Here is a 129,689-nt window from a genome sequence, read left to right on the forward strand (position 1 = left end):
TTATCTGAATGGTGTCAGATTAGGAGAAGGGGAGGTGCAACAAGACCTGGGTGTGCTTGTACATCAGTCACTGACAGGAAGCATGCAGGTACAGCAGGTAGTGAAGAAAATTAATGGCATGTTGGCCTTCATTGTGAGAGGATTTGAGTTTAGGAGCAAGGAGGCCTTGCTGCAGTTGTACACGGCCCTGGTGAGACCACACCTGGAGAATATTGTGCAATTTTGGTCTCTTAATTTGAGGAAGGACATTCTTGCCATTGAGGGAGTGCAGCGTAGGTTCACCAGGTTCATTCCTGGGATGGCTGGACTGACATATGATGAAAGAATAGGTCAACTGGGCTTGTATTTACTGGAATTTAGAAGGATGAGAGGGGATCTTATAGAAACATAAAATTCTTAGTGGATTGGACAGGGTAGATGCAGGAAAATTGTTCCCGATGTTGGGGGAGTCCAGAACCAGGGGTCACAGTTTAAGAATAAGGGCTTTTAGGACTGAGATGGGGAAAAACTTTTTCAGCCAGAGTTGTGAGTCTGTGGAATTCTCTGCCACAGAAGGCAGAGGAGGCCAATTCACTGGATGTTTTCAAGAGAGAGTTGAATTTAGCTCTTAGGGCTAAGGGAATCAAGGGATATGGGGAAAAAGGCCGGAACGGGGTACTGATTTTGGATGATCAGCCATGATCATATTGAATGGCAGTGCTGGCTCAAAGGGTTGAATGGCCTTCTCCTGCACCTATTTTCTATGTTTCTATTTTCTAACCTCCACACTCATCCATCTCTGTAATCCCCTCCAGTATGTGCACCCTCCCTGTCTCTATAACCCCCTCTAAGTCCTGCACCGCTCCCTGTCTCTGTAAAACCCTCCAACCCCTGTTTTGTATGCTATACAAACAGATCAGAAATACATAAATACAATCAAATCAAACTCAAGTACAATAGGGAGAGCAAAGGGAAAGATACGGAGGGCAGAATATCGTTCTCACCGTTGTAGTACAATTGTTCCAGAGACAAAGTCCAATGTCTGCAATGGGGTAGAGGAGAATCAGACATTAGCTTATGGAAGGGCCATTTAGAGGCCTGATTTAAAGTGGGGCATAAACTGTTCCTGAGTCTGGTGGTGCGTGCTTACAAGCTTCTGTACCTTCAGTCGGACGGGAATAGGGAGAAGAACGAATGTTTGAGGTGGGATGTCTTTAATTAAAAAGGACACATAGTGCTGGAGAAACCCAGTGGGTCATTCAGAATCTCTGCAGAATATGGTAGGTGACACTTTTAGTCTGAATCCTTCTGATGACGTTTCAGGTCGGCCCCCTCTGGTGACATTTTGAGTCGGGACCTTTTGCCTGACCCGTTGAGTTACTCCAGCAATTTGTGTCCTTTTGTGTAAACCAGCACCTGCGGTTCATAACTACTAACTCTTTGATTGTGTTGGCTGTTTTCCCGAGGCAGAGTGAAGTGCAGATGCAATCGATGTTGGGATGTCGGTGGCAGGGCAAACAGACATTTCCCCTTTGCTTATTCCGACCTACCTACTTCCACCAACCTTGCAAGCAGTGGGGTCCTCATCCGAGCAACTCGCTGCATCAAGACTAATTTCTCAGGTCTCCTTTGATCCTTTTGCCAATTATCTTCCATCCTTGTCCTCTGTCACTGTACCTCCTGCCACTTCAAACACACCCTTCTTCATTGAAACACCCATAGTGTTGGACAGCAGTAAAATAACTGCTCAACTGTCTCTGTTCCACGGTGAACCATTTCTTCAGGTGAGATTACTCTACATAGTTGAGGTCATTTGGTCCCTTGGTTCGAAGCTGCAGAAGACATTACCAGGCCCCTGCTGCAGAGACATTTGTAACATCGACAGCCAATGGTGAGGTGCTACAAGACTTGATGATGTCTAACGTTCTGGCTCTGTTTAAGAAAGACTGAAAGGAAAAGCCTGGGAAATGCAAGTCGGTGAGGCTGACATCAGTGGTGGGTCAATTATTGGAAGGGTTTCTGAGGGGTTGGATCTACGTACATTTGGAAAGGTACGGACTGATTAGGGATATATGAGGAAAGTCATCATGGCTTTGTGAGTGGGAAATTGTGTCTCAACTATTTGACTGAGTTAGACACAAAAAGCTGGAGTAACTCAGTGGGAAGACAGTATCTCTGGAGAGAAGGAATGGGTGACGTTTCGGGTTGAGACTCTTCTTCAGACTGAGTTGTGACAAGGAACATTAATGAAGGCAGGGCAGCACACATTGTCTAACATAGAGCATGGAACCGTACAGCACAGGAACAGGCCTTTCAACCCACGATGTCTACGCCGAACATTATGCCTACTTAAACTAACCCCTTCTGCCTGCATATGATCCATATCCCTCCATTCCTCCAGGCAAAAGCCTCTTAAATGCCAACATCGTATCAGGCTCCAACACCACCCCTGGCAGCACTTTCCAGACACCCACCACCTTCTGTGCAAAAAAAACTTGCTCCGCACACCTGCTTTAAACTTTGCCCCTCTCACTCTTAAAGCTATGCCCTCCGGTCTTTCATAGTTCCACTCTGTGAAAAAGGTTGTGACTGTCTACTCTATGCCTCTCATCATTTTATAAACTTATATCAGGCTACAGGATAACCTTACAGGTAAGGTTCCACATTGTACGCTGGCCTGGAAGGTTAGATGGCATGTCTAGTCTTTTACCGAGAGGAGGGGAATCAAGAAGCGGAAGATATAGGTTTAACGTGAAAGGGGAAAGATTTAACAGGAACCCGAGAGGTAACCTCTTTGCACAAACATTGGTAGGTGTATGGAATGAACAGGTAGTTGAGGCAGGTACTACAACAACAATTAAAAGACATTTGGACAGGTGTGTGTGGCTAGGAAAGGTTCAGAGGGATATGGGCATGTGGAACTAGTGTAGATGGGGCATCTTGGTCAGCATGGGCAAGTGGGCCAATGGGCCTGTTCCTGTGCTATATCAATCTATGACTATTATTGTATCACATGGGATTCGGGGTGAGCTAGTCAATTGGATACAATGTGGGCTTGAATGCAGGAAGCAGAGGGTTTGTGGTAGTGAATTGTTTTTCAGACTGGAGGCCTATAACAAGTGGTGTACCACAGGGATTGTTGCTGGGTCCACGGTTGTTCACAATTCATATTAACAATTTGGAAGTAAGTTTTGGATGACACCATAATTGGTGGGAAAGGGAAGAGTGAAGGAGATTATCTTGGATCACATGGGATGTTGATCAGATTACCAGGCCTCCACCCTGATTGAGAGGGTTTACTGCGGACAAATTGGCAGCACCTACTTTACATGGCTGTGGTTCATTGCTTGTAAACATAGCACAAAAAGTAAGGAAATTTGTGTTTGGTAGATTATTTCGTTGTTGTAACAATGCTTCTTGGCAATAAATCTTATACCGTTGGAAAGCCTGTTTATTTCCCTTTTAAATGGTGCCACATTTGTAAGGAACATGCATTTGTGGGATGAGCAGCTGAGCTGAGTATATGGGTTGCGCCCATGAAAAATTTGCCAAATCTTCTCTGCCAATGCCAAACAGCTTATTCTGCTGTTGCTATTGACTCTTGTTTTGAGCTTCTGGTACCCCCAGGTGCTGACAATCAGGTGCCTGATTGGCACCTGATTGGCAGCATCTGTGAGCATGGGCCCTGCTACAGTGGTCAGTAGGTGTCTGCTCCAAGAATCGGCATGCCACGTTTGACTGATCTGGATAGGGCCTGTGCGATAGGGCAACTTCAAGCTGTTGTTCCGCAAAACCAAGTTGCGGCATTATTTGGAGTGAGCCCTAGTACCATCTCCAAAGTGAAGGCCAAGTTCCATATAACGGGGGATGTCAGAGACAGGCCGCGAAGTGGGCGTCCCAAGAAGACGACACCCGAAGAAGACCGTTTCCTCACCCTGTCAGCACTTAGGAACCGTAGGCTGTCTTCTACAGATTTGCAGTCAAGGTTTGCAGGACGATATGGCCGACGGCTCTCTGCCCAGACAATTCGGAACAGACTGCACGCAGCCGATCTCCGGTCTCATAGGGCTGCCAGGAGGCCTGCCATGACTGCCCTTCACCGTCAGGCCCGTTTGCGCTGGTGTTGGCAACACGTGCACTGGAACCTGAACATGTGGAGGAACGTTATGTTCAGCGATGAGTCCAGATTCTGCCTACGGCAGTTGGATCATAGGGTCAAAGTGTGGAGAAGACCCGGAGAACGCTATGCTGATTGCTGCACCGATAGAGTAACATCTTTTGGTGGAGGCAGTGTGATGGTGTGGGGCGGCATCTCCCTCACTGGAAAAATGAGGCTTGTCATCATTGGAGGCAATCTCAATGCAGAGAGATATCGAGATGAGATTCTGCAACCAGTGTCAATCCCATATCTCCACAGTCTGGGACCGAACTCTATCCTCCAAGATGACAATGCTCGCCCCCACAGAGCAGGGTTTCTCAGAGACTACCTCCAGAATTTTGGAGTGGAGAGGATGGAATGGCCTGCCAGCAGTCCTGACCTCAACCCCATTGAACACTTGTGGGATCAGCTTGGGCGTGCTGTTCGTGCCAGAGTGACCAACACAACCACGTTGGCTGACTTGCGACAAATGCTGGTTGAAGAATGGGATGCCATCCCACAACAGTGTGTGACCAGGCTGGTGACCAGCATGAGGAGGAGGTGCCAGGCTGTTGTGGCTGTGTATGATTCTTCCACACGCTACTGAGGCTCCTGTTTATTAAATGAATAAATTGTTAAATTGCCAATATGTCTTGTTTCTTCAGACTTCAATCATCCAATCCACCAAACAACACCGAACAAGAGTCAATGGCAGAATAAGCTGTTTGGCATTGGCAGAGAAGATTTGGCAGATTTTTCATGGGCGCAACCCACATACTCAGCTCTGCTGCTCATCCCACAAATGCATGTTCCTTACAAATGCGGCACAATTTAAAAGGGAAATAAACAGGCTTTCCAACGGTATAAGATTTATTGCCAAGAAGCATTGTTACAATAAAGAAATAATCTACCAAACACAAATTTCCTTACTTTTTGTGCTATGTTTTAGAATCAGGGACAATTTAAACAAAGGGAAAGGCTCTTCACCTGAAGCTCCATCCCAGTGGATAATTGAGAGACTCTCAGCCCAATCCCACTACCCCACACATGGTCTTTAGTCCTCAGGTTCACCCAGGTACTGTGTGAAGATGTGCACGTCTCTGTCTCTCCCACCCTGTAGGACAGTGAGTTCCAGACCCCACCACCCCACCACCTTCTAGGAAAAGTTTCCATCAGTCCCTCACCCCATCCAACCCCCCCCCCCCCCCCCCAAGCTTATTGATACTATTGGGAAAGGTGAGGCCACATATGGAGTAATGTGTTCTGTTTTGGTCACCTTGTTATAGGAAAGATGTTGTTAAGTTGGAATGGGTGCGGGGAAGATCTACCAGTATGATGCCAGGAATCAAGGGTCTGAGCTATAGGGAGAGGTTGAGCAGGCTCGAACTTTATTCCTTGGAGAGCAGGAGGAGTGATCTTTTTGAGGTGTATAAGATCGTGAGGGGATTAGTTAGGAAAAATGCACAGATTGTAACCAGACTAGTTGATAATGTCAATAAAATGGGCAGATGCCTTTGTGAATCTATTGAACACTATGAAGACTAGTGAGCTCCACCAATTTCGAGAAGGAAATCTATCAATTGTATGAGATCTTTTTGTGACACCAGCCTATCATTGAATGGATGCAGAACCTCGGCAGTGACCCAGAGAGACCATCAGTTGTATCACCATCTTCCCCCTGAGCGCAGGGTGGTTGGCCATTCCCCCCATTCCCCAGGTGAGTCGACGCGCTGGGATGTGGCGATGGGTATATCACCCAAAGGTCTGAAGAATCTTCAATGATTTATAAACTTGCCTTTGTTCTTCAGCATATTATTGCTTTTTGCAGAGTTCAGTCCCTCAGGAGGCCTGAGAAAGGAAATGGAGTTTGTTAGAATGTGTGCGTTCAAGGTGTCCAGTTGATGATATAAATGTTTGCATCTGAATTCTATTAATAGGAGCTTGCTGCTGCAGCGGCTGAAGATAGATCCGCACCCTGAGACAGTAACCCGGCATGACTTGTTGCTCAAACGGCCAAAAGTGCAGAGAGATCTGAGTCATCTCGCTCGGGTTGGGTTACCTGTGTCGAGCGATAAGCCCTTTCCTCAAAAGAGATGCGCTGGGGTTCACCGCACCGAGGCTGGGGTGCTATTTCTGTTGGTTAGCACAGCACCACAATGCCTGCAGACCAGCAGAAAGAAGAAGTCAGAGAGATGTGGGGGGGGGGGGGGGGTGGGAGTGCCTCACTGCCTCGCTCAGTCGCTGGCCTCAGGTGAGGCGGAGGAGAGAGGTAGCAGTGTCAAAGTGGTGTGGTTTGGGGGTGTTAATTGCTGCTGGTCGTTGTTGGTCAGTACAACTCCCTGACCCTCAGAGACACAAGATGAAAGTGGACATGTTGTAATTCTGGAACGCAACACACACACACACACACCAGTGATATAGCAACCAGTTAAAATTTACTGTGGGGATACCGACAGGGGCATAACTATTGACCGAGACACTTCATAAGTTCGTAGGTTCTCGGAGCAGAATTAAGCCATTCAGCCCATCAAGTTTACTCCGTCATTTAATCATGGCTGATCTATCTTTTCCTCTTAACCCCATTCTCATGCCTTCTCCCCATAACCCCTGATACCTGTACTAATCAAGAATCTGTCAATCTCCGCCGTAAAAATATCCATTGACGGCCTCCACAGCCATCTGCGGCAATTAATTCCACAGATTCACCACACTCTGAGTCAACTTCCAGGCTTCGTCCTGGCCCCATCTCTTTTCTAGCTTTCCTCTCCTATTACAATCAGTCTGAAGAAGGATACTGACCCAAAATATTATTTGTCCATTCCCTCCATAGATGCTGCCTGACCCGTTGGGTTACTCAAGATTCTAGGATCTGCAGTTCCTTGTGTCTCCACTTTGGAGAATCCCTCTGCGCTTCCACTAAATAATACTGCTGATCTTTACATTCACTAAACGGGAACCCCCAACAGAGCATTTGTTCCTCAACACCACACTGGGAACTTCCAGCCAGGAATCCAGTCCGTTTTCTCTGGAATGGGGTTTGGACCTCCCCAATGTTGGACGTGAGACATGAGTGCTGTCAATGGAACCCAGTGGTAGGGTCTCAGCCTGACCCTCGAATACTAAGCTTAGCAGCAGCAAGGGTGCCTGCAGCCCTTGGTACTGACCTTCCTACCTGCTGGTCACCAGTCCAGGCTGGCCTGGCATCTCACTGGCAAAGGCCATTCTGCCCATCTATGGCTGCTCTTGAGAAAGTGGGGCTGAGCTGCCTTCTTCAATCCCCATCCTTCTAGTGCGGTTGGGGTGGGAGTTCCAGGGTTTAAACCCAGTGTTGATGAAGGAAAGGCGACATATTTCCAAGTCACAACTTGGAGGGGACCTGCAGGTGGTGGTGTTCCCCTACGTCGGCTGCCCTTGTCATTCTAGGTGGTGGAGGAGGTCACAGATTAGGGGGGACTGGAGACTTGCTGCATGGTACTTTGCAGATGGTGCATTCTGCAGCCAGCATGCACTGGTGCTGGAGGGAGAGATGGTTCAGGCTGGAGGTTGGAGGGCTGATAGAGCAGGCTGCCTTCTCCTGGATGATGATGGAGTTCCTTGAGTGTCGTTGGAGCTCTACTCACCCAGCAAATTGCAGGAGCTTCCACCACTCTGCTGTCTGTGCCTTCAAGTATGCCCCCTCACCCAGTTAGATCAAGGTTGATCTCCATCTCAGTCCCTTGTGCTCCACCTCACACTCCACCCACCCACAACATCAACCCCCTTCCACTCCTTCCATGGCAGAGTCTGCTGTTCCTCATCTACCACCTCAGATCCACAAAGCCAGAGTGGATGCATCAACTTCTATCCCAAGGGGCTGCCAAGGAAAACACACACCGAATGGGACCTTGGGCAGCCCTAGTCCTGAGACCGTGGAGTGTGACCAGGCTCCAGAGATCTCTACTAATTGCTCAGACTCCATGGCCTGGATGGTGGGAGTTCCAGTTTCCCAGCTGTTTAGCATTGGACAAGTGGTCCTGAACATCATGGTGATCAGTGACGGTATTTGCATGTCCCAAGCCTTGGTATTCACTACATTTCTGCCAGTAAATGTGCACTGCTAAGCAGAATTATGCTTTCAGACTGATGAACTGTCCACTGGTTCTACTGAAGAACCATCAGCCTGAAACACTAACTGGTTCTCAGACACTGATCGACCTGCTGAGCATTTCCAGCTATTACTGTTTATTTCAGATGTCCAGCACCTGCAATTTTGGCTTTTTGCACGCATGGCAGAATTAGTTATTGTCATAGAGTCATACAGCACACAAACAGGTCTTCCAGCCCATGCCATCCAAGATGGCCCATTTAAGCTAGTTGTAGTTGCCTGTATTTGGCCCCTATCCCTCTTAAACTTTCCTATCCAAGTACTGGTCCAAGTGTCTGTTATAGTAGCTGCCTCAATTACCATCTCTGGCAACTCGTTCCAGATAAGCAACTACCCTCTGAATGAAAAGGTTTCCCATCAGGTTTGTTTTAAATTTTGTCCCCCTCAACTTTGTCATCCTGTTTTTGATTCTCCTACACTGGGTAAAAGACTCTGTGTATTCCTCTCATGATTTTACACACCTCTCACAGATCACCCCTCAGCCTCCTGCATTACAATGAATAAAGTTTTAGCCTGCCCAACCTCTCCATGAAGCCTAGCCCCTCAAGTCCTGGCAACATAGCATTGTGTTCAAGCACAGATATTGTGGAGCGAAGGGCCTGTCCGTGTGCTGCATTGTTCTCCTTTAAATGATCTATTGTGGGAAAGGGGTGCTTTGAATTTAATTAAGAAACATCTCCTTGTCTGCAAAGAAACCGGTAAAGAAACCATCCATCCCCGTGACACAATGGTAGTTGGAATTTTTTTCTCTCTCGAATTAGATTTGATTGAAGCCCCTACACGATGTAATTTGCATTTCTAATTTAAGCACTGGCAGCGAGATGTTGAAAGCTACAGCTGACTGTTTGTTATCTCTTCCCTTCTCCTCTCTGCTCTTATCTCCCTGATGATTCAATATCCTCCTCTGGTGGTTTACCCCCTCTGCTCCTGAAACTGCAAGCTGCCAGGGGTAAACATACACCTGTCGCTGTACATCACCCACACTCCCCCTTTCTTCGACTGTGATGTCGGCGGAAGCCCTTTGAACTGTGAAGGGCATCAGAGCAGCCTTGGTTCTTGCCTAAAGTGAATGGCTGGGCCAGGAGTGCAACCCTCAGGAGTGAACAGAAACAAGGCAAGTAACATTCACACTGCATGGCAAAGCCAATGGTCACCTCTTCCTTAGGTTCATGAGCATTCCCATCACCAATTCCCCATCGCCCTATGACCTTTGACCTGTTCCAGCAGAAAACACAGATTGCCTCTTGTATCTTAGTCTTAGAGATACTGTGTGAAAAAAGGCCCTTTGGCCCACCAAGTCCACGCCTATAGTGATCCCTGTACACTAGTTCTATCCTACACACTAGAGACAATTTACAGAGCAATTAACCCTCAAACCTGCATGCCTTTGGGATGTGGGAGGAAACTGGAGCACCTGGAGAAAACCTACATGGTCACAGAGAGAACGTACAAACTCGGTACAGACAGCACCTATAGTCAAGATTGAACCTAGGCCTTGGGCGCTGTAAGGCAGCAACTTTACCGCTGCGCCACTGTGCCGCCCCTAACTCTCCTAACTTGAGGTTGTTAATGGGAGCAGCACAGTGGACCAAAGGCATGAAGTCAACGGCAATCTGTTATCTTCTCAGTAAGTGAGCAAATGCCCACGCACCACAGCGAATGTTTTTCACCACTTACAAGAAGTGTCAGGAATGAGGTGGAATACTGTCTGGATCAGTGCAGCTCCAACAACACCCAAGAGGCTCAACTCCATCATTGACAACGCAGGCAGCTGATGGGACCCGAAGGATTGTCCTTCTCGAGTGAGTGCCACCATGGTTGAAGACAGGATTGATTTCTCTCTCACCTGTGAGGTGAGATTTTCTGCCCAGATTTGCCAGATCTGAGAAGACCGAGTGTTGACACAGAGATTCCGAGCAGAATTGCCGGGACAAGTGCCGATAGCAGATTCCTCAGGCTTGAGAGTCTGGAACCAGTTGTCACAGCGTCAGGACCAGCGCTGGGGTGTTCAGGACAGACACGAGCAGAGGTTTCTTCACCTCGAGGGCTGTGAATGTTTGGAATTTTCTGCCCTGGAGATCTGAGCAAAACAAAGTTTTTCACTTGGTGTCTTGGTACATGTGACAATGATAAACCAACCATGAGTATATTCAATTCATATTTATACAAAATGCAGATCAGAGGATAGGTGATGTCAAGATTGGATTTTGATGCTTTTAAGGTTTTCAAGAACTTGTCACCCCGGTGGGATGCCAGGCAATTGACAGGAATGCTCGGGTGGCACGGTGGTACAAGGGCACACAGTGATGCAGCGGTAGGGTTGCTGCATTACAGCGCCACAGACCTGGATTCAATCTGGAATACGGGTGCCGTCGACACGGAGTTTGCACTTTCTCCCTGTGAATGCGTGGGTTTTCTCCGAGTGCTCCAGTTTCCTACCACACTCCACAGATGTGCAGGTTTGAAGGTTTGTAGGTTAATTGGCTTCTGTAAATTTTTGCTCGTGTGTAGTATGGAACTAGTGTACGGGAGATCACTAGTCAGCAAGGACTCTGTGGGCAGAAGGGCCTGTTTTCATGTGAAATCTCCTAACTAAACTAAATTAAACTAAATTAACTGGAAAGTGGCAAAAGTGGACAAAGTGAGGAACATTGTTCCTGAACAGCCATGAGATTGGGAGACATTGGAGAAAATAGAAGTGAGTGGTGATGAAGTGGTCAGACAGTATAGGCCCATGAGTTCTCATACATCTCATCCAGGGATCCATGCAACCCATCCAACTTGCCCACAATATGGAGAGGGTTAATTTGTTGGTCGCATATGAAATCACATTTGGAGTATTGTGTTTAGCTTTGATCACCCTGCTATAGGAAGATTGTCATTTCGCCAGAAAGAGTGTAGAGTAGATACATGAGGATTTCACCAGGACTTGAGGTGCTGAGTTATAGAGAGATGTTGGGCAAGCAAGGACTTCATTCCTTGGAGCTCAGGGGGCTGAGGGGTGTTTTTGAGGGGAGTAGATAAGGTGAATGCACAGTCTTTTTCTCTGGGTAGAGGAAGCAAGAACTAGGGGACAGACGTTTAGGGCGAGAGGGGAAAGATTTATTAGTTACCTGAGGGGCAACTTTTCCACACAGAGATGGTGAGTATAAGGAATGAGCTGCCAGAGGAGGGAGTTCAGACAGGTACCATGACAATCTTTAAACGACATTTGGACAGCTGTATGGATAGGAATAAATTTGGAGGGATATAGGCCAAACAGGAGCATATGCAACTAGCTTCCCAACCCGTGGGCTATCTATAATCAGACATGACTGGACTTCATCTTGCACAAACATTATTCCCCTTATCCTGTATCTGTATACTGTGGACGGCTTGATTGTAATCATGTATGGTCTTTTCACTGACTGGATAGCACGCAACAAAAATCTTTTCACTGTACCTCGGTACAGGTGACAATAATAAACTAAACTAAACTAAGCTTAGATGAGGCATTTTGGTCAGCATGGACAAATTGGGCCAAAGTGCTTGTTTCCGTGCCGTGTAATCTATGGTGCTATTAGTTATGTGCAGAGTGAAGGAAGTGCCTAATCTGAAAGGAAGTTTGGATACCTGAAGGCGCCTTACATGCTGAAAGCATATCCTGGAGAGAGATGTTGTCTGGGTCGAAATGGGTGGTCCTATGTCTGCCAAGCATGTGGGTCAGAAGATTGTGGGTTCAAGTGCAACCCCCCAGCAACTGGAACTCAGCGCATCGCTCTTTAGTTTAGTTGAATTTAGTATATTGTCACGTGTACCGAGGCACAGAGAAAAGCTTTTGTTGCGTGCTAACCAGTCAGCGGAAAGACAATACATGATTACAATAGACCCATCCACTGTGTACAGATACATGATAAGGGGAATAACATGAATAACGTTTAGTGCAAGATAAAGCCAGTGAAGTCAGATCGAAGATCGAGATAGTTCGAGGCTTCTCAAGAGATATGGATAGTTATTCAGGACTGCTCTTTACTTGTTGGTAGGATGCTCTACATATCGCACTTTCAGTTGCCCCTGGTTACAGGAAAGGTGTCAGAGGATTGGAAGTCAGCTGACGTTATACCGTTGCTTGACAAGGGAGAAGGAATAAACTGAGTAACGAGAAGCCAGTTGGTTTAATTTCAGTGGAGTGCCAATTACTGGAGTACATTCTAGGGAACAATATACATTTTCATTTGGAAAAACACAGGGACAGGCAGCATGGAATTGTTAGAGGAATTGTTAGTCATGTGTTTGACTAACATGATTTGAGATTTTGAGTTTCCTAGGTGAGCAGATGAGGACGCCAGTTTGATGCGGTCCACGTGGGTTTTAGTAAGGTTTCAGCAAAGTCGCACACGTCAGGGTAGTCAGAACAGTAACATCCTATGGGATCCAAAGGAGAGTGGCAAGTTGGATCCAAAACTATGGCAGCTACGGCAAGCAAAAAGGAATGTAGACACAAAATGCTGGAGTAGCTCATCGGGTCAGGCAGCATCTCAGGAGAGAAGGAATGGGTGACGTTTCGGGTCGAGACCCTTCTTCTGAAACATCACGCATTCCTTCTCTCCTGAGATGCTGCCTGACCCGCTGAGTTACTCCAGCATTTTGTGTCTACCTTCAATTTGAACCAGCATCTGCAGTTATTTTCCTCAGCGAAAAGGAATGGTGAGTGGTGTTTCTGTGAAGATGGGATTCCACAGGACTCAGTATATCGAGCCATGGATTGAGTGTAATAGTTTATAAGTTCTAGAAGCAGAATTAGGCCATTCGGCTTATCAAGTCTACTTTGCCATTCAGTCGTGGCTCATCTGTTTTTCCCTCTCAACACCATTCTCCTGCCTTCACCCCATAACCCCCGGCACCCTTACTAATCAAGAATCTGTCAATCTCCGCCTTAAAAATATCCATTGACTTGGTCTCTACAGCCGTCTGTGGCACAAATTCCACAGATTCTCCGCCCTCTAACTAAAGAATATGCTCCAGATTTGGATTTACAAGTAGGGGGGCATGGTAAGTAAGCTTGCAGCGCCAGAGACCTGCCTGGGTTTAGCCCTGACCTCAGGTACTGTCTGTGTGGAGTTTTCACGTTCTCCCTGTGACCGCTTGTGTTTCCTCTGAGTGCTCTGATTTCCTCCAACATCTGAGAGACAAGCGGGCTGGCTGGTTAAATGGCCAATGTAAAATAACCCCTCGTGTAAAGGTGGCAGGAGGATTAGTATGGGAGGGAGTGAATAGACATTTGACAGGAAAAGTGGGATTAATGCGGGATGAGTGTAGAAAGGGGCTTGGTGGTTAGCACAGATGTGGCGGGTCAAAGGGCCTGTTTCCGTGCTGTGGGATCCTGTGATACAATGTGACCGAGAGTGGGAGGAAGGTGCAAACTGCAGGAGGATGCAGATGGTATTGGTTTATTGCAGATGGTCAGATCAGTTGAACAGAAAAAGGAGAAGTGGAATTGAGTCCAAAGAGATGCGAGATACAAGGGGACGTACAATGAATCGGGGAATATTGGGATCTGGGAATGTTCATGCCCAGATCCTTATAGATTACAAGACAATAATGGGTTAAAAAGTAACTTTGTTGGCTGAGGCACAGGATATAACCGCAGAGAGATTACACTGGAACTGTGTACACGCTAGTTAGGCCACAGCTCGAGCACTGTGGACAGTTCTAGTCACCCCATTACATGAGGGACGTTTATTGTCATGTGTACCGAGCGAGGTACAGTGAAAAGCTTTTGTTGCGTGCTAACCAGTCATCTGAAACGTCACCCATTCCTTCTCTTCAGAGATGCTGCCTGGCCCGCTGAGTTACTCCAGCATTTTGTGTCTACCACCAGAAAGATAATACACGAGATGTGATTGCTTTGGAAAGGGTGCAGAGAAAGATCACCAGAATGATACCTGGATTAGGGGGTATGAGCGACCAGTAGAGATTGGACAGAAATGGATTGTTTTGTCCGGAACACAGGAGATTGTGCGGAGACCTGAAAGAAGTATATAAAATTACTAGACAAAGTGGACCCGTTGGGCCCAAACCTCTCCTGCATTGGTGCAGCACCCTGTCCTCCCTCCCCTTTCTCCTCAACCCCCCTCCCCTCTCCCTTCTCCCCCCTCCCTCCTCCCCTCCCCCTTCCCTCCTTTTAAACTTTAAAATGTGAATAACTTTAAAAATATAACACCGATTTCAATAAAAATACTTGCATTATCACTAAAGTGACAATGGTGAGTAAGGTGGGCCTAAAATTGTTGCGCTATCGTGTACCGTTTTGGCTGAAGCTCAGTCACAAACAAGATAACAAACGAGAGTTTTAGTATATAGATGAGAGGCATGGATAGAACAGACAGTCGGAACCTTTTTTACCAGGATAGAAATGTCAAATACTAAAGGGCATAGCTTTAAGTTGAGAGAGGCTAAGTTTAAACAAGATGTGTGGGGCAAGTATTTTACACAGAGGGTGGTGAGTCCCTGGAACGCGCTGCCGGGGATGGTGGAGGAGACCGATACAATAGTGCAATTTTTAAAGACATTTGGATAAGCATATGGACATATGCATATGGAATGGAGGATTATGGATTATGTGCAGGCAGGCATTGTGAGCAGGAGGGCCTGTTTCAGTGCTGCACTCTTCTGTGTTCCATTGCACTAGAGAGGATGTGGAGGGGGTTTCTGAGAACAGCCGACATGTCCATGATGCGTGAAACTGAGAGAGTGCAGCGTTGTCATCACCCGTTCACACTGGTTCCATGTTATCCCACTTTCTCGTCCACACCCGACACGCTCGGGGCAATTTACAGAGGCCAATTAACATTCAAACCTGCATGTCTTTCAACAATAGACATTAGGTGCAGGAGCAGCCCATTCGGCCCTTCGAGCCAGCACCGCCATTCAATGTGATCATGGCTGATCATTCTCAATCAGTACCCCGTTCCTGCCTTCTCCCCATACCCCCTGACTCCGCTATCCTTAAGAGCTCTATCTAGCTCTCTCTTGAATGCATTCAGAGAATTGGCCTCCACTGCCTTCTGAGGCAGAGAATTCCACAGATTCACAACTCTCTGACTGAAAAGGTTTTTCCTCATCACAGTTCTCAATGGCCTACCCCTTATTCTTAAACCATGGCCCCTTGTTCCGGACTCCCCCAACATTGGGAACATGTTTCCTGCCTCTAACGTGTCCAACCCCTTAATAATCTTATACGTCTCGATAAGATCTCCTCTCATCCTTCTAAATTCCAGTGTATACAAGCCTAATCGCTCCAGTCTTTCAACATATGATAGTAACATATAACATATAACATATAACAACTACAGCATGGAAACAGGTCTGTCCGGCCCTACCAGTCCACGCCGACCATTCTCCCTGACCTAGTCTCATCTACCTGCACTCAGACCATAACCCTCTAATCCCCTCCTATCCATATACCTATCCAATTTACTCTTAAATAATAAAATCGAGCCAGCCTCCACCACTTCCACTGGAAGCCCATTCCATACAGCCACCACCCTCTGAGTAAAGACGTTCCCCCTCATGTTACCCCTAAACCTTTGTCCCTCAATTCTGAAGCTATGTCCCCTTGTTGGAATCTTCCCCACTCTCAAAGGGAAAGGGATAGTCCTGCCATTCCGGGAATTAACCTAGTAAACCTACGCTGCACGCCCTCAATAGCAAGAATATCCTTCCTCAAATTTGGAGACCAAAACTGCACACAGTACTCCAGGTGCGGTCTCACTAGGGCCCTGTACAACTGCAGAAGGACCTCTTTGCTCCTATACTCAACTCCTCTTGTTATGAAGGCCAACATTCCATTGGCTTTCTTCACTGCCTGCTGTACCTGCATGCTTCCTTTCAGTGACTGATGCACTAGGACACCCAGATCTCGTTGTACATCCCCTGTTCCTAACTTGACACCATTCAGATAATACTCAGCCTTCCTATTCTTACCACCAAAGTGGATAACCTCACACTTATCCACATTAAACTGCATCTGCCATGCATCCACCCACTCACACAGCCTGTCCAAGTCACCCTGCAACCTCATAGCATCATCCTCACAGTTCACACTACCACCCAGCTTTGTATCATCTGCAAATTTGCTGGTTTCCTTCCACTTTTGAAAGTGGAAGGAAACCAGAGCACCTGGAGGAAACCCACACGGTCGCAGTGAGAAGGTACAATCTCCACGCAGACAGCACCCGAGGTCAGGATCGAACCCAGGTCTCTAGTGCTGGTAAGGCAGCAGCTCTACCAGCTGCGCCACTGTGCCAACCTTTTCTCCATTGCAATCTGACTGTGCTTCAGATGTTCTCCAATGGTTGTGAAGGACTTCGCTGTTCCTGAGATGTGAGCAGTGCAAGCTGCCTCTTACAGCGTCCTTCTATTGTTTACTGACCTCTGAATCAACAGCTTACAGGTTGCGAGACAGAATAAGGAACCAATTAACCATTTTTCCTCAGTGATACAAATTGCCTTCGCTGTGTCGTGTCGAGTTTACCCAATTTATGTTCCTCGGGGAAACAATTGAACTGCTAACAAGTCAGATGATGACAATAGTAATTGGCCTCTCTGGAGGGAAGCGTGCTCAGTTCGTGCAACATTCACCACAACTTGCTGCACGATTTTGAACCGATCTTCCTGTCTTTGCTCCAGTTTTTCCTGCTTGTGTTGCTGACTCACGGAGGCCCTTCTTAACCTCCCCACCCCCGCGTTTTCCCACTCATCCTTCCTCTTGGGTCGTTATCATTTCACCAGCAGCCTGGAGGGAGGGAAAGGAAGATCGGCAAATCCAACACGGTTCAGTCCATCTGACTGCGTGCGATAATGACCAAACCTTCATGTGTTTTGTTTGAGGGATACATGTTAGCCCAGGTCACATGGAGAAATCCTCCACTCTCCCATGAAGTAATGACCATGGCATCTTTAAAATGAGGACACTAAGTGCTGGAGTAGTTCAGCGGGTCTGGCAACATCCCTGGAGAACATGCAGCCCGAAGAAGTGTCCCGTCCCGAAATGTCACCCATCCATGTTCTCCAGAGATGCTGCCTGACCCGCTGAGTTACTCCAGCACTTTGTGTTCTTTTTTTGTAAACCAGCACCTGCAGTTTCTTGTTTCTACATCTTTAAAATTAGCCTGGGGGTGTGGAGTACTGACCTCAGTTTAGTCAGTGCTGGATTAACACAGTTGCAAAAGTAGCATTTGCTACGGGTCCCGCTCTCTCGAGGGCCCCGCACTAAATGCTTGCAAGCTAAATGTTTGAAAGCGGCCTCCCACTGAGGGGCGTTGTGTTGTGCGAGCCGCTCCCGGACTCGCAGCGGTTTATATGTGTTGGCGGGGCTGCGCGGCCCAATGGAGCCCAGTCTCCAGCCCTCTTACGCCACACACCTCCGGCCTCACCCAAACACCTCACTCCTCCGGACCTCTCTGCTCGAATATTGGCCTTGTCTCCCAACACATCCCGGCCCTCTCACTCCTCGCTCATCGGCTCTTTTCTCTCGTCCCCGGGCCACGTTCACCACCTCATCACCTTCCCCCCCATCTCCCACTCCCCCCCCATCTCCCACTCCCCCCCCCGGCCCTCCTTCTCCCTACTAGCTTAATCCAGCCCTGGGTTTAATGTTCCAGCTGATAGATTGTATCTATGACAACGCGGCGCTCTCTCAGTATCACGTAGAAGTCCCTGCCCTAATATTTGTGGAGGGTTCAAAAGTAGGTCTTTAGCCCACAATATCCTGACTTAGAGTAGACGCCCCTGATTCCATCATCCACTCCATCCCAGTGGCCAAGTTCACACGCCTCTGAACAGAGCAATCCCTTCCATCTTGCTACTGATTAAACCTAAGGCCTGGTTTAATCTGTAAACCAGATTAAGAGATTAAACCTAGAAACCTAGGAGCCTGCTAGACTACTGTGCCTCCAACAGTGGTTGATCTCCACAACTTGGGCCACTGCTGGAGAAACATGACGTCTGAACCCACAACACTTGAGGAACTAAAACCAATTGAGAAACGTCACCTATCCATGTTCTCCACAGATGCTGCCTGACCTGCTGAGTTACTCCAGCGTTTCGTGTCTTTCTGCACGATTTGGATTAAACCCCTCCAGAGTCAATGAAAGACCAGAGTTCGAGAGGAAAGGATGTCAGAGTGTGCCTTGGTCAGGTAAGTGGGGAACAGCCTGGTTCTGGATGCGGTGGGATGCAGAAAGCATGAGCGGGGTGAAGGGTTGTGTATTTAGGTATGGAATGGCCAGCAGCTTAGGTGGCCACATTGTCTCTGGGGCGTGTTGCACCCATGATCAGAGGGGAAGTGACAGGTGTCTCAGAAGAAATGTTATTTATTTCCAAGAACTAGTACTGTTGACCATAAATAGACCCAGGGAGGGCTCCACTTATCGATAGCCGCTGAAGCAGAACCTATAAAAGAGAACGGGTCCCAGGAGAATGATGGTGGGTGACATTGTGATTCACAAACATGTGAAACAAGTAATTTTAAAAATATCTTGAGAATATGAAGGTCATGCTGCAGCAGCAGCCTGGTATCAAAGAACCGCACGTATTTATGGCATGTGGAGAGCTCTTTGGCTCATTTGCTCACTTGATTAAAAGAAGTGCTCTCAGCCTAAGCCAACTGCCCTGTTCTCGGCCTCGAGTCTAGTGTCCCATCGAGTGAATACCAGACCCCTCTCTCAACTTCCCTCTAATCTTTCTACTCATGCACTTAAACATACGTGGCCTGGCAATTGCCCTTTGGATTTTAATTATCTTAAGTAAACCTATTCTCAACCTCTTCCATTACAGAGCGAAGCAACCCCAGCCTCAAAAAAACTATACAGCATAGTGTTATATAGCATGGAAACAGCCCTTAGGCCCAACTCCTCCATATCAACCAAGATGCCCATCTAAGCTAGTCCCATTTGCCCATGTTTCGCACATTTCTCTAAACCTTTCCTATCCATGTACCTGTCCAGGTATCTTTTAAATGTTGTTATTGGATTGCCTCAACCACTTCCTCTGATAGCTCGTGCCATTTGCTCCCCACCCTCTGTGTGAAAATGTTGCCCTCAGGTTCCTATGAAATCTTTCCACTCTCACTTTAAACCTATGCATAGTTTTTGACCCCCCTTCCCCCAGGAAAAAGACTGTGTATTCTCCCTATCTATTGCTCATGATTTTACACAACTCTATAATGTCACCCCTTGGTCTCCCATGCTCCAAGGAGTAAAGTCCTAACCTGGCCAACCTCTCCCTATAACTCAGGCCCTCGACTCCTGGCAACATCCCTGTGAATCATTTCTGTACTCTTTCCAGCATGGTAATGGCTTTCCTATAGCTGGTTGACCAAAACTATAGGCAACACTCGCAGTGCTAACGTCTTGAACCAAGGAATCTAAGAGTACAAGTGCACAGTTCTCTGAAAGTGGCTTCACAGGTAGATCGGGTGATGAAGAAGCCTTCTTGTACACTGGCCTTCATCAATCCGGGAAATGAGTATAGAAGTTAGGATGTTATGTTCCAGATAATGGTGAGGCCACATTTGGAGTATTGTGTTCAGATCTTAACTGGGATCTCATCAATAATAATAAATTATTTGAAAAGGGGACAATGTACATTAATTGACATTTAAACAAATGTAAATGTACTCGAGTTAACCAAGAGGCTAGTTTTCATCGACAGTCCCTTAGCCTGATGTTGTTAGGCATCCTAGAAAAGAAATACAATACAATATGTACAATAGTTAAAAACATAGTACATTACCATACAAAGCAATACAGTTAATTAAAATGAGCAGACAAAATAACCTTGCCAAGATCCATACAGACACAAGCAAACATGCCACATGCTTCAGCTCTGACAGTTATTTCCTTAGAAGCTTTGAGCCTTTTACAAATCCATGTCGACTATTCTTGATTAATTTGTGCCTTGCTGAATCTGATTAATGATGTCCCTCAGAATTGTTCCCATCAAATTGCCCACTCTACTTCCGTTTAGCAATGGAGATGCTCAGGCATCTCTACCTTCGTGTACCTTTCGTTCATGTAGCATTGAGCCCGAAGAAGAAGCTTGTCTCTAAAAAAAGTTAGAGTCACAGAGTCATACAGCAGGAAAACAGGTCCTTCAGCCCAACTCATCCATACAGTTCAGATTCTATTAGCAAGATGTGCCTGCATTTGGCCATATTCCTTTAAACCTTTCCTATCCATGCATCCATGTGGCGTGTCACAAATGTAATGCTACGGTGGTTATGGGAGATTTCAACATGCAGGTAGACTGGGAAAATCAGGTTGGAAATGGACCCCAGGAAAGAGAGTTTGTAGAGTGCCTTCGAGATGGATTCTTAGAACAGCTTGTACTGGAGCCTACCAGGGAGAAGGCAATTCTGGATTTAGTGTTGTGTAATGATCCTGATCTGATAAGGGGACTAGAGGTAAAAGAGCCATTAGGAGGCAGTGATCACAACATGATAAGTTTTACTCTGCAAATGGAAAGGCAGAAGGGAAAATCGGAAGTGTCAGTATTACAGTATAGCAAAGGGGATTACAGAGGCATGAGGCAGGAGCTGGCCAAAATTGACTGGAAGGAGGCCCTAGCAGGGAAGACGGTAGAACAGCAATGGCAGGTATTCCTGGGAATAATGCAGAGGTTGCAGGATCAATTTATCCCAAAGAGGCGGAAAGACTCTAAGGGGAGTAAGAGACACCTGTGGCTGACAAGGGAAGTCAAGGACAGCCTAAAAATTAAGGAGAGGAAGTATAACATAGCAAAGAAGAGTGGGAAGACAGAGGATTGGGACTCTTTTAAAGAGCAACAAAAGTTAACTAAAAAGGCAATACGGGGAGAAAAGATGAGGTACGAGGGTAAACTAGCCAATAATATAAATAATATTGGGCGGCACGGTAGCGCAGCGGTAGAGTTGCTGCTTTACAGCGAATGCAGCGCCGGAGACTCAGGTTCGATCCTGACTATGGGTGCTGCACTGTAAGGAGTTTGTACGTTCTCCCCGTGACCTGCGTGGGTTTTCTCCGAGATTTTGGGTTTCCTCCCACACTCCAAAGACGTACAGGTATGTAGGTTAATTGACTGGGTAAATGTAAAAATTGTCCCTAGTGGGTGTAGGATAGTGTTAATGTACGGGGATCACTGGGTGGCACGGACTTGGAGGGCCGAAAAGGCCTGTTTCCGGCTGTATATATATGATATGATATGATATATGATAAAGGAGGATAGCAAAAGTTTTTTTAGGTACGTGAAGAGGAAAAAAATAGTCAAGGCAAATGTGGGTCCCTTGAAGACAGCAGCAGGGGAATTTATTATGGGGAACAAAGAAATGGCAGACGAGTTAAACCGTTACTTTGGATCTGTCTTCACTGAGGAAGATACACACAATCTCCCAAATGTTCTAGGGGCCGGAGAACCTAGGGTGATGGAGGAACTGAAGGAAATCCACATTGGGCAGGAAATGGTTTTGGGTAGACTGATGGGACTGAAGGCTGATAAATCCCCAGGGCCTGATGGTCTGCATCCCAGGGTACTTAAGGAGGTGGCTCTAGAAATATTGGAAGCATTGGAGATCATTTTTCAATGTTCTATAGATTCAGGATCAGTTCCTGTGGATTGGAGGATAGCAAATGTTATCCCACTTTTTAAGAAAGGAGGGAGAGTGAAAACGGGTAATTATAGACCAGTTAGTCTGACATCAGTGGTGGGGAAGATGCTGGAGTCAATTATAAAAGACGAAATTGCTGAGCATTTGGATAGCAGTAACAGGATCATTCCGAGTCAGCATGGATTTACGAAGGGGAAATCATGCTTGACAAATCTACTGGAATTTTTTGAGGATGTAACTAGGAAAATTGACAGGGGAGAGTCAGTGGATGTGGTGTACCTCGACTTTCAGAAAACCTTCGACAAGGTCCCACATAGGAGATTAGTGGGCAAAATTAGAGCACATGGTATTGGGGGTACGGTACTGACATGGATAGAAAATTGGTTGACAGACAGAAAGCAAAGAGTGGGGATAAATGGGTCCCTTTCGGAATGGCAGGCAGTGACCAGTGGGGTACCGCAAGGTTCGGTGCTGGGACCCCAGCTATTTACGATATACATTAATGACTTAGATGAAGGGATTAAAAGTACCATTAGCAAATTTGCAGATGATACTAAGATGGGGGGTAGTGTGAATTGTGAGGAAGATGCAATAAGGCTGCAGGGTGACTTGGACAGGTTGTGTGAGTGGGCGCATACATGGCAGATGCAGTTTAATGTAGATAAGTGTGAGGTTATTCACTTTGGAAGTAAGAATAGAAAGGCAGATTATTATCTGAATGGTGTCAAGTTAGGAAGAGGGGATGTTCAACGAGATCTGGGTGTCCTAGTGCATCAGTCACTGAAAGGAAGCATGCAGGTACAGCAGGCAGTGAAGAAAGCCAATGGAATGTTGGCCTTCATAACAAGAGTTGAGTATAGGAGCAAAGAGGTCCTTCTACAGTTGTACCGGGCCCTGGTGAGACCGCACCTGGAGTACTGTGTGCAGTTTTGGTCTCCAAATTTGAGGAAGGATATTCTTGCTATTGAGGGCTTGCAGCGTAGGTTCACTAGGTTAATTCCCGGAATGGCGGGACTGTCGTATGTTGAAAGGCTGGAGCAATTAGGCTTGTATACACTGGAATTTAGAAGGATGAGGGGGGATCTTATTGAAACATATAAGATAATTAGGGGATTGGACACATTAGAGGCAGGAAACATGTTCCCAATGTTGGGGGAGTCCAGAACAAGGGGCCACAGTTTAAAAATAAGGGGTAGGCCATTTAGAACGGAGATGAGGAAGAACTTTTTCAGTCAGAGAGTGGTGAAGGTGTGGAATTCTCTGCCTTAGAAGGCAGTGGAGGCCAGTTCGTTGGATGCTTTCAAGAGAGAGCTGGATCGAGCTCTTAAGGATAGCGGAGTGAGGGGGTATGGGGAGAAGGCAGGAAAGGGGTACTGATTGAGAGTGATCAGCCATGATCGCATTGAATGGCGGTGCTGGCTCGAAGGGCTGAATGGCCTACTCCTGCACCTATTGTCTATTGTCATTCTGTTTTAAATGTCACCATTGCACCCACCTCTACAGCTTCCCCTGCCTGCTCTTTCCACAAGAAATTGCAGAGAATTGTGGACGCAGTCCAGACCATCACACAAACCAACCTCCCTTCCATTGACTCCAGTTATGCCTCACGCCTCCTTGGCAAGGCCACCAGCATAATCAAGGATGAGTCGCACCCTGGCCACTTCCTCTTCTCCCCTCTCCCATTGGGCAAAAGCAGCAGAGTGTGACTCATCCCTAGAACGGCGAGAAGATCCACACCTCCAGATTCAGGGACAATTTCTTCCAGCTGTTAACAGGCAACTTAATCATCCTACCACAACTGCTGTCCACCTAATTGGAGACCCTTGGACTATCTTTAATCAGACTTTACTGGTTTTATCTTGTACTGAACATTATTCACATTACTCCCTTTATCATGTGTCTCCACACTGTGGACTGCTCGATTGTAATCATGCCGCTGACTGGTTAGCATGCAAAAAAAGCTTGTGACTGTACCTCGGTACACGTGACAATAAACTAAACTCAACTCAACCATGTATAACACCCCCTTCTACACGAAAAATATATTCCTCAGGTCTCTTGTAAATGTTTCCCCTCTCACCTAAAACCCATGCCCAATAGTTCTACTACTCTCTACCCTCTATCTTGGGAAAAAGACTATAACCATTCGCCTCACATATGCCTCTCTGACTTTGTGTGCCTCTTGGTGTGAATGAATACTCAAGAGACAGACTCAATGTTGGCAGCTGCCCTTCCAGCCGGACTACGCTGCACATGTAAAGTGTTGTGAAAGGCAGTGAAGGTGCACATTGCTGGGGCTGAAGCCCTCTTTGTGAGAAGTTTCACTCCAGGGCAGCAGCAAATTTGTATGAACCCACCGGTGAGAAGAGGAAGTGGCTGTGCCTGTGAGTGGTTCCACGGTGCCACTTGATAAAAAGTGGATCTTCTCGCCGTTCCAGGGATGAGTCACACTCTGCTGCTGAATGCATCTCTGCTTCTGATAATGTTGGGTTCTTAGAATTCCCCAGAGGGCAGAGTCTTTGCTGAACCATCTTGATCAACGCAAGCCTGGCCCCACTGCTAACCATCCTCTCTGGGGAACCTTGTGCACTGAGCTCCTTTCAGAACCTCCGAATTTCACGAGTGTTTTATGAACAACATAGAGCAGAGAACAATACAGGAACAGGCCTTTTAGCCCACCATTTAGTTTAGTTTAGTTTCGTTTAGAGATAGAGTGCAGAAACACTGCACCGAAACTGTGCCGACCAGCAATCACCCTGTGCACTATCATACACACTAGGGATAATTTACAATCTTTACCAAAACCAATTAACCTTCAAACCAGTACGTCTTTGAAGTGTGGGAGGAAACTGGAGCACCCGGGGAAAATCCACGCAGTCACGGAGAGAACGTACAAACTCCACACAAATAGCACCCGTAGTCAGGATTGAACCCGGGACTTTGGCGCTGCAAGGCAGCAACTCTACCGCAGTGCCACCATGCTGCCAACCTTGACACTAATCCAAACTAATCCCATCTACCTGCACATGGTCATATTCCTCCATTCTCTGCCTGTTCATGTCTCTGCCTAAATGCCTCTTAAATGTGGTTGTCATATCTGCTTCCACCACCTCCCCTGGAAGGACATTCCAGGCGTCTACCACTCTCTGTGGAAAACATTTGCCCTGTACAACCACTTGAAACTTTCCCCTCTGACCATAAACCAATGCTCTAGCAGTTGACATTATAAACCTATCACCTCTCCTCTATTCAATTCTAGTTTGTCCAACCTCTCCTTATAGCTAGTACTCTCCAATCTAAGCAGCATTCTGATAATCCTCTTCTGCATCCTCTCCAAAACCTCCACATCTTTCCTGTAATGGGACGATCAGAACTGTATACAATACCTATATATCTTCCTAAAAGGTTTTTCAAAAAATTGGACTCAGATATTACAAATTTTATATGGGATTATAAATCCCATAGAATACAAATAGCACACCTTAATAAACGAAAAGAGTTGGGGGGTCTAGCGCTCCCTAACTTTATGTATTATAATTGGGCAGTAAATATTAAAAATATGATTCACCTGCTGGACAATTCTGCCCATCAGGCGGCCTGGATCTTAATGGAAAAAGGGGACTGCTCCCCGAGTAATATAGGAGCGACTATCCTCTCACCAATAAATCTGAATAATAAAAATTATAATAAAAATCCAATTATACATAGCACAATTAGAACATGGAAACAAATAAAACAGAATCTAAAATTAAGAAACTTATCTCTTTTAATACCAATAGTCAATAATCCATCGTTTAAACCATCAATTATAGACAAATCATTTATACAATGGGAAAGAATGGGAATCAAATCGCTCGAAGATTTGTATGAATTGGGAAAATTACTATCATTTCAACAAATACAACTGAAATATAATTTGAAAAATAACCAATATTTTAAATATCTTCAAATTCGTGATTATCTGAAAAAATATACAAAAGATTATTATAATATGCCTTCCGACTTACTGGATGAAGCAATGAAGACAAAGGCGGAATCAGCTAATCTAATATCGTATTTATATAATATCATTTTAAACATAGCAATACCCACAACAGATGGAATTAGAAGAGACTGGGAACAAGAATTAGCTATAAAAATTTCAAAAGAGAGTTGGGATAATCATTTACTACAGGTGCATAAATGTTCGATCAACGTACGACATACGCTCATCCAATTCAAAACATTACATAGATTATATTATTCAAAAACTAAATTAAATAAAATCTTCCCGAATGTTTCACCAATTTGTGATAAATGTCTGTGTCAAGAAGCTACTATAGCGCATTCTTTTGTTTTTTGTACAAAAATCCAAAAATTCTGGTATGAAATATTTGATATTTTTTCAAAATTAATCAAAATAAAACTGGTACCAAAACCAGAATGGATCATTTTTGGAATATCGGAAGGTAACCCTGAATTAAACGTGTTTCAGAAGAATTTATTTAATTACGGGCTAATAATGGGAAAAAAGCTCATACTGAAATTCTGGAAAAATGCGCCCACACCAACAATAAAAATGTGGATATCAAATATGTTTGAAACACTACATTTGGAAGAGATGAGATTCCTCTTAGCAGGTAAAGCAGACCAATTCCAAAAGACGTGGTCTACGTTTCTGGACCTATTACAAGCATGAGGTGCAATAGTAATTTTACAAAGAAATAAATAAATAAATGGTATCAGGACCTGGTAACGGGAGGTAAAACAACAAAACAGACTTGGTTGGTAGTCCCCTTCCTGCGGAGTTTAATGTTATAATAGAGCGATTGTTTCTACTTTTTTTTTTTTTTTTTCTTTCTTTTCTAGGGTCTACTTTCTTACTTTACTTCCTTCTCTAACTTCTTTTCCAAGGGGCTTTCTTTTCCCAACACTCTCTTGCACTTCACGACTCTTGCGCACTTTCTTTCTTTACTTCTTTACTTCTATCTTTTTCTTAAAGCTCAAAAAAAGGAAGCGGTATAAAAAATGTATTAAGATATACCTGTTGTATTATTGTAATTTACCGTACTTTTAATAAAAAAAAAAAAAAATAAAAAATAAAAAAAAAGAACTGTATACAATACTCCAAATGCAGATGAACCAAAGTTTAATAGATGCAACATGACTTTCTAACTTTTATAATTACTGCCCTGACTGATGAAGGCAAGCATATCATATGTCTTCTATACCACTCTATCAGGGAGCTTTCAGGGAGCTATGGACTTGAACCTCAAGATCCCTCAGTACACCAATAGTTCTGAGGATCTTGCCATTCACTTTACAATTTCCTCTTGCATTTGACCTACCAAAATACAACATCTCAGACTGTTCTATATTTAGTGATGGTTTGATTTAGGCTGAACCTACATTTAATTGCCCATCCCTAACTGCCTTTGAGAAGGTGTGGTGAGTTGCCTTCTTGAAGCGCTATAATCCTTGTGTTGCAGTCTAGCTACAGTGCTGCTAGGGAGAGAGTTCCAGGATTCTGATTTCTCAAGAACAGCAATAAATTTCCAGGTCAAGATGGTGTGTGGCTTGGAGGGCAACTTCCCGGTGGCGATGTTACTGTGCTTTTGTTGCCCTTGCCCTTCAAGCTGGCAGAGGTCATGGCTTTGAATGGTGCTGTCTAAAGAGTCATGGTGGGTTTCTCTATGTAATTATTTTCTCTTTTAATACAGCACAGAAACAGGCCCTTCAAACCCAACTCATCCATGCTGAACAAGATACCCTATCTACATTATTTCCATTTATCTGCATTTGACCCATATTCCTCTAAACCTTTCCTGTTCATGTACCTGTCCAAGTGTTTTTTAAACGTTGTCCATGTACCTGCCTCAACTACGTTCTCTGACATTTGGTCCCATATACCCACCACCTTCTGCGTAAAAAGGTTACCTCTCAGGTTCATATTAAAACTTCCCCCACTCATCCTAAACTTATGCCCTCTAGTTTGTTATTCTCCCATCCTCGGAAAAAGACTGTGCATTTACCCTCTCTATTCCATTCATGATATTGTACTCCTACATAAGCTCACCCCTCAGCCTCCTGCGCTCCAAAGAATAAGGTTCTGCACTCTTTCCAGCTTAATGGCAACTTTCCTATAACAGGTTGACCAAGACTGAACACAGTACTCCAAGTGTGGCCTCACCAACGTCTTGTAAAACTGTAACATAATGTCTCAACTTCTAGACGCAATGCCCTTGCTGATGAAAGCATGGCTGCCTTAAAGCCTTCTTGGCCACCCTATCCACCATTTTTGACCAGACAGGGGCTCGAGTTACTTTTTCATTAAAGACGCGTTACCTCTGAAAGTGTGTAACACCCACTGCCTGCAATGGGAGATGAGGAAGTTAGGGATTGTAAGAGGTGGGTTTGGGCCAGGGAAAGGAACTATGGCTATTTAGTTTTAAGAAGAGGTGTGACTAATCGTAGCTGAATGCCTGTGGGAATCTGTCCAGACTGGGCCAAGTGTGGTTTTGGTTCTGCTGTCACACTGACCACTGTAACTCTGTGGGTGAACATGTACACTTTGGGTTCATCACAGAGCCAAGTGCAAGAGGAGTGAAGAGTCGGACAAAGCTACTGTTTTAGGCATGAAAAAACAAAACAGACAATGAAAAGGTTAGTGGTTGCTGAGCTCACAGAGTAACCGTAAGAGAACTATAAACAGCTCCACACTTCCGCAGGCTGAGCACTCTCACAGAGGTGGGGAGTGTGGGGCGGTGGGTGGGGTTGGGGGGGGGGGGGGGGGGAGGGGGGAAGCTTGGGAAATGAATCAAGTTTACACTTCCTCTTTCAGGGAAAAGGACGAAGGGTTTCTGAGTGATATTGCATCATATATGCTCTCCTTTCTCACCCTCAATGCTGGCTGCGGTATACATATGGGCCCATCTGTATAAGATATATATTGGCAGTATAAGAAGGAGGTATGGACCAGTGGTTGGGTTTTAGGATTAATAATCCAGAGATCTGGACTGAGGATTCAGAGAAATGAGATCAGTCCCCACCACACAAGTTTGGGCATTGAACATTCACTGAGAACTTCCTCAGACTGGACAGTGGAGGCATAAGTGCTGTATTGAGGGTAAGCATGAGGCATTGGCTCAAGAGGCTGGGGTGAGGAGGCAGAGCAGAGGGGAACAGGAGGTAAAGGCAGTGCCTGTTTTTCTTGTGTGTGATTGTTGTGCTTTTTGTAACTTTTTGGTTTTAGTGTCGTAGTGAAGGCAGGTAGAATGGTGCGATGTTCCTCGTGCAGGATTCGGGAAGTCAGGGAAAATGCTGGCGTCCCTGATGACTACCCCTATGTCCAGATGCACCTCATAGTTTCATAAGTGACAGGAACAGAATTAGGCCATTGGTCCCATCAAGTTTACTCCGCCATTCAATTATGGCTGATCCATTGCTCCCTCCTAACCCCATTCTCCTGCCTTCTCCCCCAAACCCCTGACACCTTACAGCTCCTTGCTGACCACATTAGAGAACTGGAGCTGCAGCGGGACGACCTCTGGATCGTTCGGGAGAATGAGAGTTTAATAGAGAAGAGTTAAGGGGAGGTGGTCAAGCCTGAGGTACAGGAAGTGAGTAGGTTATTGACCATGAGGACAGGTAGTAATCGGAGAGTTTTGGTGACCCCTATGGCCATTCCCCTTCAAAACAGGTATACCCTTTTGGACAGTATTGGGGGGTGGGGATGACCCGTCAGGGGTGAGAAGCAGTGGCAGGCAGGGTCAGGGCTGTGGCACTAAGCCTGGATCTGAGGCACAGTGGGGAAGAGTAATGTCAGACAGAGCCATAGGGGGGGCCCCAGGTAGGGGACTCGTTAATTCTCGGGGCAGACAGGAGATCCCATGGCAGCAATCAAGATTCTAGGACGATCTGTTGCCTCGCTGGTGCCAGGGACCAGGATGTCTCAGAGAGGCTGCATGACATTCTCAAGGGAACGGTGAGCAGCCAAGTCATTGTGCATGTTGGCACATACAGTATGACATCGGGATCAGGAGGTATTAGATCCTGCAAAATGAATATAGGGAGTGAGGCAAAATGTTTAAGCAGCAGAACCTCCAGTGTAGTGCTTGCTATTCAGACTATTCCTGGTGCCATGTGTTAGTGAGCAGAGGAACAGGAAAATAGGATAGATGAACGTGTGACTGAGGATTTGGTGCAGAGTGCTGGGATTCAGACTTTTGGACCATTGAGACCTCTTTTGGGGCAGAGGCGACCTGTAGAAGAGGGATATATTGCACCTAAACTGAAAGGGAACCAATATCCTGGCAGGCAAGTTTGCTAGTGCTACACAGGTGGAGTTAAACTCGATTGGCAGGGTGGCGGGATCTAATGCAGGACTGAGGAAGGTGAGAGGATGGAGGTCAGAATAGAAGATGATGCAGGAATGTTCAGTGGAATAAGCAGGAGCACAGTAGGGAATAAGGAAGGACTTTTGGAATGAATTGCACCTATTTTAATGAGTGAGGCCTGACTGGTAAGGTGAGAGAACTCAGGCATGGATGGGTGCATGTGACTGGGATGTTGTAGCCATTACAGAAGCCTGACTAAGACAGTGATAGGACTGGCAGCTTCATGTTTCAGGGTTCTGATGCTGCAAGAGAGATAGAGGTGGGGGCATAAGAGGAGGGGTTGCTGCTTTATTGGTTAAGGAGAATGTCATGGCAGTAGAGTGAGACAACATTATTGATGGTTCGTCCAGTGAGGCTCTATGGGTGGCGATGAGCAATAAAAAGGGGATGCTCACCTCTTTGGGAGTGTACTACAGGTCCCCAAATAGTCAATGGGAATTAGACGAGCAAATATGCCAGGAGACTGCAGGCAGCTGCAAGACTAATAAGGATGTCACAGTGGGAGATTTCAACGTTCCCAATATAGACTGCGGCTGTCATAGTGCCAAGGGCTTAGAGGGGGTGGAATTTGTGTAGTGTGTTCAGGAAAGTTTCCTCAGGCAATATGTAGAGGGCACAACACAGGAGAGGGCAAAGCTTGATCTACTCTTTGGAAATTGGGAAGTGCAAGTGACTTAGGAAGTAGAGGTATCCAAGGCTAACTCTTTTAGGGTCAATGACCACTGTTCTATTAACTTTTAAATAGTTGTGGATAAAGACTGGGTGGGCCCACAAGTTAACAATTCTGAATTGGGGCAAGGCGAACTTTGATGGTATTGGACAGGAACTTGATTGGAATGGACAAAATGCCTAGGAAAGAACTGCAGATGCTGGCTTATACCGAAGGTAGAGACAAAATTCTGGAGTAACTCAGCCGGTCAGGCAGCATCTCTGGAGAAAATGAATAGGTGACGTTTCAGGTCAGAACCCTTTTTCAAACTGAAAGATAGAGGCGGGAATGGGGGGGGGGTTGGAGTCGAGAAAAGGCCAGAACAAAACAGGACTGGCCACAGACGACCACAGGAAGAGTGGAGTCCATAATGGCCCATTGTTGGTTCGGGAAGATGTGCTAATGACAGAGACACAAGGACGTGAACAATGTAGCTTGTAGAATGATAATGGGGGAGGGGGGGGGGGGGGAGAATGTAGGTGTTACTTGAAATTAGAGAAATCAACGTTTACAAACGTTTGTGGGCAAAGAAACGTCCGGAAAGTGGGATGCTTTTACAAGCGTCTTCAGGGCATGCATGTTCCTATTAGAGTGAAGGGAAAGGCAGGTGGGTGTAAGGAAGCTTAGATAATGAGAGAAATTGATGCTCTGGTCAGGTAAAAGAGGTAGGCATGGAGCAGTTATTGGCAGCTGGAATCAAGTGTATCCCTGGGGGAGTTTCAGGAACTGAGGAGCATATGTAAGAAGGAATTCGGGAGGGCAAAAAGTGGGCAGGAGAGGCCTATGACAGATAAAGTTAAGGAAAATCCCAAGAGAATTTACAGGTACATTAAGGGAAAGAGGGTAACTAGAGGTGGAAACTAAAGAAGGAGATGGGTAAAGTCTTCGATGAGTATTTATCCACTGTTTTTACCATGGAGAAAGACATGAAGATTGGGGAAAGTGGGGCTGTTTTTGGAGATGTCTTGAGGACAGTCCCTATTATGGTTGAGGTGGTGCTGAATGTCCTAAGCAGGGATGAAGGTAGGTAAATCTCCCAAGCCTGATCAGATATATCCAAGGAGGCTCTGCGAAGCCAGAGAAGAAATTGCTGGCGTCCTGGCTGAACATTAGACATAGGTGAGGAGCCAGTAGAGTGGACTTGTGAACTTATGACACAAGGACATATTTGGTTAACATTGTGTCCCCGTTTAAGAAAGGCTGCAGGGAAAAGCCTGGAAACTATAGACCATTGGCCTAATGTCTGTGATATGCAGGAAATGACTCTATGACTGTGAATCTAACCAGGTTCATTGTTCCAGATTACGCAGCAAACATTCGGGATGAGGAGAGCAGAAAGTCGTTCACTCTGAGAGATGTGAATGTTCAGTTGTTGACTACATTCGAGGCTAAGATCGATGGACACCAGGAGATGGAGAGATGAGCGGGAGAGAGGATGTGAGTTGGTGGACCTGTCATGATTTATTGTATAGTCTGCAGGATCAAAGGGACCAAATGCTCCTATATCTTTCCCTTTGAACATAGAACATCGAAAAGTACAGCACAGGAACAGGCCCTTTGGCCCACAATGTCCACACTGAACATGATTCAAGATATCTTTATTTGTCATCCAAAAAAACAAGTTTTTTGGATGAAATTTAGTCACCCACAGTCCAATAATAAAAGCAATAAAACAAGCAAATTACCCAACCCCAACCAACACACAAAAAAAAAAACATCCATCACAGTGAGTCTCCTCCAGTCCCCTCCTCACTGTGATGGAAGGCCAGAATGTCTTTTCCCTTCCCCTGCTGTCTTCTCCCGCGGTCAGGCTGGTGTCGTTGCCACGTTCCAGGCCGCGCCGGACGGTGGAAGGTCCGCAGCGGGCCGACCCAAGCCCCGCAATCCGGGGCGGGCGAACACGCTGTCGCTGCCGCTGTTGCTGCATGTCGGGGCGGTCGATGGCAAGTTAAACTAATCTCCTCTGCCTGCACCTGATCCATATCCCTCCATTCCCTGCATATCCATGTGCATATCTGAAAATGTCCTGAATGCCACTACCGTGCCCCCACCACCACCCCTGGCAGCGGGTTCCAGGCTCCACCCTCCACGTAAAAACTTGCTCTACATATCTCCTTTAAACTTTGTCCTGCTTATCTTAAAACTATGTCCTTGTGTCATAAGTTCATAAGTTCTAAGAGCAGCATTAGGCCATTTGGCCTATCAAGTCTACTCCATTCAATCATGGCTGATCTATCTTTCCCTCTCAACCCCATTCTCCTACCTTCGCCCCATCACCCCTGACACCCTGGATTGACACCCTTATTAATCAAGAATCTGTTAATCTCTGCCTTAAAAATATCTGTGTCTTTGCCATTTCCGCCCTTAGGAAAAAGGTTTTGACTGGCTACCCTACCTAAGCGTCTCATAATTTTATGTACTTTTATCAGATCTCCCCTAAACCGCAGATGTTCCAGAGGAAACAATCCTCGTCGGTCTAGCCTATCCGATCTTCTAATCAAGACATAATTCTTGACATCATCGTTCCAAACCTCTTCTGCACACTTTCCAAAGTCTCTATATCCTTCCGATAATAGGGTGACCAGAACTGCATATAATACTCCAAATGCAGCCCAAACAAAGCCTGACAAAGCTGAATCATGACTTCCTGACTCTTATATTCAATGCTCCTGACCAAGGAAGGTATATACCATGTGCCTTGCCAACATAAAGAGCTCGACATCAGCGGAATTTAGTTTAGAGTTATAGAGTCTGAGTGATACAGTGAAAACAGGCCCTTTGGCCCAACTTGTCCACACTGACCAACATGTTCCAGCTACACTAGTCCTACCTGTCCGTGTTTGGTCCATATCCGTCCAAACTTATCCTATCCATGTACCTGTCTAACTTTTTCTTAAACTTTGGGATAGTCTCAGCCTCAACTACATCCTCTGGCAGCTTGTTCCATACATCCACCACCCTTTGTGTGGAAAAGTAGCCCCTCAGATTCCTATTAAATCTTTCCACCTTCAGCTTAATCCTATGTCCTCTGGTCCTCGATTCACCTACTCTGGGCAAAAGATTCTGTGCATCTACCTGATCCATTCCTCTCATGATTTTGTACACCTCTATAAGATCACCCCTCATCCTCCTGCGCTTCATGGAATAGAGACCCAGCCTACTCAACCTCTCCCTATAGCTCAGACCCTCTAGTCCTGGCAACATCCTCGTAAATTTCTGTACTCTTTCCAGCTTGACAACATCTTTTATCCTTTTATCACACCAGCTGAACCTCCCCTCGGCCTCCTTTGCTACAAAGAAAATGAGGCGAACTTAGTCAGCTTCTCCTCACTGTAAATCTCCAGCCCAAGCAACATCCCGTCTCCTCCCACTCTAATGCTACCACATCCTTCCTGTAGTGTGGTGACCAGGACTGGACTCCACACTCTAGTTGTGGCCTAACCAATATTTGTACTGTTCCATCTGACCTTCCTGCTGTTATATTCTGTGCCTCAGCTATAAAGGCCAGAGCCCCATGTGTCACCTTCCATCCCTTGTCCTGCTACCTTCAGGGACTGTGGATGTGTTCACCAAGATCTCTCTGTTCCTCCACACTTGTTATTATTGTTTGTTTTCTCTCGCTGCCTTTCCCCTCCCATGTGTGTCACCGCACATTCCATCCCCCCAACCCCCTCTGATTACAATGGTACTCACCACTTTGTGTCCACCAGTCCAGCCCATTGACACCTCCAGCCCATTGACACCTCACTTCCCCGCTCTCACCTCATCTCCCTGGACTCTCTTAGTGCGGTGAACAGGGATGTCCTTCCTCCTTCAGCTAAGAAAGTGGGCATGTAGAATTTTGGCATCAGCAAAGGTTCAAGAGGAGGTGGAAACAAGGAATTGCAGACGCTGGTTAATACAAAAAGGACACGTACAGGGAGTAACTCAGCAGGTCAGGCAGTATCTCTGGAGAACATGGAAAGGTGACATTTCAGATTGAGACCCTACTTCAGACTGATTGTAGGGGGGGGGGAGAGAAGAAAGCTGGAAGAGGGGAGAGTCAGGGCAAAGCGTGGCAGGTAAGAGATGGACACTGGCGAGGGCAGGTTTTGACAGGAACAAAGGCCAGAGCTAAAAGCAAAAGGTGTCAGACAGGATTGAAAAGGTGAGAATTGTGAAACCAGAGTGAGAAATGTATGGGGGAGGGGGGGGGGGAGAAATAGGTCAGAGACCAGGTGGGGGCACAGGGGTGGGGAGGGGAGCAGAAATGGGGGGTGTGGGGGTGGTGGCTTATGGGGGGTGGTTAGTTACCTAAAATTGGATAATTCAATGTTCATGCCATTGGGTTGTAAACTACCCAAGAGGAATATGAGGTGCTGTTCCTCCAGTTTGAGTGAGGCCAAGGATGGGTGGATTTGCACTCCAAGGCTGGTCAGTGTTTTGGTATCCGACTTATACCATGATTTCCTCCTGTTTTATTGCCGTCCTACAGTGCATCACATGTTACATCTCAGTCTTAACCAGCCCATTGCTACCTCCCTGCCATCTGCAACACCCCGCCCATGCCATGCCTCCTCTGACATGAACTCCATATTCAGGCCAACCGTAACTCCATGTTACGTAGGAAGGAACTGCAGATGTTGGTTTGAACTGAAGATAGACACAAAAAGCTGGAGTAACTCAGCGGGGCTTACATTTCTCCTCTGGAGAATAGGAATAGCTAAAATTTCAGGTCGGGAAGGGCTGAAGAAGGATCTCGACCCGAAACCTCACCTATTCCTTTTCTCCAGAGATGCTACTTGACCCGCTGAGTTACAGCAACTCAATCTTTTTGTCCACTTGCCACATAGAATCATAGAGTCATGGAGTCATACAGTGTGGAAACAGACACTTCGGCCCAACTTGCTCATGCCGCCCAACATGCCCCATTTACACTAGTCCCATCTGCTCATGCTTGGCCCATATCCCTCTAAACCTATCCTATCCATGTACCTGTCTAAATGTCCCTTAAATATTATGACAGTACCTGCCACAGTGATAATCCCCATGCCCAACAAAGTCCATCGCTCTCCAGAGCTACAGTTGCCGAGAGAGGAGTGTGGAAGTGTACAGCTGTTGAGCGTGTTGTTAGTTCGATGTAATGGATTGTGTTAATGTGTATTGCTCACAGCCAATCTGCACACGGAAATCCTGCTCTCCTCATTCAGCCTTTCCTGTTTGAATCTCTGTCCTTCCCGCCTCCTCTGTCTGGTTCGCATTCCCTGGCCCTACTATCAAGAGGTCACTCACTAAGCTGTTGGCTCACTCTACTGTGTGAACATTGCATTTTGCCAAATACTCATGTGTTTTCCTGGCTCCCCCCCCCCCCCCCCCCCCGCCTCCCCGCCGCCTCTTACCGCCATTACTGAGATCATTGAAAACTCCACTGCTTGTTCAGTGTCCCATTCTGCTGCTGTGCTCACTGAACGTTCTCATTCCCAGCTAAACTCCCCTTGATTTTAACATTCTCATGGCTCCAGCAGTCAAACTCTCTTACAATTTAGAACATACAGCACAGGAATGGACCCTGCAGCCCACAATGTCCATGCCGAACATGAAGCTATGTAAACCTAATCTCCCCTGCCTGCACGTGATCCCCATTCCTCCATTCCCTACATATCCATGTGCCGAAAAGTCTCTTGAACACACACTATCGTATCTGCCCCCACCACCACCCCTGGCAGCATGTTCCAGGCACCCATCACCCTCTGTACAAAGGCGTAGACTGTTTTCTAACTGGGGAGAGAATTCAGAAATCAGAGGTGAAAAGGGACATGGGCATGCTGGTGCAGGATTCCCAAAAAGTTAATTTGCAAGTCGTTTCGGTAGTAACAGAGGCAAATATAATGGCAGCATTTATTTTGAGAGGGCTAGAATACAAAAACAGGGATGTAATGCTGAGGCTTTATAAGGCACTGGTCAGTTCGCATTTGGAGTATTGTGAGCAGTTGTGGGCCGCACACTGAGGAAGGATGTGCTGGCATGGGAGAGGATCCAGAGGAGGTTTACAAGAATGATCCCAGGAATATTTGGATTAACATATGATGAGCATTTGATGGCACTAGGCCTGTACTCGCTAGAGTTTAAAAGGATGAGGGGGAACCTCATTAAAATTTACCGAACAGTGAAATGCCTGGATAGAGTGGATGTGGAGAGGATGTTTCTACTAGTGGGAGAGTCTTGGCCCAGAGGCCATAGCCTCAGAATAAAAGGACGTTCCTTTAGAAAGGAGACATGGGGGAATTTCTTTGGTGAGAGGGTGGTGAATCTGTGGAATTCATTGCCACTGAAGGCTGTGGAGGCCGTCAATTGATATTTGTAAGGTAGAGATTCATAGGTTCTTGATTAGTATGTGTGTCAAGGGATTGCGCTGGTTTGCAATAAAAGACACAAAGTATGTAGGATGGTCCCGACCCGAAATACCACCTATCCATGTTCTCTAGAGATGCTGCCTGTCACATTGATTTAGTAATAACTGTCAGTGCTGTTTCAAAGCCTGGGAGGAAATGTTGATAAAAACAGCTAGCTGAAGCTGCAGCAACAGGGGGTTGCGGAGGCTCCATCTATAGGACACAGCCTCCTACAGAGCTGGGGTGGGGGGAGGGGGGAGGGGGACTCACGCTCTCTGATACACTGCCTCTGATCTGAACCATTGGATCTGTTTCTCTCTTGCCCCACATGCAGCCAACCTGCTGAGCATTTCCTGCATCTACTGCTATTATTTTTCTCTTTCCACCTCTGGCCCAAACCTGGAGCTTGGGACCAAGAATAGCTGGATAACTATACATAGTATCAGAGCCATAGGGTCACACTGTATGGAAATAGGCTCTTCGGCCCAATTCTTTCATGCTAACCAAGATGCCACATCTGTGTAAAATAGTTGCCTCTCAGATTCCTATTAAATCTGACCTTCAACCTCTGATGTGGTAGTTCTGGATCCCAGGAATGCTTGAGTTAACATATGATGAGTGTTTAAAGGTACTGGGCTTGTACTTGGTGGAGTTTAAACGTCATTTAAACTTATCGAATCGTGAAAGGCTGGGAAGAGTGAATGTGGAGAGGATGTTTTCACTAGTGGGGAGGCCATAGCCTTAGAATAAAAGGATGTACCTTAAGAAAGATGAGAAATTTCTTTAGTCAGAGGGTGGTAAATCTGTGGAATTCAATGCCACAAAAGACTGTGGAGGCCAAGTCAATGAATATTTTTTAAGGTGGAGGTTGGCAGATTCTTCATTAGTAAGGGTGTCGGGGGCTATGGGGATCAGGCCAAATGGGGTTGAAGGGGAAAGATAGATCAGCCATGATGGAATGGCGGAGTAGACATGATGGGCCAAATGGCCTAATTCTGCTCCTGGAACTGATGAATTCCCCAACCCGACATAGACGCAAACCCAATGAAGCTTCAATGATTGACTGAGGGGCGCATACGGGATTGACTGATGGGCGCATTAGCCAATGAGGGGACCAGACCTCGAGGCCGCGAATCAAAGGAGGGAGATTTGGTACCGGAAGCGCAGTGGCCAATGGCAGCCTGAGGGCGGGAGTTAGGATGATAATTAAGGGAGTGGGCGGACCAATGGGCGGAGGCCGCGGGCTGCAACTTTCTTGCAACAAACATCAGCTGGAGACTCACGTGGGGCGGCGGGACCGGGGATCGACCGCTCTTGCTCACCCTCGCCAAACCGGGACGCGGCTGGCCTGACCCTTCGCTCAGCGGGGTGTTTACTAAGGGACGGTATCCACCCTCCCTCCACCCAAGTGTTCAAGCCGGAGCTGGAAGTGGGGCCGACCGCTCCTGCTCGCCGGAGTTCAACGAGCCGCCAATCGACTGACCCTCCCTGGACCGACTGACAGCGACTGTCACGGCTCCGGGCCTCTCACCTCCGGACTCGCTGCCCTGTCACTCTGGGGCTGGCTTCGCACAGCTGCGCCGCCGTCATTTTGCAAACCCAAGAGGAAAATGAGGCGGTGCGTTTGAAACGCAGCAACGTTTATTTTTCATCCGTCTCAAATGAGCGTTTATCTGTCATCTATCTCCTAGTTTGGATTTTGTTTTACTGCGTGGAAGTTTTAATCCGAAAACGCAGGAGTGGATTCGGGAGCGATCGATTTCACTGTGTCAGGTTGGTGGTGTTTCTATAAACAAGGAAAGCTAAAGGAGCTGCGAGTGAAACATACATTTGATTAAGTATTTAAGCAGTGAGTGAGAAACACGTATGGGTCAATATGATATGGTTGGAATGTGAGAGATTAAAGCTCTGTTGAACGTACTGCTGTCGGCGGGCCAACGCGATTCAAGCCTGTTGTCGGACAGCAGCTGGTGTTTTTATGGCGGGATGAGATGTCAAAGTGGACACCGAGAGTGCCGCCGGTTTACAGAAGTCGCGGTCAACACTCCCTCGCAGTCGCAAACCCGCTTCTCCGCTCTCCGAAGTTGTGTCTTTTAATAGCCGTCGGAAACTCTCGGTGCGAACGTGCGCCGAGGTAGTCATGAAATGCAAGTTTTGTTCAGCAGCGTGTGATTGTTTTAATATATAAACACGAACCGATTAAAAAAAATATCTCCAGGTGACAGATTCGAACCAGAGTGAATAGTTCGCGTTAGATGTTGAGAGCGATGATTTGTTTGTTCCGCAGAAAGTTTGTACAAGGCGGCCACTCGGCCCATTGTGCCTGTGCCGGCTCTGTGCTGAAACAAACTGCTCTGTTGCCCCCGAATAGCACGCAGGTCGCCCGCCCGCCAGGCACCGCTCACCCAAGCATGTGCCCACAGTGGCGTGTTGTGAACCACGGCTCATTTTGCCTCGGCTGATTACTCATCTTTGATGTGCTTGTTTATCTAATTTGCATTTGCACACACTTTAACAGTCAAATTTCCCAAAGCGCTTTCCACGATTGTCATTAGACAGAATTTGACACTAAACCACAGAAAGGTCCAGGGTGAGTGAGAGAGACAAGTAGACAGGGGGTTCGGTGAGGGAGGAGCCGAACTCGCAGACCAGACGGCGAAAGACCGGGAGAACGGAACCGGGAGAAAGGGCGAGACCATGCGGGAATTTGAAAAGAAAGTCGAGAGTTTTTTTTTTAAAAAGCAAGCCGCAGCGGGCGCGGATGATGGAGCAAGGGCGGCGGCTACGTGGGCGAGAGTCAGTGCGCAGGATGCCCATGTATTGTCCATCAGCCGGCCAGACGCTGAGAGATGTTGTGTCGCTGCTTCCTGGCGCTGTTTGACCTTCTGACTGGGGGGGGGTTGGAAAGGGGGGGGGTTTGGAAAGCGGCCGTTCCAGCTACACACCAAAATGCTGGAGTAATTCAGTTCAGCAGGAGGGCAGGCAGCATCTTTGGAGAGAATGAATGGGTGACGTTTCGGGTCGAGACCCATCTTCAGACACGGTGAAGAAGGGTCTCGACCCGAAACGTCACCCATTCCTTCTCTCTAGAGATGCAACCTGTCCCGCAGAGTTACTCCAGCATTTTGTGTCTTTCTTCGGCTTGAACCACCATCTGCAGTTCATTCCTACACGTTCCAGCTGGTGCTGAGTTCGGCTACAATCGGAGCAGGGAAACGGGACCTTCGGCCCACTCTATCTCTGATGTCTGCCTACACCAAACCCACGAGCGGCCCTCGACCCCAGCCGTCATCCCGGGAGCTCATTTCAAGACTTCCTGCACACTTCCCGTTCCCAACCACCCCTCGCTGAAAACAAAGTCTTCCTCTGATCCCTTTCATCTCCCACCCGCCTCCCTCCGGTCTATCTACGGTCCTCATGGCGTGTGGAAACCGGAAACTGCAGATGCTGATTTATTTTTTTAAAAGAGACAGTGCTGGAGTAACTCAGCGGGTCAGGCGGCATCGCTGGAGAAAAGGAAAAGGCCTTCTTCAGTTGCTGCCTGGCCCGTTGAGTTACTCCAGCATTTTGTGTCTATCCAGCGTCTCTGAAGCTTATGGGGAGACGGCGTTTCGGGTCAGGACCTTTCTTCGGACTTGAGTCTCCAGCACTTTGTGCCCTGGGGGTCTCGTCAGCTTCCCCCGCTCCACGGTAACAAACCCAGTCTCTCCTCGTCACTGCGATGCAACCTCCCGCTGCAGACACGAGGAACTGCAGATGCTGGAATCGTCAGCCAAACTGTCAAAGTGCTGGGGGAAGTCCGTGGGCCAGGCAACATTTGGGAAGGGAATGAGTAGGCTTCGTTTCGTTCAGGGCCCTCCTTGCATCTCGGATGTGACTCTCCCCTGCCCCTCAGTGCGTGAGCGGGGGTGGGCTCCTCTCTTTCTCTCTCTCTCTATGGTGGGCTTGGAGTCCGGGTGTAAGCATCGCGGCACGGCTGAGCATTACCGCCCCCCGCAACAGGCGCGGACACGTGCACGGGCGAGCGACCCCCGGCGCGGCCACGTGCACGAGCGAGCGACCCCCGGTATGGGGCACGGTTAACAAATGACATTTTAAGCAAGTTTATTTCCGCAGGAGATGGGGGGACAGGGCGGGGGAGGGGGGCAACGACCACGGCTCCCGGGCGCTTCACCGCCGCCCGCTCTCCTCCACTCACATCCCCATCTCATCCAGTGCTTGGTTTCATCTTGCTTAACAACAGAACAGAACCAGGTCACAACCTCAGCTACACCAGAGCAGTTGTTCACTTCTTCCCGATTCTCGGCTCCAAGTTCGGGCTGTAACCATTAACAGGTCTTCGGTTGGGCCGCATTTGGAGTATTGAGTAAAACTGGAGGGACTCAGCGGGTCACGCAGCATCTGTGGATGGAATGGACAGATCGGAACGCTTTAGGATCGGATATTTCGGATCGGAACGCTTTAGACTGGAGTATTGAGTGCATTTCTGATCGCCTCAAGGAAGGACACGAAGGCTTTGGAGAGGGTGCAGATTGCAACATGGATTAGAGAGTATTGGCTCTAGGAGAGGTTTGACAATCTTGGATAGGGCCCGGAGTTGAGCGGAGAAATTTCCAAAATTATGAGAGACCTCGATAGGGTAGACAGTCAGAACCTTTGCCCCCCTGGGTGAACATGTCAAGGACTAGAGGGCATAGGTTTAGGGGTGGGGCGACGTTCGAAGGAGATGCGCGGAACATTTTTTAGAGGGTGGCGTGCGTCTGGAACACTCTGCCAGGGGTGGCGATTAGGCGGGTACTATAGTGGTGTTTAAGTGGCTTTTAGATAAGCACATGGTTATGCATGAAGCACAGACATTATGAGCGAAGGGCCTGTTCCTGTTCTGTTCTATAGTCTCTAACAGTCCCGCAGCATTGAGGATACCTTTCTATCTCTGGTACCTGGCCTTTATGGGACTGCGTCAGATAGAGTTTAAACGTTGCGCACCTGTTTGCAGAGTGGTGAGTCTGTGGAATTCTCTGCCACAGAAGGTAGTTGAGGCCAGTTCATTGGCTATATTTAAGAGGGAGTTAGATGTGGCCCTTGTGGCTAAAGGGATCAGGGGGTATGGAGAGAAGGCAGGTACAGGTTACTGAGCTGGATGATCAGCCATGATCATATTGAATGGCGGTGCAGGCTCGAAGGGCCGAATGGCCTACTCCTGCACCTATTTTCTATGTTTCTGTTTTGCTGCGCTGATGGTGTTGTAGAGATACCAGGTATTGTGGGACTTTAGGCCGAAGGGCCTGTTCTCTGCGGTACTTGTTCCATGTTCTAACTTGGAATCAGCTCGCCAACCTTGTCTCCCGGGACAGAGGCAACATGCTGGATGGAGTAACTCTGCGGGGCAGGCAGCATCTCTGGAGGGAAGGAATGGGTGACATGTCGGGTCGAGGCCCTTCTTGCGTCACCCATTCCTGCTCTCCAAAGAGAATTACTCCAGCATTTTGTGTCTATCTTCGGTTTAAACCAGTATCTGTGTAGTTCCTTCCGACACACCCTGGCTCCCCGGACTCTGGTATCGGCCGGGGATGCCGTGATGTGTTGAGCAAGTACTGGCGGGAGACAGTCCCAGGCCGGCCACGGTCACATTCTCTGCATTCATTTAGCAACTGCTGCTGACCCCTGACCCGGGAAAAGGGTGGGATGGGACGAGTCAGTCAGCAGAAAGGCAATGCATGGATATAATCGAGTCATTTACACTGTACAGATACATGATACGGGAATAACTAAACTGGGAAAACTGGCGGGAATTTTGAAATCCGTGATTTCTGAATATTACTGCTCTTTAATTGGTACACGTGACAATAAAAGACATTTGAATCGTGAGAGGAATAGATCGGGTACAGTCTCTTGCTCAGAGTAGGGGAATAGAGAACCAGAGGACATCGGTTTAAGGGCAGGGAGAGGCGGGGTTCATAGGAACGTTAGGGGTAACGTTTTTACACAACGGGTGCTGGGAGTATGGAACGACCGAGCTGCCGGAGGAGGTAGTTTAGGAAACATTTAGACAGGTGCACAGATAGGAACGGGGTTTGGAGGGATATGTACCAAACGCAGGCAAGTGGGTCTAGAGTAGATGGGGCATGCTGGTCTGTGTGGACAAGATGGACTTATAGGCCTGTTTCCACGCTGTTTCATTCTATGGATGGTGATGGAGGAGCGGGCCGACCGGCCTCTGAATGGGGAATGTGTTAGCGCAGGTTCCCCGTCTCCCAGAGAAACATAGATGTAGGAGTAGCCCATTCGGCCCTTCGAGCCAGCACCGCCATTCAATATGAACATGGCTGATCATCCAAAATCAGTATCCCGTTCCGGCTTCCCCCATATTCGTTGATTCCCTTAGCCCCAAGAGCTAAATCCAACTCCCTCTTGAAAACAAACTGCTGCGTTCGCCTCCGGACACGAGGAGGAGGATGGAGGGGTTGCAGAGGACATTTGGACAGGAACAAGTTGAGGTGCGCTGGAACGAAGGGTCTATGATTCCAAGGGCAGGGGAGGGGTTTCAGCCGCTGGAGCGGGGCCGGTCCGGGAGAGGTGGCAGAGACTGCGTTCCCCAAATCCCGGTGCGAGCGCGTTACTGGCCGCGGGCCGGGTTCCTGGTTCGGTGCTGAGCTGTTCGTCGGCGTCCATGCATCAGTGACTCGGTGCCAATGACACTTGGCGTTTGGGACGATCACTTCCTGAGCAGGGGACCAGTCAGACTGTAAGATGCACGATGCAGATGGCGTTGCGGGCCCTGGGGCGGGGAGAGGGAAGGGGGGGGGGGGGGTGATGGGGAGGGGTTGGTCCGAGCCCGTGTACTTGGCTGTAACCACCCTCTCCGGCTCTTGCTCTAACAAGCAAGGTGCCCAGTCAGTTAGCCAGGACACTGGAAGAAACACGATGTGTAGGAGAGAACTGCAGATGCTGGTTTAAATGGAAGGTAGACACAAAATGCTGGAGTAACTCAGCGGGACAGGCAGCATCTCTGGAGAGAAGGAATGCGTGACCCGAAACGTCACCCACTCCTACTCTCCAGAGATGCTGCCTGTCCCGCTGAGTTACTCCAGCATTTTGCGCCTACCCTGGAACACTGTTCTACACTGTTGATGGTCGGGAGACTATGAAGAAGTTACTAGAAGATGTTGGCAACCAGTGAGTTGATAAGAGGTTTGTTTTGCCGGTGAGTTGCATGATCTGCAACGCGCCGCCTGGGAAGGGGGGTGGGAATGGAAACAGATACAGCCGGATCTTTCCCAGGGAAATCGGACAATTGCAGGAAGTGGGGACTGTGGTCTTTGGGGGCGGGAGCGGCAATCACCTGCAATGGCCGATCAGAGAGACGCCCTGGGTATGTTGGGCCGAATGGCCCCTCCCTCTGGTGCAAGAGTCCAGATCTACTCTTAATTCCAAAATAAATACTGTCAGAAGTTTACAATGGATTAAAAGTACCATTAGCAAATTTGCAGATGATACAAAGTGGAGGCCAATTCTCTGGATGCTTTCAAGAGAGAGCTAGATAGAGCTCTTAAGGATAGCGGAGTCAGGGGGTATGGGGAGAAGGCAGGAACGGGGTACTGATTGAGAATGATCAGCCATGATCACATTGAATGGTGGTGCTGGCTCGAAGGGCCGAATGGCCTCCTCCTGCTCCTATTGTCTATTGTCCAACACAGACAATAATGGGTCCCTTTCGGAATGGCAGGCAGTGACCAATGGGGTACCGCAAGGTTCGGTGCTGGGACCCCAGCTATTTACGATATACATTAATGACTTAGATGAAGGGATTAAAAGTACCATTAGCAAATTTGCAGATGATACTAAGCTGGGGGGTAGTGTGAATTGTGAGGAAGATGCAATAAGGCTGCAGGGTGACTTGGACAGGTTGTGTGAGTGGGCGGATACATGGCAGATGCAGTTTAATGTAGATAAGTGTGAGGTTATTCACTTTGGAAGTAAGAATAGAAAGGCAGATTATTATCTGAATGGTGTCAAGTTAGGAAGAGGGGATGTTCAACGAGATCTGGGTGTCCTAGTGCATCAGTCACTGAAAGGAAGCATGTAGGTACAGCAGGCAGTGAAGAAAGCCAATGGAATGTTGGCCTTCATAACAAGAGGAGTTGAGTATAGGAGCAAAGAGGCCCTTCTACAATTGTACCGGGCCCTGGTGAGACCGCACCTGGAGTACTGTGTGCAGTTTTGGTCTCCAAGGAAGGATATTCTTGCTATTGAGGGCGTGCAGCGTAGGTTCACTAGGTTAATTCCCGGAATGGCGGGACTGTCGTATGTTGAAAGGCTGGAGCAATTAGGCTTGTATACACTGGAATTTAGAAGGATGAGGGGGGATCTTATTGAAACATATAAGATAATTAGGGGATTGGACACAGTTGAGGCAGGAAACATGTTCCCAATGTTGGGGGAGTCCAGAACAAGGGGCCATAGTTTAAGAATAAGGGGTAGGCCATTTAGAACGGAGATGAGGAAGAACATTTTCAGTCAGAGAGTGGTGAAGGTGTGGAATTCTCTGCCTCAGAAGGCAGTGGAGGCCAGTTCATTGGATGCTTTCAAGAGAGAGCTGGATAGAGCTCTTAAGGATAGCGGAGTGAGGGGGTATGGGGAGAAGGCAGGAACGGGGTACTGATTGAAAGTGATCAGCCATGATCGCATTGAATGGCGGTGCTGGCTCGAAGGGCTGAATGGCCTACTCCTGCACCTATTGCCTATTGTCTATTGACTGTACAAAGAATATTCTGGAAATACTCGCATGTCAAGAATCTTCTGTGAAGCGAGAAATACTGTTAATGTTTCAGGGCGGTACGGTGGCACAGCTGCTGCCTCACAGCACCAGAGACCTGGGTTCAATCCTGACCTTCGGTGGTATCCATGTGGAGTTTGCATGCTCTGCTTGCGACTGGGTTTCCTCCCACATCTTAAAGACATGCGGGTTTGTAGGTTAATTGTCCTCAGTTAATTGCGTCAAGTGTGTATGGAGTGACAATAGACAATAGGTGCAGGAGTAGGCCATTCAGCCCTTTGAGCCAGCACCGCCATTCCATGTGATCATGGCTGATCATCCACAATCAGTACCCCGTTCCTGCCCTCTCCCCATACCCCCTGACTCCGCTATCCTTAAGAGCTCTATCTAACTCTCTCTTGAAAGTATCCAGAGAATTGGCCTCCACTGCCTTCTGAGGATGAGATAGTGGGATAACATAGAACTGGATCATCTTACCACAACTAGAGAGCAGTGCTGAACTACTATCTCCCTCTTTGGTGACCCTTGGACGATCCTTCGTCGGACTTTGCTGGCTTTACCTTGCACTAGACGTTATTTTCTTATCATGTATCTGTACACTGTAAATGGCTTGATTGTAATGATATATTGTCTTTGTGCTGACTGGATGGCATGCAACAAAAACTTTTCACTGTACCTCGGTACGCGTAACAATAAACTAACCTGAAATGAACTAATTGGAGTGAATGGTGATCGATAGTCAACGTGGATTCAGTGGGCTGAAGGATGCTTCCATGCTGTATCTCTAAACTAAACCCTAAAGGTCAATAACTTTTATCCGAGCTGTGAGTAATTTGAGACTGGGTAGTTGGTAGAGTGTTGGACAGGAAGTGGATTTAGAGATTTGGGAAATAAAGGCACCAACTTTCTCTGTAGTTTTGAGCACGCTGGAAGTTATGTCAAGAATTTGTGACTGGAATTGGCATTAATGTAACATGAATTCATGATTTAAAAAAAAGAGGTGCTGGAGCTAGAAGATAATTCAATTACCTGGTGTGAAAATATGAAAACTATTGAAGAAATTAGAAACAAAGTGTTCTCATTAAGGTGAGAGGATGTGGGAAAGTACATATGAATTTCAGCCAGAAAGTCCTGCTCACCATACTCCCAGGTGGGAACTAGATTGGTTAGATACAGATTAAAATCCTTTCCTCACTGTCCTGTCAAAACTGCAGTCAGTCAGTCAGTTAGTTGGCATCTACCTTTAGCTTAAGTCTAACCACCAGCACTGAACAACATCGGTGCTCACACCTGCACTCTAATTTAAAGATTACTCTGTGTTGGGGTGTAACCATGGGAAACCAGATTGTGAGGATGTAAAGCCCATTAACGAAGGAAGTCTTGAGGGTAGCTACTGGGGTGCAGAGTCTCCCTGAGCTCAAACTAAGACCTGGCCTCAGAGGTGGCAAAACATTTGTACCATCTCCACTCTCAGATTACTGGATGTGGCTCCAGGCCAAGGAAGACCCTTGTCCTTTGAGCTTCCAAGTTTGGAAGCCCCCCTGACCACTGGATTGATGTTTGATGCCTGTGGGGTCTTAACTGGAATTTGATACAATTGGAGCACAGAGTACACCACATGTGGCTTTACCAATGTCTTGTGCAGCTGTAACGTGGCGTCCCTACTCCTGTCCTCTGCCCCGTCTGATGAAGGCAAGCATGCCACAAGTCTAACTGCGTTGGCACTTTAAATCCTCCCTCCTGATGGTTGATGCTTCCAGTAAACTCAAAACAGAGGAATATGTGAAATGTAACCGATTGCAGTGTCTGTCTCAAGGGAGGGTGAACATGGGAGGGAGAGTTTGCCAAGTCTCACAGGGGAAATTTAAAGCATCCCACAGAGATGGAGAATGGTACAGTTGTGAAATGGACCTGTCAACCCATCGAATCTGCAGAGCAGGAGGAATGCAGCGCGGAGTTTGCTGTTCATGTCTGCTGTTCAGGAGTTGCATTCAGCCTTGTGTGGCTAATCTTTCCCAAAAGAATCATCAGTGGATCAGCTGGAGTCTTTCCAATGGTCTGAATACTTTCTAGTGTTCTATGTATTGGTCACAATATATCTGGGAGGAACTTCCCATTAGTCCTGTTTCGATTTTTAGATTTTTAGAGATACAGCGCGGAAACAGGCCCTTCGGCCCACCGGGTCCGCGCCGCCCAGCGATCCCCGCACACTAACACTATCCTACACCCACTAGGGACAATTTTTACATTTGCCCAGCCAATTAACCTACATACCTGTACGTCTTTGGAGTGTGGGAGGAAACCTAAGATCTCGGAGAAAACCCACGCAGGTCACAGGGAGAACGTACAAACTCCGTACAGACGGCGCCCGTAGTCAGGATCGGACCTGAGTCTCCGGCGCTGCATTCACTGTAAGGCAGCAACTCTACCGCTGCGCCACTGTGCCACCCAGTTTCCAGTTACTCTCTCTTAGTTTAGTTTAGAGATGCATCTTGGAAATTGGCCCTTCAGGCCAAACCTGGGTCAGGTTTGTAAGTCAGGATCAAACCTTGGTCTCTGGCTGCACTGCTGTGCTGCCAATAATTAATTTCTCATTTAATATTCGGACATATTGAACTAAATGAGGTGCTGTTGTAGTGTAGTCAGATCGATGGTATCTTTGGCCAGTTAAATTGTCCTCAATGGGCCACCATATGATCAGCACTGTAAGTATCAGGATCACCACACTGGGGACCCCGATGTGGTGGCTGGTTGGACAGAGGCCTTGCAGTCTAAATCCCACTGAGGGTGCAGCAGGTTGTTTCAGGTGGGCTGCTTCAAAGATCTTTAGGGAACCCTGGTCCATTGACATTCCTATCCATTGAGGGCATGGACCCTCTCTTTCTGGAGGGCATAAAGGGGGCAGAGGGCAGGGAGAATAGATGTGGAAAGCATTTGAGAGGACTCTAGATAATGCACAAGGGGACTCTGGAGCGGTGGTGAGAGAGTGAGGTGGGCCCTCCAGCACACGGCATAGGCCGACCCTGTTCCTGTGGGGTGATGTGGATCTTGCCTCTTCCCTGTGGGCTGAGCAGCTCCTTGGGGAAAGGCCTCCTTGACTCAGCGGAACTCGGGAGGGTCGGAGAGGCAGAACGTGTTCTAAATAAAACTGTCTGACTGACAGCGGAGGCAGCAAATTACAGGTTGTGGCAATGTGCAGCCTGACATCAGCACGCGAAAATTACAAGGTTTATATTTTTAAATGCAATTAAATGTGCTGTGTGTGTGCGTATAAATATACGTGCTTCTAAATCTCACTGCGGAGGCTCCGTAATAGCAGACAAATAGACAGATGATTGGAATTAGAATAAATTCTGGCAATTCCCTGAATGATCGTTGCTATTTTTACGTGCTGGGATTGTGGCAGGTTTGGGGACGATGTGGGGGTGGGGACACTGATCACTGGTTCTGTCTCCTGACACTCCCTTTTGATTTCTTCCTCCCACAGCCCTGCTCACCCCATCCTGAGCCAGCTTCTGTGCGCAATCAGCTTTAACCCCAGCAGTAAACATTGACCGGTCACTTGCCACCGTGTTCAAACTCTGAGACATGGTGGTGCTGCGGTTGTTCTTGGAGGCTTTTGCTTTAGTTTAGTTTATTGTCCCATGTACCGAGGTACAGTGGGAAGCTTTTTGTTGCGTGCTAACCAGTCGGCGGAAAGGCTATACATGATAACAATCGAGCCGTCCAGTGTGGTGGAAGCCATCTAGGCTTGGTGCGCTGATCCAGGCACGCCCGGTCACAACATACCCTGGACGACAGGAAGACGAATATTGATTTCTCTGATCTTCAAGATTAATTTATTGTCACACGTACCAATTAAGGTATAGTGAAATTTGAGTTACCATACAGCCATACTAAGTGAAAAGGAATAAGACACACAGCCACATAAAATAAAATTTAACATAAACATCCACCACAGCGGATTCCACATTCCTCGCTGTGATGGAAGGTAATAAAGTTCAATCATCTTCCTCTTTGTTCACCCGCGGTCGGGACTGTTGAATCATCCGCAGTTGCTGCTGCCGATTGTCCGAAGCCCTTGTGTCGGGTTGGTCGAAAACTCCCGCGTCGGGACGGTTGAAACACTCTCCGTGGCATGGACCTCCCGAGTCGGCCTCTTCTTACCAGAGACTGCGGGCTTCACGATGTTAAAGTCCACAGGCCCCGCGGTTGGAGCTCTTCACAGTCGATCCTCGGCAAAGGATCGCAGCTCCACGATGTTAAAGTCTGCGCCGCGCCTGTGGCATGAAGCGCCGGGCCAGTCTCCACGAAAGGCCGCAAACTCCTCGATGTTAGGCCGCAATGGGGACGGAGATACGATATGGAGAAAAATCGCATCTCCGTCGAGGTAAGCGATTGGGGAAAAAAAACATAGACGCAATGTGCTGGAGTAACTCAGCATCAGTGGAGGGTCAGGCAGCATCTCTGGAGAAAACGGATGGGTCTGGAATCAGCTGCTCCCATCTCTGGAGTCGACCGATCCCCAGTGGGCAGTACTCGCCCTCCTGAGTCATAACGTCGAATGTCCAAGTCTCACTCTAGGTGCTTGAACACTGAGACAGGCTGATTCTTCGGCACAGTTCTGAGGGGCTGCAGCACTGTCAGAGGTACTGTTGATCCGGTAAGATGTTCACCGAGGCCCTGTTTGGCTTTGTGTTGTAATGCAATGCGCTGGGCGAGTTTAGCCCGGAGTCCTGTTCAAGGATTTCTCACTGATTATTACTGAAATCATTGGCCATTTTCCCACTGGCTGCTACGCTTCCCACAAACTGTCTGGGGGGGGTGAACTCAATGGGACAGGCAGCATCTGTCAGTCTGAAGAAGGGTCCCATCCTGAAACGTCACCTATCCTATTCCATCCACAGATGCTGCCCGAGCCACTGAGTTGTTCCAGCACTTTTTGTTTTGCTCCAGATTCCAGAAACGCAGTCTCTCGTGTCTCTGCTGAAAAGTACTGACTTGATTATAAAACCCCAAAGACATTGCATCAATCCTGGCTTTCAGCGTCCATGATAGAGTTGTGGTAAAGACAATTTTACATTGAGTACAACTCTCACCAGGACCACATTGAAATTATGCTTGGATCAATAAAAACTAATGTTATTTAAAAACAAAAGTTGCTTGATCGCTGTCTGTTTTAGGGTATGTGGTGTACAGAGGTTTGAGCAGTCTGGCCCAGAAAGTGACTATCCCTGGGCAGAACAATGGCACAGCTGGTCGAGTTGCGACCTCACAGCGCCGGAGAACCCGGTTCGATCCTGACTACGAGTACTGTCAGTGTGGAGTTTGCACGTTCTACCTGTGACCACATGGGATTCCTATGAATGCTAATTGCCCCTAGTGTGTGGGATGCGAAAGTGGAATAACATAGAACTAGTGTGAATGGATGATCGATGGTTAGTGTGGCATCAGTGGGCCGAAGGGCCTGTTTCCATGCTGTATCTCTAAACTAAACTGAACATTTCCACATCAAAGGGAACATTTGTAACTTCAAGCAGCTGGCTGTACACAGACACACCGGAACCTTTCACGAGTTAATGGAGTGAACAGGCAACCTAGGTAATATATTGACTAAAACCAGAGGAGAGTTAATGAATGGGAACCTCCCACTGACTTGGACAACTGATTTCAAATCCGACAAAGTGATCTGGTGTGTTTAACTTCACTTTGTAGAATAAAAAAATACTTTAAGTTACAAACTTTGGGAGAGAAACCAGCAGGTCACCATTGCTGAATGTTTGTATGCCATCAGTTGGTCTAATGTCTCAAGTCAGCAGTAGGAGCAGTGGGTCGGATGTCCAAGGACCAGCTTCCCCACCTTGAGTGTTCAACTCTGCAAATAATCTTCTAATGTGTGTCAGGGGAGGAAATTGACCATCTATCTCAGGCTCAAACTCATAGCAACATGGCTGCATTTTGACTCCCTCCTGAAATAGTCTGGCAGGCCTCTAATTGAAAAGGTCAGCTGGGCATAGGCAGCAAATGCTGGCCTTGCAGGCAATTTAAGTATTTTTACTCTGGTAGAATTCAGATGCACTCGGCTCTGTTGGAAACTGGGTTTGGCAGAGTGGAACTTCAGCCAATCTGCCGTGTGATGTCCTTCCTGTAGACAATGTGTGGATCTACTGAAGGAACCTGGAGAGCCTTGGGGGACTGATGTTTATGTTTAGAATTGTCCCCACAGGCTGGGTCCTGATTGGGTTGCTCCTAGGCCTGGCCATGCTGGCCATCTGGGAGTCATGGTGCCAGGCGGAAGAGGGCTCTGCCCAAGCCGGCTGCTTGCCCCTTTTCCGGGTTTACATCCACACCTGGGTGGTATTAGAGAAGGACTGCGTGCTGCCTACGGGCACCCTAGGGATTTCTGGGACCGCTGGGCACCATGGGGGGTGGAATGTATCCTTAATAAGGATTGAGACATTTAAGAATATCTGTTTCACTTGTATTATGGTGGTGGGTTTGTTTGTATTGTTTAGTATTGTACATATTATTGTAATAATTAAATAAATCTATTTTTGGTTTAAAAAAACTGCTGGGCCCTGGGATGCCCATACTCTATCAGAAACTTTCAGCAGACAGAGCAGTGCCCTAAATGGCATTACCTTGGCACAGTTAGGAACCATCTGAGCCATGTGTGAAGACACAGCTACTACAAGGATAGATGGTGGTGAAGGAAGGCGCATGGCATTGATTATAATGGTTGGGATGTCATGTCACAGATGTACAAAATGTTGGTTAGACTACAAATGGAGGCTTGTGTACAGTTTTGGTCACTATACTATAGGAAGGATGTCATTAAGCTGCAAACCGTGCAGAAATGATTCAAAGGCTGATGCCAGGATGAGAGGGTGTGTTATCGGGAGAGGTTGGATAGGCTGGGACTGTTTTCCCTGGAATGTAGGAGATTGATAGGTGACCTTATAGATGTCTAAAATCATGAGGGGCATGGTTCATGTGGATAATCTGTCTTTTCCCTATGGTGGGGCGTCAAACTAGAGCACACAGATTTAAGATGATGGGGTAAGATTGGGTAAGAGGATCTGAGCTCTGATTGTTCACACACAGATGGCCGTGGGTATTTGGAACAGGCTGCTAGAGGAGGCAGCTGAGGATGTACAAAACTAACATTTAAAAGACATTTCAATGGGCACATGGATAGGAAAGGTTTTGGAGAAGTCTGCCCCAAACAAAGGGTCGGCATGGACAAGCCGAAGTGCCTGTTGACGTGCCAATGAATTGAGTGCTATTAATCATGACCAGAGGCTTGTATACACTGGAATTTAGAAGGATGAGAGGGGATCTTATCGAAACGTATAAGATTATTAAGGGGTTGGACACGTTAGAGGCAGGAAACATGTTCCCAATGTTGGGGGAGTCCAGAACAAGGGGCCACAGTTTAAGAATAAGGGGTAGGCCATTTAGAACTGAGATGAGGAAAAACTTTTTCAGTCAGAGGGTTGTGAATCTGTGGAATTCTCTGCCTCAGAAGGCAGTGGAGGCCAATTCTCTGAATGCATTCAAGAGAGAGCTAGATAGAGCTCTTAAGGATAGCGGAGTCAGGGGGTATGGGGAGAAGGTAGGAACGGGGTACTGATTGAGAATGATCAGCCATGATCACATTGAATGGCGGTGCTCGCTCGAAGGGCCGAATGGCCTCCTCCTGCACCTATTGTCTATTGTCTATTGAGGCTGCAATCCTCAGGTGATCGACTAAACAATTGTGGGCCAAGACTGGATCCCTGGGCTACTCCAGTGGTTCTATCCCTCCAGCCTGAAAACTATTCATTTGGAGTCATAGAGCTGTACAGCATGGAAACAGGCACTTCGGCCCACTTTGCTAACCAGTAGATGTAAACAATATATACATGATTACAATCGAGCCATCCATAGTGTGCAAATGCTTGATAAAGGGAATAACATTTAGTCCAAGTAAAGTCTGATTATAGATAGTTCCAGTGAAGTAGATAGTAGCTCAGGCTCGCTCTTGTTGTTGATAGGATGGTTCAGTTGCCTGATATCAGAAGTTGGCCATGGTTTCTGTGATCTGTCAGTGGTGCTGTCTATTCGATGAGGGGCTTGGCAAGGATTCCACGCCAGCACATCTCACTGGCAGGAGGCAGTACATGTTAGCAAAACAGAAACACAAACTCCTATGCATGTTCTCCAGAGATGCTGCCTGACTCCTTGCTGAAGTAACCCAGCAGGACTGAAGAGGCAATATTTTGGGTTGGGAATGTTGGGAATTGCCCATCACTGAGCTGGCTGATGGGATCTAATGTGTTGCCTCTCCAACCGAGACTTGTGGAGGGGTCAGGAGAGAACGCAGTGGATCCCTTGGGATCGTTTGAAGGAAGAGCAGAAGTGAAGTTAGACGCAAAATGCTGGAGTAACTCAGCAGATTGGGCAGCATCTCTGGAGAAAAGAAATAGGTGACGTTTCGGGTCCAAACCCTTCTGCAGATTGACAGGGAAGAGGGAAGCTAATGGAAGATACACACTAAATGCTTGAGTAACTCAGCAGGACAGGCAGCATCTCTGGAGAGAAGGAATGGGTGACGTTTTGGTTTGAGACCCTTCTTCAGACAGAGTCAGAGGAGGAGGAGGCACAGAGATAAGGAAGTGTAAGGTGTGAGAAGAAGCCTCTCAGTCTGAAGAAGCGTCTCAATCCGAAACGTCACCCATTCCTTCTCTCCGGGGATGCTGCCTGTCCCGCTGAGTTACTCCAGCATTTTGTGTCTTTCTTCGGTGTAAACCAGCATCTGCAACTTCTTCCTACACAGAAGTGAAGTAATGGGTAAAGGCGAAGAAAAGTGGCTGATTATTTTTGCGGCTGTCCTGGGATCTTGCTGTGTGCGGATTGATGCCACGTTTCGCATCTCGGGGTAGGGACTGCTACCAGACTGTCCTAGATGGCGGTAGAGTGGTCTGGGACGCCCGGAGGCAGGTCCTATCCCGTGGCCGGAGAGCAGAGTCCGAGTCCCTGTGGGTGTGAATGTCCGGAGTGTTGTGTATGGGTGTGGGGTGGGGTGGGTCTGGATCCGCCTGACCCTGCTGTGGGACACTGGTCAGGCCAGGAGGTTCACCCCTTGACCCTGAGAGACCTAGCCCTTTAACCTTCGACTCACTGAGGCCACTCTGACTTCCTGCTCTGTGCTATCAATAGCTCAGGGAACGGCGCTGCTTCCTGTTTGCCTGGTATTTTGTTTCCATTCCCCCGGTCGCATTACTGCAGGGTGTCCCGAGATGCTGCTGCCTGGAAACATTTTTTTTGTGGGGGGGAGGGGGGGAGAGGGAAGGAGCTGTTAGTGCTCTAGTTCTCTGGGCACTGTGCCGTGTGTGATGAGGGTGAACGCGGAGGGTCATCGGCCCTGCCTATGGGTTGCGAGCTCCCCCCCCCCTTCAAATCTTCCCACCTAACTCGCCATGCTCCATTAAACAGCTGCTCAAAGAGCAATCCCCAAGGCTGCCCCTCTTTCTCCCTCTCTCTTTCTCCCTCTTTCTCCCTCTGTCTCTCTCTCTCTCTCCCTTTCTCTCTCCCTTTCTCCCTCTCTTTCTCCCTCTCTTTCTCCCTCTGCCTCTCTCTCTCTCTCTCTCTCTCTCTCTCTCTCTCTCTCTCTCTCTCTCTCTCTCTCTCTCTCTCTCTCTCTCTCTCTCTCTCTCTCTCTCTCTGTCTCTCTCTGTCTCTCTGTCTCTGTCTCTCTGTCTCTGTCTCTCTGTCTCTGTCTCTCTGTCTCTCTCTCTGTCTCTCTCTCTCTGTAGGTCAGTCAGTCAGTCCCCCGCCCCCCCCCGTACACCTGTGTGTGTTTCTATGCATCTCCCAGTGTTTGTGTGTCCCGTTATTCGCTGTCTCTGCCGTTATTCGCGTGAACCTGCCCTTGTTCTATCTGGGAAGCAGGTACTTGTACTTGTACACGCCGTTACATTGCGAGTGTCACTGAGTCCCTGCTCTCCAGCTGTGTTTAGTTCCAATCTAAATATAGCACTTTGCCAGTAAGCGCAGCGGGGTGGGTCATCAGAGGGGGCCGTGAGTCTTCGCCTGCAGATGCCTGAAATCTGAGCTGTGTGGTGACGTGCTTCATTCCTCGGCTCGCTGCCAGTGAGGAGGGGAAGTGCTGACGTTCAGAGCTGTCGGCCGCCGGGGCGGTCTAAACCCTTTCCACAAGGCAGGGGGGGTGGAAGAGTGGAGGGGCTGTGGAGGGGTGGAGGGGCTGTGGAGGGGGGAGGGAGGGGCGGATGAGGCTGTGGAGGGGCTGTGGAGGAGGGGTGGATGGGGCGGTGGAGGGGCTGTGGAGGAGGGGTGGAGGGGCTGTGGAGGAGGGGTGGAGGAGGGGTGGAGGGGCTGTGGAGGGTGGGGGGGTGGGGGGCTGTGGAGGGTCTGTGGAGGGGTGGAAGGGCTGTAGGGGGGTGGAGGGGCTGGCCCGGGGAACAATGCTGGTGAGTGACTGTGGGAACTCGCTCAGAAGCGTCTCCACCCGAAACGTCATCTGTCCCTTTTCTCCAGAGATGCTGCCTGGCCCGCTGAGTTACTCCAGCATTCTGTGCCTGTTTTTGGTGTGAACCAGCATCTGCAGTTCCTTCCTGCACTCATTAGCACCGCTCCATTCTCCACCCCCGCAACCCCAGCGTTCTCATTGGACCCAGCAACTCCACGAGCAACCGCGATAATTGCGGGTTCTAATCCCAACAGGGCCGCTTTGCAAATGTAAATGCTTTGTGAAGTTAACAAAAATAAATAAAGTTTGCTTCAGTGCCAATGCCGGGGAGGAGGCGTGCGATGAAACTGGGCCCCTAACCCTGCCTCTGTGGTGCATTGCACCAGCTTGTAGATCAGTCAACAACCATTGGCCCAAGGACAACACAAGAAACAGGTTAACCTCCCGAGCCCCCTGAGAGGGGTTTGAGACGTTGAATGTAAGGGGACAGTATACAATTAATGGCAAGACCCTTAACAGCATTTATGTGCAGGGGGCTCTTGGAGTCCATAGCTCACTGAAGGTGGCAGCACAACTAGATAGAATGGTAAAGAAGGTGTATGGTATGTTTACCTTCATTGCTCGGTGCATTGAATACAAGAGTCGGAATGTCATGAAGCAACTGTGTAGGACTTTGGTTAGGCCGCATTTGCAGTCCTGGTCGCAAGTCATTACAGGAGTGATGTGGAGGCTTTTGAGAGGGTGCAGAGGAAGTTTACCATAATACTCCCTGGTTTGGAGGGTTTCAGCTACAGGGAGAGTTGGATAGATCAGAATTGTTTTCCTCGGAGGTTGAGGTGAAACTCGATAGAAGTACATAAAATTGAGAGGCATAGATCGGGTAGACACAGAACCTTTTTCACAGTGTGGAAATGTCTAATACTGGAGGGCATAGCTATAAAGGGAGAAGGGAAATATTTAATGGGTTGTGCAGGGAAAGTTTTTTTAAACAGAGTGATGGGGGCCTGTAATGCATTGCCTGGGGTGGTAGTAGTGATAGTGGCATTTAAGATGCGTTTTAATAGGCACATGGAAGTGCAGGGAATAGAGGGATGTGGATCATGTACAGGCAGAGGAGATTAGTTTAACCTGGCATCATGTTCGGCACAAACATTGTGGGCCAAAGGGCTCGATCCTGTGCTGTACAGTTCGATGCTCAAAGTACAGTGGGAGGCTGGGACCACAAGAGGCGTTTGTGTTGGGCATCAGTTGGCATGTGCACTGCCACTATCCCAGGCATCAGAGCAATCTGTTACTGCCCACGGTGACCCTCAGGGACCTCCTGCACTAGCCCCAAGCTCGTGCTGTCTGCAGTCTCATTGTTCCAGCCTCTCTCAACATCAGATGCACTTTACTGCCCCGTTTCAAAAGTCCAATCCTAGGCTGAAGAAGGGCCTGAGACTCGAAACATCACCCATTCCTTCTATCCAAAGATGCTGCCTGTTCCGCTGAGTTACTCCAGCATTTTGTGTCTTATCTTCGTTGTAAACCAGCATCTGCAGTTCCTTCATACATGTCCCATCCTAATGTGCAGCCTCTTTTGTTATGGCTCCACCCCTCCTCCTCTGACCACTCTCCCCTTCACCCACTGCTATCACGCAGGATAAATGCAGAGAAAGCTCCCGCAAACAGCAACGTGATGATATCCAGATCATCTGTCCCAGTGATGCCAAGAGCTAAAAACTGGGAGAGATCCCACAGGTCATATCTTCTGATGTTCAACATTCCTGGTCACTGATCACCATGCCCCATCACACAACATTATACAATGCAATCAGTCTGAAGAAGAGTCCTGACCCGAAACGTCGCCTATCCATGTTCTCCAGAGATGCTGCCTGACCCGCTGAGTTACTCCAGGACTATGTGTCATTTTCAGTAAACCAGCATCAGCAGTTTGTGGGTCAGTGGAGTCTCGGACACCTCGGGATTGAGGGATCAGGCAGCAAGAGGTTCAGGATCAGCAACAAAGTTACTGAATGCAGGGTGAGGTTCGTTGGGCTGAATGGGCTCACTCAATAGCAACTGTGCAACCGCAGGACAATGTCTTCTGAGAGAGTGGACAGGCCAGTTTTACGTCACCTGACAAATTCAGTTTTCAATCATTAACGCAAATTATTTGGCAGCAGCACAGGGAACAGTTCACGTTTATAGCTCAAAATTTAGAACCCGTTTGGATTTCTGACTCGGACAGCTTCAGCTTAGCCGGCGTGGCAAGCCATCGGCCGATTGACCCTGAGCTGCAGTCTGCACCTTGTCCCAGCCCAGCTCTGAGGTGATACCCTGGTGTTGGGTTGCTGTGGGCGATGCAGAGAGGTCGGTCGGGTCACTGCCCGTCAGGATGCCCAGGTATGCAGCTGGGTCCCCACAGGCTCCACACTCGTGCGCCGCTGTCGCAGTGGAGCTTGCAGGGTTGGTGATGGTAGCAGTGCAGGTGGGGCTAGGTAGAGGGGCAGGGGGGTCGGTTCAAGCAAGCACCTCTTCCAGATGTAGCCTGGCCACGGCGCCAATCGCTTGTTGTTCCCTGGGTGGGAGAGACACTGCTGTCGCCGGGAGAATGGAGGAAATGGTTGCATCACAGCTTGGTTTGGCAACAGCGCTGCCCAAGACCGCAAGAAAGTGCAGAGAGTTGTAGATATAGCCCAGTCCTTCACACAGACCAGACTACCCACCATTGACTCCATCTGCACTTTACGCTGCCTCAGAAAAGCAGCCATTATATCAAAGGCTTGTCCCACCCAAGTCATTCCTATTTCTCGCTGCTCCCATCAGGCAAAAGGTACAGAAGCTTGAAAGCCCACACCATCAGACACGGGAGCAGGTTCTCCCCCTCTCTTATCAGGCTTCTGAACAGTCCACCAATAATTTGGGGTACTGTCCGATTCACCTGTTCCCCATTGCGGACATTGGACTTTGAGAAACTGATGCGCTCTAGCGATGAGAACTACATTCTGCACTCTGCATCTTCCCCTTTGCTCTACCTATTGTACTTGTGTTTGACTTGATTGTAGAGTATTATCTGATCTGACAGGAAAGCATTGGTAAGAAAGCTTTTCAATGTAGCTCGGTACGCGTGACGTTAATACACCTAAACCTAGACTCTCCTTTCTCTGACATCCCTTTGTCTTGCCGGAGATGCAACACTTCCCTCATGAGTGATCAGGCTGGACCAATGGCATTGTGGGGCTGCAAATGAGTGGAGTAGGGAGGGATCTCGGTGTCCCGAGTGCATGGATCACACGTTAGCAGGCAGGTGCAGTGTTTAGGGAGGAAGACAACTGTCTGAAGACGGGTCTCTACCCGAAAGGTCACCCATTCCTTCTCTCCAGAGATGCTGCCTGTCCTACGGCGTCAATCCAGCATTTTGTGTCTATCTTGGGTGCAGTATTTAGTTTAGAGACCCAACGCAGAAACAGGCCCTTCGGCCCACTGGTTCCGCTCTGACCAGCAATCCCTGCATACTATCCCTGCACACTAACACTATCCTGCACACTCTAGGGACTATTTTTTACAATTAATTTACAAATATACCAAGCCAATTAACCTCCAAACCTGTAACGTCTTTGGAGCATGGGAGGAAACCAGAGCACCCAGAGAAAACCCTTGTGGTCAGAGCCAGAACGTAAACACTCCGTACAGACAGCACCTATAGTCAGGATCGAATCCGTGTCTCTGGCGCTGTAAGGCAGCAACTCTACTGCTGCGCCACCATGCTGCCCTTGTGAGTGAGGAGGAAGGCAAATGGTGTCTTGACCTTTATTGAAAAAGGGTTGGTGTTTAGATAGAGGGTGCTTTTGTTTCGGTGCTACTGAGTGTTGGTAAGGCTACACTGCAATACTGTGCACATTTGAGAGCCTTTGATGTCTCCGGGCCTGTACTCGCTGAGTTTAGTAGGATGAGGGGCATCTAATGGAAACATACCGAATAATAAAAGGCCGAGATAGAGTGGATGTGGAGAGGTTGTTTCTAGTAGTGGGAGAGTCTAAGACCTGAGGCCACAGGCTCAAAATAAAAGGACGTACTTGTTTAGAATGGAGACAAGGAGGAATTTCTTTAGCTAGAGGGTGGTGAATCTGTGGAATTCATTGCCACAGACAGCTGTGGAGGCCGAGTCATTGGGTATTTTTAAAGCGAAGATTAATGGGTTCATGATTAGTAAGGGTGTCAAAGGTTACGGGGAGAAGGCAGGAGAATGGTGTTGAGAGAGAAAAATAGATCAGCCATGATTGAATGGCGGAGCATGCTCGGTGGACCGAACAGCCTATTTCTGTTCCTGTGTCTTAGGAACTTATTATGAATTTCGGTCCCTTACCTAAAAAAGGATTAAGGAGCATTAGAGGCTGTGCAAAGGCGAACAGCCAGGCTAATTACTGGACTGAGAGGATTGTCCGATCAAGAGAGGCTAAACAGTTGTCTGTACTTTTTTAGCATTTTTGAAGAATGAGATGTGATCATTTTGAAACATCTAAGGTTCAGGAGCTTAAATGAGCTTGTCATATGCACCAGAACATTGAAGTTCTTGCTTCCTACAGGGTTAGCGTTGAGGTGTTCCCATTAGTGGGTGAGTCCCGAATGAGGGGTCATATTTAAGATGATCGGGCGGCACAGTGGCGCAGCGGAAGAGTTGCTGCCTTACAGCGCTTGCAGCGCCAGAGTCCTGGGTTCGATCCCAACTATGAGTGCTGTCTGTACGGAGTTTGTACATTCTCCCCGTGACCAGGTGGGTTTTCTCCGAGATCTTCGGTTTCCTCCCCCATTCCAAAGATGTACAGGTTTGTAGGTTAATTGGCTTGGTAAAATTGTAAATTGTCCCTAGTGTGTGTAGAATAGTATTAATGTGTGGGGTTTGCTGGTCAGCGCGGACTTGGTGGGCATCTCTAAAACTAAAAACAAAATAAGGGGTCAGTTGTTTAAAACTTATTAACGGGCAATCCCTGAGTGAGGTATGAACTCTCCCCTGAGAACTGATTTCTTTGCAGGGGAGAATCTAATTTCTACAGTAACACATGTCCTAGCACTCCACATATACTTACTGTAATTACTTACAGTTCATCACATATTTGCTCTAACATTTCCCAAAATTAAACTAATGGAATATATACCTTATCCAATCATAAATAAATGCCATGAAACATATTATTCTTATTATTAATACCAGCTTGGAAAGTAGAATTAGCGTAATGTCTGATTTCTGTAAATCATGTCGTTCGTAACCCAGAGAGGCCGCACTTGGAAACATCTTCTGGCTGATGGTCGTGAATCTCTGGAATTCTCTACCCTGGAGCACAGTGGAGCTGGATTTTTCAAAGTGTTTTAGGTGCTGGTAGATACATTTTTGAAAGTTTGAGGAATTCAGCACTGTAGAGATCAGGCACAGTGGCGCTGTGGTAGAGTTGCTGTCTTAGCGCAAGAGACCCAGGTTCGATCCTGACTACAGGTGCTGTCTGTATGGAGTTTGTACATTTTCCCTGTGGCCTGTGGGTTTTCTCCGGGTGCTCCAGTTTCCACTCACACTCCACAGACGTACGGGTTTGTAGGTTAATTGGCTTTGGTAAATTGTCCCTAGTGTGTAGGATTGTGCTAGTGTACGAGTGATCAATGCTCAGCGTGGTCCCGGTGGGCTGAAGTGCCTGATTCCACATTGTGTCTCTAAACGAAACTGAGATTGGGTGAAATGTTGCTACTTGCACCTGTGAAATGTCTCCCCTAGAATATGGGTGGCACAGTGCCACAGGGGTAGAGTTGCTGCCTTACAGCGTTAGAGACCCAGGTTTAAACTGTGCTGTCTGTACAGAGTTTATACATCCTCCCTGTGACCTGTCTCCGTATGCTCCAGTTTCTTCCCATATTCCAAAGATGTACAGGTTTGTAGGTTAATTGGCTTCTGTAAATTGTCCCTAGAGTGTGGGATAGAACTAGTGTATGGAGTGATTATCGGTAGGCACGGATTCAGTGGGCTGAAGGGCCTGTCTCCAAGCTGTATCTCTAAACTAAACTAATCCTGGAGCTGCAGAGTCCGTGGCACTGGGAGTATTGGATGGTTTCATTGCTCGAGGACTGAGCTTTTACTGGCGTCGTTCAGGTTTGAAGAGTGGGTGCAGTGAGTTGCTCAGTCCCACACTTGGGCCTGACTGACAACCGCATCATATATCATATCATATCATATATATACAGCCGGAAACAGGCCTTTTCAGCCCACCAAGTCCGTGCCGCCCAGCGACCCCCGTACACTAACACTATCCTACACCCACTAGGGACAATTTTTACATTTTACCCAGCCAATTAACCTACATAACTTGGTGTGGATGGAGGAGGGGAGGGAGGGGGGAGGGGGAGGGAGAGGGGGGGGAGGGGGGGGAAGGGAGGGGGGAGGGGAGGGGGGAAGGTTGAGGGAGGGGGACCTCCCCTTTTCCCAGTACCCCTCTTTCCCCGTTGGGCCCGTCCTCGTAGGGTTTCCATTGTAACCGGGAGGGGAGTGGGGGGGAGGGAAGGGGGAGGGAGGGAGGAGGGAGGTGTGGAGGGGGGAGGGGAGGGGGAGGGGGAGATGTGGAGGGGGGAAGGGGAGGGGGAGGGGGAGATGTGGAGGGGGGAAGGGGAGGGATAACCTTGCTCCATGGGCAGCAGTAAAGGCTCAAGGGTTAAATGTGAGCATAATTTTGACTGCTCTCCACCTCTGTGAAGAGAAGGGTTTGTGTGTGCGTGTGTTTTTGTTTTTCCGCATTGGTGAAATGGAAACTTGTAATGGTGCCAAGAATGAGTGTTGCCTTTGTGTGAGGTAGCAGAGATATTGCAGCGGTGCTGTGGAGCATGAACTGTTCACGTAGAGAGATGCTGATCACAGCTTCTCACGCTCACAGGTTCTCTCCCACCACCTCCCAATGCGTTTACGGTAGATCGAGAGGAATAATTTATCACCTTTGTCAACGTTGTGCAAACCAGTCACTCTTGAACATTGAATGGAGGCTTGAGATGTGGAGGTGGGGCTAACCCAGTTGAGTGAATACACTTTTTAAAGCAAAGCCTGCTTTGTATCTGCTTTCCCAAACCTCCCCACTATTCCATTGGAAGTTTGGGCAAGGTATTTTACCATGGTGGACAGGGTGGTAGAGAAGCCGTATGCAATGCTTGCCTTCATCGACCAGGCCATTCTTCATCTTGCGTTTGAGGCAGCAGAAATTATGTAACGCCCTCCAGGCGCTGTAGACAGTGCAATGTGCTGTTGTCAAGGGCCGTGAGGTCTACCCCTCCACCAGGGGGACGGAGGACAGTGCAGTCGAAAATGACGTGCTGCGCTGTTTGCTAGTCTGCTCCACACATGCAGACTGCTGATGAACACAACCCCCAACGATGCGTGTTGGCATTGACCCGGCCGACCCCTGTGCGGAGCCGGTTCAGGGCGACCCACTCTTTGCGGGGCATGTCCGAGCCGGGTGGGGCTGTGATGTCCGATGCGACAGTGAATTGAGGAGGTCGGGATGTCTGTTCCCAGCTGGTTCTCCATGCTCCTAGTATGTTGAAACCGGAGCCACAGAGGGTCGCTGCATGACGGGAGAAAGGGTGACGAGATGACAGGCGTTGAGGTCCCAGTTGCTGTGAATCCTGGGCGAGGTGGTGCAAAGGATGTTTGGCGTCCGATGGAGCCTTGCACACAAGCCTACGAGTGGAGAACTCTCTGCGAAGCATGGCGGGTGCGATACCTGCGAGATCTGTCGGAGTAGGGTGCAGGCAGCCAGTGATGATCTGCATGGTGTCATTGAGGGTGGGGTCTAGCTTGCTGTTATGAGCGATGCGGCACCATGCTGGGGTGGCGTACTCAGCGGCGCTGTACACGAGCATTGGTTCGCAAGAGCACTGGTTCGAAGAGGAGATGTCCTAGCGCCCCATGACGATCCGGCCAAGCAATGCAGGAGGTTGTTCCGTGCCGAGACTTTAGCACGGAGAGCTTCAAGGTGTTGCTTGTAGGTCAGCTGCTGATCTAGTTTCACCCTGAGATATGTAGGAAATGGGTTGTAGGGTAGGGGTGACCCATTGAGGGTGACGGTTAGCTGGTGTTGAGCTTCCTTGTTGTTCAGGTGAAAGGCCGTTGTGGTGGTTTTGGCCCTACTCAGTTTTAGTCTCTAGGTCTTAAGGTAGCCCGCGACGTTCCGCGACAAGGCCATTGAGTATAAGAGTATAAGCCATGATGCAACTTTAAGGGACTTTGATGAGGCCACATTTGAGTATGGTGTTCAGTTCTAGTTGCCCCATTACTGGAACGATATGGAGGCTTTGGAGAGGGTGCAGAAGAGGTTTACCAGAATGTTGCCTGGATTAGAGGGGATTTACTACAGGGGGTAGCAGTTTAGTTTACACAGAGGGTGGGTGGTGAGTGGCTGGGAAGTACTGCAGGAATGATGGGAGAGGCGGATACAAAAGTAGTATTTAAGAGGCTTTTAGATAGGCACATGGATATGCAGGGAATGGAGGGATATGGATCATGTGCAGGCAGCGGACATTAGTTTAGCTTGGCATCATGTTCGGTATGGACATGGTGAGCCGAAGTGCAGTTCTTGTGTGTGTCCTCTGACAGTGGGGTGACAATGTACCCCATGGAATGTGGGCAGCTGCAGACTGGCTGTGGGTGCCCCTGGTTCTCCCTCCGCTCAACAGGATGAGATTAGGGTGAATCAGCAAGCCCTCCTCTGAGCTGTTCTGCTCACTGATTACATTTATTGCACATTGGCTGAACAAATCCCTCGTGCGTATGAATCCAAAGTTAAGATTATTTCCAAGTCTAACGTAACTGGTGTCTTCTGTGGGGTTCCTGCTGGTGCCCCCACTATTCCTGGAATCATCTACAGATATTGTTCTGGGATGCTGAAGGAAGTGAGGGTTGGGGCAGGAAGATGGGGGTTGGGGAAAGGTCAGCCTGGATCCAATCACAATGTGCAACAAGCCCTCTGGCCCCTATTTCCTGTTTCCAAAGCCATCCGAACAACCAGATATGGTAGCGGCGTTTAAAGGGCTTTTGGATAGGCACATGGAAATAGGGAAATAGAGGGATATGAATCATGTACAGGCAGCTGAGATCAGTCTAATTTGACATCATGTTCGACACAAACCTTGTGGGCCAAAGGGCTCGTTCCTTTGATATACTGTTCAATGTTCTAAAACAGACCCTTTGGCCCAATTTTCCTGTGCCACCCATAATGCCCCATCCATGCTAGTACTACTTGCCTGTGCTTGGCCCATAACCCTCTAAACCTATCCTATCCATGTACCTGTCCAAATGTATCTTAAATGTTATGATAGTACCAGCCTCAACTACCTCCTCTGGCAGCTTGTTCCGTACACCCACTACCCTTTGTGTGTAAAAAAAAGTTATCCCTCAGGTTCCTATAAAATCTTTCCCCCTCACCTTTAGCCTATGTCCTCAATTGTTCACTTGTTCATTTTGACCACCAGATTATGAATTCATGGAACAAAATATTGCAGAATTTAACATTGGCATTTTTAACCGAAAATAGTTCCTCATCTGTTGTGAAGAAGTATTGAGTGCTAAGATGTATTAATTTGAGGTACACAGGGATCTTTGTCAATTATACATCGCCCGAGGCTTCTACCTGTGATATTATGGTTGTCGGATTGTTTTCTCAATAAAGCCTCTCATGCCAGCAATATTAGAAGCCGAGAAGGGCAGGAGTAATTGGATGGTGCCAATACACGGGCTTTGGGCTTCAGAGACTTTCCTTCATTACCTTCAAACCACCAGGGATGTCACCGTGAGGTCGGCTTGTATTTCCCATCGTTTCTGGTCATTTATTTTCTTTAATTACTTTCACCGAGCCTGGTGTAAGAGTGTTCCAACAGGTCGTCTCTGTAAATGCCTGCTTGCCGTTGCCTCTGGTCACAGCCACCGTTACTGCCGTCAGCCAGATGTTGGGGTGTCGGTGAACCAGTTGTAACCTCTGCAGATGTGGAGGGGAGGTGCGCAGCAACACAATGGTGCGGCGTGTTTGTGCAAGGCGAAGGGAGAATAATGTAGAAACAATGCAGATGCTGATTTACAAAGAAAGACAAAACGTGCTGGAGTAACTTGACAGGTCAGGCAGCATCTCTGGAGAACATGGATCGGTGAAGTTTTGGATCGGGACCCTTCAGACAGTCCCGAACCGGTGCCTATCTACATTAATCCCATTTGTCTGCGTTTGGATCCATTTCCCTCGAAACCTTTCCTACCCATATGTCTCTCAAACGTTGCAATGTTCCCCAATCCCTTGCCACTTTGCTCCTCTCATTCTATCACCCCAGTAAATATCTGTATCATCAGCCAGAAGCAGGCAAGAACAGAGCTTCATTCCTGTTCCTTTTATCCTGGAACAAAAAGACACACAAAGCTGGAGTCAATCAGCAGGTCAGGCAGCATCTCTGGGGAAAATGGATAGGTAACATTTCGGGATGGGACCCTTCTTCAGACTAACCCATAACATCACATATCATTTTCTCCAGTGATGCTGCCTGACCCATTTAGTTACTCCAGCATTTTGTGCCTATTTCTGCATCAAAACTCTGCCCCCGCCCCTTGCTTGACCCGTAACTGGCTGGCCCCTTGCTTCCTGTTTTCAATGACTGGTATCAGCAGGCAGCTCTCCCTGGAGACAGGTGGTTGAACGCTGGCCAAACTGACCGGACTTGCCAGGCAGTAGAGTGATGTTGGACCTGCCCGCTGCAGCAGACTCCTTCCAGTCTGCCAATGCATGGACCCCCCCCATTAAACCAGACCCTTCCCAAATCCCTTCCCCAGACTCCCGTCTGACGTGGAGCTCTGTCCACGTCTGGATTAATTCCCAGTCAACATCGGGGAATCTTGTCCAATCCTCTGCGTGTGGATGTGTTTCGCAAATTCTCTCCCAAAACACAAGCCTCAGATTCCGAACCTTAACCCCTACATCTGACATTCTCAGCCGGTGGGAACAAAATTCTCTCTTTATTTTGTCTGCAACTCCTGCTGCCCTGGAAATGTTAATTAAATCTCCCATTCACCTTCCAACTTTCAACCAAATTTCCGCTGACTGGTTAGCGTGCAACAAAAGCTTTTCACTGTACAATAAACTAAACTCAACTCAACATATCCTTGTCTTGTGCAATGATCCGGAGGCTCTTGCTGGCTGAGCATTTCCACCTCTGCATCCAGTGCAGGGAATAGTGAACCTGTGTAATTGTCCACTCCATGGGGGATTGGAGGGTGGATGATTGAGTATATTCAGGACGAGGAGAGAATAGATTTGGGTGTGGGGCTAGTGCAGGGAGATGGCACAGAGGTAGGGGTCAACTCCAGTCGATGGTGTAGAGTCATCAACCTCGTCACAGTAACCCTAGTTCAGGGGATACGGCAGCACAGTGACACAGTGGTAGAGTTGCTGCCTTACAGCACCAGAGACCCTGGTTCAATCCTGACCAAGGGTGTTGTCTGTACATTCTCCCTGTGCTTGCATGGGTTTTCTCCAAGTGCTCCGATTTTTCTCCCATGTTCCAAAGACGTGCAGGTTTGTAGGTTAATTGGCCTCTGTAAATTATCCCTAGTGTGTAGGATAGAACTAGTGAATGGGTGATCATTGGTCGGCATGGTCTTGGTAGGCTGAAGGGCCTGTTTCCACGCTGTATCTCTCAATTAAACTAAAATAAATGGGTTTGCCACATTCTGTCTTGAGTTTCCATTCCCCTTGTGTTCCAAACAACCCGCAGACTTGCACATCATTCTCAAGCTTGTTTTTGAATTCAAAAGCTGAGTGGCAAGGCTGTTCCTACCATGCAATTATTCAAGAGCAAACCTCCTTGGCTCAACCCTGTGTAACTGAGATGGTTGCTAGTCCTTCCCTCGGCTTCAGCTTGAGCTCTGTTGCTCAGTGCTCCACTGCAGCACACCCTGTGAAAGCTTCCTCTTTGGCTCAGCTGTTGGTTACTGGTTCCAGGTGATCATTCTGATCAGGTTGTGACTCTTTCTCAAGTCATGTTGAGTTGAGTTTATCGTCATGTGCACCAGTATGGTGAGGTACAGGTACAATGAAAATCTTGCTTGCGGTAATATCACGGACACGTAGACTTGGGCACACAGAAAAACACATTCAACAAGACAGTGCCAAGAGAAAGACTGCAAAAACCTATACATGGGTGCAAATCGCAATTAGACAAGTGCATGGTGGTGCCAGAGGTAGTCCATCATGTTCCATTGTCAAGGTGGGTTTTGATGAAGACCTTGGGATGTTTCTCAGCTTTTCTTGTGATATAAATCCATTATTATGGTTGTGGTCCTTGAGGTGGGAGCGATTAGTCTAACAGCAGTAGTCCCTGACGATGGTGGCCCTGGGAGCAGGAAGTGCACCTTGCGTTGTTGAGTCCCTGGACACATCACAGCAGATTCCGGGCGAGCACCAACACAGGTTCAGAACTAGGTTGCCAGGGTACTGGGCTTTTGTGCTGCAGAAATCCCAAGCCCTGGCGAAGTTTCACAAGTTATCAGAGACTTTGGATGTTCCTGGGTGTCAAGTCAAGTCAAATCAATTTTATTTGTATAGCACATTTAAAAACAACCCACGTTGACCAAAGTGCTGCACATCTGATTAGGAAAATAAAAAAGAAACATACAGTGGCAGGCAGCCAAACACAACGGCGCGGCCATCTTGAACAAAATGTTTAACTAAAGCAGAATGGTGTCCCGCGGCGGCGCCGTGGTTGCAACCCTCTGCTGTACAAAGTTCCTTGCTAATCAGAAAATTATGGATTCAGCTCCCACTCCAAAAGCTCGAGCGTAGGAAATACAGGGTAAGACTGGAGGAGCAACCCCACCCCATCCGCAGGACATTGGCAAGGGAACACCCCCCCCCCCTCCCCCCCCCAGCTCATCAGGGACAGGTCCAAAGAAGCTCACCCACCTCCCCAGGTTGGTCAACACCTTTCATTATTTTATAGCCTCTTAAGCTGAAAGTCACATTTTAATTCCCACTTCCTGCTTTTCTCCATTGGTCAATCCTAAATTTCGCAGCATATTAGCTCTAATACCACGTGATTATCATTTCTTTAGCACTGTTTTATCTAAGGCTTTCAGAAGGTCCAAACACACCACATCAGCTGGTTCTTCCTTATCTAATCTGCCAATGACTACCTAAAAAAAACCTCCCTTTCTTTCCACTGCCATGCACTTTCCAAGTGCCCATTACCACATCTTTAATAATGAATTCTAGTATTTTTGTACTTTCTGAAAGCCTTGGGTAAAATACCTCTAACGAAATGATATCCAACTCATAGAATTGAACAGCATGGGGACAGGCCCTTCGGCCCACAATGTCAATAGACAATAGACAATAGACAATAGGTGCAGGAGTAGGCCATTCAGCCCTTCGAGCCAGCACCGCCATTCAATGCGATCATGGCTGATCACTCTCAATCAGCACCCCGTTCCTGCCTTCTCCCCATACCCCCTCACCCCGCTATCCTTAAGAGCTCTATCCAGCTCTCTCTTGAAAGCATCCAATGAACTGGCCTCCACTGCCTTCTGAGGCAGAGAATTCCACACCTTCACCACCCTCTGACTGAAAAAGTTCTTCCTCATCTCCGTTCTAAATGGCCTACCCCTTATTCTTAAACTGTGGCCCCTTGTTCTGGACTCCCCCAACATTGGGAACATGTTTCCTGCCTCTAATGTGTCTAATCCCCTAATTATCTTATATGTTTCAATAAGATCCCCCCTCATCCTTCTAAATTCCAGTGTACACAAGCCCAATTGCTCCAGCCTTTCAACATACGACAGTCCCGCCATTCCGGGAATTAACCTAGTGAACCTACGCTGCACGCCCTCCATAGCAAGAATATCCTTCCTCAAATTTGGAGACCAAAACTGCACACAGTACTCCAGGTGCGGTCTCACCAGGGCCCGGTACAACTGTAGAAGGACCTCTTTGCTCCTATACTCAACTCCTCTTGTTACGAAGGCCAACATTCCATTGGCTTTCTTCACTGCCTGCTGTACCTGCATGCTTCCTTTCATTGACTGATGCACTAGGACACCCAGATCTCGTTGAACTCCCCCTCCTCCTAACTTGACACCATTCAGATAATAATCTGCCTTTCTATTCTTACTTTCAAAGTGAATAACCTCACACTTATCTACATTAAACTGCATCTGCCATGTATCCGCCCACTCACACAACCTGTCCAAGTCACCCTGCAGCCTTATTGCATCTTCCTCACAATTCACACTACCCCCCAACTTAGTATCATCTGCAAATTTGCTAATGGTACTTTTAATCCCTTCGTCTAAGTCATTAATGTATATCGTAAATAGCTGGGGTCCCAGCACCGAACCTTGCGGTACCCCACTGGTCACTGCCTGCCATTCCGAAAGGGACCCATTTATCCCCACTCTTTGCTTTCTGTCTGTCAACCAATTTTCTATCCATGTCAGTACCCTACCCCCAATACCATGTGCCCTAATTTTGCCCACTAATCTCCTATGTGGGACCTTGTCGAAGGCTTTCTGAAAGTCGAGGTACACCACATCCACTGACTCTCCCTTGTCAATTTTCCTAGTTACATCCTCAAAAAATTCCAGTAGATTTGTCAAGCATGATTTCCCCTTCGTAAATCCATGCTGACTCGGAATGATCCCATTACTGCTATCGAAATGCTCAGCAATTTCGTCTTTTATAATTGACTCCAGCATCTTCCCCACCACTGATGTCAGACTAACTGGTCTATAATTACCCGTTTTCTCTCTCCCTCCTTTCTTAAAAAGTGGGATAACATTTGCTATCCTCCAATCCACAGGAACTGATCCTGAATCTATAGAACATTGAAAAATGATCTCCAATGCTTCCACTATTTCTAGAGCCACCTCCTTAAGTACTCTGGGATGCAGACCATCAGGCCCTGGGGATTTATCAGCCTTCAGTCCCATCAGTCTACCCAAAACCATTTCCTGCCTAATGAGGATTTCCTTCAGTTCCTCCATCACCCTAGGTTCTCCGGCCCCTAGAACATTTGGGAGATTGTGTGTATCTTCCTCAGTGAAGACAGATCCAAAGTAACGGTTTAACTCGTCTGCCATTTCTTTGTTCCCCATAATAAATTCCCCTGCTTCTGTCTTCAAGGGACCCATGTCTGTGCTGAACATGATGCCAATTTAACTAATCTCCTCTATCTAAACGTGATCCATACCCTCCATTTCTTGGGCATCCATGTGGTTTGGGATTACTAAGGCCATATGTTGCTGTCTTCTCCTTGGCTTCCTTTGTGAAATAATGCGATTACATTGAATCTCTAGTGCTGATAAAGATGGAAACTTGTGCCTGCACTTTCTTCAAATTTGCTTCCTTCTGTATCATCGAATGCTGATGATTGACCTCTCGACATTTTTTGGCCATCAGTCACAGTAATTTTTCCAATACTACTTTTTAACAAGTGGGAGCTCATTCTCTGGTCTCTGAGATTTTTCTGTGCATCGCCTTATTTCTCTGCCATTTTCATGTCCCGAGTAGTGTACCCCCTGGCATCATCTACAAGGGATAGACCGAAGAAGGGTCTCGACCCGAAACGTCACCCATTCCTTCTCTCCAGAGATGCTGCCTGGCCCGCTGAGTTACTCCAGCGTTTTGTGTCTATCTTCAGTTTGATTCTGTTGCTGGTTTCTATGGAGCAGCCTATATCTTTCCATGTGTTTCTTGCTCCCCTCCCACATATCCTCCATTCTGCCCCCTTCACACTGCCCTTGACCCAATTCTGAACTGTTCCTCGCCCAGGCAGTGGCTTTTCTAAGAATGTTATAACTCTTTCCCTTTGATCCAATACCCATTTTTAACTTCTCCTGATAGACGCAGCTGACTATATATTTCTTTTGAAGGTATATAATTTGTAAACTAAGTATTAATTCTTTAAATGTTAACCATTGCATGTTTTAAAGTAGTTTCCTCATCTGCCATTGCCAACTCCCATCTCATGCCTTTGAGAATTGCTTAATTAGATTTAAGATTCTAGTTTCAGATCAGGCTAAATCATTTGTAATAAAACACCGTTGTGTTCTAATTAGTATTCACCAAGCAACTGTTTCAAGTGTTTGAGGCATGTTGGCCAGCTTAACTTTAGTATAGATTAGTGATACAACACAGAAACAGGCCCTACGGCCCACCGAGTCTGCACTGACCAGCGATCCCGGCACGCTAACACTATCATACACACTTTAGGGACAATTGAAGAAGGGTCTTGACCTGAAACGTCAGGCATTCCTTCTCTCCAGAGATGCTGCCTGTCCCGCTGAGTTACTTCAGCACTTTGTGTCTATCTTGGGACAATTTAAAATTTTACCAAGCCAATTAGCCTACGAACCTGTACGTCATTGGAGTTTAGGAGGAATTTGAAGGACCCGGAGAAAATCCACGTAGGTCACGGGGAGAGTGTACAAACTCCAGACAGACAGCACCTGTCGTCAGGATCGAACCTGGGTCTTTGGCGCTGCAAGGCAGCAACTCTACCGCTGCGCCACCATGCTGCCTGGGCTGGGTTGTTGGGCTTTTCAGCCAAACTTGATCTCGAGCCGTGTGGATGAACCAATGTGCATTCCATTAGGGAATGGGCTATAAAGTTACTAGAAGTAACTGGAGGTCAGGCAACCAGGAGCAGTTAGGAACTCGGCAAAGGAGGACCAAGTAATTGATAAAGATAGGCAGAATACGAGCACTGGGCCCCTGTACCCCCCTGGGCAACTGGATCCTTGACTTCCTCACCGACAGAGCTCAGCCAGTGCAGATTGGGAGCAATATCTCTTTACTAACCCCCTCAGAGAGTATGGGGAGAAGGCAGGAACGTGGTACTGATTGTGAATGATCAGCCATGATCACATTGAATGGTGGTGCTGGCTCGAAGGGCCGAATGGCCGACTCCTGCACCTATTGTCTATTGTCTAACCATTAAGGCTGCGTGCTCTGCTCCCTGCTCAACTCTTTACACTCGTGACGGGGTGTTAACCACAGTTCCAATGCCATCTATAAACTTGTCAACAACTTGGCTGTGGTTTGGCTGAATTACTGGTGGTGATGGGTCAGCATACAAGATGGTGGTAGAACACCTGGTTGAGTGGTGCCACAGCAACCTCATGCTCAATGTTGACAAAACCAAGGAACTGATTGTTGACTTCAGAAATGGGAAGTTGGGAGACCACATGTCAGTTTTCATTGGTGGGTCGATGGTGGAGAGAGTTAGCCGCTTCAAATTCCTGGGCATCAACATCTGGGTGACCTGGGTGATGCACCACGAAGAAGGTGTATCAGTGCCTCTATTTTCTCAGACGTTCTAAGAGATTTGGCAGGTCACCAAATACTTTAACCTGCAGATGCTCTGTTGAAAATGTCCAGGCTGGTGGGCTCAGCCCAGTCCATCATGAGTACAGCCCTCCTCATGTAGAAAACCTCTAGTTGAGGCGATGCCTCAAGAAGACGGCATCTATCAAGGATCCCCACCATCCAGACCCTCTTCACACAGCTACCGTTGGGCAGGAGATACAGAAGCCTGAAGTCAACAGTTTCAGGAACAGCTACTTTCCTACAATCATCAGGCTCTTAAACCAATGGGCACAATCCTAATCCTACCTCAACAATGGAGCACTATGTACCACCTCTTGCATCACTGTGGACTTGTTTTCGAATTGTGTTTAACACTTATGTCTTGTTTTCTCAGTCTTTTTCTGTTTACTGGATTGTGGAATTAGTGTGCAGTTGATGTGTAGTTTATGTGTTTGTGTTGCTGCTCAATGTTGACAAAACCAGCGTTGAACAGCAACTTAGACAACACAAGATTTTCATTATCCCTGTACCTTAATGGACTTGTGCATATGGCAATAAACTCGACTCGAGTGTAAACTGGCAAGAAACATAACAGTGGATTGCAGAGCTTCAATAGGTATGTGAAGGAAAGGACTTGTGAGAATAAATGTGGCAGAGACAGGAGAATTTATAATGGGAACAAGGAAATGGCGGAGCAACAGATTAACAATTTGTGTCCCTCTTCACCTCCAGAAATACCAGAGAACCAAGGGTTGAGTGAGAAGAGGGAAATGAAGGAAATAAATATTAGTAACAAATAAATACTGGATATATTGGTGAAACTAACACCTGGTTAGATTCCAAGGAGCAATGTTGGACATCCCAGAGTTTTGAAAGAGGAGGCTGAAGATTAGCTGATATGACCCCATGATTAAAAAACAGAGGGAGAGAGAAAACAGCAAACGTGGGACTTGTTGGACTGATCAGTAGTTGGGAGAATGCTTGAATCTACAACAAAGAATGTACCAACAGAACACCATGCAATAAGAACAGAATTGATCAGAGCCTAGTCAGCATGAGTTTGTGAAAGAAAAGTCACACTTGACTAATTTACTGGATTCCTTTGTGGATCTGACTAGTGGAATGGCAAAGATGTTCTCTGGATACCGATAAGGTCCCATACAAGAGCATGGCCAACAGGTTTGGGGCACATAGACTCGGGGTAATAAATTGACATGCAATGAGCATTCATTATCAGACAGAATGTCAAGAGTTGGAATTGCAAGGATCTTGCTCTGGTTGTAGGAGATGACCAGTGAGCTACCATGCAGATTGATGCTTGGGCTTCAATCTGCATCAATATTTGGTGTTCAAAGGGACCTGGATGTCCTTGTGTTCAAATCACTGAAAGATAAAATGCTTGAGAGGCCAGTGGTCTGCTGGTCTTTATTTCTGGAGGTTTTGAGTCGGGATGTCTCACTGCAGATATATGGGACCTTGGTGAGATCAAGAATATTAAGGTGGCTGCACCTGCTGGGTTCTGGAGCAAAATACAAACTGCTGGGGAATTCAGTGGCTTGAATAGCATCAGTGGAGAGGACATTTCGTATCGTGATGCAGGGTCTCGACTCAATGTCGACATTTCCTTCCCCCCTCCCCCATCTTCAGATGCTGCTGAACCCGCTGTTCCTCCAAGAGTTTGCATTTTGCCCCTGGAATATTGTGTAGAGTTTTGGTCTCCTGGCCTTAAAGCAGATATACAGGACTGAGCGGAACAGAACAGAAGGATCACGAGATTGTTTCTTGGGATGGCATGCTTGTCGAATGAGACGAGAGAACAGACTGTGACTGCACTCTCCTGAGTTTCCAGTTGCGGGGAGGAATTCTCCGTAACGGAGGAGTCCCGATCCAGGGGCCGCAGTCTCGGAAAAAAAAGTGGATAGTCCAATTAAAACTGGATGAGGAGAACTTCCACCATTTTGAGGGTGAACCAATGGAATTTGGACTCCAGAGAGTGGGGATACTATCACTGAGCTTGTTCAAAAGAGAGATCAGAGATTTCTGAACGTCAGGAGTTGTGGGGAAATCGGACTGAGGCAGATCAGCCATGACTTTGACGAATGTTAGAAAAGGTCAGCTGGGCCCTATGGCTGCCTCCTGTTTGCTGCTTAGGGGGCAGTGAATGGTAGAGCAGCTTTGAACAAAGCCCCGTAACATTGACCGAAGGCCAGATGGAGGGAGGACATGTTCTGTGTCAGCTGAGATCCTGGTGGGAACGGAATGCTGGATCTCTTGGCGAGTGTTGGCTGCTTTTATTCCCAGGGACTGTGGGAAGCTCAGACCACCAACCGCTCCCTAACCTGTCCCATCACCGTCTCTGCCCGTCAAATCTGAGCAGAAGGGCTCGGAGTTGGAGGAGGTGTTGTGGAGGGGAGTGGGTGGGTGAGGAGGGAAGGTGGTCCAGGTTCCCTTGTGAGGAGGTCCATGCGTGCATCGACGATGTCCTTATGAGGAATGGTTACATCTGTACGGGAGGTGGAGAGAATGCCTTCTTCGTCAATCGAGAAGCTGACCAGTAAGCTGACAGACTGGGTGACAGGGGTCGTGGGAATGGAATTATGTGTTTCCTTTCATAAACCTAGATCACACACTCGGGCTAAATATAACCACAGTCAATAGGGGCAAGAGCTGAAGACATGAGTAAATATTCAGAGACGTTCCACTTGTGTAAGTCTACCAAATGCAGTGTTGGACAGCTGGCTTTGTGTGCATTTATTCAAAGGCTGGCATCTAGTCACCCCTCTCTGATTGTCCCGGAGAAGGTGAGAGACGAGAGGCACCTTGAACCGCTGCAGTGGGGTGTTGCATTGGCTCCCCCAGTGCTGGTGGGCAGTCCAGCTTTTTGACCCTGTGACTGTGGTGGAATGGTGATAGATTTCCAAGTCAGGATGGTGTGCAGCTGGAGGGGAACGTGCAGGTGGCGGTGTTCACATCTGCTTGCAAACCACATCCTGCACGATAGCAAAGGTCACGTGTTCAGGAGGTGCAGTGTGGGGAGTATCTGCAATGTACTTTGCAAACGGTGCACCCTGCCGTCACTGTGCGCTGGTGGTAGAGGTGGTGGTGGAGGGTTGGCGGAGAATGTTTAGGGTGGTGAATGTGTGCCAAGCAAGCAAGCTGCTTTGTCCCAGACGGTGCTGTGTTGTTGGAGCTGCATTCATCCAGGCACGTGGATTCCATCAGGATTTTTCCTGATGGTTTATCTCCTGTCAACCACCCTTTGTGAGCGAAGCTTCAGGTTCCCTCAGTGCAGGAGCCAGCCTGCACAGAGCGTGGAATAATAGAGCATAGGAACAGGCTCTTTGACCCAAAATGTTCGTGCCAAACATCATGCCAAGTTAAACTGCGCTCATCTGCCAGCACGTGATCCATTCCTTACCCTTGCATGTGCCTATCTAAAAACCTCTTAAACGCCACTATCGTATCTGCCTCCACCGCCAGCCCTGGCAACGTGTTCCAGGCCCCCACTACTCACGGAATATGTGATTAAACTGGATGGGTGTCCTGTAGGTGGCGAGGATGTGGTGGGGTGAATGGCCTGTTTCACTGCTGGAAGTCTATGGGACTGTTGCAAAACACAAAGTGCTGGAGCAACGTAGTGGGTCAGGCAGTGCCTGTGGAGGGAATGGACAGGTGAAGTTTCAGGTTGGGATCCTTTTTCAGTCGAGTCTGAAGAAGAGTCCTGGCCTGAAACATTGTCTGTCCACTCCCTCCACAGATGCTGCCTGGCCCACTGGGTTACTCCAGCACTTTGTGATTTGCTCGAGATTCCAGCATCTGCAGTTCCTTGTGTCTCTGTGGATCTGCTCTTGGTTCCACTCCTATCCTGGTTCCAGAGATGTCCCACCATGGCACCTTCCAGCTCGTCCCTGACGGTGCTCCTGTCCTCCTCACACCATGGATCACCATCCCATAGCGTTGCTGCCACTTCAGTCAGTCACCCCCGAGAACCTCTGCAGCAGCACAGTCTGCTGCCCCTCCTCCTAGACTGTGAATGGAGAAAATTGAGGAGCGATCTAATTACAGCCTTCCAGTCGAGAGAAGGGTGGAGTTGAGCAGAATCAGAAAAGATTATCCTTGTGGCTTGAGAGTTCAGGAACAGACATAACGGTGGAGCCAAGAATGGAGGAATGTTTCGTTTAGTTCAGTTTAGAGATACAGTGCGGAAACAGGCCCTTCAGCCCATGATTCCGTGCCGACCAACGATCCCCACACATTAACCCTATCCTACACACACTGGGGACTATTTACAATTTTACCTAGCCAATTAACCTACAAATCTGTACATCTTTGGAGTGTGGGAGGAAACCAGAGTTCCCGGGGAAAACCCTCGCAGGTCATGGGGAAAACGTACAAACTCCGTACAGACAGCACCCATAGTCAGAATCGAACTCTGGTCTCTGGCGCTGTAAGGCAGCAACTCTACCTCTGTGGCACCGTGCCGCCCAACCTTGATGCCGATAAACTAATCATATCTGCTTCCGTTTGGTCATATTCCTTCATTCTCTGCCAGTTCATGTCTCCATCTAAATGTCAGATCTGCAAGGAAAAGGGAGCACCTGTTTGCGACACCCTGCTGCAAGGCTGGCAATGCTGGAGGCCAGCAGAGATTGGGTAATCCTTTTGAGTGTGGGAAAGCTGCAATATGTAGCATTGAGGAACCGAAAGGCCTAGTCTCCAGGGGCAGAATACCTCCTTCTACCCCCAACTTCGCCCCATGACCAAGCCTGGTAACGCCCAGTTGGGAGTTATTGTTAGTGTGCCGTTTGACTGAGGCATGTCCTTTCCTAGTAAGATATTTTCTGTCTCAGAGGCCCTAAATTTAGCTGTAGTACGTTTCGAGGGCCTCTGACCTCCGCCCTTTTCCCCGGTCACTGGGGAATAGGTTGGATTTTGTTCAGAGCTCCAGGCTGCTCTGCAGGGGCCGGCCCAGCCCCCTCCCTGGGACACTCCCAACTCTGTCAGCAAGTGGGACAGTCCTCCAGGAACCCCAGGGAAGATATGTGGGCAGGTGTGTGGGTGGGCAGCTCTGTGCCAGGTGCAGAAACTGGATCAGATGGTAGTTGTGACATTGCCAATTATGGTGTGGTCTTTTCCCGGGAGTGTCCCGATCTCTCCCACCCCCTAAGCATTCCCACCAGCCAATGCACTGCTCCCTCCACTCTGTGCTCAAACACTTGGACAGGCAAAGGTGTCAGAAGGAATTGAATGAAATGGTTGACACCGTCCCTGCTCTGAGCTGCGCATATCCAGTGTCCTTCCTGAAGGTATTGGTGGTAGATTCACTCATTCCTGATCTTATCTGAACAACCTTTGAAAGTGAGGACTGGTTGCCAGGAGGCAACTGAGGGCAACCAGAGATGCTTTAATGAGTTAGCAGAGAGGTGATGGGCTGAAAATCCTCCCGCCTCCCCCTGCATATGATTGTACTTGGACACCAAAACATCACCTATTACTTTTCTCCAGAGATGCTGCCTGACCCGCTAAGTTACTCCAGCGTTATGTGTCTATCCTCAAGAGACAATATCTAATTGTCAGGTATACCAACAAAAGAATAATGAAATTCTTGTTGCAGCCTATCAGGCATGCAAACTCAATAACATACAGATAATGCATAATAATAAAAAAATCAACAAGTTTATAACCATAATACTAGGTAATCATAATAGTGCAAGATTGAAGTCGGTAGTGTGAGCAAGGATGGAGTCCAAAGAAGATCATAGTTGTGGTTGGTGTTGTGTCGTGTTCAAGAGCCAGATGGTTGCTGGGAAGAAGCTGTTCTTGAGCCTGGAGGGCACCGTTCTCTGGCTCCTGTACCTTCTTCATGGCCGTAGCAGTGAGATGAGAGCGTGGCCAGGGTGGTGTGGGTCTTTGATAATATTGCCTGCCTTTTTGAGGCAGTGCCTCAGGATGGGATGATGTTGCTCTGGAGTTGCTGCAGATTCAAAGAGATGCTTCGTAGTGACATTGGGTGGGAGGAGACCTTCTGTTGGTTGGGGAAGGAGCGACTCAGTCAACCACTGACCCTGCCCTTTAATGTGACTGCTTGGTGTCTGCTTTCCCTTCCTCTGCAACCCTGGAAGTGTCTGCCCTTGACCGGCACTGAGCGAAGCATTCCTTCCAGCCGAGCAAACCATGGGGAAAGATGAAAGAGTTTGAAGCATGGAGCCGACCAAACATAACCCCTACTTTCTGTAATAGTGGCTCATTTGACTCTGAAATAACAGAGCAAAAGAAATTATATTTAGCAGCAGACAAAATGAATGAATGACCTTCATATCAGGAGATGAGGGCTTGAGGTTTGTCTGCAATCCGTCGTCCTCATGTCTACAGACGCGTACTCCTACACCATGTTCAGCTCCTGCATCGGTCTCGAACTAACCCACATGCCGACTGGCTACTATTCATTCCCTCAGTTCATCTGCACGAAATATTTTTAAAAGTTTCAATACGTATCATTCAGTCCCTCTGTTTCATGCTACTGTTTCTGCATAACTTCAGTCCACTCTGCCATTTCTGCCCAATACACCCCATCACCATCTGTCCATTTAGTTTAAAGGGCCTGTCCCAGTTAGGCGATTTTAAGGCGACTGCCGGCGACTAGGCTGTTGCTGAACGTTCGCCGGGGTGTCGTGGGCATGATCGTGAGGAGTCTTCAATGATCTCGGCGCGTCGCGGAAGAAAATTCCAGATAGAAATTTCTTGGCGACAGCTGGCTTGTCGCCAGGTATCGTAGCTAGGTTTGCTAGGTTGTCGCAGATGCATTTAGAAGCACGTAATATTAAATTAAGAAAAGGCATTTGAAGATACCAGAAGATAGTTTTGTTTAACAATTTATTTACCGTCAGGACATTTGACGGGTAGATTGGAGGTGACAGTTTGATGGTCAGGTAAGCGTGGGAATCTCGCAATCTTTCCAAAGACGGTGTAATCTCTTAGCCAGGTGCTAGTTTCACAAAAAAAGTAACTTGTGTCGACCTGACTCGGCATTGTCGTAGGGTAAAAGAAAATTTTGCCGATCTGCTACGACTTTGACAGTCGCCGGCAGTCGCCTTTGAAATCGCGTAACTGGGACAGGCCTTTAGTTTCGTTTAGAGATACAGCATGGAAACAGCACCTTCAGCCCACTGCGTCACCATGCCACCTTCTTCATGTCCACCCACCTTCCTCTGACTGGCCTCTCTCCTGTTCACCCTGACCCTTCCCTATGGGAGTGAGCTCCCACTCGGGATGTCTGAATCTGGCCTCAACAATCCTCAGCTCAACCAAACTCTTATGCCTTAACTCAAGCCGCAGCAAGGACATTAATGCTTTGGAAATTGTTTATAAAAGTTTCAATTTATTGTTTATTATGTTATCTACGAGTGCTGTGTTTACAGACCTGTTATGCTGCTACCAGTAAGAATTTAATTGTTCCATTTTTGGTTCATATGAAGATTAATCGTTCTTGAGCAGTTCTCTCTCGAGGTTAGCTGGAGGGAGGGTTGTTCAGGCTTGGCTTGTATCCACCAGTGCTTCAGGGACTTTATTGAAATATTATGGTTCTCGACAGGGTGACTATGCAGAAAACTACTTTGACTTGCGGGAGGATCTGAAACAAGGATTCACTTTTTAAAGTAAGAGTTTGCCAACATAAGGCACATTTTTCTCATAGTCTATAGATTTCCCTTCTTTGAGGGCAGTGGAAGTGGTGTTTGAATGTTTATCAGATATGGGGGGGGGGGGGGTGGGGGCGCGTAAGGTACTTGATGGGCAAAGGGTGCCAGGGTTAGGAGGGTTGTCACAAACGTGGAATTGCCATGGTCTTGTTGAGCGGCGAGGCAGTCTAGACTAGAGGGGCTGACTAGCCTGTGCTACTGATTTGTCTGTTCCACTCCCTCCTGTTGGAGCTCAGGGTCAACCATTGAGTGGCGATGCAGCTGTGAAATACTTAGAATGTCTTGATCTGTTGGCCACCCCGTGGCAATGAAGCTTTAGTTAAATGGTCAGAGTAGCCTTGCAAATTGCCTTAATGTCAGCACCAGTTACTGGCAAGCTGTTATAAACTGCTCAAACTATTAGCTGATGGAGTAAGTGACCTCGGCTCTGAGCCCAGACTCTGGTCCCTAGCTTGGTCACTCGGTTAGTCATTATTCTGCTGGTAGTCCAGCTTTGTATAAGAGACGGCGCAGGACTCAGCCCCCTGGGAGCCCTTGTCAGGAGTCTGGTCGCTACATTGTTTTACCAAGGCTCACTGGTATTTTTAGATCTATTTCTGTTGCCTCCACTATTTTATTTATTTGCCGTCAGTTATTTATAAAATTTGGCACCCGTTCGCTTCCGTGAGACGCTCTGCCTCGGCTCTGAAATAGTTAGTTCCTCCTGCAATTTGTTTGGTGGCGGGAGCAGTGGGTGGACAGAGACATCCCGGCCAGACTCCGGCTGTTGTTCCCTGAAGCAGCTCTCTGGTCTGGGACTCCTCTGATTTCATCAGCGTACTCTCTCTGATGGAAGAGCCCGCACTCCCAGCAACCACGTCTTGCTTTCCTCCCTCACGGGAAGAAACAATCGTCACTCCCAGCAGCCGATCGCTCACTGCCCTGCTTTCCTGGAGGAAAGAGCCGTCACTCCCAGCAGACACAGGCTCGTTTACCCCCCCTCACAGCAAGAAAGAGCCGTCACTCCCCGCAACCAAACGCTTGTTGCCTTTACTCATGGGAAGAAAGAGTCATCCCTCCCAGCTGCCACGTGCTTGCTTCCCTCCCTTGCTGGAAGAAAGAAGTGACACTCCCAGCACCCACACCCTCCCTGCCCTCCCTCACTGGAGGAAAGAGCCGTCACTCCCAGCAGTCACATGCTCACTAACCTCCCTCGCTGGAAGAAAGAGCCATCACTCCCAGCAGCTCCATGCTCACTAACCTCCCTCGCTGGAAGAAAGAGCTGTCACTCCCAGCAGCTCCATGCTTGCTTCCCTCCCTCGCTGGAAGAAAGAGCAGTCATTCCCAGCAGCCACACTCGCTGGACGAAAGAGTCTTCACTCCCAGATGGGCATTGCTCTCCCCCACTGGAAGACAATGAAGCCCAAAAGTTCCTTCTGCCCTACCTCAGTTGGGCAGCAGTCCCCCACGCCCACTCTTTTGGGGAGCGCAGGTGTGTGCTCTCTGGTTAACACTCAAACATTAATCCATGATTACAAGTGAACAATCCAATCATTCCAAAGGATCCTGACCCAAAACGTCACCTATCCATGTTCTCCTGAGATGCTGCCTGATTCACTTCGCTGCTCCAGCACTCCACCTATTCTTTTGTAAAGCAGCGTCTGCAGTTCTTTGTTTCAACATATTTAACATTGTTGCTTGCGGGAGCTTGCTGTGTATGTTGCCATGTTACACCAGGGACAACAATCGAGGACCTCCCTGCTAGAGAATATTTGGGACCTGCTGAGATGCTACAGGTGCTACTGAGATGCATTCATTTACTACTGGATTGGATTACAGGCGGCAAGTGGAGATTCTGTGCAGACACCTTTGGGGAGCTGGAGTTTGATGGCTCCGGGCACTACAGTGAACCGCGGTAGATGAGTGTAACTGCACCACGTTGTGTTTACTTCAGCGGATCCCAATCTAAAATTGGAGAGAGGAAATTATCAAGGAAAACAAACGTGACAAAAGGAAGTCAAGACATACACATAGACGGGGGATTTTCATAAGCTGTTACCAAGATGAGGGGGACTGGTGCGTTTGATTGTAACAGTGAGACTGAGCTTCAACTCTCCCAGAGCAGTGACACGTACAGACACAGCTTCGAAACGTCAACAAATTCACTGCAAGTTCATAAGTTGTAGGAGCAGAATTAGGCCATGATCTATTACGGAAATTGTTTAGGTTTACGCTTAGTTTAGCTTAGTTTAGTTTAGATACAGCGTGGAAACAGGCCCTTGGGCCCACGAAGACCAGCCGAATGGCCAGTCATCTACACCATTCAATCATGGCTGATCTACCTTTCCTTCACAACCCCACTCTCCTGCCTTCTCCCCATCACCCATGACACCCTTGCTAATCAAGAACCTATCAATCTTCAACTTAAAAATATCCATTGACTTGGCCTCCACAGCCTTTTGTGACAATAAATTCCACAGATTCACCACCCTCTGACTAAATAAATTCCTCCTCGTCTCCTTTCTGAAGGTACGTCTTTTATTCTCAGGCTTTGGCCACTAGGAGAAACATTCTCTGCACATCCACTCTCCTGGCCTTTCACAGTTCGGTAAGTTTCAATGAGGTCCCCCCTCATCCTTCTAAACTTTGGTGAGTACAGGCCCAGTGTCATCAAATGCTCATCATATGTTAACCCAGTCATCCCCAGGATCATTCTCACTGTAGTGCTGAAGTCTGAAATAAAAATAGAAAGAGCTAGAAATACTCAGCAAGTCAGGCAGCTTCACCCTCCCATGTAGAGGAAGCCACGTTGTGAAGGATGATCTATTGAATTCAAAGACTGATGGAAGGAAGATCACCCCCTCTGTCTCCTCCACTCCGGGAATAAAATGTTCGCCTGCCCAACCTCTCCCTATAGCTCAGTCCCCCTTGAGTCCTGGCAACATCCACGTAAATCTTCTCTGAACTCTTTCCAGCTTAATGATATCTTTCCTACAGCAGGCTGACCATAAATGAACACAGTCCTCCAAATCCAACCTCACCAACATCTTGTGCAACTGAGTCACTTAACTCGGGTTTGAGTTCCGATGTTATGGATCATAAAATGCATCAGAAACCGTGCTGTATCGTGTCCAGAGTTAGCACAGGGAATGCATCGGGAATGGAACAATGAAATTCTTACTTGCGGCATCTTTATAGCCATATATTAATGCAACAACGCAAAGATAAATATACAATGATCAGTAACAATGAATTATCAGTAATACTTGGTCAACGTAATAGTGCTTAGTACAAGGTGGCATCGCGGTGTCTTACTGCACCAGAGATCCAGGTTTGATTCTGACTACGGGTGCTGTCTGTACGATGTTTGTACGTTCTCCCCGTGACCTGCGTGAGTCTTCTCCGCAAGCTGCGGTTTCCTCCCACACTCCAAAGACGTACAGGTTTGTAGGCTAATCGGCTTCTGTAGAATTGTAAATTGTCCCCAGTGTGCGTAGGGTAGTGTTAGTGTGAGGGGATCGCTGGTCTTCGTGGGCCGAAGGGCCTGTTTCCGCGCTGTATCTCTAAACTAAACTAAGCTAAACTAAATGTAAACCCAAACAATTTCCGTAATAGATCATTGCTGAGGTAGGCCTGTGGTTAATGTGCAGTGTTCAAGAGCCTGATGGTTGATGGGAAGAAACTGTTCTTAAACATGATGATTATAGTTCCCAGGTCCTTGTACCTTCTTCCCACCGGTAGCAGTGAGATGAAAGTGTGGTCAGGATGGTGTGTTGATCATTGATGATATTAGCTACCTTTTTGAGATAGCGCTTGCTGTAGATCCCTTCGATGGTTTGGACATCATTAACCACGATGGACTAGGCACCATGCACCACTTTCTGCAGCGTCTTTCGTTTTTAGACGTTTGAGTTACTGAACCAGGCCATGATGCAACCAGTCAGTATGCTCTCCACTGTACACCTGTAGAGGTTTACTAGCGTATTCAGCAACATGACAAATCTCCTCAATCTTCTAAGGAAGTAGAGGCATTGACAAGTTTTCTTTGTGATTGCATCAACGTGCTGAGCCCAGGACAGATCCTGAGTGATATGCACACGCAAGAACTTGAAGCTGTTGACTCTCTCCACCACCAAGCCGTCAATAAAGACCGGTTTGTGGACCCTCGGCTTTCCCTTCTTGAAGGCAACAATCAGCTCCTTGGCCTTGTTAACGTTGATAGCCAGGTTGTTGTTTTGGCACCATTCAATCATACAATCGATCTCCCTGCCGTGGTCCGACTCACTGTTGCCTGTTATTAAAGGTGGTGTTGGAGCTGTGTCAGGCTACACAGTCATGGATGTAGAGCAGGTGACTGAGCACCCAGCCTTTAGATTCCCCTGTGATAACGCTGTTGCAGGAGCGCATTCCACACAGATGCGGGAATTTCTTGGGAAGTAGTGTCCCGACCCGAATCGTCGCCTATCCATGTTCTCCAGAGATGCTGCTGGACCCGCTGAGTTACTCCAACACTTTATTTCTATCCTTGGCATGAACCAGTATCTGCAGTTCCCTGTTATTACATTTTGACTGCTCCACTGTGGTCCCTTCAGGGTATGCCTACTTTGAAGAGGTTCTTCTCGAAGAAAAAGGGTTTCCAACCCAAAACGTCGCCTAACCATGATGCTACCTGCCCCGTTCAGTTACTCCAGCATTTTGTGTCTATGTTTGGGAATTTCTCTGCAGGGTACAGTGCTGAGAGGTGAAATGTTTAGGTGACTGTGTGCTCGACAAGGGAAAGGGGGGACACTTGCATTGTGAGTAGGAATACATAAATGGATGGTCATATTTCGTACATAGAGCTTGGTATTGATGCAAGTTAAATGTTGAGGATCTGTGGCTACTATTTACTAATTTGTATTTTTCCACCCTCTCTCTCTCTCCAGTGAACTCTAGGTAATGACAACAAATCAAATCTCTCCCTGAATTTGAAACGTCAGAGAGACGGAGGCTGAAAAATGGGACGCAAGAAGATTCAGATCTCTCGGATAGTTGACCAGAGGAATCGACAGGTACGGCTCTTCCCTGGGTTACAAGCTGCAAAAGGCTTCCCCACTCACATGCTCACTGTCTGGCTGAGGCCTTTAGTGTTTAGCGTCCACACTGAGTCTGCACAGCTTTGCTGGGAATAGCAAAGGGTCCAGAGGGTTAGCGACCAGGAGTCGGGACCTTGGCTAAGAACCCTCTCCTCTTCCTCTGAGCCAGCACCACCAACTTTGTAAACCAGACATCACGCTGGAAGTTTGTGGGGGCTGAACCTGCTGACTAGCGTCACTTCGAGAGCTGCCGACAGGCAATTTGTTCAACAAATCTTTCCGTATCCTCCTCAAACCACTTCCCCTCCTACCTGACACTTCCAATTGATCTTCTGCTGATGTGGTTCCTGGATGTGTAGACGTGAATCGGGGCAACCCCATTCCCTTCTGATGCTGATGACTTCATGACTGGTGACCTGTTTTCCTTTGGGCAATGTTTACACTCGGTACCCCTAGCCTGACCCCAACCGTAACCCCCAGTGTAGAAGCAGTATATGAGGCTGTTGAGCACAGAGGTTGTGGGAATTTGCACTGTTGGCCTGGTTGGTTGCAATGAGGTTTGTCTCAGGGAACATTGGTCATTTTCCATGTGAAGGCTGGAGGCAGAATTCCCAGGAGTCTGGCATGTCTAAAGCTAACTCTGGAACCTTCCGTCACCCAGGAGGTTTAAGAACTGAGTGAGGATCTCTTTCTATTTGCAGGCGGCCACCTTGCACTGCATTGCATTAGGAGGCAGGGTCACCACACCACTGAGCTCTCGATTGCTTATATTCCCAAGTACATAAGTTCATAAGACATAGGACCAGAAATATACCATTCAGTCCATCGAGTCTGCTCCACCATTCGATCATGGCTGATCTATTTTTCCCCCTCCATTCTCCTGCCTTCGCCTCGTAACCTTCGACACCCTGACTAATCAAGACCCGTCAATCTCCGCTTTTAAAAATATCCAATGACTTGGCCTCGACAGCTGTCTGTGGCAATGAATTCCACAGATTCACCACCCTTTGGCTGAAGAAATTCTTCCTCATCTCCATTCTTAAGGTACGTCCTTCTGTTCTGTGGCTCTGCCCTCGGGTCTAAGACTCGCCCACTACTGGAAACATCCTTTCCATGTCCACTCTATCTAGGCCTTTCATTATTTGGTATATTTCAATAAGATTTCCCCTAATTCTTCTAAATTCCAACATGTACAGGCCCAGAGCCATCAAACGGATGTCATACATTAATCCAATCATCCCTGGGATCATCTAATAAACCTCCTCTGGACTCTCTCCAATGCCAACACATCCTTCCTTAGATATGGGGCCAAAAACTGCTGACAATATTTCAAATATGGTCTGACCAGTGCCCTCCTTACTACCGACTCAACCTATAAATGAACCTTTGGGGAATCCTGCACCAGCACGCCCAAGTCCCTTTGCACCTCTGATCATTGATGATTCCAGCTGAAATTCCATCTACGCAGAGGTCAGAAGCAATGCTGCCACTATTGACCCTGAGATGGGAGTAAGTAATTTACCAGCTCCTCCATGGTGGGGATGGCACGTTACGTCCAGCAGAGTCAAGTCAAGTCAAGTCAATTTTATTTGTATAGCACATTTAAAAACAACCCACGTTGACCAAAGTGCTGCACATCTGATTAGGAAAAAAAAGAAACATACAGTGGCAGGCAGCCAAACACAACGGCGCGGCCATCTTGAACAAAATGTTTAGCTAAAGCAGAATGGTGTCTGTACAAAATCATGAGAGGAATAGATCGGGTAAATGCACAGAGTCTCTTGCCCAGAGTAGGGGAATCGAGAAACAGAGGACGTAGGTTTAAAGTGAAGGGGAAAGGATTTAATAGGAACCTGAGGGGTATGTTTTTATACAAAGGGTGGTGCATGATAGGAGTTAGCTGCTGGAGGCGGTAGTTGAACATTGGATAGGTACATGGATAGGACAGGTTTAGGGGGATATGGGCCAAACTCAGGCAGTTGGGGCAAGTGTACATGGGACATGTTGGTCACATGGGCAGGTAGGGCCAATGGGCCTGTTTCCATGCTGTATGAGCAGGAAGGAACAACAGATGCTGGTTTAAACTGAAGATAGACACAAAATGCTGGATTAATTCAGCGGGACAGGATGGGTAATGTTTCAGGTCGAGACCCTTCACTCTCCAATCTGCAGAAGGGTCTCGACCTGAAACATCACCCATTCCTTCTATCCAGAGATGCTGCCTGCTCCGCTGAGTTACTCCAGCATTTTGTGTCTATCCATGCTGTATGACTCCATTAGTCTCTATGAGAGGCAAGCTACGCCCAGCAGAGTAGTGCCGCCCGGTTCCACTCTCACATCAGTCCATCCACAAGGAGCCTACAACACACAGGGTGGAGGAATGGCCAGGCCAGGATGTGCCCCGTTATCTTGGATACAATAGTGGCATTGTTTAGATTGCTGCATGGATGTGCAGGGAACAGAAGTGTATGGATCATGTGCAGGCAGAGGAGATTAGTTTAACCAGGTATCATGTTTAGCACAGACATAGTTTAGTCTAGTTTATTGCCATGTGCGCCGAGGTACAGTGAAAAGTGTTTTTGTTGCGTGCTATCCAGTCAGCAGAAAGACTATACATGATTACAATGAATCCGTCCACCATACACAGCCACAGGATAACGGGAATAACGTTTAGTGGGCCTGTTCCTGTGCTGCACTGTCCGATGTGTTTCCTCAACCTTCTGTCAGACAGCATGTGAGTTGTTGCACAGTCCAATGTTCCCGGCTGATAGTGGACTGAACGTGGCGCATCAGTTTGGTGGAGCTTGCTGCATTTGCTGAGTGCGGTGTGGGGACGTTAGACCGACGCCCCCGTCTGCTCCCCTGGGTGGATGTAACGGACCCCACAGCTCTGCTTTGAGGGAGCCTGGCCTGCCCCTCCCACAACCAACACTCAACCAGACTTTAGACTTTACTTTAGACTTTAGAAATACAGCTTGGAAACAGGCCCTTCGGCCCACCGAGTCCACACCGACCAGCGATCACCCCGTGCACTAACCCACACACACTAGGGTCAATTTTACAAATTACCGAAGCCAATTAACCTACAAAGCTGTACGTCTTTGGAGTGTGGATGGAAACCGAACACCTGGAGAAAGCCCACGTGGTCACAGGGAGAACGTACAAACTCCGTACAGATTGCACCCATAGCCAGGATGGAACCTGGATCTTTGGCGCAGTAAGGCAGTAACTATACCGCTGCATCACTGTGCTGCCCCAGACGCCCGCGCAATGCTGCTCTGCTCCCGTGTTAGCTGGGGCTGGGCATTGGCTGCCCTGCTACCCAGGTAACTCCACCCAGAAGGTCCCTCATTGTCCCCAGATTACTTTGGGACGTCCTGAGGCAGCAGAGGTCTTGCTCTCGGTTTCCCAATCCCTTCCAGGGGATGGAACACAGTTTTCAAATTAACTTTAAAAGCAACAGCAATGTGATTTGCATGAAATTTCCCTGCCGTCTGGCTGTGAGTCAGCAGTCAGAAGATGGATGAGGCAACAGCCACTCCGAGACGTCACTGGGCAGTGGGAGCCATCGCGGTGTTTCCCCAGGAAGATGCGATCGTCCCTCGTGTGTGAAGTCTCTCGATTCTCTGCGCTATCTTTGGGTTGTGGTGTCCTCATCCAAGTATCAGTTTCTGTCTCGTTTTAATTTGCTCTTCAACAACTATCTTATTTATAAATGTACACTGTGATTGTGGATGTTCTGGGAGTGTCAAGGAACTGAATATGTTCCTTTTCTTGGGCTCTGTGCAATGTTCGCAATGGCACTGGTCCATCCCGTCGATCGGGCTGGTGATGGTGAGAGAGGCTCCCTTTCCTCAGCAACAGTGGCGCAGCTAGTAGTGATCTGCGTTCGATCCTAACCTCGGTTGCTGTCTATGTGGAGTTTGCACGTTCTTCCTGTGACTGCATGGGTTTCCTCTGGGTGCTCTGCTTTCCTCGTGGGTTTGTACGATAATCAGCCTCTATAAATTGCCCCTAATTGTTGGGAGTGGATGAGAAAGCAGGGACTGGGGAGAAGGCAGGAACGGGGTACTGATTGAGAATGATCAGCCATGATCACATTGAATGGCGGTGCTGGCTCGAAGGGCCGAATGGCCTTCTCCTGCACCTATTTTCTATTGTCTATTGTCTAAAGTAGACAACATCGAATAAGTGGCGGCACTGTGGCGCAGCGGTAGAGTTGCTGCCTTACAGCGAATGCAGCGCCGTAGACTCAGGTTCGATCCTGACTACGGGCCCCGTCTGTACGGAGTTTGTACGTTCTCTCCCGTGACCTGCGTGGATTTTCTCCGAGATCTTCGGTTTCCTCCCACATTCCAAAGACGTATAGGTATGTAGGTTAATTGGCTGGGCAAATGTAAAAATAAAAAAATGTCCCTAGGGTGTGTAGGATAGTGTTAATGTGCGGGGATCGCTGGGCGGCGCGGACCCGGTGGGCCGAAGGGCCTGTTTCCGTGCTGTATCTCTAAATCTAAAAAATCTAAAGTGTGAATGGCTGATCGATGGTTGGCGATTCTTGCACTGACAGCTTAGTTTAGTTTAGAGATACAGCGCAGAAACAGGGGCTTCGTCCCTCCCAGTCCTCGCTGGTCAGCGATCCCCACATACTTACGCTATCCCACACAAACTTGGAACAACTCACAATATACCAAGCAATTAACCTACAAACTTGTACATCTTTGGAGTGTGGGAGGATCCCGGAGATCCCGCAGAAAACCCACGCAGGTCACGGGGAGAACGTACAAACTCAGTACTGACAGCACCCGTAGTCAGGATCAAACCCGAGAATCTGGTGCTGTAACGCAGCAACTGTGCCATCATGCCGCAAATTGAAGGAATTCAAAGAATTGAACTGGGACAGCAAACCTTTAGCTAACTGTCTCTGGCGTACGATTATGGGATGTGATGATGGTGTCAGTTAGGGTGACCCTGCGTCTGGAGGAAAGACGTTAAGAAATGCCTTGCTTTATTGGGAAAGGAGTGTCGGTGTGCTGACCCAGTGCGCCTGCACGTGCCACACCATCAGCTGCTCACCATCGCTCGTGGTGCATGCCTGTCGTGTTCACCACTTGCTCAAGCGGTTCCTCTCACAGAGAAGCGGAGGAGTGCTGGAGGACCATCGGCTGCACCAGTCACTGCCAGTGATCCATGTTGCAGTCCTGCCTCACTGATGCCAGAGTCACCCAGTAACCCGCAGATGTGCTAAAGCCTTTGAATTATCAGTCACAAACCTCTGGGGCTGTTGGCAGTATTATATAGACCACAGAACATAGACACTGTACTCGTTCTTACCTAGGCCACAGTTAAAAATGGCCTGTTTCCTTTATCATCTTTATTTTTTTTGCATATCTTTCATTCATTTGTTCTATATTTCTCACCATCTCTCTCGTTTTCCTTTCTCCCGACTCAGTCTGAAGAAGGGTCTCCACCCGAAAAGTAACCCATTCACTTCCCTCCAGAGATTCTGTCTGACCCGCTGAATTACTCCAGCTTTTTGTCTCTATCTTTGGTTTAAACCAACATCTGCAGTTCCTTCCTATACATAGAATAATACATGTGCCGAACATGATACCAAGTTAAACCAAACTCATCTGCCTGCGTATGGTCCATATCCCTCCATCACCTTCACTTCAATGTGCCGGTCTAAAAGCCTCTTAAATGCCACCATCATATCTGTCCACCACCACCACTGGCAGTGCATTTTAGGCCCCCATCACTGTCTGTGTAAAAAAACGTTGCCACACATATCTCCATTCAACCTTCCCCCTCTCAACCTTTGCTATGCCTAGGAAAACGTTCTGACTAGCTACCCTCACAATTATGCTTCTCATAATTTTACATACTATCAACTCTTCCCTCTCCTCAACCTTTGATGTTCCAGGGAAAACAATCCAAGTTTATCCAACCTCTCCTTGGAGCTGAAACCTTCTAATCCAGGCAGCATTCTGCTAAACCTCCCCTGCACCCTCTCCAAAACCTCCACATCCTTCCTGTAATGGGGGCGACCAGAACTGCACGCAATACTCCAGATGCGGCCAGACCGAAGTCTTATAGAGATGCATCATGACTTCCTGACTCTAATCTTCAATGCCCCTCGCAATAAATGCAAGCACACTATACGCCTTTCTTACCACCCTCTCCGCCTGTATTCTGATGGTCCTGCCCACAATTGACTCACTTGATTAAACAGCCAAGAACAGAGTTGAATCTCTGTAAAACTTTTAAGTTCTTTAGCGGTGTGCGGAAGCTTTGCCTTTAACTCCTGGACACTCCCGCACGCTGTGCTGTCATGAATCGGCCTGAGAGCTTCTCAGAGTGAGGTCAGGCAGATGGATGTTGAGCTGGAGAGAACGGCCAGGCACGGTGTGAAAGAGAGGCATTGTCAGGGGCATCTGAAAGCAAGAGAGAGGGGGGTGGTCGATGGAGAGAATTCCATGGCAGCTGAAGGCTTGCCGGCGATAGTGAGGAGATGGGAGCTGGGGGGGGGGGGGGGGGTCAGGGGGCAGTAATTAAAGGAACACCAAGATCCTGAAGTGCTCTGTGGCTGGAGGAGATTATAGAGATTACTCACTGAATTAACTTCTGCATTTGGCACTGATGTTAATGCAAGGGTTCCTGCTTCTCCCTCCGCTGTGACCCGTTGCTGGCTGCTGACCCGCTTGAAGGCAGTTACTACACGGGGGGTGAAAGGCGTAGAGGGCTGCCGTGCAGACTGTGTCGTTGGACTCCTGCTGTACGTGCAGAGTCACAGCCACGCTGCCAGGGCCCTTTTTGTGGTTTGACACCAGCCCTTTGTGTCGAGCCTCTGCACGCAGTGAGTGGGAGAGGTGGCCTGGCCTCCCACACACACACTGTACCTAGGGGGAACGTCACTGCATCGCACTGCAGAGGCAGCTTGTTCGCCCAATGTGCCCACTCGAATGAGCTCACCCTGTAGGTTTGCAAGTTACTCTCCTGTCTGGTTCACTGAATGTCGGGGCAGCTGGCAAGTTTTGCATTTATCACCCCTCCTTACCAGTGGCGAGGTGTAGGAAGGAACTGCAGATGTTGGTTTATCCTGAAGATAGGCATAAAATGTGAGAGTAACCCAGTGGATCAAGCAGCATCTCAGTCGATTACTTGATTGTAATCATGTACAGTATAGTCTTTCTGCTGACTGGATAGCACGCAACAAAAAACATTTCATTGTACCTCACCGTGCACATGACAATAAACTAAAGTGAACTGAACCGAATGGATGACGCTGAGGACTTGCTGTTCATTGTCCACACAGCAGCATCCTGGTTGAAATGCTTCTGCTCCGGAAATTCCCCTCTGCTCCAGAGTTCCCACCCAGCGTTTGCAGAAGGGTGATCATGCGGGATTCCTGGCCCTGTAATTCCCAGCTGGACATGGGGAACAGCCTTCCAGTCATAGAGTCATGCAGTGCAGAAACAGGCCCTTTGGCCCAACTCGCCCATGCTCACCAAGATACCCCATCTACACCGGTCCCATTTGCCTGCATTTGGCCCATATCCCTCTAAACATTTTCTGTCGATGTACCTGTCCGAATGTCTTTTAAATGTTATTATTGTACCTGCCTCGACTACCTCCGCTGTCTTGTGGATTTAAATGTTTTGCCGCAGTATTGATGCTATAAATGCAAAGAGTGTTGTTATTTTGGCTGGCTGGGAGAGTCTGAACTCAGTTTATCTCAAAGAGGAACACTCCTGACTTTGGGTAAATTCAGTGCTGGACTGGGTTCTCCTGACGATGTTTTCAGTCCCGATTCCCCCAGGCTTCCCCCCCCCCCCCGCGCAGGGTCCTGCTGATCTTTGACCTTTGCCCCCTCCACAGGTGACGTTCACCAAGCGTAAGTTTGGGCTGATGAAGAAGGCGTACGAGTTGAGCGTGCTGTGTGACTGCGAGATCGCCCTCATCATCTTCAACAGCACCAACCGGTTGTTCCAATACGCCAGCACCGACATGGACCGGGTGCTGCTCAAGTACACGGAGTACAGCGAGCCCCACGAGAGCCGCACCAACTCCGACATCCTGGAGGTAAGGGCGTGGCACCCCCACTCCACCCCACCCCACCCACCAGAGCTCTCACCCCCCTCCCCCCAGTGGGGGCTGCTCAGCCCCGAGCAGACAGGGTCAGGGCTGACTCCAAGAGTCAGAGTGTCCTTCGGCACAGAAACCTGTCCATGCCGACCAAGATGCCCCATCCACACTAGTCCTGCCAGTGTTTGGCCCATATAGAGGTTCTGGAGAATCCAGGGCTTAGGAACACAGGCTCTGGGCAAGGACTTGCTCACTGACACCTGACATCTCTCAATGGGCAGTGAATCTCTGGAGATACAAGAAACTATTAAAAAAAGACTCAATGTACTGGCGTAACTCAGTGGTTCAGGCAACATTTCTGGAGAACATGGATGAATGATGTTTCGGGTCTGGACCACACTTCTCTCCCAGCTTTCTTCCCCCCCCCCCCCCCCACTACAATCAGTCTGAAGAAGGGTCCCGAGCCGAATCGTCACCTACCATGTCCTCCAGAGATGCTGCTTGACCTGCTCAGTTACTACAGCACTTGGTGTATCTTGGGAGTTCTCCCCCAAGTTGTGAGCCCAGGGGCACTGAGCGTATTCAAGGCCTAGGCCCTGAGAGGATGGGTGATTGGGAGACTCAATGGGAAGCCGGAAGTGAGGCGTTATTCAGTGGGAGAACAGGGTCCAGGGGTGGACGGTCAATGCCCCGCTTATACTCTTATGCAAGGACTGGAGTCTTCCCTTCACCGTGTCTACTGACCTCACCAACCCTTCCCCTTCTCTTCCCTCCAGTCACTAGAACCAGATCTTTCCAAAGGCTTGAAGGAAATGTTTGGATTCATATTCGGAATGGATTGGCACCCTCTGAGATGATCAGCAGAGAGACATTTAAGGGGAACCTAGACACTTGCGTGGAATGACGGGGCCAAATGGCCTTCCGTGGCACAATCTTTCTCTGATAGAAACATAGAGACAGAAAACATAGAAAAATAGGTCCAGGAGTAGGCCATTCGGCCCTTTGTGCCAGCACCACCATTCAATATGATCATGGCTGATCATCTAAAATCAGTACCCCTTTCTTGCTTTCCCCCCCATATCCCTTGATTCCTTTAGCCCTAAGAGTTAAATCTAACTCTCTCTTGAAAACATCCAGTGAATTGGCCTCCGCTGCCTCTGTGTCAGAGAATGCCACAGATTCACAACTCTCTGGGTGAAAAAATGTTTCCTCATCTCAGTCCTAAATGGCCTACCCCTTATTCTTGATGCAGTAAACCACAGCAGAGGGAGAGGGCTAGAAGGATAAGATGTTTGATGTTGGAGGTGGAGGCGGGTGGGAGGGAGTTTGTGTGAAGCCTGACAGGGATGGGCTAAATAGCCTCCTTCTTTACCCTGCATGTTTCTTCGTTGAAAGATTCAATCATTTTAGTGGTGGGAGGCGATGAGAATGGAAAGGGATTTCTTCTCTACCGTTTTGAGGTGTTGGTTAACAGTGCTGTTGCTTTTGAATTAAGATGCTTAATTTAGTTTAGAGATACAGCGCGGAACAGGCCCTTTGGCCCACTGAGCCCGCGCCGACCAGCAATCCCCCTCCGTACACGAACACTATCCTACACACCAGGGGCAATTTACAATTTTATCAAAGCCAATTAACCTACAAACCAGTACATCTTCGGAATGTGGGAAGAAACCAGAGCACCCGAAGGAAACCCACGTGGTTATAGGAAGAATGTACAAACTCCGTACAGGCAACATCCGTGGTCAGGATGAACCCGAGTCTCTGGCGCTGTAAGGCTGCAACTCTCCCGCTGTAACTGAATTCTGAGGCCACTGATCGTTTGCTGCAATATGCTGGAGACCCCTCACCAGTTAAGCATACTGGGTGTGGGACTGGGATCACGTACAGCCCCAGAACAGAAAAGTCCATCCCATTATGATATCTGAAGGATCTAAGTGAAACATGCAGTCTGTACACAGGAGGAACATTTTGCCCCTAAAGCTGCCCGCTATCAGGTTTTGGGGGATGACACGGTGACACAGCAGTAGGGTTGCTGCCTTCCTGCACCAGAGACCCAGGTACAATCCTGACTACGGGTGCTGTCTGTACAGAGTTTGTACATTCTCCCTGTGACCACGTGGGTTTTCTCTTGGTGCTCTGGTATTCCCCCACACCACAAATACATACAGGCTTGTAGGTTAGATGGACACCAAATGCACGAAGTAACAGCTGGTCATCCTGCATCTCTGGAGAAAAAGAATAGGTGACGATTCGGATTGGATCCTTCTTCAAAGTCGGGGGGGGGGGGGGGGGGGGAGGGGAAGGGGATACAGGCGCCAAGAAAGACCAGAACAAATCATGGCCGCCAACGGATGACCTCGGTAAGGGTGGAGCCCATAATGGCCCGTTGTTTTGGCTGGGGAAGGTGTGATAACGAGAGGGATAGAAGGATGCGAACAGTAAAACTGGTAGGATAACTAGGGTGGGGGAGGGGAGGAAAGGGGAGGGGAGGGAATGTTAGAGTTTCTTGAAATTAGAGCGATCAACGTTCATGTCACTGGGTTGTAAGCTGCCCAAGCGAAATATGAGGTGCATCAAGTTTGTAGGTTAATTAGCTTCGGTTAAAAAAAAATTGTAAATTGTCCCTAAAGTGTAGGATAATGCTAGTGCATGGGATTGAATGCTGGTCAGCGCAGACTCAGTGGGCTGAAGGACCATTTCCACACTGTGCCTTTATTTTAAAGTCTAAAGTGAAGACTCTCCACACCCCACTCTCCCCCTTGTACATCCAAGCCTTGCAGATCCTTCCTGCAGTGAGGTGCCTGGAATTGTCTCAGTGCTCTGACTGAGCAGAGCTGTGTAGTGTTTGTTCCAGCAGCCTTGTGTATGTGTGTGTGTGACTCAAGACTGGTGAGATTCACTGGACATGGGCTGGTGGGGGGGGGGGGTGACAGACACCAAGCTTCAATGGTCTCCACCGTCGGCCCAGGGGACCAGAGATTACTCCAAGGAGACGTGACACTGCAACTTTGAAACTCTGATTCTGCTTAGACGCTGAGGAAGAAAGGTTTGAACGGCTGCGAGAGTCCAGACCCAGAAATCGAGGACTCGATGGAGCCGGGCCTGGATGTGAACGACAAATATAGAAAGTACGAAATGATGACGCAAATGAACAACAGACCAAGAGTTTGTGTAAGTAGATCAGAGTGCTTTATCTTTCCTTCAGTAGTTTAGTTTCTCTCCCTTCTGAAATCTTCCCACATCAATCCAACTCAAGCCTCCTTGACAGTTCCTAGGTGTTCATTTCTGGCCTGCTGCCAGTGCTTCAGAACTAGAACTGCCTGCGATTGACTCTGCCCCCCGTTTGTCCCTGCTCCCCGCAGCCAAGAGCAAGCTCTGCAGGTACCTTGAATCACAAGACACAAACTGCATGCAAAGTGCAGTTTACATCACCTCACTCTGAGTATTTTTTTTGTGTAACTACATGTCTGAACATGTTTCAGTACAATCCTCCAATTCTGAACCATTAAACATTCCCGAACACAATCGCTCCACTGTTGATGGCTCTTTCTTCATCTGCCTCGTCCCAAGTTTTGGACTCCCTCACCCCCCCCCCCCCCCCCCCCCCCCCTTCCCCCTAAACCCTCCTGCCGCTTGTTTCTCTCTCAGGCTCCTTTAAAACCTGCAGCAGTCAGAAGAAGGGCCTCGTTCTGAAACGTCATCTATCCATGTTCTCCGGGGATGCTTCCTGAATCACTGAGCTGCTCCCGGACTGTGTCTTTTTTATCCTTTAACACATTGCTCTCTGATCTCTGGCCAGTCCCAGTCAGCTTCCTCTTCTCAGTGACAGGTTTGTTGTTTCCATGCTGTGAACCAACATAGGATGATTCTACTGTACCAGAGCTGCTCCTGAACATGATGCTGAACTGATATGACTGTGTATTGTAAATCGTACAAGTTCTATACCAAATCTCCTTGGCTGGGGAACTCTGCAACTTTCCAGGCAATCTGGCCTAAAGTCTAAAGGCAGAGAGACAAAGAGTTGTCATGGCAGCAGGTATTCATTAGATATCCTACCCTGGCTGCAATAGCAGGTCACAGGATGGGGTCATGTGATTCACTCCCCAACTCCACAAAAGCCCTCCACCATGAACAAAGTGCAGGGCTGGAGACTGGAGGAGTTCTCTCCACTTCCCTAGATGATTCAGAGGTAAAGTCAGGGTTAGAGGATGAACTACCTTGGATTGTTTTCTCTGCAGCATCGGAGGTGGAGGAGAGACCTGATAGTATATATAATGATAAGGGACATAGACAGCCAAACCTTTTTCCCAGGGTGGCAACATCAAACACTAGGGAACATAGCTTTAAGGTGAGAGGGGCACAGTTTAAAGGAGATGTGCAGTTTTTAGACGTTTGGGGTGAGGGTGTGGGATGGGGTGGGGGTGTGGGAGGTATGTTGGGGCTGAGGTGAGGGGGAGATGAGGGTGAGGGGAGGGAGATGAGGGGAAGTGGCTGGGAGTTGGGAGTCTGGATATTGTGTCTCCTCCACCATTGCTCACTAGCAGCCTCAGGTTGCAGAGACGGTGAAGTGCAGACCACTACCTGAACTCCCACCGGTGGCCCGGCTGGTGAAGCTGAGTGTCTCTCTCCCCCACCCACGGGTGAAGGTGGACGGGTCTACACTGACCGAAGTGAGGGTGTGTGCTTGAGGGTATGTGCGTGAGGGCGGGTGTGAAGCTCAGTGCAAGGGTGTGTGTGCGCGAGGGTGGGTGTGAGGGTCTGTGTCAGGGTTGGTGATGCTCAGTATTCGTGTGTGAGGCTGTGTGTGAGTGAGGGTGAGGGTGTGTGCGTGAGAGGGTGTGAGCGTGTGTGAGTGTTTGTGAGGGTGTGCGTGTGAGTGTGTGTGCGTGCATGCGTGAGGGTGTGCGTGCCTGCGTGAGGGTGTGCGTGCGTGCGTGCGTGAGGGTGTGCGTGAGGGCGGGTGTGCTTGCGCGAGGGTGTGCGTGCGCGACGGTGTGCGTGCACAAGGGTGTGTTTGCGTGTGAGTGAGTGTGAGTGTGTGCGTGTGTGCATGCGTGCTTGCACGAGGGTGTGCGTGCGCGAGGGTGTGCGTGCACAAGGGTGTGTTTGCGTGTGAGTGCGTGTGAGTGTGCGTGTGAGTGTGCGTGTGAGGGTGTGCGTGTGCATGCGTGCGTGCGCGAGGGTGTGCGTGCGCGAGGGTGTGCGTGCGCGAGGGTGTGCGTGCGCGAGGGTGTGTTTGCGTGTGAGTGTGCGTGTGAGTGTGTGTGTGCGTGTGAGGGTGTGCGTGTGCATGCGTGCGTGCGCTAGGGTGTGCGTACGCGAGGGTGTGCGTGTGCGAGGGTGTGCGTGGGTGTGTGTGTCAGTGACCCCCTGGCGCTGGTCACCCTGACAGCTACCCATGTGTACCAGGAGTGTGAGCAGTCGACCATCACTCTTTGCTCTCTGCCCCATTCTGTTCTCCACCTACAACACAGCCTGGGATTTTGATCCCAAATCTTCATTGAACCATCAAATTCCCTGGCATGTTGGTCAGTATGGAGCAGTGGAAGAGACCAGGCCGAATAAGGGCATGCAAACAGTCCTCTGCAGACTGCCCTTTAACATGAAAATATTCAGCGTCTCAGTGTGCTGGAAGCATCCTATCAGTAGTGGTCCACCGCGGCCCCTACTGCCCTGAACACTGCTGCTGCCACAGACCTGCCTCTACAAGCTGCAGATGCTGCAAGCCTGAAATGGAACAGATAATGATGGAAATACTCAGCTGGTCAGGCAGCTTCTGTGACGAGAGAAATAGGGTTAACATTTTCATAGAACAGATCAGTACATCAAAGGAACAAGGTCACGTTCTTCCTATCAAACATAGAAAATAGGTGCAGGAGGAGGCCATTTGGCCAGCACCACCATTCATTGTGATCATGGCTGATCATCCACAATCAGTAACCTATTAACTATTAACAATCAGTAACACGATTAATTAATCTTCTCTGCCTGTAAGTGATCCACATCACTACATTCTTAGAATGGCCATAAGCCAACAGTACAGCACAATGACAGGCCCTTCAGCCCACAATGTCTGTGCGGAACATGATGCTGAGACCAACTCTTATCTGCCTGCATATCACCCATATATCTCCATTCCCTGCATATCCATGTGCCTATCCAAAAGTATCTCAAATGGCATTATCGCATCTGCCTCCACCACCACCCCTGGCAGCATGTTACAGGCACCCACTAGGGCAGGCATGGGTGATGTTTTGGGTCGAGACCCTTCTTCAGTCTAGCTGGACAGCACCCTGGTTTTGTAATTCGCACCCTTGTTCTCACTTCCCTTTCTCAGCCCAACAGATCCACTTCTGTCTGTCCTGGCCATTCTTCAGCTGCCCTGAGTTCTCAGCTTAAAAAATTCCTTTCCCCAGTCTAATTCAATTTCCTTTTAAGACTTCTTCAAGTCCTCTCCTTTTGGCAACCCCATGATCGGCCGCACTGATATCTCCTTTTGTGGCTTGGGTTATTCTCCTGAGATATGATGCAACTTGTTTTCCTGTGATAATGTTCTCTATTAGTGGAAGGCCTTATTTTTGTACCTCAATGACTTGCTGTGAAGAGTTTACATTGCGATTAGTTGCTCCCTCTGTGCCTTGCCCTCTGCCTCCCCTCCATTATCTGTGTCTTTCTTTCTCAGCCAGGTGCCTTGTTGAACCACGACATGTCTCTTCTGTCGGCAGCACAGAACGCCACTGGCCTGGCCTACAGCAACCCTACCGGGTCCATTCTAAACCGAGGACAACTGCCGGTCGTATCCCGAAACGCTCATTCATCAGGGCTGACGTCGCAAGTGTCCACAATTTCCCATTCAGGTAGGGCGCAGTGGCACAGCGGTGGGGTGGTGCAGCGGGAGAGTTGCCGCCTTATAGGCCAGAGTCCCGGGTTCCATCCGGACTACAGGTGCTCTCTGTACGGAGTTTGTACGTTCTCCTTGTGACCATGTAAAATTTTTCTGCTGCTCCAGTTTCCTTCCACACTCCAAAGACATGTAGGTTTGTAGGTTAATTGGCTTCAGTAAAAAAATTGTAAATTGTCCCTTGTGCGTAGGGTAGTGCTAGTGTACACGATGATGCATTGTTAGGCACGGACTTGGTGGGCCAAAGGGCCTGTTTATACACTGTGCCTCTGAAGTAAATGTACTGCTACACTTGTATCACACTGGGCCAATCATTTGGTGACCTTCCTTATGGCTCTCATTATCAAGTCAAGTATCTTATTGTCATATGTCCCGAAACGGAACAATGAAATTCTTACTTGCAGCAGCACAACTGATATGTAAACTTAGTACCCATAATAAACTACAAAAAATATTCAGTGCATATTAAAAAAAACGACCAGATAAATAAACAGACATAATAATAGTGCAAGGTCAAAAATAATGTCCTCTTCTATATCGTTTGGAGCCTATTGAGAGGTTGTGATGTTTAATAGACTGATGATTATAAGGATGAAGCTGTCCCTGAACCTGGACATTAGTTTTCAGACTCCTATGCCTTCTTCCCGATGGCAGGAGTGAAATGAGAGCGTGGCCAGGGTGGCGTGGGTCTCTGATGATGCAAGCTGCCTTTTTGAGGTAGCGACTCCTGTAGATCCCTTTGATGGTGAGCAGGCCTATTAAATCTTTTGGCAATTTGCCCGCTGGTCTTTGTTGTTGGTTTTGTTAAACCTCAGACATGGAGTGACCGTGTCTGTACCTCCTGCTAGGAACAAGTGACTGAAACTCGCTTATTGAAGGAGACCATGACGGCCATTGAGGCTGTACCAGCTCGTTGATCTCCACATAGTCCCGGTGCCTGAAACGCCTCAACTTTCTCGAATTCTAAAAGGCCACAGCGAATGTGATGTTTCCACTAGTTTAGGACCCGAGGGTACAGTCTCAGAATAAAAGGACGTACCTTTAGAATGGAGATGAGGAGAAATTTCTTTCACCAGAGGGTGGAGAATCTGTGGAATTCACTGCCACAGACGGCTGTGGAGGCCAAGTCAATGGGCATTTTTAAAGCGGAGATTGATAGGTTCTTTATTGCTAAGGGCGTCAAAGGTTACAGGGAGAAGTCAGGAGAATGGGGTTGAAAGGGAAAAATGGATTAGCCATGATCGAATGGTGGAGCAGGCTCAATGTGCCGAATGGCCTAATTCTACTCCTATGCCATGATTTTTTCCATAGTGCCTATACTGTGATGCACTTTGCAGTGATCAAAAGGGGATGTGTAAGACTATATATAAATGAAGGCATTCTTCCAATCTAGCTCTCTTCTCTAGGCCGGCTTACTTGCATCACTTTTCATTTCCAGTAGACAGTTCCCGTTTATAAGAATGAGGTAGTTGGCTTGGTGTCGGTGTGGCCAGCCCGCCTTGTTCACAGACTCTGGGGCGTTGTTGGCGGGGAGTCCCCCCGCCCTCAGTGATTGCAGGGACCCGACTGTGAGAGTTTTCTCGGCTAGATCGCACATTGTACCCCAATACGACCAGGGCATGTGACGAATGTCAGGCCACTTGAGGATACTCATGAGTTGGGGTTGGGTGGATCTCTGGATGCATCAGAGCAAGAGTTTGGGGGAAGGATAGACGAGTTCTGCTGGTTTGCTGAGAAACTGCCGCTGGGTAATTACTGATAAAGCCAGAGCCCCAGAGTCAGCTGCCGATGTCTTCCCAGCACCACAGCTTCTGTTTCTGTTCCTGATTCTTGTGTCTATTTTCATCCCCTCGCCACAACTGCAACGTTCCTCGGTCTCAAGTGTGAAAGAAATTTGCATGAAGCCCATGTAATTGAAAGCGCATGGTTAGAGGAATGAATAGCAAAGGACAGTTCAACTTGCAGAGTATCGTCCTTGACCCCGTGCACCAAGACTGGGTGGAAGCCATGTGCCAAACACGCAGATATGATCGAACCATCTGCATCTCTCGATGCCCTTTCTTTAGTTTAGGGGAGGGGGTTGAGATAACATGGTACATTCATGGTTACTGTAACTAAAACATGCATTTTTATTCAATTTCAAATTTATATAATTAGTTTCGTTTAGAGTTACAGCGCGGAAACAGGCCCTTTGGCCCACCGAGTCTGTGCTGACCAGTGATCCCCGCACACTAACACTGTCCCGCACACACTAGGAACAATTTACAATTTTACCAAAGCCTATTAACCTACAAACCTGTACGTCTTTGGAGTGTAGGGGGAAACCGGAGCACTTAGAGAAAACCCACGCAGGTCACGGGGACAATGTGCAAACTCCGTACTGACAGCACCCGTGGTCAGGATCAAACCCGGGTCTCTGATGCTGTAAGGCAGCAGCTCTACCGCAGTGCCACTGTACTTTCTATAAACGTTTTGCCTGTATTTCCCCCACTGTCTCCCTGCCCTCCCTCCCTCCCTACCTCCTTTGTTCCCCCCCTCCCGTGCTTCCCGTGGCCTGGTCAGAAGATGGGCTGGACCACAGGCACCAGAGGGCAGGCATGTCTGGTTGGCAACATGAGTCAGTGCTCGGCCTCGGCTCCGTACAAATCACAGCAACGGCTTGGATGAAGACATTAATAATAATAATAATAATAATAATAATAATAATAATAATAATAATAATACATTACATTTGTATAGCGCTTTTCTGGAAACTCAAAGACGCTTTACAGGGTAAATAAAGCATAAAAATAAATAAATAAACGAACAGAAAAGGAAGAATAAGGTGAGGTGACCTTCAGAGGTTGAAGGCAGTGTTGAACAGGTGAGACTTCAGTGATGTTTTGAATGTGGTGAGTGAGGAGGAGTCTCTGATGGTTTGAGGTAGTGAGTTCCAGAGGGTGGGAGCAGCGATGGAGAAAGCCCTGTCCCCCCAGGATCTGAGTTTGGTCCGGATGGGGGGACGACAGGAGGTTAGCAGCAGCAGAGCGGAGGGTACGGGTGGGAGTGTGTCTGTGGAGGAGGTCAGTCAGGTAGGATGGGGCCAGGTTATGGAGGGCTTTGTAGGTCATGAGGAGGATTTTGTACTGGATTCTCTGGGGGATGGGGAGCCAGTGGAGCTTGTAAAGGACGGGGGTGATGTGGTCACGGGTCGGGGAGTGGGTGAGTAGACGGGCAGCGGAGTTCTGGATGTATTGGAGTTTATTGATGATTTTTGCTGCATTTGTCACTGCATTTGCTGACGTGTAGGCAAGTGAGCTCTGAAGGGGACATTAGGAAACGACAAATGGTTGAGTGAATGGGCAGAGGTCTGCCAGCAGAAGTGTAGTGTGGTCATAGGTGAGGTTGTCTATATCTGCTGAACGAGAAGGGGAGCGAAGCAGGTTATGTAAATGGTTAGAGATTGCAGAGCTCATAGATGTGGAAAGAAAGACACAGTGCTGGAGTAACTCAGCAGGTCGGGCAGCATCTCTGGAGAACATGGAAACGTGATATTTTGGGTCGGGACTGTTCCACGGACTGATTGTAGGGAGAGGAGGAAAGAAAGCTGGAAGAGAACAGAGGCAAGACAAAGCCAGGCAGGTGATATGTAGACAGACACAAGGTACTCAAGCAACTCAGCAGGTAAGGCAGCACTCTGCAGGAAAGGCAGAAAAGGAACAGAGATCACGAACCAAATCAGAACCTGAAATGTCACCTGTTTCTTTTCTCCAGAGATACTGCCTGACTTGCTTCAGCATTGTGTCAATATTCGGTATAAACCAGCATTTCTAGTTCCTTCCTACACAGGTAATAAGTAGATGCAGGTGAAGGGAGGAGAGGGGTGGGGTGTTATTTGGCAGATGGTTGGACAGTCAAAAGGTGTGAGATAAGGAGAGAAGAGGTGTGAAATGTGTAGCCAGAGGAGAGAATATAGGTGGGAAGGACAGGCTGAAAAGGAAAGGGAGAAATGGGTGCACGTCCAAAGCACAGGGAATAGAGGGGGTGGGAAAAGGGGAGAGGCATTGTTTGTTTTTGTTTTTTTAGAAATACAGCGCGGAAACAGGCCCTTCGGCCCACCGAGTCCGCGCCGCCCAGCGATCCCCGCACATTAACACTATCCTACACACACTAGGGATAATTTTTACATTTACCCAGTCAATTAACCTACATAGGTCAGAATAAGATGATAACTGCAGATGCTGGTACAAATCGAAGGTATTTATTTACAAAATGCTGGAGTAACTCAGCAGGTCAGGCAGCATCTCGGGAGAGAAGGAATGGGTGACGTTTCGGGTCGAGACCCTTCTTCAGAGGAACCTACATAGGTCAGTTACTGAAAATTAGAGAATTCAAAGCTCATACCTCTGGGTTGTAAGTTACCTAAGCAGAATATGAGGTGCTGTTCCTCCGAAATGTGTGTGGCCTCACACTGGCAATGGAGGAGGCCAAGGACAGAAAGATCAGTCTGGGATTAGGAAGGGGAGCTAAAATGGTTAGCTATGGGAAGGCTGACATTCTTGGCTAATGTCCCACAAGATGCATGTTGAGATAGTTTGCTGTCAGTGGAAGGGTGAATTGGCTGGTGGTGTAAATCCCCCAGCTCTACTCCAGACTCACATGCTGGGGTCTTTCCTGTCCATCTGAGCAGTGGGAGTGGGCAAAGGGCAAGTGGTTGCACATAACAGCTCTCTGCGCTGCCTGCAAACACCAGCTTCACCTTGTGCTCAGATCTCTGGTGTGGGACTTGAACCCACGAGCTGTGAGTCAGAGAGCTGCCCACAGCCGGCTGGAATCGGAGCTCCAGGCCGTCTTGTGTGTGGGAAAGGGTTCAACGGGCGATGGGATGGAGAATGCAGACTCACTGAGGGGAGGCGAGGGGAGAGGAAGGCTGTGAATGGGTTAAACTCTGCCACTGACTCATCCTGACCAGAGTGTAGTGTTCTGCACCGTTTCCTGCTCTAGTCACAGCAGGAACAAATGAACTCATTCACTCTGAGAGTGACACACTTTCCAGCCCCTTGAGATTGGTTCCAAACTCAAGAAAATACAAGCTAAATGTTTGTAGTTACATCCTGCATGCTCACATTTCTTCTCAAGATGCTTAAGAGAAAAATGCAGTGACAGAACTCTATTTTGTAATGTTATATCATTCAGTAAAATCAGATAACATAGAACTAGTGTCACAGTCGGCGTGGACATGGTGGATCGACGGGCTGTTTCCATGATGCTGTTCATCAATCAATCAAAGAGAAATCAGTGGCTACAATTCAATAGATATGAATCTGAGCAGCTCTGTTTAAGAAGGTATCACAAAATGCTGGAGTAACTCAGCAGGTCAGGCTGCACCTAGGAGAGAAGGAATGGGTGACATTTCGGGTCGAGACCCTTCTTCAGACTGGATCAGTCTGAAGAAGGGTCTCGACCCGAAACGTCACCCATTCCTTCTCTCCTAGATGCTGCCTGACCTGCTGAGTTACTCCAGCATTTTGTGATACCTTCGATTTGTACCAGCATCTACAGTTATTTTCCTACACAGCTCTGTTTAAGAAGCCATTTTTTATTTTGCGAACTCAAGTTGTGAGAGAAACGATGTGCAGTCATGATGCCAGGCTCCATGAGGATCTGGTGCTCTTCAACATGGGAGGGAGGGTTGGAGCACAGTTCCCATTCTTGTTAGCTCGGGTATCTTTTTGCATTTTCATCTGGTCTGTTAGGCGAGAGGTCCTGGGGAAATGCCGCTTTGGCGGATACAGTGTGGGAAGTGGGGAATGCTCGGGATCGGTGGTGGTGATGGTGGCAGCTTGATGGTACCGGAAAATGCGGTGCCTGGTAATGGGGGTCAGTGGCGTTTAATGCTTTAAACCCTCTGGTGATTGGAGTCACACCTCACACAACGAGCGGTTGAGTTGTCAGAGATCAGCAGCAGAGCCCATCGATTGCAGTGGGCAGTCGTAGACATAGAAACATAGAAACATAGAAAATAGGTGTAGGAGTAGGCCATTCGGCCCTTCGAGCCTGCACCACCATTCAATATGACCATGGCTGATCATCCAGCTCAGTAACCTGTACCTGCCTTCTCTCCATACCCCCTGATCCCTTTAGCCACAAGGGCCACATCTAACTCCCTCTTAAATATAGCCAATGAACTGGCCTCAATTACCTTCTGTGGCAGAGAATTCCACAGACTCACCACTCTCTGTGTGAAGAAATGTTTTCTCATCCCGGTGCTAAAAGACTTCCCCCTTATCCTTAAGCTGTGACCCCTGGTTCTGGACTTCCCCAACATCGGGAACAATCTTCCCGCATCTAGCCTCTCCAACCCCTTAAGCATTTTGTATGTTTCAATAAGATCCCCCCTCAGTCTTCTAAATTCCAGCGAGAATAAGCCTAGTCTATCCAGTCTTTCTTCATATGAAAGTCCTGCCATCCCAAGGATCAATCTGGTGAACCTTCTCTGTACTCCCTCTAAGGCTAGAAAGTCTTTCCTCAGATTAGGAGACCAAAACTGTACACAATACTCCAGGTGCGGTCTCACCAAGGCCCTGTACAACTGCAGCAGAACCTCCCTGCTCCTATACTCAAATCCTCTTGCTATGAATGCCAACATACCATTCGCTTTCTTCACTGCCTACTGCACCTGCACGCTTGCTTTCAATGACTGGTGCACCATGACACCCAGGTCACGTTGCACCTCCCCTTTTCCTAATTGGCCACCATTCAGGTAATACTCTGCTCTCCTGTTCTTGCCGCCAAAGTGGATAACCTCACATTTATCCACATTATATTGCATCTGCCATGCATTTGCCCACTCTCCTATCTATCCAAGTCACTCTGCAGCCTCCTAGCATCCTCCTCACAGCTAACACTGCCACCCAGCTTCGTGACATCCGCAAACTTAGAGATATTGCATTCAATTCCCTCGTCCAAATCATTAATATATATTGTAAATAACTGGGGTCCCAGCACTGAGCCTTGCGGTACCCCACTAGTCACTGCCTGCCATTCTGAAAAGGACACGTTTATTCCTACTCTTTGCTTCCTGTCCGCCAACCAATTCTCTATCCACCTCAACACTGAACCCCCAATACCGTGTGCTTTAAGTTTGTACCCCAATCTCCTATGTGGGACCTTGTCGAAGGCCTTCTGAAAGTCCAGATATAACACATCGACTGGTTCTCCCTTATCCACTCTACTAGTTACATCCTCGAAAAATTCTATAAGATTCATCAGGCATGATTTGCCTTTCATAAATCCATGCTGACTTTGTCCGATGATTTCACCACTTTCCAAATGTGATGCTGTCACATCTTTAATAACTGATGGATCAGGCTGTGGGATAGGGAGAGATGTGGCTTTTTAAAAAACTTTTCCTTTAATTATTCTTATGTTCCAAATTTATTTTAAAAGTGAATATATATTTGAAAATGGGTTACTTCAGTTTTAGTCATTCTTTAAATGGCTTTGAATGTCAGGGCAGGAGTGATGGAGTTACATAGATACATAGACAAAAGGGACAGGAGTAGGCCATTCAGCCCTTCGAGCCAGCACTGTGATCATGTGATCACTGTGATCATGTGATCACTGTGACCAATGTGATCATGGCTGATCATCCACAATCAGTATCTCGTTCCTGCCTTTTCCCCATATCCCTTGATTCCGCTAGCCCTAAGAGCTCTATCTGACTCACTTTTGAATGCATCCAGTGAATTGGCCTCCACTGCCTTCTGATGCAGAGAATTTCACAAATTCACAACTCTCTGTGTGAAAAACATTTTCCTCCTCTCAGTTCTAAACGGCCTACCCCTTATTCCTAAACTGTGGCCCCTGGTTCTGGACTCCCCCAACATCGGGAACATGTTTCCTGCATGTACCGTGTCCAATCCCTTAATAATTTTATATGTTTCTATAAGATCCCCTCTCATTCTTCTAAATTCCAGTGAACACAAGCCCAGTCACCCCATTCTTTCATCGTATAACAGTCCCACTTAACCTCGTGAACCTACGCTGCACTCCCTCAATGGCAAGAATGTCCTTCAATTCTCAATGCTTCGATTCTTATCCTAATTTGAGGAAGGACATTCTTGCTATTATCGAAACATGAGGATACTCAGCAGGTCAGGCAGCATCTGTGGAAAGGGATGCAGAGTTGATGTTTAACACAAAGGAACTTCAGGGGCTTCTCAGATGTACTATCAGACAGACGCTGGCAGGGAATCATTCGAGAAGGTAAAAGAGCTCCCTTCTTCGTTAGGCCGTTCCATCATGGCTGATCCCTATTTCCCTCTCAACCCTATACTCCCTGTAATCTTTGACTCACTTACAAAACAAGAACCTATGCTTTAAAAACACCCATGACGGCCTCCACAGCCGTCTATGGCAATGAATTCAACAGTTTCTCTGCGCTCTGGCTAGAGAAATTTCTCCTCGTCTCCTTGCTAAAGGTACATCCTTTTATTCTGAGGCTGTGTCTTCTGGACAAGGTATGAATGTGAGGACTAGGGAGGGAACGCTGGGACTGAGGACTAAGGACATATCTTCTGCCCGATGGGAGGGAGAAGAAGAGGGAGTGACCAGGGTACGAGTGGTCTTTGATTATGTCAGCTGTTTTCCTAAGGCAGCGTGCAGATGGAGTCAATGGTGGGGAGTCTGGTCTGTGTGATGGACTGTGCTACATTCACAACTCTGCAATTGTGGCCTTGGGGGGGGGAAGAGAGAGAGAGGGGGAGAGAGAGAGAGAGAGAGACGAGAGACGGGAGAGAGAGAGAGACGAGAGAGAGAGAGAGAGACGAGGTTAGTGTGGGAGGGAGTGTGGAGATACCTTGGCTGTTTGCTGTCAGAGGAAGTGTGTACAGTATCGGTGGGCACTGCCTCAGAACGAAACCTGACGTGGTTCACACTTTGCCTGGTGCAGGAGGCGGATTTCCTGCTCAGCATTACTCAGCACTCGGCAGCTGCACAGGTTGAAGTAGGCTGTGCTGGGCTGGGCCGGACTAGGCTGGGCTGGACTAGGCTGGACTAGGCTGGGCTGGACTGGACTGGACTAGGCTGGGCTGGGCTGTGCTGGGGTGGGCTGGGCTGGACTAGGTTGGGCTGACCAGGACTGGGCTGAGCTGTGCTGTGCTGGGTTGGGAGGGCAGGACTGGGCAGAGCTGGGCGGACAGAGCTGGCTGTAACCTTACATTTCAGTAGTACACCAGGCCGATTCACATATCCTGGGCTCTCCCTCTCACCCAATGACCTGCATTTTGCAGGTGTCAAACCGCCTGAGGCCCTACTCAGGAGCCTCGTCAGATACCATCTCCCACTCAACCTCAAACAGCACCAGAAGAAATATGTGTCATGCAGCGTATTAAAGCTGATGTTTTGTAAAATAACCCAGTGTGAGCAAAGACCGGTCCCACCCCGGGAATTCCTTCTTCACCCTGCTCTCGTCAGGCAGAGGATATAGAAGCTTGAAAGTGCTCACCACCAGACTTGGATACAGCTTCTTTCCCTCTGTATCAGGCTTCTGAATGGTCCTTCCATAAGCTCGGATACTGCACGATTCACCACTACCCCATTGAGGATATCGGAGTTTGTCTCTGGAACTGATGCGCTCCAATGCTGAGAACTATATTCTGCACTCTACCTTCCCTTTGCTCTACCTATTGTACTTAAGTTTGATGTGATTGTATTTATGTATAGTACATCTGATGTGTTGGAAACGCAAGCAAAACAAAGCTTTTCCTTGTACCTTGCTACACGTGAAAATGATAAACGTAAATTTAAATGAGGCTGAAGGAGATTCAGTCTCCAAGCATTTCTTAGTCTTAGTATTAGAAATATAACGTGGGAACAGGCCCTTCAGCCCATCGGGTCCGCTCTGACCAGCAATCATCCGGTTTTATCCTACACACCAGGGACAACCTTTTACAGAAGCCAATTAACCTACAAACCTGTACGCTTTGGAATGTGAGAGGAAACTGGTGCACCATGAGAAAACCCATGAGTTCATGGGTAGAACGTACAAACTCCGTACAGACAGCACCTGTAGTCAGGATCGAACCCGGGTCTCTGGCGCTGTAAGGCAGCAACTCTACCGCTGCACCACTATGCCATGCTCATTCATATCTAGTGTTTTGCAGAAAGAGGGAAAGCCTAAGACTTTGACTCCCTGTCACACACTAACATTAACAGGAGGACAACAGCATAGTAACTGTAAAACAAACCCACAATCTCCACCGCCCACAAAATCAACGCATGACACAAAAATAGAACCAGCCATTGTTTTCACAATGCGCTGGGCCAGAAAAGTTCCAAATTTTCTCAATGTTTAATTCTGTCTTATGAGTATTTTCCATTCCTCGATGGAAGAGTACAGTAATCTTGCGACTGGTGAGGGAGTTGTGTGGGCCCCGATGTCTGCAGGAAGTGGGTTTGTGTACGCTGCATCACACCATACATCGCTTGCTCTTCTGAGGGGCTTGAGCTCTGAGGCAGTATTACCCACAAATGTTTTACCAGCTGCCAAAATCCCCAGCAGCCGCCTGATCCTCACAGGGTGGCTGTGACAGGGTGCACCGTTTGCTCACAGGATGTGGGGTTACTGGCAATACCCTTCGCTAACTGCCCTTGGGCTTGGAGTTTGACTCGGTAAAGTTGGCAGATCCCGTCACTTATGTAGTAGGAAGGAACTGCAGATGCTAGTTTAAACTGAAGATCGACACAAAAAACTGGAGTAACTCGGTGGGTCAGGCAGCATCTCTGGATTAAAAGACTAGGTGACGTTTCGTGTCTGAAGATGGGTCACCTGAAACGTCACCTATTCTTTTTCTCCAGAGATGCTGCCTGACCTGCTGAGTTACTCCAGCTTTTAGAGTCTAGGTCCCATTACTTGATGGCCATTAGTGAACCAGAAGAGGGGGGAGATAATCTGATACATTCATGGTTACGGTAACTAAAACAAGCATCTTCATTCAATTCCAAACATTTTAATTCTTGGGATTGAAATTCCCCAGCTCCTGTGGTGGGATTTGAACTTGTGTCTCTGTGGCTTGGAGTGCTGGCCACCAACCAAGTAATTTGCCTGTTGTGCTATTGTTCCCTTTGCAGCATGTGTTGCTGCAGAGACACAGCAGTATCACACCTGTCTCCATTTGATGGTCGCCCCTCCAGTTTTGCTCACATTTCTGGCTGCATAGTATCCCAAGAGCCAGTTCACAACACATTCCTCCATTCCATCAGGTTCCTCCCCTCCCCAGCAGTCAACTCGCCCAGTGTAGGAACAGGTTCTCTGCCATAAAGTTACCAGCACCAACAACTGTACATCAAATTCTACTTCCAAAGTATTGAAGGTAGCACAATTATGACTTTTAAAAGACATCTGGGCAGATATAGTCATGGATAGTAAGGGTTTAGAAGGACATGGGCCAAATGTTGGCAAATGGGACTAGCCCAATCGGCTAACATGGTCAGCAGGGACAAGGTGGGCAGAAGGGCCTGTTTCCATACTTCACAGCACTACGACTTTATGGTAGTGGCATTTAATTTATGAATTATAGTAGAGAGCACATTTACCCAAGTATGGTAGGAAAGAACTGCAGAGAAGGGTCTCGACCCGAAACATCACCCATTCCTTCTCTCCCGAGATGCTGCCTGACCTGCTGAGTTACTCCAGCATTTTGTGAATAAATCGATTTGTACCAGCATCTGCAGTTATTTTCTTATAAGAACTGCAGATGCTGGTTTAAAATGAAGGTATACACAAAATGCTGGAGTAACTCAGCGGGACAGGCAGCATCTCTGGAGAGAAGGAATGGGTGACGTTTTGGGTCAAGACCCTTCTTCAGACTCTCACCACAGGAGCTGGGGCATTGACTGTAATAATTAGGAGTCATATTGTAGCTTTATAATACATTGGTTCGGCTGCATTTGGAGTATTATGTGCAGTTCTGGAGGCCGATAAGAGGCTTTTAGATAGAAATGATCTGCAGGGAATGGAGGGATATGGAGCAAGTGCAGGCAGATAATAGTTGGAATTGACTTCATGTTCGACAAGACATTGTGGGCCAAAGGGCCTGTACCTGTGCCGAACTGTTCTATGTTTCTGAATTTCTCAGCGTGTATCAGCCTGCGTGTATCAGCCGTGTAAATGTGGTGAACATGTTCTTCCTGGAGTCACCATTGGAAACTCTCTGTGGCAGGTGCTGGTTACCTGAATGTCCACGTCTCATCAGGGATGATGACCTCCCCAAGTGACCTCGGCAGAACCATGACGTCCAGGTCGCCGACCCCTGTGAATCTTGGCCCTGAGAGTGGCAGAGGTGAACTCCACGCCACCTCCACCGGCACCAGAAGCACGGCTACTTCACTGGTGAGAGTTCAATTCCAGTTCACTACCTTCTTAAGGGCATCAGGAGCAGGTACAATGCCAGCCTCGAACGATTACAACATATTATTCACCTTTCGAGACTCGTATTTAGAGTCATAGAGTCATACAGCACAGACACAGGCCCTTTGGCCAAACTCGTCCATGCTGACCAAGATGCCCCTCCTCATCTTGCGCCTGCGTTTTACCTCATAAACCCTTCCTATCCACATGCTTGTCCACGGGTCTTTTGAATGCTAATATTGACCTGCCTCAACTACCTCCTATGGCAGATCGTTCCATATACATCATACCAGCCTCTGAAAAAGTTGCACGCTGATTCCTGTTAAATCTTTCTCCTCCCACCTTCAACCCGTCCTCTAGTCCTTGCTTCTCCTCCTCTGGGTAAAAGACTTGTGCATTTTTCCCTATCTATTCCCCTCATCATTTTATACACCTCTATAAGATCACCCCTCAGCTTCATGCACTCCAAGGAACAAAGTCCGAGTCTATCCAATGTCCCCTTATAGTTTAGGCCCTTAAGTCCTGGCAATTTTCTTGTAAATCTTCTCTGCACTTTTTCAGCTTTAATGACATCCGTCCTATAAAAAGGGTGGCCAAAACTGAACACAATACTCCAAATGTGTTCTCCATCATGTCTTATATAACTGTAACATAATGTTCCAAGTTCTATATCATGACTGATGAAGGGTAATGTACAAAAAGCCTTCTTTACCACCTTATCTACCGGTGATGCAACTTCCAGGGAACTATGTACCTGTACTCTTAGTTGCATCTGCTCTATAACTCTCTGCAGGTCCCTGCTGTTCACTGTGAAGGTCCTGCCCTAGTTTGACTTCCCACCTCGCACCGATTACCATTCCTCATGCCTTTTGCCCAGCTGATCAAGATCCTGCCGTCAATTTTGATAACCATCTTCACTGACTATGATATCACCAGAGCAGCCGACCATGCTGAATCTTTCTAAAGGCCTTGCCATCTAAGCAATGATTATGACTCGTGTCAACCTTCTTGGTTACTTCTTCAAAAAACTTAATCAAATTTAATCTGCTCCACAGCTGCTGCCCAAATTCTTTTAACCTCAACATCTCTTAGTGATCTGTTCATGTATTCAATTAAAATCAGATCTGATCATAAATTGACCCAAGTCAAACGTTAACATGAGCAGCAGTGGGGGCTGGCTCAGAGAGATACAGTATAGGCCAAACGTAGGCAAATGGGGCTAGCTCTTCACCAGTTTGGATGAGTAGAGTTGAAGGACCTCTTTCTGTGCTGTATGACTCTCTAACTTGGATGAATGCAGGGAGCTACATCCAGTCCCCCAGGATCGGATTGTCACAAACTTCTTGTAAAGTGACACTGAACTACCAGACACCACACAGACCAGTGAAGAGTTCAGACCTAGTCCAGGTGACGCAGGAAGATGAGACCTCCTCGGAGCTGAATACACTCCACATCAGGTATAAACACAGAACTTGCAGGAAATGCTTAGCAAGTCAGGCAGCACGTGTGGAGAGAGAAACGATGTTGATGTGGCAGGTCGGAGACACAAGAGGCTGCAGATGCTGGTATGTAGAACAACAAGTAATATGCTGGAGGAACTCAGCGGGCCAGGCAGTATCTGTGGAAGGGAGAGGACGGTTGGGGTTTTGCATCGATACCCTGCATCAGGACTGATGCCATGGTTCGATGACCTCTCAGCGATTGGAGATATCAAAGATGTGGACTTTACTAGCATGTGGCAGTGGAGGGTAGTGTGTGTCCTGGTGGGTCTGATTCGACCATGGAAGTGTTTGACTTACGAGTTCTACAGAAAATATAGCACTAATATAAGCAGATAGCAAAAATAAATATTCTCTCATTTGTGGATCTAATGAACTGCTGTCTCTCTCACCAGAGAACAAATCCATCAGCTGTACATCCCACCTCCCCGATGGTTACCATGGCAAATCCTGGTCTGACAAGCCATGCACTGGGAGGTTACTCCCCCAGCGTTACAGGTAACAACATTGGCCATCTAATCCAGCTTGTCTTCAACCCATTCATTTTTGTATCTTCCATTGCGACTGGTCTCTGAACATGCTTCCTGGTGCAAATGACATTATTTAGCAGTACAAAGTTCAACGTTGAGTGCAGCTCCCTCTACACTATCCAATCACAGTCTCCCATGGTCAGCCACAGAGTGAAGCACTCTCTAGGCTGTCCCATCACACACTCCCAGATACACAATCCCAAAACCAACTTCAAGAAATTGAAACAACAATATTAGTGCAAAACAAAACAAAAACCTTAACTCCCGAGTGCAACCATCGTTGCCGTTTTAATGTTCAATAGCCTGGGAAGAAACTGTTCCTGAACCTGGATGTTACAGTTTTCAGACTCTAATACCTTCGTCCCGATGGCAGGAGTGAAATGAGATTGTGGCCAGGGTCGGTTTGGGTCTCTGATGAAGCTGTCTGCCTTTTTGAGGCAGCGACTCCTGTAGATCCCTTCGATGGTGGGGAGGTCAGCACCCGTGATGGACTGGGCAGTGTTAATCTCTTTACGTAATCTCCTTCATTCCTAGACATTCGAGTTGCTGAACCAGGCAGTGATACAACCAGTCAATATGCTCTCCAACATTCAGCTGTCGAATGTGAAGAGTGACACCGACCGGTTCATAGATAATAATGTCCATTCATGCAGAATAAAATCCAATCTTTATGCATCATTTTGAACACAAACAGTGGCATTTGATGTATAAGAATGTGCTCACTGAAACCCAGAGTCTGAAATATTTATAATTAGACGACAGGGAGCTCACACAAAGTTCCCTGGAGCCTCCTCACATTGAACCAGAGTCACAAGGAACTGCAGATGCTAGTTTACAATAAAACACACAAAATGCTGAAGTCTGGAGAAGGGTGCCAACCCTATCCATGTTCTCCAGGGTGCCTGACCTGCTGAGTTAGTACTCCAGCACCTTGTGTTATGGTGCAGTACTGCCACCTCATGGTGATAAGAGGATTGTGCAATCCCCAAGGCTGCCACAGACACACTGTATCCTCTCCCACCTTTCCAAATCCTCTGCTTTCCTCCCCGGCTACTATCCACACCCTTCCCCCCAACAGATCATCACGCCCCCCTCCCCATTAGCTCCAAGACAGGGAAAGCAGAGCATGTTTTATTAGCTGGGCCGTCTGGTAGTGGGTGCTGTACATAGGGACTGGGGTGAACAATCATTGCACAGCAAGCTACCAGCCCTGAGCAGATCCCATTCCCAGTGCTGGTGCCTGAGTATTGGCTGGGTCAGGAGGTACTCCCCTTTTGTGCAACACATAGCAGACAGAATGTTTCCTGCCTGGAAGAGAGGGCACCCTGCCTCCAGTCCTGTATAAACAACGGCACCTCTGGCAGTGTGGCGCTCCCTGCGAGCTGTTTGTTGCCCTCTACACACGTTCCCCGCGTGCTGCACTCCCCCACATGCGACGTTCTTTACATGTGCCGCCCTCTAGATGTGGCGCCCTCTACATGCGGTGCTCCCCTTGTGCTGCGTTCCCTGCCTGCGACGCTCCCCAGCTTGTGAAGTAAAACACTGTGGGGTGTGTGTCCTCGGGAGAATCTGGGACCAACTGCATCTCTATCATTCTCAGAGTGTTTGAAGCATTCCTGTCCCTGCCCAGGCCAGTTCCTTCAGCGCTGGCTTCCCTCGATGGCCATTGTTAAACATGCACGCCTTCCTCTCTCCTCCCAGGTTACTCGCTGACTGACAGCGCCTCAGTGTCGGTGTACAACCCGCAGGGTACCGTCCATCAGGACCAAACGTCCATCTGGCACCTGCGACAACACCCTCATCCGCACGCGGGCACCCTCCAGCACCAGCTGCACCCCACACTGGGGTAAGTCAACCACCGGGGGAGGGGGGCAGAGTCTGGAGTGGGTGGGGGACACAGCAAGGACAGGGTAAGGTATTGCCAGTGCGCACAGATGGTGGCAGACAGAACACTGAACTGAATGACAACAGTGGGAGTTACAAAATGGCAAGAGTCATTGACTGGAGAACAGACACTTGACACCAGTTGCAGCAGTTGTCTCTAGGTTTGATGGGTTGGAGAATTAGTCATCGAGTCATACAGCATAGAAACAGGACTTTCAGCCCAACTCGTCCATGCTGATCAAGATGTCTTATCTACACAAGTCCTATTTGCTCGCATTTGGCCAATATCCCTCTCAACCTTTCCTATCCATGTTCCTGTCCAAGTGTCTTTTATTGTGCCTGCCGCAACTACCTCCTCTGGCAGCTCGTTCCATGTACCCACCATCCTCTGAGTGAAAGTCTTGCCCTTCTCAACTTAAACCAATGTTCTCTTATTTGTGATTCCTCTACTCTGGGTAAAAGATTGTGCATTAACCCTATCTATTCCCCACATGATCTTATGCAGCTCCATAGGACCACCCCTCAGCTCCTGTGCTCCAAGGAATGAAGTCCTAGCTTGTCCAACCACTCCCTATACCTCAGGCCCACTACTCCTGACAACATCCTCGTAAGTCTTCTCTGCACTCCTTCCAGCTTAATGACATGAATTAGCCCACCATAACTCCACCTGTTGAAACACCCTGTCTCCCCACAGCCAGCTATGGGCCAGTTACATCACAGATGCCTCTAACATCACCCAAAGGCAATATGGACAGCACCAGGGCTGTGGAGGTTACATTGTAAAGTCTTACCAAGTTGTGAATAGTGTTCCATAGGAAGCTGATTAGGACCGGTCTGATCAAAGAGTTTGTGGGAAGGAAAACAGAGAACCTTTCAGTTGGGGGCAAAATCCTGAAGGGGCAAAACCATAAAATGGACCCAGGCCAGTGACGGGTGGGGTCTCCTCATACGGAGATCAGTGGGAACCGAGAGTTTTCTCCTGAGTTGCCCACTTTATCGTCTTTCGTCAGGGAATTAGATAATGGGTTATAGTCAATGTAGGCTGGTAGAGTAAAGAATTACATCAGCTTCCCCTCTCCCCATCCACTGTCCTGCCCTTACCTCCTCATCACTTCTCTCCTCTACCCTCCTACCACCCCACCGCTCCTCCCTTCCCCTCCCCTCCACACCCCACCTCTTCTCTATTCTTTTACCACACCCAATCCTCTCCATCTCCAACCCTCCCTTCCCATTTATTCACCCCTCGCTGAGCTTCATTGGGGGTCAGTAACTTAGGTCAATATTCTGCAGGTTAGATTGTTCTTCTGTTAAGGGTTGAATGAAATTTTATCAGAATTAATGAAGCATGTTTGTGTCAGAATCATAGATTCACACAGTCCCTTCGGCCCAGCCCAGTCAAACCAAACAAGATGCCTGACTGAGCTAGTCCCTCTAAACATGTCTGGATACCATGCAAAACAAAGCTTTTCACTGTACCTTGGTACACATGGCAATAATAAATCTAAACCTTTCCTTTACATGTACCTGTTCAAATGTATTTTAAATGTTTCTTATTGTACCTGCTCCTACGACCTCCTCTGGCAGCTCATTCCATATACCAACCACCCTCTGTGTGGAAAGGTTGTCCCCCAAAAATCCTCTAAATCTTTCCCCTTTCCATAGAAAAACCAAAGGCATTTAGTTTTTGAGTCACCTACAATGGGGAAAAGGCTGTGAATATTCACCTTATTAATGCCCCTCATGATTTTATAGGGTTTGTGAGGTTGCCCCACAGTCTCCTACCATCCTGGGGAACAGTCCCAGCCTGGGGAACAGTCCCAGCCTGGACAGCCCATCCTTATAACTCAGACCCTCCAGACGTGGTAACATTCTCCTCAGAATTTCTTTTGCACTATTTCCAGTTTAATGACATCCTTCCTGTACAGTGTGACCATAATTATACACAAGTGTGGCCTTACTCACATTTGATACAACTGTAAACATGATCGAAGGCATCACAAAATGCTGGAGTAACTCAGAGCGTCAGGCAGCATCTCAGGAGAGAAGGAATGGGCGACGTTTCGGGTCGAGACCCTTCTTCAGCTGTAAACATGATGTCCCAACTCCTCTATTCTAACAGATGAAGCCAAGCAACGCAAACGCCTTCTTCACTGGTTCAATGATATCGTTCTTCACCACCCTATCCACCTGTTTTGCCACTTTCATGACTATGTACCTACACACCCAGGTCACTCTGTTCTACAACACTCCGCCCGGCCCTATTGTTTATTGTGCAAGTCCTACCAAGTCAACAACAGACACCTATCTCAATTGAACTCCATCTGCCATTCCTCAGCCCAGTGGCCGTTGATCAAGATCCCATTATAATCTTAGCTAACGTTTTTCCCACCCCTCTCCCTTCCTCACCTCCCTCTGCCCCTCACTCATTCCTTCCCCACCCCTCCTCTCTCTCTCTCCCTCTTGTCCATACCTTCCCACTACTTCCACTCCCCCTTTCTTCCCCCTCTCTCCCTCCCTCCCATTCTCCCCCTCCCATTCTCTCCCTCCCCCAGCCCTCTCTCCCTTCCATTCTCTCCCTCCCTCCACTCTCTCTCTCCCCCCCCCCCCTCTCCCTTCTATCAAAGTCCCTGACTCTGCAACCCCTCCCGTCCAAGCCCCTCCCCAGTGCCCCCCTCCAGGGGACAACCCCGTTCCTCACCCCAACTCTTCCCTCCCCATTCACCCATTCCCCAACAACCTCCGCCTCCCTCACCCCACCTTCTCACCCACTCCCTATAAGCTCTGCTTCTCTGCTCCCGCAGGGTGACCCTCCCCCTCTCCTCCTCCCCCTCCCTTCCTCCCCTTCCTCCTCCTCCTCCCCTTCCTCCTCCTCCCCCTCCCCCTCCCCTCCTCCCCCACCCCTCCCCTTCACCCCCCTTCCTCCACCCCTCGCCTACTCCCTCTAACCTGTGCCTCTCTCTCTCCCCAGGGTGACCAGCTCCTCCCACGTGAACCACCCGGCCTTTCAGATGGTGAGTGTGAAGTCGGAGCGGGCCTCCCCTCACGCCGACGGCGGCGGCGGCGGCGGGATGTACCAGCACCACGAGGCGCGGCAGTCGCTCTGCCCCTCTGATTTCACCAAGGGCTATCCGTGCCCCATCACCCTGAGCCGGCCCCCGTCCGCGGAGGAGGACGGGCTGGGCGCCAAGCGGCCGCGACCGGCGGACCGCTGGGCCAGATGACCAGGGAGCAGTGCGGAGCGGAGCGGCGCCGCCCCGGGACTCGCCGTGTGAGCCGCTCCCAGGCCGGGCCGCCTGTCCCGGGACCCCGGTACCGACCGCCGCCTTTGAGCGGTACAGAGAGAGGGAACAGGTTGCCTCGTCTGTCCCAACCTTCGCCGGAGCCTCAGCTGGTTGGAGGCCAAGTCTATCCTCCCATCCCACCCCTCCCCTCCCCACCCCACCCCTCCCATCATCTCCGCACCCCCCCCCCCCCCGCCCTAGTATCCGCTCCCGGGCTGAATGGCCACAGCCGGGACGGGTCCTGAGCTCAGTTGTTGGTGGGAGCCGAACGCCCCAGTGGGGTGGAGGTGTGGAGTTGGAGGGGAGGGGTAGGGTGGGTAGGTGGTGGGGGGTGGAGTTGGAGGGGAGGGGTAGGGTGGGTAGGTGGTGGGGGGTGGAGTTGGAGGGGAGGGGAGGGGTAGTTGGGGGGGGTGAATGTTTGGGCGCCTCCCTCGACCCCTATGGGACACGTTGTTCAGGCGGCGAGACTGCGGGGGTCTCGCCGCCTTGTCCGACCCCGCACCATGGAGAGGGTGACCGAGTGTGTAACCCACCCATAGTGCCACAATACGCAGCGTCACGGCCTCCTGGGGGGGGGGGGGGGTGGATAAACACTGTGCCCCACCCTGGGGATGTGATTAGACCCAGTGTCACCCACAACCACCCCCCACCGACTCTTCCCTTCCACCGGCCGGCACACGCTCAACATGCGGGGACTGAGGTGGAGGCGAGACGGTCCTGAGCTCAACTGTGGCGTGGTGCCAGGCAATGGGATCACGGACCTGTGTGTGCGGCCGATGGGGCCCGGCAGTGGGTATGTACAGCTGGCAGTGTCCAAGTGACACCCTGGCAGACGGGCACCCTAGGGCGTCCCAAGAACAGGACGCCCCAACTGCAAGGGTTCCTCTGTACAGATCGCCCACCAAACCAGCGAGGGCCGGTCTAACAGGAGGGTGAGGGATGGGTTTCGCACCGAGTCCCTGGGCGACGGTACAATGTTGCAGGCGAGCGGGAATCTCGGTACAAACCAGTGTACAGAGAGTGCTCGTTAAACGGCGGCCCCGAGGTTCCCTACGATCCTTTGCCCGGTGCCAATTCCTCCCGGGACCTCCCGTCTCCTGACTGTTGGATGACACGAGGCGACGAAGCTGGAGGAACTCAGCGGGTCGGGCAGCATCTGTGGTCTGAATGGGCAAGCGTGGAGTCGCGACCCTTCTTCGGACTGGACGCGAAATATTTTCTGTCCATTACTTCCACATCTACTGCCTGACCCGCTGAGTTCCTCCAGCGCTTTGTGTTAAGCTCTTGACTACTTCCTCTCGGCTCAAAGTCGGCCTGGTTTGCAAAGGGTGTTGCTTTTAGTTAAATATTGATGTTTCTTTTTTTTTGTAAAGTGGAAGTTTTTTCGCAGTGCGAACGGACTTCCGCCACACTTTGCTCCTGTATTGTGTGGGACACAGTTAAAGCTGGGACTCATCCAGTATCTGTGTATCTGTGTGCCCGAGCGTGAGTTTGGACAAGCGACCTGGTGTTCCACCGTCTGGCTAAATCCTGGTAGCGCGCAGCTACTGTCAAACCCCACTGAATCCACCCCGCCCTTTCCTAGCGCCACTCACTGGCCGACCCCCCAGCCTCCACTCCTCTCATCTTCCTTCCAATTCCGAATCATCTATCCCCCTTCCCCTTCTGCTTCCCACTGCCCCAAGACTCGGTCACTAGAACACAACCCCACGGGGAAGTTAGATTACAGAGCGTGGCAGGCAGGAGGGTGGACGGTTGCCGAGAGAGGGGAAACGTTGCAGAGGAGGAAGCTTTGCAAAGAGACCGGGAGCGTTGCAGGAAGAAGGCAGCGTGGCAGGGAGAAGGCAGCGCGGCAGCCAGCGTTAGGGACGTGTTGCAGGATGAGGGGAGCGCGGTAGGAAGGAGGCAGCGATACAGAGAGATGGGGACAGTTGCAGGTTAGAGGGGACATTGCAGAGAGACGGAGAGCGTTGTAGGAAGGAGAGAGGTGGAGAGCTTTGCAGGACGGGGAGGGGACTGCAGGAAGGAGGGAGTGTTACAGTGAGGATGGAGGGTTGCAGAGAGAAGGGAAATGTTATAGTGAGATTGGCAGCGTTGCAGTGAGGGGGGCATTGCAGGAAGGAGGGCGCGTTGCACTGAGATGGGCAGCGTGGCAAGAAGGATGGGAGCTTTGCAGCGAGGAGGGAGCGTTGCAGCGAGATTGGGAGCGTAGCAAGAAGGAGGCGCCGTTGAAAAGAGAAAGGAAGGTTGCAGCGTCCCAGGAAGTAGGGATCGTTACAGTGCGAGGGAGGGTATTACAGAAAGAAGGGGTCGTTGCAGCGGGGAGTGGAGTGTTATGTTAGAGTCTGACAAAAATGAGGGGAGGGGTGCAGGAAGGGGGGGGTGTATTATGGGGGCATGGTGTGGTTATGGGACAGGGTACATTGTTCCTTCTGTTCAGACCATTACACCGCGTGGTGCCGCACCAGGGGTGATTGAAGCTGGTGGGTGGGTCTGGGCCTTCCGTAGATGTTTGGAGAGTGACGTCTGACACTCAGGGGGACGGGGGTTCATGGTTTAGTTCAGTCACATACAACAGCTAGAGGGCTGAAACAGAGAATCTCTCGGCGTCCCACCTCCCAAAGTTCCGCGCTGACCACCAATGGGGAGAATTCCTGCACAAAACGCGTTCTTAGTCCCAATGCAATTTTTGGAAGCTTCTGGGCGATTTGCTTCGCAATGTGACCGTGATGACTATCCTTCCCCACCGCCAGAACGCGTACCTGGGTAAACCATGGGCCTTGGTTCAAGGCGGGAGGCAGAATTCTCCAGCGAAAATTACTCTTTTGTTTTATTACGTTAACTTAAAAAAAAACAAATAAAGTTCTTATTGCTGTTTTCTGCGTACTCTTTCTGTGTTTCTGAACACCACAACCGAGCACTGGAGTCATGGAGCCCGAGAGAGGGGACATAAACTGTACCTGAAGCCAGAGACCCATATAGGTTTAAGGTGAAGGGGAAGTAGGTTTAAGGTGAAGGGGAAACGATTTCATAAGAATGTGAGGGGGTAACTTTTTCACGCAAAGGGTGGGGTGCATGGAATAAGCTGCCAGAGGAGGTAGTTGATGCAGGGACCATCCCAACATTTAAGAAACAGTTCGGCAGGTATAACAATAGGCCGTGTTTGGAGGGATATGGATCAAATGCGGGCAGGTGGGACTAGTTTAACTGGGACATGTTGGCCGGTGTGGGCAAGTTGGGCCGAATGGGCTGTTTCTGCACTGTATCCCTCTACGACCCGCCTGTGGGCGGGATAATCTGCAGGGAGCAGAAGGTTTTAACCAACGCCTCTGGGGGTTAGGGCTAATGTGGACCCGAGGGTTAGCACTCCGTTGGTTACAAACACAACCACAGACAGTTGTGAAGCACCTTTAGCGTGGTGCAGCATCAATCTCCGCGGGTATGGCATTGGAAGCCTGGGATTGCAAGACCAAGTCGCACCAGCTTCTCGTTTTCACCAAACAAACATATAACAATGGTCTGTTTCCTTTATCATCGTTACCTTTTTTTGCATATCTTTCATTCATTGTTCTATATCTCTCTACAATCATCATCGTCTATATTTCCCGTTTCCCTTTCCCGTGACTTTAAATCCGAGGAAGGATCTCAACCCTGAACGTCACCCATTCCCTCTCCCCAGAGATGCTGCCTGTCCCGCTGAGTTACTCCAGCTTTTTGTGTCTATCTTTGGTTTAAATCAGCATCTGCAATTCCTTCCTACACATTGAACCGGTGTCTCTGATCCCGACGACCGTGGAACGCCACCGGACACCTCCCGGGTCTTAGAAACAACCTCCCACTACTACTCTTAGTTCCTGCTACTGAATCAGTTATCTTTCTCCGCCCTATTGCAGCCTCTTCTGTTCATTTTCCTCCATGACTAATCTATTGCACCTCACCTCATGAAATGCCTTTTGGATGTCCATGTATACACATCACATCAACCCCATTTTCCTTCATTAATTAAAACTCATTAGTAAAACAAGAATTGGCTTTTAACAAATCCCTGCTGGATTCATTTAATCAAACCAAACTTATGCAAGTTTCTATAATCATTCAGTGCACGATTTCTGTTTATAGACAATAGACAATAGGTGCAGGAGTAGGCCATTCGGCCCTTCGAGCCAGCACCGCCGTTCAATGTGATCATGGCTGATCATTCTCAATCAGTACCCCGTTCCTGCCTTCTCCCCATACCCACTGACTCCGCTATCCTTAAGAGCTCTATCTAGCTCTCTCTTGAATGCATTCAGAGAATTGGCCTCCACTGCCCTCTGAGGCAGAGAATTCCACAGATTCACAACTCTGACTGAAAAATGTCTTCCTTATCTCCGTTCTAAATGGCCTACCCCTTATTCTTAAACTGTGGCCCCTGGTTCTGGACTCCCCCAACATTGGGAACATGTTTCCTGCCTCTAACGTGTCCAACCCCTTAATAATCTTATACGTTTCGAAAAGATCCCCTCTCATCCTTCTAAATTCCAATGTATACAAGTCTAGTCGCTCTAGTCTTTCAACATATGACAGTCCCGCCATTCCGGGAATTAACCTAGTAAACCTACGCTGCACGCCCTTAATAGCAAGAATATCCTTCCTCAAATTTGGAGACCAAAACTGCACACAGTACTCCAGGTGCCGTCTCACTAGGGCCCTGTACAACTGCAGAAGGACCTCTTTGTTCCTATACTCAACTCCTCTTGGCTTTCTTCACTGCCTGCTGTACCTGCATGCTTCCTTTCAATGACTGATACACTAGGACACCCAGATCTCGTTGTACGTCCCCTTTTCCTAACTTGACATCATTCAGATAATAATCTGCCTTCCTATTCTTACCACCAAAGTGGATAACCTCACACTTATCCACATTAAACTGCATCTGCCATGCATCCGCCCACTCACACAACCTGTCCAAGTCACCCTGCAACCTCATAGCATCTTCTTCACAGTTCACACTACCACCCAGCTTTGTATCATCTGCAAATTTGCTTATGGTACTTTTAATCCCTTCATCCAAGTCATTGATGTATATTGTAAATAGCTGCGGTCCCAGCACCGAGCCTTGCGGTACCCCACTAGTCATTGCCTGCCATTCTGAAAGGGACTCATTTATCCCCACTCTTTGCTTTCTGTCTGTCAACCAAATTTCTATCCATGTCCGTACCCTACCTCCAATACCATGGGGAGCGTTGCAAGGAGGAGGCGGGAGGCAGAATGTCTGTAATCCAGAGGAAATTCACTAGGATGTTGCCTGGGATGGAGTATTTCAGTTACGAGAAAGCACTGAGCGGGCCGATTTAGTTTTCCTGAGTGCAGAGGAGGAACTGATAGTCATAGAGTCATGCGGCGTGGAAATGGGCCCTTCGGCACAATTTGTCCACACCGACCATCATATCCCATCTGCACTAGTCCCGCCTGCCTGTGTTTACCCCCATGACCCTCTAAACCTATCCTATGCATGTACCTGTTTCAATATATATTTTTAAACGTTACGATAGTACCTGCCTCAACTACCTCCTCAGGCAGCTCGTTCTATACACCCGCCATCCTTTGTGTGAAAAAGTTACCCGTCAGGTTCCTATTAAATCCTTTCCCCTTCACCTTAAAACGACGTCCTCTGGTTCTCGATTCCCCTACTCTGGGCAAGAGACTCTGTGCGTTTACCTAATCTCTTCCTTTCGTGATTTTGTACGCCTCTATCAGATCACCCTTCATCCTCCTGCGCTCCAAGGAGTAGAGTCCTAGCCTGCTCAGCCTCTCTCTCCCCCCCCCCCCCCCCCCCCCATTCCTCCTCCTCAGGCCCTCGAGTTCTGGCAACATCCTCGTAAGCCTACTCTACACCCTTTCCAGCTTCACAACACAAAGATGTGGAACATTGAGTGAGGTGCATAGAATAGGGTCCGGGTAGGTGGCAGGAAGCTTCCAGCATCTGCAGTTCCTTGTGTCACCACTGGATGTCCCCGCGAACCACTGGTCCTCGTATCATCCCAACCTGTCCCAGACCAACGACTGATGTTTCCTGGGATTCTTCCCAGTGTAAATTCCTTGAAAGTTGCCTCGGTCATTCCTGTTGTTTGACTACCCTTTTGTACTGACTGGGCTTCTGGGATGGCGTTGAATAGCGTGAACATTCTATGTGCAGAGAATTTTTCCGCTAGTGGGAGAGTTTGGGACCAGAGGGCACAGGCTCAGAATAAAAGGATATATAAACATAGCACAAAAAGTAAGGAAATTTGTGTTTGGCAGATTATTTCTTTGTTGTAACAATGCTTCTTGGCAATAAATCTTATACCGTTGGAAAGCCTGTTTATTTCCCTTTTAAATGGTGCCACATTTGTAAGGAACATGCATTTGTGGGATGAGCAGCAGAGCTGAGTATGTGGGTTGCGCCCATGAAAAATCTGCCAAATCTTCTCTGCCAATGCCAAACAGCTTATTCTGCCATTGACTCTTGTTCGGTGTTGTTTGGTGGATTAGATGATTGAAGTCTGAAGAAACAAGACATATTGGCAATTTAACAATTTATTCATTTAATAAACAGGAGCCGCAGTAGCCTGTGGAAGAACCATACACAGCCACAACAGCCTGGCACCTCCTCCTCATGCTGGTCACCAGCCTGGTCACACACTGTTGTAGGATGGCATCCCATTCTTCAACCAGCGTTTGTCGCAAGTCAACCAACGTGGTTGTGTTGGTCACTCTGGCACGAACAGCACGCCCAAGCTGATCCCACAAGTGTTCAAAGGGGTTGAGGTCAGGACTGCTGGCAGGCCATTCCATCCTCTCCACTCCCAAATTCTGGAGGTAGTCTCTGAGAAACCCTGCTCTGTGGGGGCGAGCATTGTCATCTTGGGGGATAGAGTTCGGTCCCAGACTGTGGAGATATGGGATTGCCACTGGTTGCAGAATCTCATCTCGATATCTCTCTGCATTGAGATTGCCTCCAATGATGACAAGCCTCGTTTTTCCAGTGACGGAGATGCCGCACCACACCATCACACTGCCTCCACCAAAAGATGTTACTCTATCGGTGCAGCAATCAGCATAGCGTTCTCCGCGTCTTCTCCACACTTTGACCCTATGATCCAACTGCCGTAGGCAGAATCTGGACTCATCGCTGAACATAACGTTCCTCCACATGTTCAGGTTCCAGTGCACGTGTTGCCGACACCAGTGCAAACGGGCCTGACGGTGAAGGGCAGTCATGGCAGGCCTCCTGGCAGCACTATGAGACTGGAGATCGGCTGCGTGCAGTCTGTTCCGAATTGTCTGGGCAGAGAGCCGTCGGCCATATCGTCCTGCAAACCTTGACTGCAAATCTGTAGAAGACAGCCTACGGTTCCTAAGTGCTGACAGGGTGAGGAAACGGTCTTCTTCTGGTGTCGTCTTCTTGGGACGCCCACTTCGCGGCCTGTCTCTGACATCCCCCGTTATATGGAACTTGGCCTTCACTTTGGAGATGGTACTAGGGCTCACTCCAAATAATGCCGCAACTTGGTTTTGCGGAACACCAGCTTGAAGTTGCCCTATCGCATGGGCCCTATCCAGATCAGTCAAACGTGGCATGCCGATTCTTGGAGCAGACACCTACTGACCACTGTAGCAAGGCCCATGCTCACAGATGCTGCCAATCAGGTGCCAATCAGGCACCTGATTGTCAGCACCTGGGGGTACCAGAAGCTCAAAACAAGAGTCAATAGCAACAGCAGAATAAGCTGTTTGGCAACGGCAGAGAAGATTTGGCAAATTTTTCATGGGCGCAACCCATATACTCAGCTCTGCTGCTCATCCCACAAATGCATGTTCCTTACAAATGTGGCACCATTTAAAAGGGAAATAAACAGGCTTTCCAACGGTATAAGATTTATTGCCAAGAAGCATTGTTAAAACAAAGAAATAATCTACCAAACACAAATGTCCTTACTTTTTGTGCTATGTTTATATAGATATATAGACAGGAAATGAGGAGGAATGTATTTAGGCAGAGGGTGAATATGTGGAATGTATTGCCAGTGGCGGCTGTGGAGGCCAAGCCATTGGGTATTTTTTTTAAACAGAGATTGACAAGATTCTTGATTAGTAAGGATGTCAAAGGTTACGGGGAGGAGGCAGGAGAATGGGGTTGAGAGTGAAAGATAAATCAGCCATGATTGAATGGCGGAGTAATCCCGAAGAGCCGAATGGCCTATTTCTGCTCCAATCATTTATGAACTTATGAATATCCATCGTCAATGCACGGATAACGTTTCCAGCATTTTGGAGACAGCAGAGGCTGAGAGGTGACAGTTGCTATTGAGCCGAGTTTACTGACTTGTTAGCTCAACTAACATAACAAGAGAGACGCACAACAGGAGAGAACTGCAGGTGCTGGAATCTAGAGAAAAGCACAGAGTTGGTGGAAT

General features: G+C 48.4%; 1 protein-coding gene across 2 annotated transcripts; it reads left to right on the forward strand.

Moving 5' to 3' along the window:
* The first annotated feature begins 38,607 nt into the window (after positions 1–38,607).
* Positions 38,608–121,540, forward strand: mef2b (myocyte enhancer factor 2b). 2 transcript variants are annotated; one of them, XM_078423666.1, is made up of 9 exons: positions 38,608–39,113; positions 86,534–86,659; positions 94,559–94,762; positions 97,796–97,936; positions 101,448–101,622; positions 113,870–114,039; positions 115,952–116,054; positions 117,788–117,932; positions 120,939–121,539. In XM_078423666.1, exons 2-9 carry the CDS (start codon positions 86,606–86,608, stop codon positions 121,189–121,191), a joined length of 1,245 nt encoding a protein of 414 aa, XP_078279792.1. In that variant the 5' UTR covers positions 38,608–39,113; positions 86,534–86,605; the 3' UTR covers positions 121,192–121,539. The 2 variants fall into 2 exon arrangements, with proteins under 2 accessions (XP_078279792.1, XP_078279793.1); XM_078423667.1 differs by lacking the exon at positions 38,608–39,113 and adding an exon at positions 81,570–81,587 and having other exon boundaries at positions 120,939–121,540.
* Positions 121,541–129,689: the final 8,149 nt, after the last annotated feature.

The sequence above is a fragment of the Rhinoraja longicauda genome, chromosome 28, assembly GCF_053455715.1.
Source record: "Rhinoraja longicauda isolate Sanriku21f chromosome 28, sRhiLon1.1, whole genome shotgun sequence".
NCBI lineage: Eukaryota > Metazoa > Chordata > Chondrichthyes > Rajiformes > Arhynchobatidae > Rhinoraja > Rhinoraja longicauda.

What these genes read in the sequence shown, in the direction of transcription:
- mef2b (XM_078423666.1), top strand. Translation starts at nt 86,606, where the DNA reads ATGGGACGCAAGAAGATTCAGATCTCTCGGATAGTTGACCAGAGGAAT. An exon ending in TTGACCAGAGGAATCGACAG is followed by an intron (nt 86,660 to 94,558) that starts GTACGGCTCTTC and finishes CCCCCTCCACAG; the next exon opens with GTGACGTTCACCAAGCGTAA. An exon ending in ACAACAGACCAAGAGTTTGT is followed by an intron (nt 97,937 to 101,447) that starts GTAAGTAGATCA and finishes TTTCTTTCTCAG; the next exon opens with CCAGGTGCCTTGTTGAACCA.